The sequence below is a fragment of the Trachypithecus francoisi genome, unplaced genomic scaffold (genome assembly GCF_009764315.1).
Source record: "Trachypithecus francoisi isolate TF-2019V2 unplaced genomic scaffold, Tfra_2.0 Contig00057_ERROPOS647011, whole genome shotgun sequence".
Taxonomy (NCBI): Eukaryota; Metazoa; Chordata; class Mammalia; order Primates; family Cercopithecidae; genus Trachypithecus; species Trachypithecus francoisi.
Window position 1 is genome coordinate 207,406 of NW_022680466.1, and position 141,645 is coordinate 349,050.

Consider the following 141,645-nt stretch of genomic DNA (forward strand, 5'->3'; position numbering starts at 1 on the left):
TATGTTTTGAGACAGGGTCTCACTCTGCCACCCAGGCTGAAGTGCAGTGGCACACAGCTCTCTGCAGCCCCAACCTCCTGGGCTCAAACGATCTCCCACCTCAGCCTCCCAGGTAGCTAAGACCACAGGGGTGTGCCACTACGCCCAGCTAATTTTTGACTTTTTGTAGAGAAGGAGCCTAGGCGGGTCTTGAACTCCTGGGCTCAAGTGCTCCTCCTGCTTGGCCTCCCAAAGTGTTGAGATTACAGGTGTGAGCCACCACGCCTGGCCCCGCTGTGATTTATTGAAAGTCAACCTCTGGCCCAGGCGTGGTGGCTCATGACTGTAATCCTAGCACTTTAGGAGGCTGAAGTGGGTGGATAACCTGATGTCAAGAGTTTGAAATCAGCCTGGCCAACGTGCTGAAACCCTGTCACCACAAAAAATACAAAAATTAGCCGCGTGTGGTGGTGCACACCTGGAATCCAAGCTACTAGAGAGGCTGAGGCAGGAGAATCGCTTGAGCCTGGGAGGCGGAGGTTGCAGTGAGAAGAAGAAGGAGAAGGAGAAGGAGAAGGGGAAGGGGAAGGGGAAGGGGAAGGGGAAGAAGGGGAAGAAGAGGAAGAAGAAAGAAGAAGAAGATCATCAGCATCTGGCAGATACTGGCCCTTTACTTTATTAGCAAATTCCTAGAGGCCCATGTTTCACAGGATTACTACAAGGGGTGCTGATTTAGAAAAGTACTATTTTATGTGTTGTGCCGTGAGGGTTCATTCATGCAGGCGGTGTGTACTGAGCACTCACTATGCGCCAGGCCCTGGGGACACAGCAGTAAAGGAGCCGATGTCCCTGCCTGCATGGAGATCCCATCCAAGTGAGGAGACAGTTAAAATGCAAACACAGCTGCACGATATTGTCAGGTGATGCTTTGTGCTGAGAAGGATGAAGTGGCGGGTGGGGGGTGCAGGGATGGAGAGAGTGGGGTGCGTGGGGTGCTATTTCAGATTGAAGGGTCAGCGAGGTCCTGCGGAAGAGCTTTGATTTACATGAAAGCCGCCGCTGAGAACAAATAGGGGGGATTTGGGGTGTCCCAGGTGAGGGGTGAGATTCAGAAAGAAGAATTCCTTGACATCCCAGGCTCCTTGGTGAGCCAGTGGGGACACACTCCGCTTGCCATCAAAGTGAATTACAAACTCATCCAGCTCAGAGCCTGTGCCAGAGCCATCTGGGCTGCAGTGGCCTCTTTCAAAGAAAACAGTTCGCCAACAAGAAAGCGGTATGGCATCCTGATGAGGACCAGGGCTTTAGAGTTCTAGGCAGAAACATGTTGAAATCCCAGCTCGGGCACGATCGAGGTTCATGTCTTAATCGCTGTGAGCTTTGGTTTCTTTATATGTAGACGGGAATGATAACAGCGCCTCTCCCAGAGGGTTGTTATAAAGCTTCAAAGAAACAGCCTGTGTGAAGTGCTGAGCACAGATAAACAGTGGCCTTTACTGCCATTGTCATTCTCTTGGCTCCCAGTGGGGTTCTTTGCTTCTCTCTCATTCATTCCACAATAACTGAGCACCTACTCATTGTCAGGCTCTAGATGCTAGGGTACCCGGAGGAGGAACACCTGAGCTATCCAAAGGTGAGCCAGAGAGTGCACCCATCCAAGAGGCAGGGCCCTGGGCATTCCTGCCATTCCAGCTGTGTGAACTCGGCCTTGTGGTTTCATCGCCCTGGGCCTCAGCTTTCCCCACTGCAGATGGAGGACTCGGCTTGCCAACCACTAGGTGATTCTCCTGCTGAGCTCCTGGGCTGAGGCTGGGGCACAACTGTGGAGGGATCATCTGTAGCTCCAGGTGACCTGAGCCTCAGAGACAGCTGACCTGCCTGGCCCAAAGGCTCTGCTGGGAGTGGGATGGGAAGAAGCCCACGTCTCGGAAATGGGCCAGGGTCAGTACTGGGGCCTGCCACCTCCAAGGACCCTCCCACATCCGCCAGACCTCCTTATGGGGAGGCAGAGGGCACAGCCGCTGAACATGCCTTCTGAGGAGAAGCGTGCAGTGTACTCAGGATCTCAGCAGATATCGGGGGTTCTTAGGGGTTGTAAGAGGGACCACTAGGAACAGGGCTCCAAGGGGCCTGAGGAAGCTGGAGATAGAGGAAGAAGATCTCTAGAAGAAGGGGTTTGTCCTATTTCCTCCGAAGTGCCATTTGCACTTCTAACACTGGGAGTCATTCATTATACGGCTGATTTGGGGCCACCACACTTTCCTTGCCCTTCTCCTCCTTTCCTACCCCTCACCCCACGAGTGCTTTGGACCCTGGGATGACCCCTTCTAATTTCTTCTCCTTCCTCTCGTATTAAAACTTACCTTTGCTGGCTGGGTGTGGTGGCTCACACCTGTAATCCCAGCACTTTGAGAGGCCGAGGTGGGCAGATCACCTGAGGTCAGGAGTTCGAGACCAGCCTGGCCAATATGGCAAAACCCCGTCTCTACTAAAAATACAAAAGTTAGCTCAGCGTAGTGGTGGGCACCTGTAATCCCAGCTACTCAGGGGGCTGAGGCAGGAGAATTGCTTGAATCTGAGAGGTGGAGGTTGCACTGAGCCGAGATTGTGCCACTACACTCCAGCCTGGGTGACAGAGTGAGACTCTGTCTCCAAAAAAAAAAACCAAAACCAAACCAAACCAAACCAAAACAAAACAAACAAAAAAAACTTATCTATGCTGTGTACCTGCCTGTCTGTGTTATGGGAAACTAAACCCTAAATAATCTATATAATTCATTTTATTCAAAAAGCTTTTTTTTTTTTTCTTAGAGACAGGGTCTCTGTCACCCAGGCTGGAGTGAAGTGGCACGATCATAGGTCACTGCAACCTCCAACTCCTAAGCTCAAGCAATCCTCCTTCCTCGGACCCCCAAGTAGCTGAAACTATAGGCAAGTGCCACCATGCCCAGCTAATTTTAAAAAAAATTTTATAGGAACTGTTGACCAGGCTAGTCTCAAACTTTTGGCCTCAACCACTCTTCCCACCTTGGTTTTCCTAAGTGCTGGGATTACAGGTGTGAGCCATCACGCCTGGACTCAAAAAACATTTAATGAGTTCTGTTTAAGGGACTCTTTGGGTGTGATGTAGTAAACAAAACAAAGAAGAATCCATATCCTTGTGGAGCTTGCATTTCAGAAAGTGAGTGGACAATAGTGGCTTAGCGCAGCACTTCTCCAACCTAGAGCTGTATATGGGATCACTTGGGCATCTCGTTAAAATGCACATTCTCATTCAGGAGATCAGGGATGGGACTGAGATTCCAACAAGTGATGCCTAATGTCGCTGGGCCACAGTTTGAGTGGCAAGGGCTCTTATGTGATATCCCTCCCAGGGGGATTAAAGTCTTAAAGAGAGCTCCCTGAGAGAGCAATGACATATTCGAAGGAATGGCTCTCTAATATGGAGCCCTAGGGAGGTGTTGGTGGAGGTGGGTGAGTGTTGAGGACACTGGGGACTCTGGACTGGCCTCCTGGGTGGCTGCCTGCCTGTCTATGGAGAAGGCTGGCTCTGCTTTCCAGCCCTGGCTTCTTAGCTCCCCACTGTTCCTCCTCAGCCAGGCTGTGGGTGGGAACATCTGGAAGGGATCCCCCGGAACTGGGGGAATTTCCAGGCAAATGAGACTCTGTCAACCCAGCCAGGAACACCCGCCCCTGCCATCTGCTCCAGACATCATTGCAGAGTCTGTGAGAGAGGAACCCAGCAGTTTCCAGCTCCTCCAAGGAGCATCTGTCCATGTCTCTGGGTCCTGCCCTGGGCATGTGAGGGGCCAGCCCCTGCTACTGCCGGGGAAGTCTGTGGGGGGCCTAAGTTCCCAAGTGCAATTCCTGCCTTTTATCTGCTGGAAGATGAGGTGCCTCTGAATTCCAAAGATGCCCTAGGGGTCTTCCCAAGGACGATGATGGAGAGAGAAGCTGCCCTGGTTGTGGAGAAGCCTGAGCCCAGATTTTTCTCACCTTCATGAGGCAAATTTGTCCGACACATCCTGTGCTCTGCCCTGTGCAACATCTTAGTAATAAATGCCCAGTTTTGTGCACTGATGGCCTGTGCACCGGGGTCTTTACAGCTGGACCTCACGTGATCTGCATGGAAACTGTGAAACTACTCTTATTCTCACCTCCATACCAATAAGGATGAAGCAGCTCAGAAAAGTCAGGTTACCTACAGGAAGTAGCAGAGCCAGGATTTGAAACCAAAGTCACTTGATACCAAAGCCCAGTGTTAACGCCTCAATCATATTGGCTCCCTATCTATCCTCTAAGAGCAGTTGCTAGCTAAGAGCAGGACTGGATGGAACTCGTCCAGCTGAAAGTCTTGCCTCTTCAAACTCCAAGACTTCTCCTGGAGCTTCTCCTCCAGCCTTGTGGGAAGCTCCTGGTCCAGGGTTTGGGGTGGGTGTGCCCAGCCCTGTTCATCAAATACAGCTGCATGACTGGGCAGCCTCGCCCTGTTAATGAGAGTGGCGAATGACTGTCATCAAGTCTGAGAGCTACTCAGCATCAGAGATGGGTCTCTGGATGTGACTTCCTTCTTAAGAGCAAATGCAATGAGTGGAATGCCTAATCCCAAAGCAGGAGGCCCGGGTGCTCGCTTGGGAACTCCCAGGGGACTAGGAGCAGCTGGCCCAGTCATGGGACAGTGGGGTGGGACAGCCAGAGCTTGGGGTCTGCTCTCTAAGGGAGCCCAGGCTGAAGTGGCTGTCCTCTCCATCCCCTAGCTCCACCAGGATCTGACGGGGAGAGTATTACCTGATGTTAAAGCCCAGTGTTTATCCCTCTGTTACGTTTCATTCTCTCTGCCACCATCTCTCAATCCAGCCTCTTAGCATGGGTGCCCCTAGCCCAGGAGCCCTATGCTGAGCTGGCAAGCAGGTGAACAAGTCTTCATATATAGAACTTGTGCCAGCCACAGTGCCGTAGACCCCGCAAGCCTCCAAACGCCTGCCTGCCTCCCTACTCCTATCACAGGTCAGGCTGGAACTGCAGGACTCAGCAGGCACCATGGTGGCTTGGTCTGTGCCTGTGCTGCCCTCTTTGCTGTACCCTCAGCTTTAAACCTGAGCCGGGACGGTGTGACAAGGGAAGAGGGCTCCTTGACTATGATTTGCCAAGAGATGAAGGGTCCCTGAGGAAAGGCTTTTATTTCTGTATTTCAGTTTCACGGCTTGGAGAGATAGGAGATAGCTCATGTTCCCCTGAGGCTGCAAAGGTTCTGTGAGAGCCAGTCAGTGAGGCCGTTTCCAGTAATGGGAAGACAGACATTGTCATTGAAGGGGCTGTGCCATCTCGCCTCTGGGGGAGGATGAGGCAGCAGCCCAGCTAGGACACAGGGCAGGGGATGGAATCTCATCATGTCCAAAGGCAGGTCAAGGCAATCGACTCGCTGTGTGCCCGGGCCAGTGAGGCACCTCTCTGAGCCTCAGATCCCAGTGGGAAGAAGGAGGGAATGATGTCAGAAGCACAGAGAGTTGGTGAGAGAAGAGACGCTGGGGAGGTATCTGCGAGATGGAAGGGAGAAGGACAGGAAACTGGGAAGCAGTCAGCAGGCGAGAACTGAACAGGCCGGGGTGTGATGTCCCGGAGGGTGAAGGGCCTCTCTCCATTGGCCCCACTGCCTCCTGCTCCTGCCTTCTTTTCCTGCCTCCTGGTACAGATGCCCTGCTCTGAGAGACCGTGCAGAGATAGCAGGTGGCTGAACAAGTCTTTATGTGTAGAACTTGTGCCAGCCACAGTGCCATAGATCCCACAGGCCTCCAGAGGCCTGCCTGCCTCCCTGCCCTATCTGACAGTGGGGGCCGATCTGCTTCCCACCTCAATCCTGTTTCCAGATCGAGGGCGTTTCTGGGGGTTGGTAGATTCTGTATCCAGTCACCTTTTATCTTCTTAGTTCCTTTGAAACCCAACCTTCACCTTGGTCCCAATTCCAGTCTTGGGTTTGGATCCCAGCTCTGTAGCCATCTACGTCTACACCTATCTTCTGCCATGAACCCCAAGTCCCCCCTTTTTTAAAAAATGATTATGGTAGTAGTGCTGCTCTCTTATGGATCTTTGAGGATTAAATGAGATAACTGGAGCTCCCAGCAAAATACCCAGACATAGGGGTTCCATGATTGTTAGATCACTTCTTCCTCACTCCTCTCAATTAGCCTCTTTGGATTGTGCTTGTTTCCAGAGGCCCGGGTCAGGCAATTCATAGTTAGGGTATGTGGAGTGACTGCCCACTGCCACCTTCAGCAGTAAAGGTGAGGGGAGGAATAAGAGCTGTCATTTATTGGACACTTTCAGAGAGCCAGACCATTGGCATGCAGGCATCATCATCCTCACACCAACCCTGTAAGGAGGGTTTTATGAGCCCCTTTTCAGAGATGAGCAAACAGAAGCCCAGGCTTCTTGAATACCCTGCCTGGGTCCCATAGCTAGTGAGTGCTGGAGACTGAATTCAGATCCAGCCCCAATTCCCAAGCCCGCTGGGCCCTTGCCACTGTCCCACTCAGTAAGACACAGTGACACTCAGGGGCTGGGTGGCCAAAGGCCACCCGGACCAGGTGAAGAGCACCTATTCTGGAGGCAAAGTCTTCAAATTGTCAAAGCTAGGGCGGCAAAGCATGCTCAGATGAACACAGAAACCCAGAGGGGCACTAGGCAAATGACCGCAGGGAACCCAGAGCTGCAGGGATGGAAGACTGGTGGGTGGAGACCCAGGTATAGCAGCACCTGCAGGACACGGTGCTCACTGTAGTGCAGGGAAATGCTGGAGAAGCCAGGCCAGCGTGCCCGGGAATGCAGAGGGAGGGAGGCCTGTGCTCTTCCTTCTGAAAAACACACAGTTTCCCCAATCTAATAGTGGCCAAAAGGAAAAACTATGTACTCTACAAAATCCACAGTATGCACATGAGCTGTCAACATTTCAACATCATCTCTCCAAGAGATTTCTCCCAGAATCCCGCGAAAGGGCCAGGCAACAGGCAGACTTGCCCAAGGTCAAAGACACTATTCCAGGTATGAATTTTATGGGTAACCAGGTGACATTTGAAGCGGCTCAGAAGTTGGTGTGAGAAAAGTCCCCAGTTGTTATTATTTAGTGCGGCCTGGGAGAAAGAAAGAATTCTTTGTAGAGCTATGAAAAGGATCCAGATAGAGGCAAGCCCCTGCCCTCCCGAGCAGAAATTGTCTCTTCCATCAGCAGTTTCTGCTCTGCACTGCCCAACCTCATTGTTCTGCAGCATTCCGCCGGGGGCAAGAATACACTGGGATGCCTTGCCTTCTCAGCACACGACTGCCTGGATTTCTGTGCCAGGACGTGAATGTAGATCTATCCTAGTCATCATTATTTAGAAATATTTTCGCAAAGTAGTTTATTTAAAGGGACTATGAGTCTCCTCCCTGCTTTTTGCTGTTTATCTTTTCTTTTAAATTTTCTCCCGGAAACAGTGTAATCCTCTAACACAGTTTGCATTGTAAGGCCAGCACAACGCTGAAACGCAGCGGTGGGGGCCCGGTAAACAGAGAGGGCATATATTCCCGAGAAAGGCATAAATCCAGGTGGCCAGCAGCACCGAGGGCTCCAAGGCCTGCCATGGCCGCAGCCCCTGGGGTGTGCTCGTCTCCATCCTCCATCACCGTCTGGGCCAGCACCTGGGCTTTGGTGGTGAGGTGCTAAGACCTCTTTCCACTCTAGAGGGTCGGGGACAAGGATACTCAGTAAGGATGTTTTGGGGAGCTGAGGGTATCTGGTGCAGAAGATCGATGAGACCAGTCGAGGAGAGCTGATTCAGGAAACAAAACACCCAGAATGTCAAAGCCAGGACAGCAAGGCGTAAAAGAGACTGTCTCAACCTTGAGGGGTTTATATTTCCAGCTAAGTAGGTGAGACAAGCATTTTGACATATTACTGAGGCTATGGCCTCCATGCAGAAGGCTGTGACAGTGACAGGAAGGTTGTCAGGTTGACTAACATGGGAGAGGGGATAAAACACACAGCTGCTGCCCTCAGGTGAGTGGCAGGTGGCAGGGGGTGGCACGACCCCGGCATGGCTGCCTGCCATTCTCTCCTTTTCAGTGTCACTTGTCACTCCTCCCATTAAGGGGTGGAATCTGTGCCTCCCCTCTGCTTGAATCGGGCTTCTCCCTACTGATTTGCTCGACCTATAAAATGTGGCGGAAGTGATGTTCAGGATTCCTAAGGTAATGTCCTAAGAACCTTGCAGCTTCTGCCTGGAACACTAGAGACTCTTGGCACCCAGAGACCTCCATGCAGTGAGGAAGCCCAGGACTGTCACGAGGAGAGACCATAGGGGGAAGAGGGTGGACACCTGTCTGGCCCTCCGTTCCAGTTCCCAGCCATTTGAGCCATCTGAGCTTCAGCCATAAACATCAGGGACAGAGAGGAGCCATTCCCTCTGTGCCCTGTCCAGGTTCCTGACCCACAGAATCGTGAGACATTATAAAAACAAAGTATTGTTTTAAGCCACTGAGATTGGGGTTGTGTGCGCCATACATCCACAGATAACCAGAACTAGGTCGGGGGACATATGCCAGGGTCAGGGACTCTGTTGACCCAATGCTTTCTCCTTGAGACCACACCTACCCTCTCTAGCCCCAGACTCCTCCACCATGGCCTCCCTAAGTGCTGACACTCCCATCCCTGGGACCAATCCCAATGCCTGTGCACTTCCCCTTTGAACCCCAATTTGAAAGATTTGCTGCTGAGGTAGGGGGAAACTAGGGGAACCCCAGGATGGGGCAAAGATTCTGGGTGACCACCTCTGGGGCAGGTGTGGGGAGACTGGCCAGGGCAAGGAAGTGGCTGCATGGGGGAAGGAGTGAGCCATGTGTGCATGGACGTGGGAAGGAGTGAGCTGTGTGCTCGTGGCTGTGTGCCTTCCTCCATGGAAGAGCTCCCTCATGCCTCCCTTCCAGAACTCAGGTCCAGCATTTCCATCCGCCTGCTAGACTCTCCTCAGAACCTCCCACAGGTCCCCCAAATCCAGCACATCCTAAGCCAGAGCCTTCTCTAAACCCACCCCCAAGGCAATTCCCTGTCATTCCCTATTTCTGCCTAGGGTGCCGAAGTCACCAGGACCCATCCAGGTGTGGGCAGCCAACCCTCCAGTGGAGGTGGAGCAGCAAGAGCTTGCCCATGTGGCAGGTGGAGGTGGGGGGACCTGTGGGTAGGGACTGAAGTGGGAAGAGCCTGGCCAAGATCATAGGCAGTCTTAGGATTCCTCCTGGAGAGGTGAGGGGCTTTGGGCTGTGTCCTGGAGGCTGGAGATGCCCACAGGAGGCTACCAATAGCTCATCCAGCCTCAGCATCCTCTCTGCCTCTTTGCCACCCCCTTTTGCTCCTGGAGCAGCCATCAGGAAACACTGCAGCTTCCAGCTCTGTGGGGCCCTCATTCCCCTCCTTCCCCTTCCACTCCAGCCATCACCCACCCCCACCTCCCCTACACCCACCTCCCCTACACCCAGCGTCCCACTATCCCCACACCCATTTGACCCTTTCTCTTCCCGCCTTCCCCTCAAGGCTGCCGACCCGCCGCCCACTGTGGGAGCCAGCTGCCACCGTGGCTGGGGGCACTGGGAATGGGGCTGGTGCCACTGGGGGACTACACTTTTAATTTGATTTGCATTAATCTAAAGTTTAAACCTGATCATTAATTCAGTTACTGAAAAACTTTTAGGCTGGGTGTGGTAGCCTAAAAGTTGGGAGGATTGCTTGAGGCCAGGAGTTTCAGACCAGCCTGGGCAACATAGCATGATCTCGTTCCTACAAAAAAAAAAAAAAAAAAAATGAGCCAGGCATGGTGGTGCATGCATGTAGTCCCAGTTACTTGGGAGGCTGAGGTGGGAGGATCTTGAGACCAAGAGTTTGAGGCTGCAGTGATCCCTGATTTTGCCACTGCACTCTAGCCTGGGTGAAGAGCAAGAACCTGTCTCAAACAACCACAACAAAAACCCTTTTAAATATGTTTGGAACAACGTGGGTATGTGAACCTACCTTCACGACTGTAAATTTAACAAAATCTAACTGCAGATCCAGCTTATCCAATGAAATCCTTGTGTCTGAATTAGTGACACATTGAGATGTGCTGTATGTATAAAAGATAGTAAAAGAAGAATAACATTCTCATTAATTTTATTGATTACATGTTGAAATGATCATATTTAGGATCTGTTGAGCTAATATAATGAACAAAAATATGTCTTTAAATTAATTTCATCTGTTTTCTGTTTACTTTTTAATGTGACTACTAAAAAATTTAAAATTATATACATGGCTGGAGTTCTGTTTCTATCAGACAGCACTTCTCTAGACCATGGATCTGTACTCTGTCAACAATTCAGCCCTGCGCTGTCCCTGGCTAACCCTTTCCCACCTCCGCCACTTCCTCAGGCTCAATCGTCGGCCCCCTTGGGCTCATGTATGGCTGATACCTGGGTGCTGACTTTGGTATAACACACACGTTTGCAAATTACATGTGTGTATCTGTGTGTCATGTGCACACCTGTCTCTGTCCACATGCTCATGTGCGCACATCTGCATCCAGATGTTATCCTGTTCTCTGTGTGTGAGCACGCTCGGGTTGGCCCCTGCTGGAAGGTGTGCACAGGCGGTGTCTGAATGGGAGCCCGGTGCCCATGAGGAGTTGACATGGGGACAGGGCCTCAGGCATAAAGCCTTGGGGCCAGTCATTCATCCCCAGGGGAGACTGGAACAGACAGTGTTTCCTTGGCAAGTTGATGAGAATGTCATGTAGGACAGAACCCACAGCCGCCCCGAAATCAAGATCAATGACAGCTCACTTCTCATCCCTCACTGATGAGGCCCGTCACTCTATCATGGGAGAGAAAATTAAATTGGTCTGGCAGAGTTTGCTGTTCCTAAAGCCAATTTGGTCACCACTGTGTAGTGTGTTACATACTTCTGGGTGGCATCTAATTGATCATTTGGTTTATTCATAAATTTCCAGGATATGGTCTGCAGAGCTAACCACACCACAGGAAATCAGGGGGAGGTACTTGTTCCTCTTCTAAAGATAGGAGGCAACCTATCCATCCACCCATCCGCCAGGCCACCCAGCCATGTATCCATTCATCCGCTGGGTCATTCAGTTATTCAACCCATAAATACAGAGCGCCTCCTCTGTGCTGGGCAGCTTGTCAAATAGAAAGAACCGTGGAATGAGATAACAGATTCCAGCACCCAACCCTGGCCAGGTCTCTGGCCTCTCCAGGCCTCAGTTTCTCTCTGTTAATAAGGGAGTTGGACCACAGAGCTCAAGGCCCCTCCTAGCTCTGGCACTTCAGGGCCTGGGGCTGATTTTCCAGGCAGAGAGAGGCCCTCTCCTGGACTCCAGGGGCTGCTTGGGGTGAAGAAGGAAACCGAGGAGGACCCCAGGACCATGGGCATCACTAACTCCTACGGCTGAGGTCCCGACTGACAGGAATGGGGTGGCCCTGGAATATAGAGGAAAAGTTCCCTCGTGCCTCCCTTCCAGAACCCCAGTTTGAGAGCAGATTTGAATTGGCTCAAGTGGGTGTTTGTGGGATTGGTTATGTCACAGAGATGAGGGGGATCAGGCCAATCATCACACTCTGAAATTCGTATTTTGGAGGCTGTGTCTTGGAGTCCCCCACCCTCCAAGGCTGGAGGGTCTCTGGAAGTTCTTTCTGGTTCCTCGCCATCTCCACAGCCAGTGTCAGTGTTCGGGCAGTTCCCAGGTCCCCTACCTTCTTGTACCAATAAGCATTCATCACTTGTGGACTGGTCTGGCACTGCCTCCTCAGCCTCCCTGCCACCCTGGACCTGGCCTCATTTCTGGGTCTGCTTCTCCGTGTCCCCATGTTGGCTGGGGAACCCACTCCTGGACTCTGGCCATCTCATTCAGCTGGCAGTCCCAGGTCCCCAGGACCAATGAATTCCAGGCCCTCCCAGAAACCTTTTGCTGCAGCCTGGTGATTGGTGGGGAGTAACAGGGCTGTGTTGATCTGGTTACCAAGAGCTCTAAATTCCTACCGTCAAAATCAGACACAGCAAAAGCTTGCGCAGGCCCCTGTCTGGTAACATCAGTCTTCATAATGAAGGTGCCTGATTGCAGGCTGTCTGGGCTGTCGGTGGGCAGAAGCAGAGGGACAGGGATAGGGAGACAGGAGAGGCTTTGTTTCTGAGCTTCGTGGCTTTGATCTGCCAGCAAAGAGCAATTTCCTCTGACTTCTCGTCCAACATTCAACCCCCTGCCAGCAAACCCACAAACACAACCCGGGAGGATGATGGCATGGGGAGCATCTCTGAATTCAGGGAAAGGATGGGAGGAAAAAAGGTGTTGAGAGTGTCTACACTCACCTCCCTGAGAATCCCTCTCTCCACCTGACCCCTCGCCTCTGTAATGTGGACCATGAATGGACTCTGCTTTAGTCCTGATATCTGCTGCATCCTCTGAGCCTAGCTCAGGGCCTGGCATAGAGAATTTCTATATATGTTGTTGAACAAATGGATTTCTAGCTCTAGGATCACTCTAAGAAGATTCCTGGGCCAGGTGCGGTGGCTCACGCCTGTAATCCCAGCACTTTGGGAGGCCAAGGTGGGCGGATCACGAGGTCAGGAGATCGATACCATCCTGGCTAACATGGTGAAACCCCATCTCTACTAGAAATACAAAAAATTAGCCGGGCATGGTGGTGGGCGCCTGTAGTCCCAGCTACTCGGGAGGCTGGGGCAGGAGAACGGCGTGAACCCAGGAGGCGGAGCTTGCAGTGAGCCTAGATCGTGCCACTGCACTCCAGCCCGGGCAACCGAGTGAGACTCTGTCTCAAAAAAAAAAAAAAAGAAGAAAAAGAAAAAGATTATTCCTGGCAATGATCCAATGCAGGAGTGGCTGATGGTATCATTTCTTCATTTAATAAACATCTCTTAGGCAGCTCTTAGGTTCCTGACACCGTGCCAGGTGCCAAGGACTGAGATGACCAGAAAATCAAACTGTTCAACAGGAGGCATTGAGTTCCTGCTCTACATCAGGCACTGCGCTGGGTTCTGGAGACAGAGATGAACAGGACAAATATTCCTACCTCTACAGAGCTCACACGTTCCTCTCCATGGGAGACAGACAATAAGCAGGTAAATGGATAAATAAGCAAGATGGTTCTGGATTGTGCAGGTGCCATAAAGGAAATACACAGGATGCCGTGATGAAGAGCAGTTGGGCGGCTTCCTTTGAACGGGGGCAATGCAGGGAGGGCTCTCTAGGACCTGAAAAGTAAAGAGAAAGAGCCAGGAGCCAGGAGAGAGCACAGCAAGTGCAAAGGCCCCAGGGCTGGGAACAGCTCCATAGGTTTGAGGAACCGAAAGGAGGCCAGTGAAGCAGGTGTATAAGACCGAGCGCGAAGCGGTGCAAGCGGAGGTTGGTTAAGCCACTGTCCTCCAGTGGGGATGGCAGACCAGGACTATCAGCGCAGAAAGGCCAGTGCTCCAGTGGAGGTAGAATGTGCAGGGAAGCCTGGAACTCAGCCCAAAGGAGGCAACATTGGCACCGAGACCTAAGATTGCATGGAATATCCCTAAGAGTGCATGGAATATCTCTTAGGCCCAGCATAGCCTTCCTTCTTGCCATCACTTCGGACATTGCTTCAGGGACTGACTTCCTCTCCCTCCCAACCAGGAGCAGGGCTCCTGGGCAGTGCCAGCTGGACCCTGCTCCAGCCCAGAGGGACTCCTTCATACGACTTCCCTGCCCTGAAGTTTCTGTCAGCCTCTGCTGCTGCAGACAGCTAATGGGTGGCGGTGGCTGGAGTACTCAGGATAAGTGCTTTTGGCAGATGTTGCTGCGGTAGGGTAATGGTACTAACATGGCGAGGCCCTTTCTTTCATCTCCCTGGTCTCCCTGGAGCTTTTACTATCACTGAGCCCAGCATCTAGCAAATAGCCTCATTGCTGTCTTTTATCTAGCTGGCTTTCAACTTGAGACACTCTCTCTAAGGGCCTTGCCTGATAGCAGCACCAGAACCATCAGAACTACAGTCCTCAGAGTGGGCTGTACCAGGCGTTTGAGTAATAATAATAATTATTATTATTGCTATAATAATATATACAATTATAATATCTATATATTTACATAAATTATTGATATAATAATTATTGATGTAATAATTCTTATTGATATTATTGATGTAATAATTGATATAATAATTATTGATATTAATATTGATATAATAATAATTATTATTGATGTAATAATAACTGCAACATCAGCTCCCTATTTATTAGGATCTGGGCATGCCAGACCCTGTGCTAAAAAGTTTCTATGCATCATTTTATTTAATTCTCACTACCACATTATAAGGCAGATATTGGTATGAGGCTCGGAGAAGTTAAGTAACTTGGCCAAGGTTTCACAGCAAATACGTGCTGGAATTGACGTTAGAGCTAGGGTTGTTCAGGTCCACAGACTCCTTCCTCTGTATTATAGTGGTTCCTGGTGTCGGGCTGACTGCAGTGGAATCAGCAGGGGAACTGTTTGAAAAGTAAGATTTCTGGTCCCTCATCCTCAGAAATTTTGATTCCATAGGTTTGGAGTAGGGCCCAGGAATCTTGTTTTTCCTGTTTTTGTTTGTTTGTTTCTATTTTAACAGGTTCCCTCATGGGATTCAGATATAGGGCCAGATGTATTTGGGTGCAAGGCCAGGTACATTTACCTCCTGGAAGTATACACTCCTCTTTTGAGAGTAGAATCTACCTCCTGGAAGTACACACTCATCTGTTGGGAGTGGAATGCAGAGAAATTAGATGGGCTGGGGGAGGGAGGTCTCCCCAAAGGGCACATCTGCCTCTCTGACATTTCCTCCTCCCCAGTGGAGAGCAGACGTGAAGTCTGGCCTCTCTCCTTGCAGTGGAGCACAGAGGAGTGAAAAGGCTTTCAGGGAACATGGGAGGGGACTAGAGACAGGAGGTCTAAAGTTGAAAGCCAGCCAGATAGAATGCATGAGAGGAAGTGAGTCAAATGGTCTGTGGGGTTCCTGGTTGAGTGTCCCCAACGTAAAACACTGAAGAACCACCGAGATCATAGACTAGCATGACTTTCCAATCATAGAATACATATTTGTGAAGCAGCAATATGAACCAATACCACCCCGGAAAGGTGTTGCAGGGCAGAGAGGAGAATGACACATTGCCTTTACCCCAAGCCTCCATCCCAGCACCTGGCATTCCAGTTGGTACATATTAATCCTTCAACGCAATTTTGTCAAATGAGTGAAGATCTGCAATTCTAGTAGGAAGGCAAGTCCAATGTCAAGGAACAGCAGAAATCACTACCGTGACTATATGAAATTAATTGTTAACACCCGCAACAACCTGGGAGAACATTATGGGAGGACGTTATGCTAAAGACAAATACAAAAGACAAATACTGTATGATCCACTTAGATGAGGTACCTAGAGTAGTCATATTCATAGAGAAAGAAGTAGAATGGTGGGTGCCAGAGGTTGGGGGAGTGGGGAATGGGGAGTTACTTTTATAGAGTGTAGAGTTTCAGTCTTGCAAGATAAAATGCTTTCTGGAGGCTGGGGGAGGTGGCTCATGCCTGTAATCCTAGCACTTTAGGAAGCCAAGGTGAGAGGATTGCTCAAGCTCAGGAGTTTGAGACCAGCCTGGGCAACATGGTGAAACCCTGCCTCTACAAAAAATACAAAAAAGGCCTGTAATCCTAGCACTTTGGGAGGCCAAGGTGGGTGGATCACCTGAGGTCAGGAGTTCGAGGCCAGCCTGGACAACATGGTGAAACCCCATCTCTACTAAAAACACACAAAAAATAGCTGGGTGTGGTGGCACATGCCTGTAATTCCAGCTACTAGGGAGGCTGAGGTAGGAGAATCACTTGAAGCCAGGAGGCAGAGGTTGCAGTGAGCCAAGACCATGCCACTGCACTCCAGCCTGGGTGACAGAGCAAGGCTCTGTCTCAAAACACAAACAAACAACAACAACAACAACAAAAATTGGCTGGGCGTGGTGGCTTGTGCCTATAGTCCCAGCTACTTGGGAGGCTGAGGTGGAAGGATTGCTTGAGGCTAGGAGGTCAAGGCTGCAGCCTGGGTGATGGAGTAAAACCCTATTTCAAAAAAATACAAAGCATTCTGGAGGTGGTTGCAAACAATGTGAATGTACTTGATGCCACTGAACTGTACGCTTGAAAATGGTTAAGATGGTAAATTGTATGCTATCCTAATAAATTTTTTAAAATTGTTTAAAAAGGAAGAGGTAAACTAAGTGTTAAATTGTGTGGGGATGGTAGACATTGTCAGTTCCCCAGTATTCATTCTCCCCCCTTTTTATTTACTTATTTTTAGAGATTGCTGTGTTACCCAGGCTGATCTCAAACTCCTGGCCTCAAGCGATCCTCCTGCCTCAGCCCCAGAGTAGCTGGGATTGCAGGCATGAGCCACTGTACCCAGCTCTCTACTTTTAGCTGAATACATGGCTGCCCAGATTAGACACTACATTTCCCAACATCCTTTGCAGGTAGGTATGGCCATATGGCTAAGTTCTGACCAATGACTATAAGTGGTAAGGTCCTGTGAGAGCCTCCAGAACCTTCCTTAAGTGACAGTGTCTGTCTATTCCTCCATTGGCTGCCAGGAGCATGGGTGCTGCCATTTTGGATCCTGAAGTTGGAGTCACACTTGGCAGAGCAATAAGATGTGAGATCCTAAAGCTGACACACCCTATTATCTCTTAATGACCTGCTGGGATGCATGAAAGAGAAACAAACTGTGATCTCCTCCAAGCCACACTATTTTGATTTTCTATTATGTGTACCTAAACATAATCCTAATGAATACAGAGGGGTAGAATGAATGCTAGTGGGGTTTCAAGAAACAGAAAGGACCAGGAGGATTGGAACATTCAAAGAAGGCTACATGGCTAAGGTCAGCTCTGAGCTGTCCTGATGAATGATGTGCTGCAAGATGAATGAGGCATGGCCCATGTCTTTGAGGGGCTCAGGGTCTAGTGGGAGAAACACAGGAAGACAAATAGCTATAGCCAGGGCCATTGCAATTAGCTGACATATGGGCAGCCCTTGGCATCCACCAGGCTGATTACATGGCTCATATTTATTTTATTTTATTTTATTTTATTTTATTTTTTGAGACAGAGTCTCGCTCTGTTGCCCGGGCTGAAGTGCAGTGGTGTGATCTCAGCTCACTGCGAGCTCTGCCTCCCGGGTTCAAGCAATTCTCCTGCCTCAGCCTCCCGAGTAGCTGGGACTACAGGAGCCTGCTACCATGCCCAGCTAAATTTTTTTGTATTTTTAGTAGAAACGGGGCTTCACCGTGTTAGCCAGAATGGTCTCGATCTCCTGACCTTGTGACCTGCCTGCCTCGGCCACCCAAAGTGCTGTGATTGCAGGCGTGAGCCACCACGCTCAGCCTTTATGTTTATTTTTTTGAGACAGACTTTCACTCTTGTTGCCCAGGCTGGAATGCAATGGCGTGATCTTGGATCACTGCAACCTCTGTCTCCTGGGTTCAAGCAATTCTCCTGCCTCAGCCTCCCAGGTAGCTGGGATTTCAGGCATGTGCCACCACACCCGGCTAATTTTGTATTTTTAGTAGAGATGGGATTTCTCCATGGTGATCAGGCTGGTCTCGAACTCCCAACCTCAGGTGATCTGCCCGCCTGGGCCTCCCAAAGTGCTGGGATTACAGGTGTGAGTCACCACACCTGGCCCATGGCTCATATTTAATCTCCACAACTATTGTTTTCATCCTATTTTTCAGGGGGAAACTGAGGCTTATTGAGGTTCAGCAACTCCCCAAGGTCCTAGAGGGCAGTGGTAGGGCAGAAGTGGTGACCCAAGCAGTTTGATCCACAGCTCATGCCTCAGCCACATCACTGGCAGAGTGTCAAGGGACTCAACAGGAACATTCGTGCTAACTTGGCGGGTTCTGGAAAGCTCTATGTGGGAGGTGACGTTTGTTCTGAGCCTTGAAGAAGGCATAATGGGGAGGGGCATTCCAGGGCAGAGGTACACAAGAGGCAACAGCGTGAGGTACACAAGAGGCAACAGCTGGCGGCGGCTCACCCCTCTAATCCCAGCACTTTGGGAGGCTGAGGCGGGTGGATCACCTGAGGCCGGGAGTTCAAGACCAGCCTGGACAACACGGTGAAACCCCATCTCTACTAAAAATACAAAAATTAGCCAGGCATGGGGGTGCGCGCTTGTAGTCCCAGCTACTCAGAAGGCTGAGGCGGGAGAATCGCTTGAACGGGAGGCAGACGTTGCAGTGAGCCGAGATCGCGCCACAGCATCTCTGCACTTCAGCCTGGGCGACAGAGTGAGACTCTGTCTCAAAAAGAAAAAGTGTGGTGCGAGAGACCTGGCAAAGCAGAACACTCCACCCCTACACAAGCTGTCTGGGGCTTGTTTACAGGAAACCATCACACGGGCCTGAGAGTGTTCCTGATGAAAAGGAGACTACACCTGGGATGATGGATCTTTCAGATACATGATTATTTAAATGTTTTCTTAAAAAGGCCAAATTCTTCCTGGGAAGAAAGAATTGGCAAGGTGTAGGGGAGGCAGGTGAGGTCCTGCTTAGATGGTTAGAAGTCACTGAGTCTGGCGGCATGGCAGGGGAGAGGCCTGCAAAAAGGCCTTTAAAAAAGAAAAATTGCAAACGGTTTGCAAATGTTTATGGATAGGTCCAGAACCATGAATTTTGACAACTAAAGGATTTCCAGAGAGGCTGAGGGAGAAGCCAGAATTGAGTTAAGCAGAGATTTATAACAGTTTCTATTGGACGGAAGGCCCCCATCTGTACTCAGAGATCTGGGTTACATTAAATCTCACTTCCAATGAGATCTTGTCTTAAATTTAATGGGCAAAAGAGAGGAGTTAGATAAGTATTTGTATCGTTATTTTAACAAGTCTCTGCTTTATGAGAGAAAAAAAAAAATCCGTTTAATAATAGCAGTGGGTAAGTTGTCACAGTTCAGTTACCTGTTCCTGAAGAATCGACTCTCCCCTGGCTTAGGCTCTGTGGTGGTAGCTACTTGATTTACAAACAGGTGGCCAAAGAGAAAGCAGCCAGCCCCTCTAGGGCACTGTCCCACCTTGCAAATTCCACCTCCGCTTCCAGAACGGAACATGGGTGGGATGAGGACCAGCGTGAAGGAGAGGGAGGAAGTGCGTGTGAGTGAGGGGGCATCTGACTGGGGAGAAGGCCTGCTCTGCAGAGGGATGGGTATTAACGCCCTTTCATCCTCCTCCCTTGCCTCTTGGGGAGACTTTTAGATTCTGCATAATGCTTTTTTAAAAACAAGAAAAATTAAACGGTTATCACAACTTCCTGTGGAGTAGGCAGAGGCATCCACAAAGTGGTATTATTCCTGGTTTGCAAGAAAGGTAAGCATCAGACAGGTGATGTGGCTTCCCCAGGTCTAATAGCTGCCAGGCGGTGCAGCACCAGGCGGGGGAAGGTGGGTCACACGAGGGAAACCTGGAGCCTGTGCAGACGTCCCAGCAGAGGCATGGCCAAGGGCAGCGGCCTCTGCTCCCACTCAGGGGGGCTCGTGGGAGCGAAGGAGTGGCAGAGACTGAAGTCTGAGGTCCTCCGCTCTGCCTTTCTGGGCCCTGTGTCTTTCTCATGCCTGTTCACCCACCCGCAGTGTCCTCCTTCCCCAGTGGGGAGGGGCCGCCCCTTCCTCCCGGGGCCCGTGCCCAATACTAAACAATTTCCGCCAAGCTTCTTGTCTCCACAGGCATCCACTGTCATTATTCTTTTTTTAAAAAATATTGGAATGGATTTTATTAAGAGAAAATCAATACACACAACATAACCTGCAGCAGATAAAGCAGAGAAGCTTCCGTGCAGTCTTGGTACCTTTCCCCAGGTGAACCTTCCACTTCCTTAGCCTTTGTCTGTGGGTCTCTGATGAACCACTTCTGGGAAGCCAGCCTCTCCGCTCCTCTTGCCAGCAGTCTTGTTCAGCAACCCCTTCCCATCTCCCGTCTCAGCTCTGTGCTCCATCCTGGCGGCTATCCCCAACTCCAGCCAGACCAGCCGCCTGCAGACTCGCTCTTGTCTTTGGCCTCTGGTCAAGGGTCTCCCCAGCAGGCCAGCCCATCGCCGCCTCCCTCCATCACTGCATCAGTGTCACTCCTCCAAGAAGCAGGCACTTTGGGGTCAATAGCCTCTGGTCTCCATTCACTCCTGTGTGACCTTGGATCCGTTGCATAACCTCTCTGAGCCTCAGGTTCCTCATAGGTAATAATCTAGAAAATAACACTCTTTGACCTGTATTTTGGGACCAAGGAAATTACCTGGTATATGTAGCAGCCCTAACCTGTGCTCAGCACATAGTAAGCGCTTGGTAGTGTTTAACTTCCTTCTCGGGGTCCACCTGTGTCCCTGCTCCTTCATTCCACCTCTCTGAGCACTGAATTGCCAGAGGGTTTATCCTCAGAACAGAGCAGCCTACCCCTGTCTGCTCTCCTTGGTGTACCAAGTACAGTGGGCATCAAGCTCCCCATGAAAGTCCTTGTGTCCAGAGTCCCCTTAGGAGGGACAGGGCTGGAATTTGGATGTAACGAGCACTCAGAGCATGCCAACGAGAGACAGGGACCAGAAAGTTAGAAAAGGTGAGGGGGAGAAGGAATGAATAAAGGGAGGAGAAAGAAAGAAATCATGGCGGCAGGAAAGAAAGGAAAAAATCTTTTTTTTTTTTTTCTTTAAGAGACAGGGTCTCACTATGTTACCCAGGCTGGTCTCCAACTCCTGGGCTCAAGTGATCCTCCCGCCTTGGCCACCCAAAGTGTTAGGATTACAGGCGTGAGCCACCACGCCTGGCCGGAAGGAATCTTCCATTAGCAACAGACATCTTGTTAATTATACAGTGACTGGTAGAGAGGAGGGACTCAAGACCCTTTGTAGTAACAAATGATGGATGGATGGATGGATGGATGGATGGATGGATGGATGATGGATGGATGGATGGATGAATGGATGGGTATATGGTTAAATGGAGGGAAAGAAGACAAGGAGGAAAGGAAGGAAGAGGAAAGGGGGAGGGAGGGAGAAAAGGTAGAGCTCGTCTGTGTTCTCCCAGTCTGGGCTGCCCTTCCTGTCCAGCTCTGCTCTCCCTTGAGAGGAGATGGGGCTTCCAGGTAAGAGCTGCTCTGAGGAGTCCTGTAGCAAGGACTCCAGTTTGATTTTGACTCACTGCTTCCCAAACCTCTATCATCATGTAACTTTTTTTTTTTTTTTAATTAAGAGCACTTTACATCTTGAAGATACTAAAGTTTTGTAGAGCGCAGTTTAAAAATGTTGCTGTGGACTAGAGAATAGAATTTTCACTCTGGAATATTGAAGGGGTCATTGAGGTCTCTCTTGAAAACTCCTACTCACCCTTTGAAGCCCACTTCAAATGCCCTTGACACTAAGTGGTGTTCCCCTACTTTTCCCCCAGGGAGAATTAACCAGTGTCTTTATTTGTGCCTCTGTGACCCTTATACAGTATTTATTCTGTTTATTTCACATGGAGTTGGCTGGTTGTGCCCATCCCTGCCAGACAGAAAACTCTCTGAGGGCAGGAATTGTGTGCTGCTCAGCTGTTTCCCTAGCATCTGGCATGTAATAGGTGCTTTTGAGCTTTGCATATTTATCAACTGAATTAGTCCAAGATCTTTATTTTATAAAGAAGTAAACTAAGACCTAGGCAGCCACCAGGCCTGGCCCCAGTGTTAGCCAGCTAAGCTTGGCAGGGGTGTGTGCCAGCCTAGGTTCCAGCTCCCTGACTCTGAGCTGGCTGTCACAATTGCTGGATTTTCTCTCAGCATTTCTGTTATCAGTCAAGTAAAGAAAGGACTCAGGTGGGGATAGACTGTAGCTAACACCTTACCTTGGTTAAGCAGATGCTTGGTTAAGCAGATGGTCATTTCTGTTCCTACATTAACACCACGTTTATTACTGGAAGCTGCAGGTTTGCTTTAAGGGCTAATAGGCCTTGACTAGGGTCCTGCCCTGAGCCTGGTTGCGTAGAGGATTGTGCTTTCTCTTATTATTCTGTGTCTCTGACTGCTAGTGCCCTAGTGAGGACAGTAGCCCTCAGTTCAATAAGCTGACGGCTAGTGCCCTACTGAAGACAGTAGCCCTCAGTTAAATAAGCTGACTGCTAGTTCCCTAGAGAGGACAGTAGCCCTCAGTTAAATAAGCTGACTGCTAGTGCCCTGCTGAAGACAGTAGCCCTCACTTAAATAAGCTGACTGCTAGTTCCCTAGTGAGGACAGTAGCCCTCAGTTAAATAAGCTGACTGCTAGTGCCTTAGTGAAGACAGTAGCCTTCAGTTAAATAAGCTGACTGCTAATGCCCTAGTGAGGACAGTAGCCCTCCGTTAAATAGTTAGGTTGGGGGATAGCATCTTGAAGATGAGAGGAGGCCACAGAGAACCTAGTCAGCAACTCCCTGGGCTAGGAGGCCAGGGCTGATCCCTATAGGACCCACTTCTCCCAAGTCTTCCTCATGGACCTTGGGGAGAGGGAGCCTGGAGCTCTGAACCAGCCTGGTGGGGACAGGGTTAGGAAAGCAGATGTAGGGAGCTGGAAGAGGGTCCTGGAGCCCCGAGGGCCAACACCACCCCCAGACCTGGTCCTGCCCACCTGCGGAGCCTTCACCCCAGCCTGGGCTGGTTCCCGGCATCTATGTCTGTGCCCCAGTGAGTGTGGCCTTGTCCCTTCATGGAGTTCACATGCAGGGTGTGGCTTCCAGGGCACAAGGGCAGAATCTTACGCTCAGTCGGTTAAACAATTCTGGAGTGGGCATGTTTTGTGCGATAGCTGGAAGGTGGGTGGGGACGGAAACAAAGGTTGTACCACAGGTAGTTTCCTTTCAGGGCGTTTAGGGTCTTGTGACCCCAGATGTGCCTCTGTACCTTCCCCAGGGCTTGGCAGCTAGGAGGGACCCTGCAGGGGCAGAGTGATCAGTGCCAACCTGGGGCACAGGCTGTCCACGCACTGGGGTGAGATGGGGCCCAGGGAGGGGTGTGAGGGGAAGGATGATCAGATTTTCCTAGAGTGAAAGTGTGGGGCAACAGAGACCCCTGCGTTTCCAGAGGAGGGGATGGCGGATGTTGCCAGTGCCCTACCCTGGTGCCCTCCACTGGGATGACTCTGAGCTGGGGGTCCCACATGCCTCCCTGAGTTCCTCAATGGGATTAAGCTCCAGTCACCAGGCTTTCTTCCCTCCCCTGTCCCCCTTCCCCACCTCCCTCCTGGGACTTCCTGGGATTACCTCCCAAATAAACAACCTGCCCTTGAATCTTTTTCTCAGGTCCTGCTTCTGGGGAAACTCAAGACAGTATAAATTGGTGCAATCTATTTGGAGAAAGATTCAGCAATAAGTATCAAAATTACAAATGTACATGTTCACGGACCAGCAGCTCCACTTCTGGGAATTTATGCTATAAATATAACCTTTCATATGCCATACGATCTGTGAGTGAGGTTATTTATTGCAGCACTACTTATAAGAGCCAAAGATTGGAAACACCTAACCGTCCATCACTGGGGATGAGTTTGGCAGATCAGGGTTCATTCAACTGGCAGAATATTATGCAGTCATTAAAAAGGAATGGAGGGGGCTACACTTTATGGACTGATTTGTAACAATCTCCAAGATAAATTGCTAAGTGGGAAAAAAAGCAAGGTATAGAAGAGCACATTTGTATAAAACAAAAAGAATATATAGCTGTAATTGCTTATTTATTGGAGTGACAATCTCTGTAAATCTACCAAGAAACTGATAACCTTGGAGCCTGTGGAGAGAGGAATTAGGTGACTGGGAGTAGGGAAGGGAGGGAGATGTTCAGGATATTTCCTATGCACCTTTTGATTTTTGCATCATGTGCAAGTTTGCATTACCTATTAAAAACGTAGTCTATACAACTAAAAATAATTATGAAGAATAATCATATACCTGGTGCCTGCTGTAATGATAAGTCCAATTTTAGCTTGTCTCAGGAAAGTTGAACCCATGGCTAGCGGCATTCAACCTTCTCTTTCTCATTTAGCATTCCCATAAGGTGGTTCTGCACCATTACTCCAGGGTTTCTAAATAAGGAAAGTAGGCCTGAGTCCAGCCTTCCCCCAGGATGCTGAGAGTCCAAGCCGTCCTTCCCCTATCCCCTGCCTGAGACATCAGAAGCTTCTTAAATAGTCCTGACTATTTAAGGGAAGAAGGACCTATTTAAGGTTGCAGCCCTTCCTTTCTCGCGTGTTTTGAAATGCAGACCATTGTTTTTGGAGAGGAAGAGGTGAGGCAGGAGGCTGGATGAAATGATCTTTTCACATCAGTTCTTCCTGGGTGGGTACCTGTATTCCAGGGGCCTGGCGCAGTACCTGGTGCATTTGTTGGCTGGTTGGCTGGCTGGCTGAATGTCTTTTTGTCCCGGAATTCCAGGCATGCAGGAACAAGGGAAAAGAGGACCCCTCCTTCCAGTTCCTGAGGTCCTAGTCAGTGATGGTTGGTGAGCAGAGCTCTGAAGTTGGACGCATTTGGGTAAAAATCCCAGCTATAGCCTCCTTACTGCTATGAGACCTTAGGTGAATATCTACCCAAGCCTCAGTTTCCTCATCTATGCAATGGGGACAGAGGCCCCCTCTGCAGGGGGTTAAATAAGGTCCCATTGGGGTGCTGCAAAGTGTGCCCAGCACATAGTAGGCTTTGCTAGGTGTCTACATATCTCTCCCCCTCCCTTGGCAGAAGGATGACCACTGCCACTGCTGAGACCAGACACTGTCCCCTCTTTGTCTCCATCACCCTCACATCAAGGAGGTCCTCCTTCCATCTAACTGAAAACTCTCTGCTGTTACCCAGGCCCGTGCCCTCCTATGCTACTGTCATGCACAAGAGAAAAAGCTGTCAGCTTGTTCCCACTGAGCCTCTTCCAGATCTGAAGCTCCAAGGAAAGTCAAGGTTGAGTCTTGTGGGCCCAACTGTGGGCAGCCCCAGGCCCTCTCTCTTTGCTGCCAATCCACTCCATCACTTTTCTCCCCTCTGCCCGGGGCAGAGGGACTCGGTGCAGGGTCGGCTGTGAGCTGTCCAGGGTCCCAGGACACACTCCTGCTCCTTCTCTGCCCCATTCCCTTCCCCTGCACCCAAGGACTTGGGAAATAGCTCAGATTCCGATGACAAGGAGACTGGGCCCCAGGCAGAGCAGTGGCTGACAAGTTGCGTGTTACAATAAATCCTCACAATTAGACACTGCAAAAAACACTGCTGTCGCGTCCCTAATATACAGCAGAGAGTTGGCTCAGTGTTCCTGGCAACCAATTCTTGAACTAAAAATAGTTGGCTGTGGCTTCACCTTTGCCTCCTCAGCATCCAGTCTCCATAGGTACCAGGGAGGGAATGACCTGGTGTCCAGGTCCTGCCCAGGTGCTGAAGGGCAGAGCACCAAGGGAAGATGCTCACTTTCACTAATGTGACTGTCAAGGAATTGCCCTGCAGAGTAGGGAGTGGGGACCTTCTGTGGGGGACGGGAGCTGGCCTGAGCTGTTTTAAAGCAAGTAAGAGGCTTTTTGAGTAGGCAGCCACCTCCTGAGGCCTCCCAATCCCACCTCTTCAGCACTCTCTCCACCCTCTCGCATCCCCACCCACCCAGCAGCAGCACAAAGGGGCCCGAAGTTGCAGCTTTAGGGAGTCTAATGGCCTAAGGAATAAGTTCTCATCCACTGTGACACCTTGGGCCAGTCACATCTCTGGGTTTTGGCTTCCTCATCTGCAAACGAAGGATTAAATAAGTTGATCTGTTTCTGTCTAGATCCTTAGGCATGGTGAGCCCTCACAATGGCAAATACTCTGTCCCAAGTATGCTCACATGCATCAAAGTCTCTGAAATGCCAACACGTGGGTGTGCGACCCCCCTCGCAGAGCAGTGGTCAGCACGTACAGAGAAGCAGCCCTACGTCAGACCCTCTGTCTTAGAACCACTTGCCAATAATAAATCACCCACCAGCCCTATGAAACAGGTGGCTCATGAAGTCTTGTCAGTCAGCCATCCCTTAGTCTAAATGAGTCTAAAAGTCCTTTCCTGGAAGACAGGGGGAAGCATGGAGTCTTGGGGTCCCTCCTGGGGCTGTTGGGATATCAGAAGCCTTACCTGGCTTCCCACCATCCCTGTGCAAAGCCCCTAAGTGGAAACCATGGGCCACCACAAGACGTGGCCCTAGCCCAGCTTTCCAACCTCAGAATGTCATACCCTGTCCTGGAGTCCTAGGACTCCTCACTGTTCCCCAAACAGACGGAGCACAGTCCCACCTCCTGGCCTTTGTTCACAATGGTGCCTCCACCTGGAATGCTGTTGTCCCTTCTCCCCTGTCTCTCTCCCCTCTGTCCCCTACATTTCTCTGTTGGTAGAAATCCTACTCATCTTTGAAAGTACAAATGTCACCAAGTCTTTGATGAAGTTTTCCCTATCCCGTGGCTAGAATGAGCCCCTCAGGGCCCCTCTTCTAACAGCATTTGAAACGATGTAGTGTTGGAACCAGAAGAATCTTAGGGACCATGTTCACCAGCATTTCCCAAGATATTTTGACTGTGACTCATCGTAAGAAATCTACTCTGTGTTGTGACCCAGCACACACACACACACACACACACACACAAGTGCATAAAACACACGTGCATATACATATAGTCCACACTCAACCACAGACACAAATAGACACACGTACACATACATGCAGGTACCTGTGGAAACATGTACACACATGCACAGCCAAAAGAAGTGGTTTTCTTGTTTGTTGGTTTGTTTTTTGAGACAGGGCCTCACTCTGTCACCCAGGCTGGAGTGCAGTGGCACAATCTCAACTCACTGCAGCCTCAACCTCCTGAGCTCAAGCGATCTTCCTGTCTCAGCCTCTCGAGTAGCTCGGACTACAGTCACGCACCACCATGAGCGGCTAATTTTTCTATTTTTTGTAGAGACAGGATTTCACAACATTACCCAGGCTGGCCTTGAACTCCTGAGCTCAAGCAATCTGCCCACCTCGGCCTTCCAAACAGGCATGAGCCACCATGCTGGCCCAGTAAGTTTCTTTGTGTAATACTTACCTCTATTATGTGCCGTGCTCTGATGCAGTTGCTTTAAGTTTTTTTCTTTCTTCGAATGTTGGTTCTGACACTAAATTTATTTCCCAATCCTGTAATGGGTTGCAAACTGCAGTTTGGAAAATACTGAACAAGTTCAACCCCTTATTTGCAGATAGAAGCACCAAGGTCCAGAGGGAGGAAGGGACTGGATCAAGGTCATGCAGCCAGTTGGTGGCCAGACTCAGACCAGAGTCCAGTGTCCTTGATTCACAGCAGTGACCTCTCCTCTGTCATGGAGCCGCTGATGGAGCTACTCCTGCGAGGTTGCAGCTCCACAAGTGAAAGGACCTTGTCCCCAGCACCCCAACCCTGCCCCAAAGTGCCCAATGAACGGCTCCATTGGACTGACCGCACAATGATGCAAAAGTGGTTTGGAAGTCAATGAGGGCTGTGCTGGAGTGAGGGGTTAATACATTCAGCTGCTGCGGCCTGGAGACAAGGTCAGCTTTAGCTCATTAGTGGGGCTGGGCTTTCCCAGGGCTTAGGAATTCTGAAATTCACAGTGGAGCAGAAATCCTGCTGCTGAGCTGAGGGGGAGGGGCAGAGACAGGGAGGAAGGGAGGCTGGAAGAGAGGTGGCGATCGATCAGCAGGGAGGGGACATTTTGGGGAAGGAAGGTGGTCAGAGTGGCTGTGATGGTGACAGCGGATGGCAGGATATGATGGGATATGAGGGGGGCTACAGCTCATTAAAAATCTGAACAAGCTCCAAAGAGGATGGAACTCAGTCTCCCTCCAGCTCCTCCTGTCTTCCTCTGAGAAGTGGCAGGGGAGGTCGGCGAGGCGATGTGCTGATGAGCACAGAGAAATAAGGGGCGGCAGAGATGCAGAAGTGAGTAATTTCGACACAGCTCTGCCGAGTTAATATCAGAGGCTGCACTGTTCAGAGATGGCCGAAGAGCCACTTGAGGCCTTTACAGCCCCCTCCTTCCTGTGACACTCCCCGTTTCCACCCATCAGAGCTCAGGACGCTCATCTGTTAATGAGACAGGCAGCTGGTTCCCCACACCCATCCTTGGATGGACAAGGACTTGGAGCTGGCAGGCATGGACGACTCAGGGGCTGGGAGTGCTAGGCTATCCCCTGTGACTGACCCTCTGCTTCCCAATGAGGGGTGTGATTGGCACAAATCACAGAGAAAGGAGACAACTAGGGGGGCCTGGCAGGAGTAAAGGCCTGGCCATTGGTTTACTCATTCATTTGGTGAGTATCCATTAAGCTCCTGCTGTGTGCCGGGCCCAGTGTGAGATGTGCAAAAGTGTAGCTGTGAACAAGACAGTTTAGAACATAGCAGAGAAGGCCGGGCGCGGTGGCTCACGCCTGTAATCCCAGCACTTTGGGAGGCCGAGGCGGGTGGATCATGATGTTAGGAGATCAAGACCATCCTGGCTAACACGGTGAAACCCCATCTCTACTAAAAATACAAAAAATTAGCTGAGCATGGTGGCGGGTGCCTGTAGTCCCAGCTACTTGGGAGGCTGAGGCAGGAGAATGGCGTAAGCCTGGGAGGCAGACCTTGCAGTGAGCCAAGGTCGTGCCACTGCACTCCAGCCTGGGTGACAGTGCGAGACTCCGTCTCAAAGGAAAAAAAAAAAAGAATGTAGCAGAGAAAATGGGCTTTAGACTTTGCTTCGAGCAAGGGAGAGGCCCACAGGAGGCACTGGTGAAGGCTTCCTAGAGGGAGTGAGATTTAAGGCAAAATTTCCAAAGAAGTTGAGGAGTCTAGAATTCAGGTGAGGAGTTGAGATGGGATGGGTGGCTGAGGAGGCCCCTCATATATGTAGTTTGGTGGGGCCTCCTCCACCCTGTGTCTGGGCCTCAGCTTTGCAGCATGGAGAAATCTGTTATTTCAGTTGCCTTTAATGGGAATTCGACTCATAATAAACAAACCTTCCAAAGACTGAGTCATACATCAAAATGTCAATTCATTTTTTTTTAATAGAAATATATTTGACTAGCTAAACCTTATCAGCAACCTGCTTCAGGATCAGAAACCCAGAGTGTGAGCCTCAATGCAACATCACACCAACTAAAAACTCTGGGCAAACCTTTCATCTTCTGTGAGCTTCAGTTTCCTCATCTGAAAATAGGGATAATCATTGCATTTACCTAGGGGCATGAGGAGGATTAAGTGAGCTATTACGTGTCAAAGTACCTCATCTCTACAGAAGGACTATACACAGGCTGGTGATTTCATAAATTTGCATTTATTTATTTACCATTTTGAGACAGGGTCTGTGTAACCCAGGCTGGAGTGCAGTGGCATGATCTTGGCTCACTGCAGCCTTGATCTCTCAGGCTCAAGTAATCCTCTGACCTCAGCCTCCCAAGTAGCTGGGACCACATGTGTGCACCCCCATGACTGGATAATTTTTTTTTTTGAGGCAGGGTCTTACCATGTTGCCCAGGCTGGTCTCAAACTCCTGTGCTCAAGCAATGTGCTCACCTCGGCTTCCCAAAGTGCTGGGACCACAGGCATGAGCCACTGTGCCCAGCCTGCATTTATTTTTTAGTAGATGATGAATGCACATGGTACAAATTCCAAAGGTACCAAAGGACATAAGTTGAACAGGGAGTCTCCTCCCTGGTTCTCACCCTGCCTCAATCATTAGCTACCCAGTTCCCCTCTTTGGAAGCAACCCACATTATCAGTCTTCGTGTATAATGTTTTTTCTAAAAAGTCTCTTTTATATTACAATAATAACTTGTTGTATACAAAAATCCAAAGGGAATACAGTGAACACCTTTTATTCCTTCCAGGCTCCCACCCCAGAAGTAACTGTGGGGCAGTCTCTTGTTTAAAGGATAACTATTATTGCTAGTCCTGGATTTACCTCTCAGGGGACAGTCTACTCAGGAGACCAGATTATAAATGAGAACATGCTGGATTTGCCAGGAAATGGGTGGAAATGATGTCAAGTTCCCAAGGGATATTTTTATCAACTTAGTGAGAGGTGAAGCCAGCTGGACTTCCCCGATCCGGTGGGGACTTGGAGAACTTTTCTGTCTTATAAGAGGTTTGCAAAATGCCCCAATCAGAGCTCTGTAAAAACATACCAATCAGCACTCTGTAGCTAGCTAGAGGTTTGTAAAATGCACCAATCTGTGCTCTGTAAAATGCACCAATCAGCGCTCTGTAGCTAGCTAGAGGTTTGTAAAATGGACCAATCAGCAGGACATGGGCGGGGACAAATATTGGAATAAAAGCTGGCCACCTCCCCCTGCCCCCAACCCCCCCACCCCCTACTCCACCAGCCAGTAGTGGCAACCCGCTCAGGTCTCCTTCCACGCTGTGGAAGCTTCCTTCTTTAGCTCTTTCGCTCTTCACGATAAATCTTGCTGCTGCTCACTATTTTTGGATCTGTGCCACCGTTAAGAGCTGTAACCCTCACCGTGAAGGTATGCGGCTTCATTCTTCAAGTCAGCGAGACCATGAACCCACTGGAAGGAACAAATTCTGGACAATTAGGGCCAAGGAATGAATGGCCCCTGGTCACTCTAGAGAGATTTATCATCCATCCAGTCCTTCTGGTGGGGCCCTCTACTAGGTGCTGTGGAGAACACAAAGATGAATGAGAGAAGCATGCATCTTTCATCTTTTATTAGTAGGACAAAGGACTTAGGTCCATGGATTCATCCAAGTCTGAAAGGAACAGGAGAGTTCCCCTAACGTACCTCTCAGCACCACTACTATTTCACAGACCAAGAAACCGAGATCCAGAGAGAAGACATGATGTGCCCAAGGCCACAGAGCAAGGGGATGGCTGGGTCAGGTCTGGCAGACAGATATGGGGACACAACCCTAAAAAAGGTGGGAACTGATGCATGAGAGTGGGGGGCCTGGAGTGTGTTACAATCCAGGAGAGAGGGAAGGAAGGCTACTCCAGGCAGAGCTTGAGGACAAGCCCCAGGGCAGGAGGCTTGGGAGTGTGCAGGATTCACTCTGACTTCCAGCAGGACGTTCACAGCAGAGGACCCGGAGCAAGGCTGGAAAGGAGGGGTAGGCAGAGATTCTGGTCCAGCCAGGGGGAGTCACCGTGGGAATATAGCAGTCAGAGATTCAGGGACCCTGGTGCTGCCAGACTCCAGAGAACATGTTCCTTCTGCAGCCTGCATGGGCGCACCTCTGGAGTCTGCACCACACCACACCTGCTCTGCACAGTTGGCACAGCTGGAGAGGCATGGCCAGAGCTTCACCTTCGCTGCTTTTCTTCCTTGACCCTCTCCACCTCCTGCCTCTTTTGCCCCATAACAACATCCTTCCTGTGAGGGGAGACTCCCAGGTCACCTCTGTGACACCCCTATCAATAAGTCCTCCACTTGGATTTCCTCCACGGGAGTCTCTGCTCATTTATTTGGGGCGACTCCCATACTGCCTTCATCCCCTAGACTTGGGACTGTCCCATCAGGCCCCCTGGGGTGGCCTCCCCATCCCTCCAATTTGCTGGAATCACAGGCAAGGAAAGCCTCATCATACACTGCATTTGCAAACTCAGCTCCCAAGCAGCCTGCAGTCGCCAAGGTCTTAGCGGGAAGGGATGGCCCAAGTCCACTAGTATCTGGATAATTTGAGAAGGTCTTGTTACAGGGACTATTTACAAATATGTGCACAGAGTGGGGAGACCTCAAGGGGACATGCAACATCTTGAGGCCAGTGAGAACTCAGCTGTGACCTTTGTTAGGTCCAAAAGGAAAAGGAGAGGGAGAAGTTCCCAGACCCTATAGAAGAGCCATGGAGAAAGGCTGCCACTGGACCTGCAAGGACCTCAGTCAAGGGACACAGCCAGCCCATGGCCAACCTACAGGGAGAGAGTTGGAGGGATAAGTACCCGACCTCACCCTCCTTGCTCCAGCATGGACTTCCTTATTGACTGAGCCCAGCCAGAGTGGGAAGGTGATGGAGGACTTAGACAGCCCTGAACACAGAGCAGATGGGGAGGGTGGAGGGTGGATGTGGAGGGGCAATGGGAGATCCCCGGCATAGCCACCTATTTCCTTCACCATGGACTGGTGTCCATCCTCCTTCCATGTCCTCACAAGCCCTACCAGGCTGTTTGCAGCTAATGGATACCCATCTCACAGGTAACACCTCTTTTCCCTCCTCCCCTTGCCACATGACTTAGGAGCCCTCTGTGCTCCTCCTGCAGCTGGCCTGCAGGTGGGAACCATAATCTGAGCCATTATCACCCCCTTGCCCCAACCCCATGGGGACAGATCCATCTGGCCAGCCTCAGACCAGTCCTCTCATGCATGAGGGACTCGGGAAGGGGGCGGCATGAGGCCTTCCTCTTCTGGAATGAGCTGCTGCTGTGTAGCCAGTGGACTGAACCCTGGTCAGCACTTCCCTGGCTCAGACATGCCTGGGAGGTGCTGGACCCCATCCAGTTGAGCCACTGGGGCCTGGCCAGATGGCAGGCAGCAATGCTAAAGCTGGCTCTGAGCCACAGGCCTGGCTGTGAAAATTGAGCAATGGGTGGCCCAAGGGAGGCAGATGCCTTTAGCCACCTAGGGCAGAGCCCCAGGTGGCCAAGTCCCATCCTGCTGTGGTTCACCAGGCTTAGACTGCAGGTCCACTGAGTCCGGCAGGGGCCCTGGGGTGGCAGCCATGCCCTGGGAAGGCGGTGTGGTACAGAGCCAGGGAGGCTAAGAGCTGGGAGCCCGGGCTCGGCTCTGTGCTGCCCCACACACATGGTCTTTGGAAAACTGCTTCCTCCTCTGAGCAGAACCTTTCTCCCAAAATGAGCTCTCCTATAGAACTCCACTATATAAAACGGTTGAAACAGAAGTGCACCCCCACAGCCCCCTCCCTGGGCTCCCCTTCACCATCCCCTCCCTGCACCCAACCTTCAGCACCAGTCCTGAGGCATCTTTTTGGAATCTTGGGTTCCGCAGAAAACGGTTTGGACACCATGGTCTGCGTGCTCCCTGAGTGGTCCCAGGCAGCTCTCACGGGCTGTAAGATTTTTAAATGCATATAAAAATAGGCAAAATGTTATAAACTCCCCATGTACCCATCACTTGGATTCCACAATTAACAACTCACAGCCAACCTTATTTCATCAATATCCTTATCTGCTTCCTCCTTTCCTGTATTATTCAGCAAATTCTGGACATCATGTCATTTCATCTATAAATATTTCAGTCTGTATCTCTAAAAGATAATGACTCATTTTAAATACATAACCACAATGCCATTATTACACTTTAAAAAATTAACAACCATTCCTGAAATTGTCAAATATCTAATCAGAGTTCATATTTCCAATTGTCTATTTATAGGTTTTTGCTTGTTTTTAAAAATCTGTTAAAGAATCAGAGTCCAAATGAGGTCCACATAACATATTGCTGCTGGTTGATAGGTCTCTTTGGTCTCTCTTTGTCTTGCTCTGTGAGTTAGAAGTGGCCACTGAAGGTCAGGGTGGCCATTTGTGTGGGCTTCCTCGGGGGCAGTGAAGACATTCCCAGAGGCTGGAGGGGGGATTTGTCCTGCCCTGAGCCCTTTGTAAGGCCAGAGGGGAAAGGAGGGGAGTGAAGGAGTGAAGGGTGGTGAAGCTGCCACTGCATCTTCCCACCAGGAGGCTGAAGCTGCCTGACCAGGGTCGGTGGGGGGCGCTGTTCCCATCCAGGACTGGGTGGCCTTGAACCCCAGAAAACGGGGGTGCCTCACTGTAGTGAGCAGGATGCAGAAGAGGATGGGTGCTCAGAGAGTGCGCTCTCCTGGAGGCAGGAGCCTGGGGCCAAAGTCACTGATAAAAGTGACCATTAACTGAAGACATTTCATTTGGTATCTGCTGAGACATGACTTTGCCAGAGGCTGGGACTGCAGCGATGACTGGAAAGCAGTCTCTGCAATCTGGGAACTTGAAGCTCTTAGGGGAATCAGCTAAGCACATACCCTGTGCATTTAACCTCTAGATTTCAGTATATCTATCTGTAAAATGGAAAAATAGCACCTCACCTATTAGAGCAGCTGGTTTCGACCAAAGTCCTTTCTGGCTCTAAAGTGGGATTTTATGAAGAGGAAAACAAGGGACAACCTATACCTGTAGTAGAGATGAGGGGAGGGCAGGGTGAGGAACATTCCCACCAAAAGCCCAGAGTCTCAGGCCTGGGCTTGCCTGACTACCCGCTGATGCTCCACCACAGCTTTCACCCCAATGCCTTCCCATGGCCCCAGTGCTCTAGAAATGATGGAGTCCAGGAAATGCACCGTGGCAGACTAGCCTCTTCAGACAGAATGGGTCTGGATCACAGCCTCATGGAGGAGCTGCATTTCTGCTGTCCATGGTGCCACACTGCTGTCAAGGCCAGATTTCCTCAGCCTCAGCATATGGATATTTTGGGCCAGATAATTCTGTGTCGTGAGGGCTGTCTTGTGCACTGTAGGATGTTTAGCTGGACCACAGCCTCTACCCACCAAATGCCAGTAGAACTCCATCAACTATGACAACCCAAAGTGTCTTTGGATATTATGAAACGTCCCGCCTGGAGAGAGCCACTGGTCTGGGCTGGAGGGATGCAACTTCTCTGTAAAGATAAGTGGATGTGTGTAGGTCCTTTCCACGCTGATCTTCCGGCTGACATCTCTGATGTGTTTTCACTTCCAAGACGCCTTCTCATTCGCCCAACTCTTCTTATTTCAAATTCACCTTTAAAAAGTGTTTTTTTTGTTTTCTTGTTTGTTTGTTTTTTTGAGACGGAGTCTTGCTCTGTCGCCCAGGTTGGAGTGCAATGGCGAAATCTCAGCTCGCTGCAGCCTCCACCTCCCAGGTTCAAGTGATTCTCCTGCCTCAGCCTCCTGAGTAGCTGGGACTACAGGCACCCACCACCACACCCGGCTAATGTTTTGTATTTTTAGTAGAGATGGGGTTTCATCATGTTAGCCAGGATGGTCTCAATCTCCTGACCTCATGATCTGCCCGCCTCGGCCTCCCGAAGTGCTGGGATTACAGGCGTGAGGCACCACACCTGGTCAAAAAATGTTCTTGACAACAACAAAAAAAAGTAACAAACTTCAATGGCCCTCTTGGCCACACTTAATAAATGCAAAATATGGTAATTGTGCCCAGGGTAAGTTCACTCGCCCTTGAGTGGTACAAGTCAGACTTGGAGGGAGGAGGAGGAGCCCTCTGTGGCCCTCACCTATTGTCGCTGCCAACCTCTATCCCATGGCTTGTCTCCACTCCCCACTTTAGCCCATCCACTGGAAAAAGCAAAAAGGGAAGACTAGCCCCAGAGCATCATTTTCCTGGAGCCGGGGCCTCCTGAAGGTGATAAAGGTGATACCTCAGCTCCCCAGAGGACTAGGCTCAGGTCATCTCTCCATGACACTGAAAAATATCTGGAGTGGGAGTTGGGGACATGGGCTCCGATCCTGTCTATGCCAAAGCCAGCTGTGTCACCTCGGACTCAGAGGTATTGACCTCTGAGCTCAGCCTTCTCATCTGTAAAGTGAGGCTGTTAATACCTCCTTCATGGGGTTATTAAAAGAATTAAATGGGAAAATGTTTGTGAAGGAGCTACATAGTGCAAATTGCAAGACAAATCTTAATTATTATTATTATCTGTTGTTCTAAGTGAGAGAATGAAGATCACCACACCCCTTATCCAAAGGCCTGGAAAACCCTCCACTGCAGCCCCCCAGCCTCATCCCATCTCCTCTTCCCATCAGACCGGCCCCTCCCCTGCAGCCCCCAGCCTCATCCCATCTCCTCTTCCCATCAGACCGGCCCCACCCCTGCAGCCCCCAGCCTCATCCCATCTCCTCTTCCCATCAGACCGGCCCCTCCCCTGCAGCCCCCAGCCTCATCCCATCTCCTCTTCCCATCAGACCGGCCCCACCCCTGCAGCCCCCAGCCTCATCCCATCTCCTCTTCCCATCAGACCGCCCCTCCCCTGCAGCCCCCAGCCTCATCCCATCTCCTCTTCCCATCAGACCGGCCCCACCCCTGCAGCCCCCAGCCTCATCCCATCTCCTCTTCCCATCAGACCGGCCCCTCCCCTGCAGCCCCCAGCCTCATCCCATCTCCTCTTCCCATCAGACCAGCCCCCTCCCCTGCCCTATACTTGTTCCTTGGGCTCTGTCTCTAAGCGACCCTCCCGCCTTGAAGGTCTCACTCTCTCACATGTCCATACCCACTTCCTTCAATACCCAGCTCCCAACCCACCTCTTCCAGGAAAATCTTTCCTCTGAAAAAGGGGGTGGGCTCAAAGCCAGATCACCTCTTTCCCCAACTGAATTACCTATTGTGACCTCCACAACCCCATGCCAAACTAAGCACAGTGCCAGGCAGATCTAGGTGAATAGTAACAATGACAATGACGATCATTCATAATATTGAATAATAAAAATAGCAAACATTTGAAGCATTTACTATGTGCTAGGTACTGTGCTAAGCACTTTACATATTTTAATTCCTCTGTCGAATGCCGGCTGGCTGTGTGGGATTAAACACCTGCCTCTCTGCCTCCAAACCCCAGCACAAGCATCACCTCCCTGTAGAGTCTTCCCCATTGGTCTCAGGCAGAATTAATATTCCTGCCTCCACACCCACAGTGCCTGGTCTATTGTTGACCTAATTTCACCAGCTCTTCATTATTTATCAAAGTGGTTGCTTCCCACTCCAGCCTGTGAACATCTTGAGGGCCAGGACCCTGTTATATTTATCTTTATTAGCTTCAGTCTCCAACAGTGACTGGTACCTAGTTGCTCCTCATTAAATGTTTGTTGAATGAATGCACAGATGAATAGTGTAATTAACACAATATCCTCCGATGTTCATGGGATTTTAAAGAGGCCACTTTCCTAGCCTCATACTTCACAAACATTCCAGACCAGTGCTACTCCAAGCATGATCTACAGACCGGCACCTGTCTGCAAACTGCGTGTTGCCAGTTTATGACCAGGTAAGTGCAGAAACTGAGAATAGCATTTAGGTTTTTTTTTTTTTTTTTTTTGGAGAGGGAGTTTTGCTCTTGTCGCTCAGGCTGGTGTGCAATGGCGCAATCTCAGCTCACTGCAACCTGCGCCTCCTGCGTTCAAGCAATTCTCCTGCCTCAGCCTCCTGAGTAGCTGGGATTACAGGCATGCGCCACCCACGCCCAGCTAATTTTGTATTTTTCATAGAGACGAGGTTTCTCCATGTTGGTCAGGCTGGTCTTGAACTCCCAACCTCAGGTGATCAGCCCTCCCGGACCTCCCAAAGTGCTGGGATTATAGGCATGAGCCATGGCACCGGCCCATGGCTCATATTTAATCTCCACAACTATTATTATCATCCTTTTTTTCAGGGGGAACTGAGGCTTATTGAAGTTCAGCAACTCCCCAAGGTCCTAGAGAGCAGTGGTAGGGCGGAGGTGGTGACCCAAGCAGTTGGATCCACAGCTCATGCCTTAGCCACATCACTGGCAGAGTGTTAAGGGACTCAACAGGAGCATTCCTGCTAACTTGGCGGGTTCTGGGAAACTCTATGCAGGAAATGATGTTTGTCCTGAGTCTTGAAGAAGGCATAATGGGGAGGGGCATTCCAGGGCAGAGGTACACAAGAGACAACGGCGTGAGGGGAGTCTGGTGAGGCTGGGCTGGGTGCGGTGGCTGGTCTTGAACTCCTGACTTCAGGTGATCTACCCGCCTCGGCCTCCCAAAGGCTGGGATTACAGATGTGAACCACTGCTCCTGGCTACATTTTCACATTTTTAAGCCATTAGACAGAATAGCTTTATGTCCATTTGATGTGCTAGTATTTAAACTGGGCTTTCATTTTGGCTTTTTTTTTAAATTGCTTTCTCTCCTTCCTTCCTTCCTTCCTTCCTTCCTTCCTTCCTCCTTCCTTCCTTCCTTCTTGCTTCCTTCCTTCCTCTCTTTCTCTCTTTCTTCTCTCTTTGACTGAGTCTCACTCTGTTGCCCACGCTGGAGTGCCACAGCAAGATCTGGGTTCACTGCAACCTCCGCCTCCCAGGTTCCAGTGATTCTCCTGCCTCAGCTTCCCAAGTAGCTGGGATTACAGGCTCATGCCACCACGCCCAGCTAGTTTTTGTATTTTTAGTAGGGATAGGGTTTTACCATGTTGGCCAGGCTAGTCTCGAACTCCTGACCTCAAGTGATCCACCTGCCTTGGCTTCCCAAAGTACTGGGATTACAGGCGTGAGCCACCACATCTGGCCTTTTATTGCATTTTTCTAATAATTCATTCCCGCAGTGTTTTGCAATCATATTGGCCTGTGACAGATTAGAAATTTTAAAATACAGAACCAGTTATTTGCCACAGTTGTCCGAGAAGTATGGTTCCAGACCAGCAACCACCCCAGGATGGTTAAGCCAGTGGAACCCCACAGGCAGGAGGTACCTACTCAGCCCTGCCTCCCTGGGTCTCACCCATCATTACATCAAATCTGTCTCTCCTACTGTTTGGAAGGACATGCGATTGTCTTTTATTCCTGTTTGGAATCCTCACATTTCTCCTTTCTTCCAAATCTGGCAGATTAAATGAATGAAAGCTGATTCCGCTGCCGGCCTGGACAGGAAGGGCAGAGGGCAAGGGAGGGATGGGATGAGAAGAGAATTTGGAAAAGGCCATGCTGGGAAAAGAATGCTGGAATGGAGTAGGAGCCTATCCTGAGGAGGGTGTGCAGAGGCTGCTTTGGCTGGGGCTGAGAGGGGAGGAAGGGTATAGAGGGAGGGACAGGGCAGACACTAGCATCTTCACCAAGCCCAGCAGATGACAGCCAGGCCCTTGAAGGTGAAACGAGGTAGTTTCAGGACAAATGAAAAGGGATACTGAACCTTTTTACAGAGGGAATATTGAACACCAAACTCTCATAACCCCCCTGAGGCTGCCAAGGCCAAAACTATAAATAAGTAGGTTGAGGAATTAGGCAGAAGCCTCCCTCCCCTCACCTGTCAGTCGGCGGAAAGTGGTGGGGTGGAGGTTAAGTCAGTGAAATCAACACAGACAGGATGAAATGAGCTATCTGTAGATGCCACTTCAGAAAGCAAGAAGGTCTGACTCCTGGGCGAAAAAGTCAGGAAGAGCAAGACTTGATTGCAGTCCAATCGATGGCATTAGCATATTTAAAGATCATGTCAAGGGGAGGATAATGGGGCTCAGAGAGGCAAAATTTGATGGTGTTTATTAAGCAGAGAGAAACACAGAACCTGGAGCCATCTAGTCCCTAGAGAGCGTGCTCCAAGGTGGGGCCAGGGAGGGAGCGAGGCCTTGGCTGGGCCTGGGCAAAGCTGCCAGAGGACCAACTGGCTTCCTCTCCTCTGATTCCACAGCCTACTGCTGCTGGTGAATTTCTGATCAAGAATTCTGCTCCCCACAAAGAATTGCCTAGAGGGTGCCCCTCACACTTCAGCATCCAGTCCACTCCATTGTGATGATGATGATAGTATTGGTGACTACAGCTAACCCTCATTAAGCTCTTGCTATGTGCCAGACTCCCTTCCAAGCGCTTTACAAATATCAACTCCTTCAAACTCCCCAACCACCCTCAGAAGTAGCGTTTCTACCCCGACTTTATAGATGAGAAAATTGAGGTATTATTAAATAATTCTCCAAGTTTATACAGCTTGTAAGTGGAAAAGCCAAGATTCCAACTCAGGCCATCTGACTCCAGAACCTGCAGGACATCAGACTGCCCCGCACTTAACTGTTGTTGGGAACAGTTAGTTGTCGATCTGCTTAGCATGTCCATCCCTTCCGGGGTTGGCTGGGGCAAGTCAGTGCCCACCTCGGCACAAACAGCTCCGGAGCACTAACCTAATGCGGGTTTTGCGACTCGGGACTGTGTGCTTCACCTAGAAAGTGCCAGGTGTGTGGATAAGCCATGTGAGCAGCTGGCTTCTTGGGCAATGCCCCTCCCTACGTCAATGTCCCAGGCTCCCTTAGGGCCCAGCCCTCCCGGCACTGTGAGCTGGGAATCAGGAGAGGAAGGACTAGGCTTACCCTCTGTGTGCCTCCATTTCCAGTAAACTGTGTTGCATCTTATGATCTCTTAAAATAACTCCAGCTCCAAATGAAGGCCAGTGGACCCATGAACACGCTGGCTCTTGCCCAGTGTGCTGAGAAGTCGGCAGGAGAGAGGAGTAGGGTGGGCACGGCAGGGCACAGGGTGCAGGGCAGGTGGGTTCAGTTTGATTTCAAAGCCGGCTGCCCGCCGCTCCAGGTGCTCCGGTGTACCCACAGGGGCTGCACTGGCCAGGCGGCGGCCGAGGCTTTGCGGGTGGAGTGAAGATTTCTCTACCTCCCAGTGACTCCCCTTCTCCTATTCTCCCTTTTCAGCTCTGGTAGGAGAGAGGAAGAGCGAAGAGGAAGTCAAAAGTTCTGTTCATCTGGAAGGGCTGGGAGTTGCTTCCTGGGATGGGGAGCTCCGGAGCCAATCCAAAAGACGGCCCCGGAGTCTGGCGGGGAGGCCCACCGCTGCCCTGAGGGCTCGGCCGGGAGGGGGCGCTGTGTCCTCCCCACGCCCTGCCCGCGGGCTCCTAGCGGCGTTCGCGGTGCTGCAGCGCAATGCGCGCCCGGCTTTCCCCTGGGCAGCGTTCAGTGCCCGCTTGTCCTGCAGGGCACCGCCATCTCCCTTTCATCTTGGGGCTCCCAGGTCCAAAGGGTTCCCAGATCCAGCCTCTTGCCTGAACCAAAGTGGCCAGGCACTCAGTTTGTAAGATGAACGAATGAAGGAAGAAACCAACGAATGAATAAGGGCTCATCCTGCAGAGCGTTCGCGTCTCAGCGCGCACCAGGCACATCAGTGCCAAAGGTGCTGGGGGTCGGGCCCAGCGCCCGGCGCGGCTGAAATGGGGGCGGCGAGGAGCTCCTCCTAGCCAGCCGCAGGGCGGGAACTGCCCAAACGCAGGTCGCAGCTTCACCGGGTTCCGCCGCGGCTCCGCTCAGTAGGGACCGCCCTGTTCCCTAGCCCCCAGTAGCCTCGCCCTCATAAATTCACCTGAGCACCCCTGCCCAAGTCCCCCCAGATCCCTTGGACTTCCCAGGCCCCGACCTCGGCCGGGCGAGAGGCTGACCCTCTACCGCGGTCCCCTTCCCCCATCCCCGGCTTCTCCCCGGGCTGTGGCGGCCGCCACCGCTGCCAGCGCGCCCGAGGACTGCCGCAAACGCGGGCGCAAGGAAAGGGGATCCTGGCGGCGGGACGCAGGGAGAGGGCCGGGGGAAGGGGAGGGAACGGAGGAGGCGAGGAGCGGGGAGGGAGCCGAGGGGCGAGGCGCGGAGGAGGGACCGAAGGGGAGCGGAGGGGAGAGGGAGGGGGAGGAAGGGGAGGGGACGGGCTGGGCGAGGGGGCGGGGAGCCGAGGCAAGGAGCGGCGCGGACCGTGGGGGAGGCGGCGGGGGCGAGGCCGGCAAGAGGCGGCCGCGGGCCAGGCTGAGTCGGGAAACGGCGGCCAGACTTCCCTGGGAAGGGGCGAGCGAGAGCCGGGCCAGGCCGGGCCGCGGGGCCGGGGAGCGCCGAGCCGGGCACTTCCGCACCAGGCAGCGACCGAGGAGCCCGGCCGCCCACCCCGTGCCGCCCGAGCCCACAGCCGCCCGCCGGCCCCTCTGGGATGTCCGCGGGACCCGGGCATTCAGGACGGTAGCCGAGCGAGCCCGAGGATGGGACGGCACCCGCAGCTCCGGCTCGTTAAGGTAAGAGCCCGCCGGCCAGTCCTCGAGCGCTGGCGTCCCCGGCCCCTGGCTGACGCGGGACGGGGCTGGGCTGTGGGTGCGATGGGGGCGGGGGCGCTGGGAGAGCCGTGCTCAGGTCCGCGAAGGCTGGGCTCCGGGGCAGCCTAACTCTCGAGACCTTTGGAGCCGGGGTTGGGTAGGCAGGGGGAGACTCAGGTGAGACAAGAAATCGTGGCGAAGCCGCCGGGATGTTGGCGGAGGAGGGGGTCCGCCCACCCGGGTAGCGGGCTCCGCGCCAAGAATCGGTCTAGGCTTTGGGGCAGACGCCTAGGGGAGGGGAGGTTCCACCTCCCACGCCCCCCCTGCAGACCCCGGCCCCGGGACGGGAGGCTCTGAAGCGGGGCTCCCCACCTCGCCCCAGAGCCCCCGCACAGCTCCCTGACTCCGCACGCCCCCGCCTTAGTCCTGGGAGCGCGTCCTGTCTTTTCCCCTCCGCGGCAAGCTGCGAGCCCGGGGAGCTGAATGCCGCCAGCGCCTGCGAGCCGTTGATCAATATCGCAGTCTCAGGGGAGGAGACGGTGCCTCCGGCGGCGGTTCCTGTTCCCCCACCGCGGCCGGGAGCGCGACGCTCGCTCTCCAAGCCTGGGCACACGCAACCTCCGCGCTGCGCGGCCGACCCTGCGACGCGGATCAGGCGCTGGAGTTTAGGAAAGTCGCCAGACCGCACGTCCAGCGTCTGCCGGCTGAAGTTCGTGGGCGGCGGGGGCGGCCCGCGGGTTGTGTGAGCCCGGGAAGGGCTGGGAGGCCGGCAGTCCGGCCCGCCGCCCGTGCCAGGCGTCACTTGCAGCCCCGAGCGCTTTCCAAAGCGTTTTGGTCTTGTAGAGTACAGGCGCGCCCGCTGCAGTCGGCCGGAGAAGCGGGTGGGCCTCTGCGCGGCTGCCGGGAAACCCCGCGCCGCGCCAGTCTGGGCATCGCCTCACCCGGGGCTCGGGACTCCGCACGGTCCGCTCCAGCCACAAACATAGACACCAGCTTGACCCGGCTCAGGGCATTCAGAGCGATTACATTCAAGAGACTTCGGTGGATTTGGGGGAGGGGTGCAGATTGGCGGAATTTCATTTTTCCATCAGTTATTAAACCAACTGGTTTGAGTTAAGCCACCAAGATTTTTAAATGCAGCAGCTGCTGCTTCCTTAGTTGAGACGTTACAAGTTACTGAGATTTTTCTCTAATCCTGCCCCTCCCCAAATATTTATAAATTGATTCTTAAAATGACCGAGGTTTGGTCTCATTGAACCCACATCCCCTCCCTCATCCGTTGTCTGAGGGCTAGGGATGAACTCACAGATTATTTTCTGGGCGTTCGAGGTGACAGACAGGTGAAGAAGGTAGAAGTAAAACATCCAGAGAGGTCGAATAGATGGCACTGAAGGGTAATATTTTCCAAAAGTCTCGTGTGTACCGAAGCCTGGTCTAAATGCACAAACCAGTTAGACCAAATAGTCTTTTAAATGGATTCAAAGGATTGAACTGTGGGTGTTTTCTTTCTTTCCTTCTTTCTTTTCTTTCTTTTCTTTTCTTTCTTTTCTTTCTCTCTCTCTCTCTTCTCTCTCTCTCTCTCTTCTCTCTTCTCTCTCTCTCTCTCTCTCTCTCTCTCTCTCTCTTTTCTTTTCTTTTCTTTTCTTTTCTTTTCCAGGTTTACACGGAAATAGATCAATGTTCTTTTTCTGGCCTTTCTTAAAATTGTGTGCAAATCTCTGTTTAGAATGATCATGTTTTCCTTTTTAAAAAGTATTTTTATTTCCGTTGTTCCTACTAGATGATAGGTATTTGCCCTTTATGTCTGGCCTAATAAACTCAGTAGGCATTCAATAAACACCAGATGAATGTGGGGCAGTGAGTGAATGGCCAGCAAATGCTGGTTTCAAATGTTGGTTACAATTAAATAGTTGCTTTTGTTCTTTTATTTATGTAGCATGTACAATTCACTGAGCATTATTCTAATGTTGCTTATTTGCTTTGCAAATATTAAGTCATTTAGTCTTCCTAACAGCCCTAGGGAAGTAGGAATTATTCCTGAGACACAGAGAGGCTAAGTAACTGGTTCAAGGTCACACAACCAGTGAGTAGTCAGAATTCAAACCCAGACACTCTGATAAAAGGCTTTGTTTTGTTTGCTTTTACCAGAAAATATCCTTTTTTTTTTTTTCGAGACAGGGTCGAACTCTGTTGGTCAGGTTGGAGCGCAATGGTGTGATCATAGTTCACTGAAGCCTCAACTTCCCTAGGCTCTAGTGATCCTCCCACCCCAGCCTCCAGAATAGCTGGGACCACAGGCATGCAGCACCACACCCAGCTAATCTTTGTATTTTTTGTGGAGATGGGGTTTCCCCATATTGCCCTGGCTGGTCTCGAACTCCTGGGCTCAAACGATCAGCCAGACTCAGCCTCCCAAAGTGCTAGGATTACAGGCCTGAGCCACCGTGCCTGGCCGTTACGAGAAAATATTCTAAGCCACTTAAATTTCACTCTAGAGCTCAGCCAGATGAGAGCTCAGGTAGTTTTGTCAGCATGAGAGTATGAATCTAGGGGATTTAGGGTTAATCCCAAATCCAGCTCTGTCCCCAACAAGTCAGCCAGGGTTGGGAAAGGGTTCACTCTGGGGCCTATATTGTGGGCCTCACACTATACCGCTCACAGAGTCCTGGGGGAAAATGTGTGTGAATGGGGAGAGACAGGGTGTGTGAAAGTGTGTGTGTGAGTGGGGAGAGACAATGTGTGTGCAAGTGGCCATGAGTCAGGAGAAGACAGACAAGACATTGTCTCTATCCCCAGGGAGGGGCAGGGGCCTGAGCACCTCGGAGTCAACCACACACCCACTGCAGCTCTTTGTAGGGAGATGGAGTGTGGCTCTAAACATGGGCCCCAGTGTCTGTGAGGGGTGCAGAAGGCAAGGCCTCTCGGTGGGTTCTAACAGGAGAGTGAGCTCCCAGGAGGGAGCTGGTTTTATTGCTATTGTTATTCTTATATAAGCAATTTAGCAGCAATAGGCAAAGTTTGAAAACCAGAATGGAAAATGATTGCAACCTCACTCTCTTAATCCGGCTGCTGTATAATTCATTTAAAAAATAACCCCGACAGGTCCCCTTCTCAAGCACCTGTCTGGGCACAGCTGTGGCCGTTGGGCAGCCCTGTCCCCAGTGTCACAGCCCAAGTCTGTTTCACGTTATTCCCGAGCCTCTGCAGGAGACTGTCAATGTCTGCGTGTTGCCTGTGAATGAATGGACTTTGCCATCCCTGTATCGGTGCATATCTGGGCCATTTCCAAGTTGTTTCTTTGATTGAATGATACAGAGCCAGGTTTTCGAGGGGAGTGTTGGCAGGAGGCATGAGGAACGTGAAACAGTGAGCCCAGGGTGGGCCAGTGGGCTGCTGCGGCGTGCGGGACTGCTGGCCTGGCCACAGACTGGGGGCCAAGATGGGGAGTGGCCGAAAGCCAAGCCAAGCCCCTTAGATTTGAAATGACCAGCCATAGAGAGGAGTGTGTAGGTTACGGAAAAGTAGAACACTCACCCAGAGCCAGTGAGGACGAGCTCAAGTGGAAAATCCATTTCTCACCCTCTCTAACACTGGCTCCTCAGACAGCATCGGCCTCCAGCCGAGTTCAGCCACACATAAGGAGTTTGGGGGTCAAAGGTGCCACCAACCCAAGTGCCCATGTGGCCTAGAAGCAAGTGGTTAGGTGCCGGGCTGATAATTTCAGCAGCCATTGAAGGGGAAAGACCATCAGGCTGGGAGTCAGTGAACCTGACTCTGGTCCCAGCTCTGCCTCCAATCAGCTGTGTGATGACAGGTAGGTCACCTTCCCTCTCTGAGTCACAGTTTATCTGTCTGTAAACAGGGGTACTGGACTGGATTCTCTGTTACTTCTCATGTCTCTGTGAAAGGTCTGTGTTTTCAAATACTCCTTAGGGACATGACCTCACATAGAAAGAGGCAGGTGCCACCGATTGGATTCCCACCTCTGCTCAAGCTGAGGGACCTTGGAACATGGTACTTGGACCTAAGTACTCTCTCTGGGCTTCATTGTCCCCAGCTATAAAACGGGGGAAATGCCTAACTCAGGAGGTTGAGGTAAGGACAAAAGGAATTAATACATGGAAAGTGCCTGGAACCGTTCCTGGCACAGTCTGCTTTCAGAAAAAGCTGCAAGGTGGCTACTCTCAGCGGAAATAAGTTAATGCAGGAACAGCAACTAGCAGCTCCTGGACATGCAATATATGATACATTTTCTGCATCTTTTACCCTTCACGGCACTGGGCCTCACAATCCGTTGCACACAGTAGGTGTTTAACAAATGTTTGTCGACTTCATGGATGGTTTTGTTGTTGCTTCTTCCGTTTGGTATTGTACAATTGGAAAGAACTCGTTTCTGTTCCCACAGGATGCAGATGTCATGTCAAAACAGAAGGTTGAGAGATACTCACACCACCCTAGCAGAAAAGCCATCTCTGATGCAGAAAGGACTAGAACTCCCCCTTAAGCCCACTGTGGTTATTTAAAAAGAGAAAACAACAGCCAGCCAGTGCAGCACCCCAGTGATCTGGAGAATCCCTTGAGGGTAGAGCCTCAGCCAGTGAAACTCCAGTGCTTTTGCTGTCTGGAGGAGGGCAGGTCGCTAACAGTGATCTGGGCTGTTTCTTCCTCAGTGAAAAGAGGGAGTAGGGTGATCTCTCCCAGCTCTGATTCTATCCTAACCACTCACAGTATCAATCAAAGAAGGGTGAGCCCATGTTGAAGGTAAGGCCAGGTCGAGATTTCAGCTGCAGTTTTAATAGTCAAATAATGAATTCATTAACTACAAATGATCCTTGTCTACCTAAATTCAGGGAGGTTCCTGTCAGCAGAGTCCCTAGGAATTTTTTTTTTTTTTTTTTGAGACAGGGTCTCACTCTGTTGTCCAGGCTGGAGTGCAGTGGTGCGAACATAGTTCACTGCAGCCTCAACCTCGTGGGCTCAAGTGATCCTCCCTCCCACCTCAGCCTCCCCAGTAGCTAGGACTATAGGCATGCATCACCACATCTAGCTAATTTTAAATTTTTTTGTAGAGACAGGGTCTTGTCATATTACCCAGGCTGGTCTCGAACTCCTGGGCTCAAGCAGTCCTCCCACCTCAGCCTCCCAAAGTGTTGAGTTACAGGTGTGAGCCACCGTGCCCAGCCTGCATCGTTTTAAAATGCTTGTCTTTGGACTTGCTGCTCTCGGCCAGCCATCCCTCACCCCACGCAGTGTGGCAGTCAGCATCTTCTCGTATGGGTGGGAACCGCAGAGGAAGCCAATGTGGGCCTGAATCCTTACTCTGCCCTGAAGCTGTGGGCAGGTTATCACTCTGCACCTCAATTTCTTCATCTGTCTAAAGCAGGGAAAATAATACCTACTTTATGGGATAATCATAATGACCATGAGATGCCAGGTGTGAAATTACGCACAGTTGCACAGTGTCTGGCACACAGTAAGTGCATAATAAATATTAGCTATAGTAATCACTTAATAAATCTTACCAACTTTCTCAGTCTAAGAAAGGCCATGGGCTGGGCGCGGTGGCTCAAGCCTGTAATCCCAGCACTTTGGGAGGCCGAGACGGGCGGATCACGAGGTCAGGAGATCGAGACCATCCTGGCTAACATGGTGAAACCCCGTCTCTACTAAAAAATACAAAAAACTAGCCAGGCGAGGTGGCGGGCGCCTGTAGTCCCAGCTACTCGGGAGGCTGAGGTAGGAGAATGGCGTAAACCCGGGAGGCGGAGCTTGTAGTGAGCTGAGATCCGGCCACTGCACTCCAGCCTGGGTGACAGAGTGAGACTCTGTCTCAAAAAAAAAAAAAAAAAAAAAAAAAAAAAAAGCCATGAAAAGGAGGAGTGGTGAGGGATGGGGGCAGAGGAAGGGTACTTGGCGTACAGAATCTCCTGCTGCCTCAGAGCACTTTTCACAGTCCCTGGGGAAAAGGGATCAGCTACCAGCCATCAGCTGAGCTTGAAGGTCATGGACAGACCTGAACATCTCTGATATGGAAAAACCTGACAATAAAAGTAGATACGTAGGGAGGATAATACAAAATGATTCACTCACTGATGCAAACAATCATTTTGAAAATAACTAGCTGGATTCTATTAGACAACAGATTCTTAATCACTTGTTTTCTGAGTACGTGGTATCCGCTTCAACAAAATTGAAAGGATGGCAGGAAGGGAGGGAGGCGGACTTCATGAAACGGGCATGTCAGAATCTGGCTGTGGAAGACGGGTCCCCTTCACGTGGAACTGCGGATTCAAATGCTTTAGCCAAACGTTCTTTGGCGACTGTCCACCCAGCAGCCATAAAACTGTTTCTGGGACAAATGAAGATGTTTGTGACTGTTCTTTCTGCCCTGTCAGCACAGGCAATTCGTCCGTCTCACCTGCCTGGTGCTGCTGGGCCCAGAGAGCAGCCTCAGCGAGGTGCTTTGAGACGGGATTTGTGGGGTGTACACCTGCCACCTCCGCATGTCAGCTGGTTTCCAAGCCCCAGCCAGTCTGGTTGGGAGCCAGTGCGCCTAGGTCAGAGCCCAGAAAAACCAGCTAGACGGGTCCAGTCACTTCATGGCTGCAGAGCCAGGGAGGCAGGGCTTGTTCTAGACTGACCGCTATACTTTGGAGTCTACCCACTGGAGTTTTAAGAGGTAGTGGGAGCTGTCAGGAAGCACAGTGGGAACCTTAGTTGAAGCTTTGAATGCTGGGATGTCAGGGGCTTTAGGAGAACTGGGACAATATGTTGGTCATCATCCCCGGTCAGTACCAAAGCCCACAGAGCTGAAAGGCACCTGCCCGGGGTGCAAGGCTAGGACAAGTGATGGCTGCAGCATTGCCGTTTCCAGTGGAGAGTGTTCTCCTTCTGTGATCCATCCATCTCTCCCTGCCTGTTTTCCCAGCCTCTTTGGCAAGGTGTGTGAAGGGCTCATTTCTAGAAAGCCCTTCCTAGCTTAGCAGGGGCCAGAGGTACCAGGCTGGGTGGGGAGCCTGTGCACAGAGACAGGGAAAAGGAGTGTGGTTGGGGGACAAGGGGCTGGGCTGTGTGGGCTGGAAAAGCAAACCGGGTCCAGGAGGGGTTTTACCCTGGGGGAAGGGCTGCAGGAGAGTCTAAGGCCATCTTAGGCACAATCCTTACAGGTCCAGGCTCCCTGCACTGAGGACCCTGACTGCACTGTCAGAGCACGGGTCTAGCAGGGTACCCAAAAGTCCACTCAAGGTGGATGATTTCATTCTTACAGAAGATGTGGAGAGACAGACAGACAGACAGTGAGAGAAGCAGAAGGGGAGGGAGAAGAAAAAGACCTGCCTGCCTTGGTCATTCTTGCTTTTCCCTTCTCCCTAGCCTCCAAGAGAGCCTGTGCCCGCATTCGGAGGCCAGTGGTGGCACCTCCTGGAAACTTCCTCTGTTTCTCAAAAGAATTCCTCCACCCATCCCTATCCTGGTGCCTGGGTGCCCAAAGCCGTCCTCAGCTGTCAGGAGAGCCTTAGGCACAGGGATGCCCTGAAGGAGCTCTCCCCACGATCCCAGTCCCTCCCACCGCCCCCAGGGCTGCTCCTCCTCCCCAGAAGCAGGGTGCAGAAGGCGCAGGATCTGTTGCCTCTGTGGGCCTACATGTTTCTCAGTGGGCATTTTCTCTCTCTCTCTCTCTCTCATACACACACACACACACACACACACACACACACACACACACGCTGGGACCCTGGCGAGTGAGCTACTTTGCAGTGTTCATAAAACCGCACCTGCCACCCCCCTCAGAGGCCACTGTGTGGTCACCACCTCACCTCTCCTCTAAGCACAGCCAGACCTGCACGGCAGGTGTGCAATGCCACCTCAAGGCCAGGGTTGGAGGCTGACTTCCAGAGGAGCAGCTGAGCACCCGGGGACCACGGGCTTAGCCAGGTGAGTGGCTAGCAGGTTAGACAGCCTCCATGGCATCCCTTGGCTGCCCATGCCTGGCTGGGAGCCCGAGAGGCTCAGCCACTCCTTCATCTTCCCAGACAGGCAGGGCAAGGCTAGTCCTTGGAGTGAGGCTGGTCCTTGTGTCCTGGGTTTGGTCTTGGCCTGAGCCACGCCCTTCCCCTTCCTCTTTCTGCCCCTGACTCTGCTCCTCCTGTCCCTTGTCCGTGACACTCAGGTTCTTTTAACCAGGTACACTGTTTACTGGCCAGGTGCACCATTTACTGAGCTGCTCTTGCACTAAGGCCCACACAAGTGATCCCACTGAGTCCTCCCATCCCCTTCTAGAGGGGAAAGAACCTGACTCTCCCCAAATCTCTTGGCCCTCTGCCTGAGTTGCGCTGTTCTCCTTCCTTCCCTGCCAACCGCCACTCAACAGAATATTCATATCTGACACTTCTCTTACAGGAGCTTCTGCCCCCAAGTCTCTCTGTCCCAATCTTCATCTGTCATGTCTACCAAAGTCTTCCTGAACTGTCCCCACCTCCTCATCTAGGAAGCCCTCCAGTCTAAATCTGTGTCTCACTGGTTGTTCTTTTGTTCTCACCTCGTCCTGTCCCCTGGTGTGAGCCTCTAGCTCATGGTGGATCCTGGGCTGTTCCACAACATGGGGTCTTACAGCTCTTTGATGTGTCCCCCGCCAGGGGGTTCAAAAACACCTACTAACCAGATTCCACATGGATCCCTGGTGACCCGCATCTAACCTGAGCCCTTGTTCCCACCGTAGATTATGAGCTCTGCCTAGACTAGAAAGATTCTCTTATAAAACAAAACAACAAAACCTCTCTGTGCCCAGAACTTAGTCCAGAACTGTGCACACAGTAGGTGCACAATAAATGCTAAACTAAATGGAGGGCCTCTCTCTGCTCCCACTCCCTAATGAACGTCTGTCTGAGTGTGGAAGTGCTATGGCGATAGAAGACACAAGTGACAAGCCAGACAGGTCCCTCTCTGCCTCCGCGTGTGGATTTGTGACTCAATGGCTTATCAAGGGCTACACTGCGGCGCGGCTTAGTAACATTAAAAGATTCCAGCACTGCCTTGTGTTCCGCCTCCGGTCCCCACGGCACTGAGGGCGTTGTCCACGTGCATGCAAGGGCAGCATTTTGCTTCTTGAACAGTTCTGGACAGTGATGGTGGGAGATGTTGCTGGAGGGAATTGTGGCTCTGGGCTTAGAAACAAAGGGGCAAGAAGGTCTCAGAAGCTGGGGCCTCCAGAGAGCAGGGCCAGGGCACTGCAGCCCCCGAGTGGGGACTGGGGAGGCGGCCTTGGTGGCATCCTGGGGTTCCCTCCCTGGTGCTGTCCTGGTTCTGCTGGTCATGAGACAGGAATAGCCAGGCAAGGCAGGGGTGCCAAGAGCACCGGCATTCCTGGTACCTTGGTGAGATCCTGTCCGTTGGCATCCCACCCCTCCAGCTCCCTGTGAGTCGGCGTTGGGGGGCAGCCTGGGGCGTCTTTCTCTCCTGATGGCAGGGGCCTCATGGCCTGACAGGAAGCTGCTGCAAGGCTGTGAAATGGCCAAGGCTAGGAGTGGTGGGGGCTCACATGCACCCTGGGGAAGGACCACTGTCCCTAAAGATAACAGGACAGGAGGCCTGGGGTTAGAGCTGGCTCTGCCCCTTCCTGGATGGGTGACCTTCGGCAAATCACATGACCTCTCTGGACCTTTGTGTCCTCTTTACTGTATCGACCACAATGCAGAATGAAAGAGAAAATGCCTGTGCTGCTGCACAGGGCCTGCTCCCACCGAAGGTCAGTGAGACCTGCTGTTTTCATGGGTGGGAGTCCCACCCCAGGACTCCCCTCAAAACTTAACCCAACTGTCACTCAAGACCCGCCTCCTCCATGAGGCCTTCCCCGGTGAGCCAGGCATCACACTCTGTCCTCCAGCTAAAGCAGGGCTCTCAAACCAGCTGTGGGGAAGGACCACGTGGATTTTTCCAATCCGTGGCAGACTGGCATGTGGTCCTGCTGTGCAGCCTGCACCACGGGATTCACCTGGCAAGTCTGACAGCATCTGAATGGGTCTAGACCCTGTTTGACGAGATGAGTCCTGACTACATCCTCGGATGTCACCGCAAGGACAGATTCACATCAAATGCTTACTTTCCAGTTTTGTACTTCTCAAGTTGTAGACCAGCAACCAATCGTTGGTTGGTTGGCAAACTTGACCAATTGGACCAGTCCTCACCACCCTTTGAAGAGTGTGGGCCTAAAGCCCTCCTTTGGGGCCAGAATTCACTGCCTGGCCCAGATCTCTGGTTCACCCTTCACACAGCATGGCCCTCCTGCCATGCTTCTTGCACTTGTGCATCTCCATTGCATGGATGTGAGTGATGTAGTGGCTCTTTCTGGCAGCCAAGGCTGGGTGACGGAAGAAGGAAGAACCCTTGTCCAGGAGGAGGAAACTCTTTGATTTACTCAGACCCCTTCCCCAGTGGCGGGTTCTGAGCAGGCCTCTTCCCCCTCCTTGTCACACTCATCAGTCTGCACTTGTCACCAAGGTGAGCTGAGGAGCCATGATGAGTGGTCGCAGCCCCTAGTGGGGCAAGGGCAGCCTTGCTCTGTGTGGGTTCCCTGAAGCTCACAGGACTTAGCCCCACACTGGTCCTACCCTTTGTCCCCGCATTCTTCCAAGGTAAAGGAACCCAGCTTCCCCAGGGCCCAGGACCTGGCTCTGCCTCCTGCCTCTGAGGTGCCGGCCCTGGGGAGGCTCTGGTGGAGCTTTGGCTGGGTGAGCTCAGCTCGCTGACTCTGGGAAGAGGCTGCTGTTTGAGTTCTTTCTGGGCTGCCTCATTCCTCAACTTTGGCTGCATCAGCAGGCAGACCTTCCTGCATCTCCCGGGAATCCCCTACAGGAGGAGATCTGGAGGAGCTGGCCCAGCAGGGCCAGGACAGAGTGAGTGAGGGGGAAGGAGTTCCCATCTACCCAGCTGGCCAGGAAAGGTCATTTCCACCAGCCCGCTGCCTTCAGACTGAGGCCAGGAGGTGGGAGACTGACTGATCCAAGGTCGCACAGGGCCTTCACCGAGTACAATCCAGGTCCTCTTCCTGCCTTGAAGGTGCCTCCCTCTTGTAACCCCACACACTCTTCCCAAGGTCCCCCCTACAGCCACCTTCCTCCCCCGCCCCACCCTCATAATGGGCAGGCAGGCAAGTGTCTTCAAAGCTGAGACGGAGCATTGCAACCCTCCAACCCAGGGCTTCCCAACCTCAGCACTATTGACATTTGGGGCTGGATAATCCTTCACTGTGGGGGCTGGCCTGTGCATTTTAGGATGTTTATCAGCATTCCTGGCCTTTACCCATTAAATGCCAGTAGCACCTCCCCCTTCCTGATTATAGCAACTAAGAATATCTTCAGACATTGCCAAACGTCCCCCGGGAGGCAAAATGGCCTCCAGGTGAGAATCTCTGAGCTGGCTGAGTTATCTTCACTTCTGCTGATGCTTCAGAATCACTGGAGAGCATTTTAGAAATATAAGGGCCCCTGAGCTCCCCACAGGCCTACTGAACCCCAGTTTTGGGGGTGAGGTGTGAGAAATGGGATTTTCTGTCTCCCAGGTCAGGTGTTAAGCACTGTCTGGAGATTCTGATTCTTTCTAAGTCACTGCCTGTACAAGCAGAGAATCAGAGGACGGGGCCGTTGCCTGTTTTATGGACGACTGTCTGGTTAATCCTAATTTCTGCCCTAAATATCCCTGTTCAGTGGGGCTTGGTGGTCCAGCAGCCCCCTTTAAACTGACCTCTGGCCTTGGAAGGCAGTCGTTTCTCCAGGAAAAACAGCCCCAAAGACTTCAGCATTTTTAAATAAAATAGAACCTAATTTCCAGCCACCAGCTTCACTCTTCCTTCCTGGCCCTCTGTAAATCCCTTTTAAAACGCAGTTCCGTAGAGGACATCTTTTCTCTGCCGACACCGAAATCCCCCTCACTTTACACTTGTCAGAGAGCGGCTGAGCTGAGAGCACAGCTGATAGTGTCACCTGCGTAGCTGGTGTCTCTACGGCTGTCCCCACACCTCAGCTCTGCCTCCCACTCCCTCAGGGATGGTTTCCCAGTGTCTGGGAGCCACTTACAGCTAACAGCTCCCAGGGGCAGGCACTGGATCAGAACCCCGGGCTGGGCTCCCCTCTTTCGTGAGAGCCAAACGGAGCCCTTCCTTGGTCCCATCCATTGGCAGGGTCCTACTGGTATCTACCCCCCATTCCCACTTCCAGCTCTGGGGGAGCTGGGCTGCAGCCAGAAGCCAGAGTTTGAAAGGCAAAGGAAACCTGTACTCATGTGTCTTTTGGAGGATCCAGGCTTGTGACGAGGAGGAGGAGGGAAGGCAAGGCAGGTAGGGCAGGCAGGGAAACAGGCTGTACTGCCCAGGGACAGGAGCATGGCTCCAATCCCAGTCCCTCCATCCCTCTAGTTACTGCAGTCAAAACCCTGGGTAAGTTACCATCTCCAGGTGCACCAGTCTCTCGTCTGAACAGTGGGGAGATAGTAAAGGCTCTGGCTTGCAGGGATCGAGAAGGATTAAATGAAGAAATTCACAGGGCCTGGCACTGTGCAAGCCTTCAGTAAAAGCTGAAAAAAGAAAGAAGGAAGAAAGGAAGCAAAGAAGGGAGGGAGGAAGATGGAAGCCAGGGAAGACCGAGAAAGATAGAGTGGTTAAGACAGGGAGGGAGGAAGATGGGGAGGAGACAGGCAGGAGGCCGAGAAGGCACGGGCTGTAAGAACATATCCATGAGTGAATCTGAGAGCAAATCATACTAAGATGGGAAGCAAGCGAATGCATGAGAGGCAGAAACGGAGGGAAGACGAGGAGGATGGTAGGTCAGCCATGCTCCGGGCACCCCCTGCTCCCATGCCCAGCAAATCTGTATCATTGACCCGGATGTACACTCCACTTCTGTAGGTGACCGCTGCTGGCTTCTGGGAAAGAGTGGTGCTGGAAAGTGGGGTGCATGCCCTGAGTGGGCAGGGGGCTGGGCAAAGGGCACTTCTGGGGAGAAAGGCCCAGTCAGGAAGGAAGAGCGTGCAAGGTTGAGTAACAGAGTGGCGTCCATTGGTGCCGCCTGCGCACCAGCCCCATGCTGTTTTATATGCACCACATTGTTGAATCTCTCCAGGAGCTTTGGGATGTGAATATTTTATCCCTGTCAGCCCCGTTTACAGATGAGGAAAATGAGGCTCAGAAAAGTTTAGTGATTCTCCCAAGGTCACACAGGTAGGAAGGGGCGGATAAAAGATTCCAACAAGCATCTCTCTAGCCCCAAGTTTAGAGATTTGAATTTCTACTCTCCTGTACATCCTGGAGCCAGGGCATATTCCGACCTGGAAAGGAATGTAGAGAACACAGTGACCTCCCCATTCTACAGATGAGGAAACTGAGGTGGGGAAGTGACTTCTCTACCATCATGGAGCAAGTTCAGCAGAGTGAGAACGCGGTCCCAGCCCTGTGCTTGCCACCCAGAGTGCTTTTTCTAGCACACCGTTCTGGAGTCCAAGGCGCGGGGCTATGGCGGGAGCAAGGAGAGGAGAGGGAGCTCCTGCTGGGCAGGAGGAACAGAGAGGAAAACGAGAAAAAGGAAACAGGCCCCTCACAATCTCCTACTGGGAATCATCATGAGACTCCATGGTCAGAGGGGGCAGAAAGTGAAAACCCATCTGTTCACTTATTCAGTCATTTATTCGTTCAACAAACATGTTAGGGCCTGCTCTGTATCGGGCCCCACTGAGGATACAAAAATAGCCAAACAGGGGCTGGGCACGGTGGCTCACGCCTGTAATCCCAGCACTTTGGGAGGCCGAGGTAGGTGGATCATCTGAGGTCAGGGGTTCGAGACCAGACTGGCCAACATGGCAAACCCCGTCTCTAATAAAAATATAAAAATTAACCAGGTGTCGTGGTGGGTGCCTGTAATCCTAGCTACTGGGGAGGCTGAGGCATGAGAATCTCTTGAACCTAGGAGGTAGAGGTTGCAGTGAGCTGACATCACGCCACTGCACTCCAGCCTGGGTGACAAGGCGAGACTCCATCTCAAAAAAAAAAAAAAAAAATGACAAAAACACAGACCTTGCCCGCAGGGAGCTTATAACCCAAGCTTATAATAGTGCATCTGGAACCTTGGAAGGGCGTGTGTGACTCCGGAGCTGGGGTCTCACGGCCCTCGCTGCCCTAGGGTGTGGGAGGCAGGTGACCCACTATTTCTAGCCCTGCTGCAAGGCTTTCTTAGGGGAGCAGAGGCATGAAGTAGCAGGGAGGGCGGGCAGGGGACACCCTGAGCCGGGGCCCCAGGGAGAAGGCCAGGGGCGGGGAACACCCAGGCATCCCCCCTCCCTTAACTGTAGGCAGGAGATTTTCCTTTCCATTTTTTCTTCTCTGTACAACAGCAATTTAAGTTAATTAAATGTAACAATAAATTATTTCTCAGCTGCCTGGAATAAATCTTGCAGTGCTCACGCACTTTGAGGGGAAGCACTGGCTCTTTGCCTTGAGATGGGGACCGGTTGTGGCTGTCACAGAAAGAGGCTGTGGGAGGAGGCCCAGGCCCAAGGCAGGATGGGCAGAAGCCTGGGCAGTCAAGAGGGCTGAGAAAGGACCCCTGGCATCGCTGTCCTCTGTCCATAGTCTAGTTTTACTCTGGCTGGTCTCCACCTCTGGGTGGATGGGAAAAAGTTGCCCCATGAGGGTGCCCCTCTGCTGGTACACATCTTGCAAGTCTATCCCCCACTGACCCATCCACTTGGCACTTCTATAGCAAGAAATTCTGCAGAAACCACACAATTGCATGAGGGGCCTGCCCTGCTCTTATATTCAATTAGTCCATAACTACAGATATATCCCCCGTAAGTACAGAGACATTTCTGAAGAGTTGATTGCACAGATGCTTTATTTCTGCAAACGAGATCCCAGTATTTAAATGCAGTGGGGGACCCAGCTTTTTAGAGAACTCTTCATTTATGACCTCATTTCTTTTTCGCATTTAGATTTTCTTCTCTTGACTTTGCTTAAAATAGGCTCCACCTGAAGACAATGCAAAGCAAAGCAGAGTCAGAAGGGTCGGATATTGGGATTGTGGAGCTTGCAGGACCCCAGGACCCAGGGCCTTAGCCAGCAGATGGAAAGTGTGGGCTGGGGCCCTTGCCTCTGGAGTCACCAGGGAGAACTTCGATCGTGGCCACACTGGAGAGTCAAGGGCTTCTCTGGGCCCCGAGTCAGGGTCTGCCAGAGTCTCCCAGGCCAGGGAAGGCAACAAGGCCTGGTTTCACCCTGACCTGCCGAACTGCCTCTGTGGAACAAGTGACTGTCGGTTGTCTCGCTGGGATGATGAGGGTGACAAGCTGGCATAATTCACTGCTCAGGAACCTGCCATGGCACTCCAGGCCGACTGGATCCATCTCAGCCCAGTATCTGAGGCCCTCCACAGGCAGCCTGCTACAACCCCACAAGCTCAGGACCCTCCCCTTGCCAGGAAGGCCCTCTCCCTCCCTGTGACAGCCACATCCACTCTGCCCCATCCTCCAGCTCACCTCCCCCAGGAAGCCTGCCCTCATGGCCATGGTGCTGACCCATCTGAAACTCTATGGTCCCCTGCCCTCAGTCTGCACCTCATCTTGCCATCGTCATGTACGTGTGTGTCTGTCTGTCCTTCCCCATGTCTTCGGAGTTCCTTTCCTTTTTTCCAAATCGTGTATATGTAGTCCTGGACTCTTTGAATGAAGGATCCTAGACCACCAAGGGGGTTGGAGACACCACTCGATCCAGTAGATTTCAAACCTAAAAAGCAACTTTCCTTTTAAGAGGAAAAACTCCTTCCCAAAGGAAGGCTTCCTGAGAAGGCAGAAGGACCTGGCAGAAAATGAGGAGAGGCCACGTCCTGCCTGCGAGGCCTCCCCCAGGGCCCGGAAGGGACATCAGGAAAGCTGCTCCAGGCCAGCCCTCCGCAGTGGAGGCGCATTCTGGGGCCCAGAACAGCCACGCCGTGCTGATGAGCCTGCTGATGAGCCTGCTGATGCTTGCAGGGACTTTCCATGACAGAAGCAGCTCTCCTGGTTCCCCCCAAGTGGCCCATCTCCCAGTGAAGGGGGTAAGAAAGATCACATTGCCCCCACTGCACAGGTGAGGAAATTCAGTCTCGGAAGAGTCAGGTGACTCACTGAAAGCCACACAGGCAGTGGCAGGACTGCCTTGGGGCTCAGCAGAAGGGTGAGGAACTGTGTTGAAGGATGGCTCTCCAGCTGTGGCTCTGCCAAAGGCCAGCCGGTCCCTGACCCCTGGGGGCTCTGGAGGCTCCCCCAAGCTGAGCGTCAGTGCTAGCTGTGGAAGGAGAGGGAAAACAGGCTCCCTTTTCCCTGTTCCCCAGGAACTTGTGGGAACTAGGCCCGAGATGCCTCAGCTGCCTCCAGACCACCCTCCCCTCCCTCCAGTGGCCCTTCAGGACCCTCCCCAAAACGTTAATTACCGAATCATCACATCAAAGGAAATTGCACTTTTGTGCCTTAAAGACCAAACTGAGCTTCAGCAACACGGTTATTTATGGTCTCTAATAAGCATTTTCTGGGTGTGATTAACCTTTATGCCAAAATCACACTGGGAATTGGGATGGCAGCTTCATTCCAGCCCCATTCTGTGCTGGCCCTGGGGGTGGGGGTGTGGGTAGCAGCTGCAGCAGGCTGGAGCAGGCCGTGTCAGAGCCTGGCCCTCCACCCGTTCCACAGGCTCCTGCACCACCTCCCTCTCCCCTGCCCATCCCTTCTGCCAGAGCCCTGTCTTGACCTGCTCCTGGCCAGCCAGAAGGCGCAACTCTCCTCATGGTTCATCTCCTTGAACGACAGGCAGGAGCACCTGCTTGCTGAACCCCAGCTCCTAAAAACAGTTCTGTGACACTGGGCACATCAACTACCCCAGACTTAAAATGGGAGCATGATACCCGCCTGGTCTGCTTTCCCTTCCATGGCAGGGACCCTCTAGATCTTTGGCAAATCCTTTTACGAGATGCTATAATTGAGCCGCACACACCCTTGGGCTCAGACTTTAACCTTGAAGGTTTGGCTCTTTGGTGAGTGGAGAGATTTGTAGCTGAGATGCAAGTGTTATTTGGGGCCTTGGGGCTGCCAGGCTGGTGCACGGAAGCAAGGCATTAGCCAGTGAGTGAACCTCATGCTCTGCCAGCTTCAGCTTCAGTGCCGTTTTGATTTTCTCTACTAGTTGGAAGATAATAAATCACATGAAGTCTTAAAAACTTGGTTCTGAAAGGAGCGCCAGTGGCTGGGGCTGGTGATGGAGTGGAAGAGCAAGAGGCATCCGAGAAAGCCAAAAGCGCTTTGGTTTGATTTCAGAGAAGATGACATGTTCAGTTCACCCCATTTACCATATGCTTCAACTGTAATTCCCACTGTTTGGGGGGGTGCTAGTTGTTGGTGAGAAGTAGAGGAAGCGAAGAACCCTCCCCAGGAAAATAGTTTTCATTACACACACAGACTGCATTTATCTGCAGATCTTCACACCGCCTGTTCCCCAGGTTCAGAATCTCCATTTTGTTGTTGTTGTTGTTGTGTTGTCCGGGCGCGGTGGCTCACGCCTGTCATCCCAGCACTTTAGGAGGCCAAGGCGGGCGGATCACCTGAGGTCAGGAGTTTGAGACCAGCCTGGCCAACATGGTGAAACCTCATCTCTACTAAACACACAAAATTTAGCCGGGCGTGGTGGTACAGGCCTGTAATCCCAGATACTTGGGAGGCTGAGGCAGGAGAATTGCTTGAACCCATGAGACAGAGGTTGCAGTGAGCCGAGATTGCACCACTGCACTCTAGCCTGGGTGACAGAGTGAGACTCCGTCTCAAAAAGCAAACAAACAACAGAATTCTCCGTTTTAAGGGGAAGCAAACAATATCCTTGAAACTTTGGGAGCCTGTTCCTGCCAGTGCAGTAATTGCCTGTTGATGGAGATAGAAAACCACAGTGGAGCTTGAAGAGGAGATCAGCAGATGGTGGAAGGAAATATGCAGGAAATCTTGGGACTTTTCACAGAAGTGTGATTCAGGAATAAGGCAGAAGCCCTCACAAACCTTCCCCAGAGCAAGAGGTGGCACAGGCACAGATTCTGCTACAGAGCAGACCTTTCTGGAGAGGAAAAGGTTGGTTTGGGAATTTTAAGAAGCATTTTTCTTTGCATAATGCAACACCAGTCCTCTGTGTGTCGAAAATGGCTGTGTGAACCATCACATTCAAGAAAGAGACCCAAGTGTCAGGGTTCTAGGCAGCCAAGGGCAGACTAGCCCTTTGCCTGGCATTTGGCTTCGTTTTCTGACAAATCAAGATTTGCTCTGCTCCTCTGTGCATGACAGGACATTAAGATGCGAGAATAAGAACTTCCAGCCTGTATATTTGCCATCTAATTAGTGTCTTGGGTCCTAAGTGCTTTGTGCCAAGGTGGTTTTCATGCACTTAGGCTGGTCCAAGGGCTCTACTCGTGAGCCTCATGAGCACAGGGTCCAGTGGGTGTACAGAGTGCACTGGGAAAAGGGGTACATTGGAGGGAGAACTGAGCTGCTTTGCTTTGGAGGGTTGGGCAGGTACTGCTAAGCGGAGGGGCCCTGGAACTGGCCTCTGAAGAATGGACAGTTGACCAGGTGACCAGGAGGGTGGCACAGACTGCATGGGCAGAGGGTTGCAGACATGAGAAGGATCCCAGATACTGGGAGATGATAAGTAATTGGATGGGAATAGAACATGATGTGCCTTCGCAATGGGGGATCTGAAAGACCAGAGCACAAAGCACAGCTTAAGGATTAGATGGATAAATGGAATGTCAGGCAATGGGGCTGATATTGTCAAATAGGATGTCTTCAGTTTCTTTTCTTTCTTTTTTATTTATTTTATTTTATTTATTTATTTATTTTTTGAGACGGAATCTTGCTCTGTTGCCCAGGCTGAAGTGCAGTGGCGCGATCTCGGCTCATTGCAACCTCCACCTCCTGGGTTCAAGCGATTCTCCTGCCTCAGCCTCCTGGGTAGCTGGGATTACAGTTACGTGCCACCATGCCCAGCTAATTTTTGTATTTTTAGTAGAGACGGGAGTTTCACCATGTTGGCCAGGCTGGTCTCGAACTCCCGACCTCAGGTGATCCACCTGCCTTGGCCTCCCAAGTGCTGGGATTACAGGCGTGAGCTACCATGCCTGGCCAGTCTCTCCGGTTTCTTTAATTTGCCTGTGGCTTAGCTGGCTTTGGGAGTCCTAGTTTGAGAGAGAGAGAGAGAGAGAGAGAGAGAGAGTGTGTGTGTGTGTGTGTGTGTGTGTGTGGTGTGTGTGTGTGTATGTGTGTGTTGGGAGGTGGCATGGGCAGATGTGGGGTGGGAAATGAGGAGCAAAGATTTCTAGTCCCCTTCTAGAATAGAAGGGGCCTCTGGCCCTAGCATCTGAGCTGCCCGTCTCTGGGGACAGGGCCGATTCTGGGTCCCTGCTGATTGCTGAGCGGGCAGTGCAGCTTTGTCATGAGAACACTTTGCTTTCTGCTTAGCTGGCAAGAGCCACCGGCTGGCCTGGTGGCCTCCTCCTCTCTCTACTTCTGCGTTTTCACTTGGAAAATGAGGGTAAAGATATTTTTCCATCTCTCTGGAGACTGTGAAGTTTAATTACCGATTAATAAAGTGTTGGAAGTTCCTTGAGGCCAGAGAGATGAATGGATTTGTTATCATCACTCCTGAGTCCCAGGAGCGAGTTGGCGAACCCCAGTGCCATCTTGCTGAGTGTCCCGTGTGCAGAGCACAGGATGGGGGTGTGGAGCTGGGGCTGTGCTTCAGAACCTGGAGCTTGGTGCAGGGCAGAGTTCCCTGTGAGAGTGCCAGTGAGGGAATGGAGTGAACAAAGCCACTACAAACTCAGGCACTACACACTCAGGGGACCATGTGGGTGAGTGATGGGTAGTGGGGACCAGGCTGTGACGATGAATGGCCACTGTTCCCCTGGATCTTGTAATGTGAGTGGGAGAGAGGGGAGCAGAGTCTGCCTTCATCATCAGGACAGGAGTGGGAGGGAGTGGGTACCGTGAAAGGGGTTGGCCCTCATGGAGTGGGGTGGGGTGAGGTAAGGGAGAACATTCCTGGCAGGTGAACATGGAAAAGGCAGATCAGTTTGCTTCTAAGGACAGGGGGAAGGTCCTGAGATCCAAAAAGGGTGAATGGAGAGGAGTCCAGGGAAGAAAGGATTGACAGCACTGGAGGGTACGGGATGGGCAGGGAAGGAGGGATGGAGTCTGGCTTGGGAAGACGACGCATGAGCAGGGCCCGACTGGAGTAAAGCAAGTGAGGCATTTCCTCAAGCCCACCCCAGAAGGAGGTGCCAGCAACCTCAGTAATCACAATAGATATTTTTTTTTTTTTTTTTTTGAGATTGAGTATTACTCCGTCACCCAGGCTGGAGTGTAGTGGCACAATCTCAGCTCACTACAACCTCAACCTCCCAGATTCAAGCAATTCTCCTGCCTCAGCCTCCAGAGTAGCTGGGATTACAGGTGCCTGCTACCATGCCTGGCTAATTTTTGTATTTTTAGTAGAGACGGGGGCTTCACCATGTTGGCCAGGCTGGTCTCGAACTCCTGACCTCAGGTGATCCACCTGCCTCAGCCTCCCAACGTGCTGGGATTACAGGTGTGAGCCCCTGTACCTAGCCATGATAGATAATATTTTAATATTATTCCTGACTTTTTCTCTTTTTGCCCCAAGCTCCAACATGGCCCGGCACTGTTACTGAGCCTATCTTTCCTTTAAAAAGTTTTTAATATTTTGCTCATCATGGATTTTTTGGTGTTAATTTTTATTTTAAAAAAATTATGTTAAAATATTCCGTATCTTGACGACTAAGTTTTTCGATGCTCCCTTCACTTTTGCACTCACCACGTGGAGTCCTGGCCCCTTGCAAGAAGGCTGCGTGCTGCCTGGGCTGACCACCAACTTGCTTCTAGCCTACACCCTAGCCTAGCAGCTTTGCTCACCAAGGGACTTGACAAGCCCCTCTCTCTCTCCCAATCTCATTTTCCTGCTGTGAAATCCTAAGTTGGCTTCCAGAGCTAAGGGTCTGTGTCTGAGGTTCCTTAGTGAAATTTGCAGTTGGTACGGAAATGGGCTGGGGCTGAGACACCTGGCCATGAGGTCGGGGACCTCAGAAGGCGGGGACCCCAAGAAGAAACAGCAGAGAAGTGATGAGAAGAGCAGCCTCCCATGAGGCCTCTCGGGCTTCGGGCTCACCACCCTGTCTGGGAACTCTGCTGGTGGCTGGGCACCCAGCTCCCCAGAGCCAGAGGGAAGGGCCGGTTACAATGCTCCCCTCTCCCTGCCCCTCACTCATGCTTCTTAATCCCTTTTGAATCGAATCCCAGGGGAAACAGCCACTTCTCCTCCAACAACTAAATAAAAACCACCAAGTTCAGATCAGTCAACATATCCTTCATGAGTGCCTATGGTATACCAGAAACACAATGTCATTCATTCATTTCTTCAGCAAAATTGAGTGCAATGAACAAAACCCCTGCCCCCACAGAGTATGCAGGGCTGTTTGAAGGACTTCTACATGCATACATCATGTGAGCTTAAAGGGGGTAGGACCATTATGCCCAGTTTTACAGGTGAGGACACTGAGGCACACACAGGTCAAGTCACCTGCCCATGGCAACACAGCAAAATGAGGGGCTGGACACTCGGCCTCTCTCTTGACTCTAACCCTGTCGGGAGGAGGGTAATGTGATGGTTGTGTGGGTGGGTTTAGTTGAAGAAGGGTCAGTCCTCCAGGTATAGGGCTTATGCCACTCCCTTCCCAACTGGGCGAAAATTCTGGAATCAGAGTGACACGGAGCCTTCAGGGAGGTTAAAGGGCAAAGGTCTGCCTTAGAATAGGGTGCCCGTCTTCCCAGAAACATTTATCGCTTACCTCTCTGTGCCTCAGTTTCCTCATCTGCAAATAGGCACAGCCACACCAGCCCCAGGGAAAACTGTGCCATGGCAGATGTACAACAGCTTGATAAATGGTGAGGCACAATTTGTGATGACGGATAATTAGGCAGGCAGGGATGAGGGCCCGGGAAACAGTTCACAAAACAAGAGGCCAGTTCTGGAGGAAGGGAGGGAAGGGGTTGCACGTATGGGGATCTGTGAAGCCGTGGTGGTCAGCGGGCCAGTGGGAGTGGGGGGTGGGTGTGTGTGTGCACGTGGTGGGACACCGCTGGACCATGCTCAGGATCCCGTGGGGATGGAGGTGGCTTCCTCTGGTAGCGCCCCAGCCCCTAGGGGTAAAAGTCACCTCTTCCCTAGGAGCCTGGGCTCCTGCTCCTGTCAGCCTCCCTGCCAGGCCCCTCCATGAGCAGGGCAACTCCAGGCCCTCCAGGCAGCGAGGACCCAGAGGGAGGAGAAAGGAGACGGGGGGTGGGTGTCTGGGAAGCAACTTGATGTGTGACAGGGTGGGAGGGAAAGCAGGCAGGTGCAGTGTAACCCCTGCAGTTTTCCTGGGCAATGGAGCGATAGGCTCATGGCTCATGGCACCTGCCCAATGTGTCCTTTGCCTCCTGTGCCTGCAGGCCCTTCTCCTTCTGGGGCTGAACCCCGTCTCCGCCTCCCTCCAGGACCAGCACTGCGAGAGCCTGTCCCTGGCCAGCAACATCTCAGGTGAGTCCCCTCAACCCCCTCCTGCAAGATTCCTGGTCAGGACAATGCCCCCCATCCCAGGCCTGCCAGAGCCTGCACACAGAACCATGCCCTAAGGCAGGATTCGCAGAGTCATTTCCTCTCCAGGGCTGCAAGCAATTCGTCTCCACGGAGTGCTGTGTTGAGAAGGATCCTGAAGTCGGGTGTAAGGTTGGTAGGGAAGAGCTGCAGTTGGTTAGTGGCACCTGGAGTTTGCAGCAAGGATTCTGAGTAGTTATCTTCCCTGCTTTAGGGTGGGCACAGGGGAAGTGTTCCCAGCCCTTGCTGCTGAGTTGTGACTCGGGGAGGCTTCAAGGGAGGAAGAAAGGCTGCCACAGTCTGCAGCTAAAAATGCCCAGAGTATAATACTCCACGGTGCTAACACATGCCAGGCACTGATCGAGGACTGGAGCTGTATTAACCCAATTTGCTGAACGTCCCTCTGAGGTAGGTGCTGTTGTCCCCGTTTTACACATAAGAAACCTGAGGTACAGAGAACTAGTGAGCGCCAGAGCCCTGAGTGAAGCACGGGCAGCCCTACTTCTTGTTGTGGTCTCCAGCGCCGTGCTCTGTACCTCTCCACCAGAAAAGACAGCATGGCCGCAAATATTATTAATATCTGCATCACTTGACCATTTACAGAGTGCTTTTGCATAATCACCTTATTTCACCCTCACAAGAGTTTAAAGCCCAACATTTGTGCAGTTGAGGAAACGGAGGCACAGAAACGTTACATAAGCCCCATGGCACAGCGTGGTCAGTACATGGCACTGACTGGGATCCAAATCTAGGTCTTTGGGCTGTCAAGGGCATGTCTTTTAAAACTCTGGGTGTGGTCCTGGCCGTGGCTGCCGCTGGGGCAAACATGGAGAGGGTCCCTGCCCCTGAGTGTCTTTGGGAGGCTTGTGGACCTTCCATTTAAGTCTTCAAGCCTGTCCTTGATTCACACCAACTCTTTCATGAAGCACGTACCACACAGCCGGCCCCAGGCAGGGCACTGGGGCAAACAAGAGGGGCTCACGGTCTAGTCTGGGGGGCGAATCCACAAATGCACGCGCAGTGAGGCAGAGTGCAAGACGCATGCTAGTGAGGAAACAGACGCAAGTGTCTGCAGGCAGGCAGGAGGCCTTCATTTCTGAAGCTGGCTCTGTGGGGACGGGAGGCCTCTATAACTCAGGGCATCTGCTTCCTGGCTAGCTGTTCCTTCACTAGGGAGAGCCTGGGGGCAGAGGAACAAGACCTGGACTTGGAGAAGGCACACTGGGTTCCTGTGCTGGCGCACAGAAGGTGCCTGGTCATGTCCTGGTTAGAGGCGGGTACTGGTAGCCACAGGGATGACCTTACCCTCAACCCCCTCGAACCTCACCTCGTCTAAGTGTAGAGGGATAGGGGGGCTGTTACCTGCCCCAAGGTCTCTTATGAGATTCAGTGTGCTAAGTTTTATGGCAATATTTCACAAACTGTAAACTGTAGAGTGTCATGCCAGTACTAGGTTGGGTTTGGTTTGGTTTTAGAGATGGGGTCTCACTCTATCACCTGTTAGGCTGAGTGAGACCCCTGTGACTAAGTTACGTCACAATCCTAGCTTAGTGCAACCTCAATCTTCTGGGCTCAAGGAATCCTCCTATCTCAGCCTCCTAAGAAGCTAGGACTATGTGCACACCACCACACCTGGCCCAATTTTTTTTAATTGTTTTGTAGAGACAGGATCTCTGTTGCCCAGGCTGGAGTGCAGTGGCACAATCACAGCTCACTGCAGGCCAGATCTGGGCTCAGGTGATCCTCCTGTCTCAGCCTCAGCAGGCTTTTAAAGGGCTTACTGTATAGCTGGAATGAAGGGAAGGTACTTGCCAGTAATTGCTCATAATAAGGGAGGGAGCAGGGAGGCTAGGCAGGGGTGGTGCAAATCCAGGGAGGCTTCCTGAAGGAGGAAGTTTCAAGGTGAATATTAAGAGACACTGTTAGTATGAACTGGCAGAAAAGAGCCAGTGCTGTGAGCTACAGCAGGAAGTGAGCAAGGACCAGTAGGTGAGTTTGGCGGAAGGACCGGGGAGAAGTGAGGAGGGAGGAGTGGGAAACCGGGAAGGTACTGGGAGCCCAGAGCATCTGGCTGCAAAGTTGGTTAAGCTGTGCTTGGGGAATGGGGAAGTAAGTTCTTGAGCGTGAGTCTGGAGTTCTAGGAGAGAGAGACGGGGAGGGAGGAGAGCTGCTCAGAGGCTAGGCCTGAGAGGAAAGGCCCTATCCCCAGCCCCCCATGCTCTGGGGCCAGGTCAGACTCTATCAACTTGTTCGATATGCTCAGGAGGAGAGACATCCCTGAGCCCACGAAGGTGTCACCTGTCCTTAGAACCAGCAGGCCATGATGAATAGCGTTCATTCCCTGGTGATTTGTACTCCGTGCCAGTGCCCCCAGCCCAGCCCAGCCTGCCTGGCTGCATGGCACGCGATCCATCACCCTCCACAATGGCCTCTGATAAGGGGCCATTTGTCTTCTGACTCGGAGACCTACCCAGACTGACGGGCACTGGGAGAGACAGATGGTGAGGGTGGGGCAGAGGGGCCGAGACAGATGGATGGGTGTCTGGCTGGGGCAGCTGGCACTAAGCCAGGGCCTTCGAGGGGGCCTTTCACATGCCTCATGCCAGGAACTGGGAGAGAGTGGGTCCCCAGGGCTGAGGCCTATCATGTGGCAGACCACAGACTTGGCGACTCATAAAATCATGGCATGAATATAACAATGCCAGGAAGTAATAGAATTATTTACTAACGACATCACAGACAAATAGAATCTGAGTTGACAATTACCTGGGATCATCAGTTATCATCTCTGGTCTTTTTTTTTTTTTTTTTTGAGACGGAGTCTCGCTCTGTCGCCCAGGCTGGAGTGCTGTGGCCGGATCTCGGCTCACTGCAAGCTCCGCCTCCCGGGTTCACGCCATTCTCCTGCCTCAGCCTCCCGAGCAGCTGGGACTACAGGCGCCCACCACCTCGCCCGGCTAGTTTTTTGTATTTTTTAGTAGAGACGGGGTTTCACCGTGTTAGCCAGGATGGTCTCGATCTCCTGACCTCGTGATCCACCCGTCTCGGCCTCCCAAAGTGCTGGGATTACAGGCTTGAGCCACCGCGCCCGGCCATCTCTGGTCTTAAGGTAGTGAATGATAATTAATAATAGCTAGGCCAGGCACGGTGGCTCACGCCCGTAATCCCAGCACTTTGGGAGGCCGAGGCGGGAGGATCACTTGAGATCAGGTGTTCAAGACCATCCTGGCCAACATGGTGAAACCACGTCTCTACTAAAAATAAAAAATAAAAAATTAGCCGGGCGTGGTGGCAGGCGCCTATAATCCCAGCTACTCAGGAGGCTGAGGCATGAGAATCGCTTGAGCCTGAGAGGCCAGGGTTGCAGTGAGCCGAGATCACGCCACTGCACTCCAATCTGGGCAACAGAGTGAGACTCTGTCTCAAATAAGAATAATAATAATAATAGCTAATATTTATTTAGTGGCCACTATGTGTTGGAAACCATTCCAAGTGCTTTAATCTCATTCAATCATTACAATGCTGTAGTCAGGAAATATTTTTATCCACATTTTACAGTAGAGGAACCTAAGGCTCAGATAAGTTAAACAAGTTGCCCAAACACACTAAGCATCTACTAAGCAGTGGCTGCAGGATATAAACCATGTGGGTCTGATTTCAGATTTTGCCACCAGTACCGCATTATGTGGCTACTCAGAGCCAGGGGGCCCAGGGCCCGGTGTAGGCAGCCGTCTAGGGGTGCAGTGCCACCCACACCCACACTAGGTGTGCACATGGCCCCATATTTTCCTCCATGCCTCCTGTATGCCTGGCATTGTACTAGCTGCTGGGAAGACAAAAGTGAAGAGCCCAGAAACCCTCAGGACGGGAGGGCCATCCTCTTGTCCTGATGGATCACACACCCTACACAGGCATCTTTCTTCTCTGCCAGCCAAAGAGAAGGCAGCTCAGCCATGAGATGGCTGAGCAAAGACAAGGTTTCTGCCACCCTCTCCATGCCAGGGAACCCAGGCAGAGGCCCTGCCCATTCATCCCATAGCACATTCCACTGACTGGACAAGAACGTGTGTTTCACAGGCTGCCCTTGGGCCACCTGGCTGCTCCCCCTCTGGACAGCCTGGGCTGAGTCCCCTCCTAATTTTAAGCCAAATAGGGGGAAGGGCTTCCCAGCCACAGGGCTGCTGCCAAGTGCTCACCTCCAGAAGCCGCTGATGGGAGACCCGACATAACTGAGACAGAGCCAGGTTCCAGCTTCCTCTGAAGTTATCCACCATGGGCGGATCTGCCAAGCACATGTGGACCCTGAGCCTGATGGGAGGCAAACTGTGTAACCTACTTGGGGGAAGAAGCCAGTGCCCGATTGTGCACAGCATTAAATAGGCCACCTTCAAAGGATTCTTACCTGTTCATTAAAGCAGCCCTCCCAGGACCCTGACCCGGCAGGATTTCTTCCCTGGCAGGTGGAGCCCTCCATACTGCCCCCTCTCCTCTGCTCTCCCTTTGCAGTCTGAGCAGAATGCGGTTCCCATGCATTTGTTCTGTGCATGTGTGGGGAAGGAGAAATATATAGAACCGGTTTTTGCATTACTTTAGCCCACTTGACTCCCCCCAGCTTGCCCCCAACCTGAAGGCCTGTGGTGACCAGGGCTGGTGAGTGGGTTGGTTCTACTCCCACATCCCCAGTCAGGAAAGACCCTGAAGGTATCTACCTGCCCTGTAAATGAGGGAATGAGCCACAGAGCAATAGGAACATGGACACCTCAGACCCACCAAGCACACACCTCTTCCAGGGCCCTCGTACTTGCAGTTGCCTCTGCCGAGAACACTTTCCCCCCAGGTTTTCTCCCTCACTTCCTTTAGGTATCTGCTTAATTGGTAGTAATTTAGAAGACACCACACTAAAATAGCACCTTTGTCAGCCTTTATCTCTTTGCACTGCTTAGTTTTTTTCCATAGTATTTCTCATTGGTTAACAGAAATGTGTGTGTGACTGTGCGTGCGTGTGTGTGTGTATGTGTGTGTTTGCTGCCTCCCCACTAGAATGTAAGCACCATGAGGACAGGGCATTTATTTTATTCATTATTATATCCCAAGTCCCTTGATCATTTCTTAAGTAGTCAGTAAATAACAGCTGTCTCTTGGTATCCATGGGAGACTGGTTCCAGAACTCCCCATGGATATCAAAATGCAGGGATGTCCAAGTCACTGATATAAAATGGAGTAGTATTTGCATGTAACCTATGCACATCCTCCTGTATACTTCAAATCATCTCTAGATTATTTCTAATACCTAATACAATATAAACGTTATATAAATATAAATAGTTACTATACTGTACTGTTTAGGGAATAATGACAAGAAAAAATGTCTGTACGTGTTCAGTACTTTTCCCCAAAACCTATGGATATGGAGAAACAACTGTACTTGTTAAATAAAGAGCAAAGTCACTATTCCTTAACTGACCAGGAGAGGCACTGCAGGACAGGGAGCTGTCAGGAGGCATTGGCATCTAACAGCACCTCTGCCTTTGTGTAGCTGGCTGGTAAATTGGCTTGGCTATTTGCAAGGTTAGATTACTGTGGTCCAAATTCCTCCTCATCCCAGGACTATGACAGCTGAGTGGGAAAATACCTCCACCTGCCAGTAGAGCAGAAGAAGTCAGGCTTTTGTGGCACTGGGACTGGAGGGAGGGGACATTGGCCCAAGAATCAGAAGGTCCTTGAGGTCCTTAAGTCCCTTATAGCCATCAAGCTGAGTGACCCAGAAACTGACTTCCTGCTTTCTCCCCTTCCCAACTAGGGGATGGACACCCTCTGTCCCCAGCACCTGTGAAATGATCTTTCTCTGTGCCTCCTTCTCCTGACTTTCCGCCTGCCTCTCCCCATTTCTTCCTTAATGTCTTCTCCCTCGTCTTTCCTCTCTCTCTCCACCTGTCTCCTGGCCCACTTGGCCTCCCACCTCCCTCCCTCTCTGCCTGTTTTCTCCTCCTCAGTGTAGTCGGGTGGCTTAAATGAGTGGCATGAATTGCGTCATGCAAAGCACCCTTCACAGTGCCTGGTATATATTATAGCAGTGTCCAACTAATGTTCTCCCTCAAGTCCTATACACCATTTCCCTTCTGAGGCCTTGTCCCTACCGGATCCCAGGGACCGCCCCCACTCTCCTCCCCGGACCCGGTGTCTGCAGGACGGTGATCTGAAATCCCTTGTGGGGATTTCAGACACAGAGACACTAAGGCCCAGAGAGGGCAGGACCCCGAGGCATTGTGGGAAGGCACCGAGCCCACAAGGCCGTCCCAGGCCAGGAAGTCCAGTGGACAGTGCCAACTGGCCAGGAGCATGGCGCCTGAAGTCCTGTCCTGCTGCCTCCTCCCTGCCCTTGACCTCTAGGTCTCCTTCCCTCTAACTCCACTCCGCGGCTGAGGCCCTTTCCTGCTGCCTGCTCCCTGCCCTTGACCTCTAGGTCCCCTCCCTTCTTTTTTTTTTTTTTTTTTTTTTTTTGAGACGGAGTCTTGCTCTGCCGCCCAGGCTGGAGTGCAGTGGCCGGCTCTCAGCTCATTGCAAGCTCCGCCTCCCGGGTTCACGCCATTCTCCTGTCTCAGCCTCCCGAGTAGCTGTGACTACAGGCGCCCGCCTTGTCGCCCGGCTAGTTTTTTGTATTTTTAGTAGAGACGGGGTTTCACCGTATTAGCCAGGATGGTCTCGATCTCCTGACCTCGTGATCTGCCCGTCTCGGCCTCCCAAAGTGCTGGGATTACAGGCTTGAGCCACCGCGCCTGGCCGGTCCCCTCCCTTCTAACTCCGCTCCACGGCTGAGGCCCTCACGCCTCTGGCCATGCCCCCTCCCCGACCCCGCACCCCCAGCACCGCCCGTGGGAGCGCTGACCTTTCACTGGGGAAGGGGAAACTTTGTCTCCTCGTCCCTTTTCATTTGACTTCTCCTCCCCGTTCTTGCAGCCTCTCTCGCCTTTTCTTGGCATCTCACACAGACTTTCAATTCCTTCCAGGATTTTCTGGGCTCTTAATGTGAAGATCGCGACCAATGCTGTGTCCCGGGCGTCCCCTCTACACATCCTTATGAGCTGCGGGGGCCAGGAGGGAGGGGAGGCGCGGCGCTGCTGGGGAACTGGAGTCGCTGAGACCGGGGCGCAGCTCTACACTCGAGGGGCAGCTGCCCGGATCAGGGCCAGCTGTGTAGCTGTGGGGAGCACCCTGAGCTGGCATCAAAAGATGAGCATTGAAAATCCACTCCCGTCTCAGTATCTTTGCTTACTGATTGTCCTGGAATAAGCCATTTGACCACTTTGGCCTCAATTTTCTTATCTGTAAAACGAGAGAATTAGCACCCACGGTGGCATAGTAGGTAGCTGGGAACCGTACCACAGAGGAAGGACAAATGGCTTCTGACCTGCCTGCCCCTTGAAGGTCTCCACGTCCCTAGCCAGCTGTGGACCGGGTCAGGCCTTTGGTTAGAGCCCTTAGCGCTCCCAGCAGTGGCCCGTGCAGGTTCTCTAGGCCAGAAGGCCCATCCTGAGTGGCTGGCTTCTGCCTCGGCTCTGGCCTGGTCCTGGTTGTGGCGGGTGCCGAGTCCTTTCCTGCCCTACGTGCCTTGCGAAAGCGAGTCGTGATAAGACTGGCCGTGGAAGGGAAGAAGGGAGGGCAGGTGCCACACTGACGGAGAGGGTGTGTTCCGTGTGTGCATTCCAGACGCTGCCACGTGGAACATTACATTTAAGCCTAGCTCACTAGATAGTGTGTATGAATGAGTGAGGAGTGAATGAGCAAGCTACTGAGGAAGGTACAATGGTGCCATTAAATGAGATGGCATATGTCATGCAGCTGACATGTGCCTGGCACACAGTCATCCCTCAACAAACGCTGCTACCTTCCTGCTGCCCCCTTAACTGTCCCTCACCCCCGTGACTGACTCACAATGTGGCATAATGGAAAGAGCACTAGATTTAGAGTCCAAAATGCCTGCCTATGAGTCTTGGTTCTTTCACCCATTGACCCATGACCTTGGAAAAGTCACCTAACTTCCCTGGGCCTCAATTTCTTCCTCTGTGAAAAGGAAATAATGACATTGCTGGATGTATGAAGATCAAATGAAATAGATGAAGAAGAGCTTTGAAACAGCAGGGCGTGGCCCCTATACGATCCTCCCCTCCCCATGACCACATGCTCCCAGCTCTCTCCCCAAGTCCCTGTCCCCGGGCTCAACACTGTCAGCAGGATCTAGGACAGGTTAAAATCCCAGCCTGGCACGCCCTTGCCTCGGATGGCCCTGCTTCATCACTCCCCTGCTTCCACCGCCACTCCGTGATGGCATTCACAGAGACTCCGCTGTGGCACAGCACCTGGGCTTGGCCCACTCCAGCCGCCTGGCCCGCAGTCACCTCGTGTCCATTAAGCCCCAATCCAGATTTCTTTCTCTTTTAATTAAGCCACTTGGCCTGAAGACCTCTGCCCCTTGAGTCCTGATTTGCACAAATGCCCTATGAATAGCTTTGATTAGAAAGAAAAACCAGCATTTGGTACAAGTGCTGCTCAGCACTGCCCTGAGTCCAACAGGGAAAGGAAGCCAATGTAACCCAGCGCTGTTTCCTGAGAGATTGGGGACAAGCTAATTTGGGGAGGAGATGGCAGGCAGGCCCCAGCCAGGGCTTGGCAGCTGCTAAGGCCTCAGCCCAAGCCTGAAGAGGCTGCCCCCACCCGCACTGGCTCATGGTTCCTGGCCCTCCCTGGCTTGTCCGTCCACGCTTGTGCCAGCCAATTCTAGGTTATTAACCTGGAGACACTAGGGCTCAAGAGGACTGGTGTGCCAGCCTCACTCAGAGGGAGGCACTAAAAGGCAGAGAAAGAAGGGGCAGCCTCAGGGAGGTGCCAGGACTGTGCCAGCCCCCACCCTTTGGAGGCCATACCCGCCCTCCCCTCCTGAATGTCACTGGGGCCTCAGCTCTGCCCCAACATCCTCTCTCTCTCTCTCTCTCTCTCTCTCTCTCTCTCTCTCTCTCTCTCCCTCTCTCTCCCCCCTCCGCCCCCTCCAAAAAGCAAATATTTGGAAGGGGACTTTGACATCCTCTTTCTAGTTCGGGTGTTTATATCTCTTTGAGTCACAGACCCCTTTGAGAATCTAATGAAAGCCATGGGCCGCTTTCCCCATTAAAATGCGTGTATACACCATTATTTTCATTACATTCAGGGTCTCTGTGAACTGTTGAAGTTTCCAGTGGACTGAGGTTAAGAATTTCTGATCTGGTTCAACCACTTTATTTTATTATAGATGAAGACAAGACACTAGGGCCCAGAGAGGGCAAGTGACTTGCCTGTGGTCACACAGCAAATTAGTGGCACAGCCCATTCTGAAGCCGTGGGCCCAGACTCCCAGTTCAGTGCCCTTTCCACTCCCTCAGATGGTGTCTCCCTCCCTTTCCTCTCCATAGCTCACTTCTCCATCAATCCTGTCCTAGGGCCCTGCACAGAACAAAGTACACACAATGTATGGTCAGTAAGTGTGGTTAACAGGCCAGCCGGAAGAAGGAACAGGCCCGCTGGAAGGAGAAACAGGCCAGCCGGAAGAAGTTCTTCCCTGCAGGGCCAGGGTAGACGTGGTTTGATTACAGAGACATGTGAGGGGCTGGATCAGTGAGTGGCTGGATGGGTCTGTTCCAGGGTGTTCCTGTGGTGTCTCAGAGCTCCAGGCTATCACCATGTGAGGGGCCAAGGAAGTGTCCTCAGGCTACAGAGCAGGGGACCAGAAGCATGCCCAAGCTTCTTCTAAATGCCAGGACCTTAGCTTTTAACACCACCTCCATTCATTTCTGTTCCTCCTCTGCTCTGGAACCCATGCTGGCTCCCTAGTACCATAGCATCAAATTCAGATTTCTTCCCCTTGTGTCTTCTTTGCATAGGATGAGCTCATTTCTGCACTGGTCATTGTCATCCTGTCCCCAGTTGGTGTGAGTGGGAATCAGTGGGGAGGTGGGCAGAACTCTGGAATGTCCTCTGCCTGCTTGGGGCCTTGGCCGGATATCTTGCTGTGCCTTACCAGTCATCTCTGCCCCCAGGACTGCAGTGCAACGCATCCGTGGACCTCATTGGCACCTGCTGGCCCCGCAGCCCCGCAGGGCAGCTAGTTGTTCGGCCCTGCCCTGCCTTTTTCTATGGTGTCCGCTACAACACCACAAGTAAGGAAGACGTGGAGGGTGGACCATCTGCTGGGAGGTGGGACAGGATGGGGAGAGCTTGGAGGTGGGGGAAGTAAGAATGATGATGCCAATAACAGTAATATCTCTTGTGGGGATCACCCCTGTCTTCCAAAGGTCAGCGCTGTTTTCTCCCGATTGCCCTGTGCTCATTACTGGTGATTCTCACAATACCCTTGCAAGACACTATCACGCCTCCTATAACTAAGGCCCCTGAGGCTCAGGGAGGTTAGGGAACTTGCCCCATTGGCAGCTGGTAAGGGGTGAAGCTGGAATTTGCATCCACGTCTGTCTGGCACTTCCTTCTGCCATTAAACTTCAGGTTAGTCTGTTTGAGCCCTGCTGTAATACCGTGAAGCAGGGCAGGAATCGTCAGAGCCCCAGCCGTGTGGATAAGAACCCTGAGTCGAGAGGTTCTGAGGCCTACCCCAGCCCTCCAGCCAGGAGGCGGGGGACCCAGAGTTGTAGATGCACAGACAGGGGCTCAACTTGCATCCTGGATTCATAGGTGGAGTGGGGACACGACAGGACTGACCCAGGGTCCATCGGATACTTGATCCTCATGTAAACACCTGGCTCCCCGGAGGCCCAGAACCCCCATGGCTGGGCTTTGCAGCTCCCTGCTATTCCGCCTGCCACTCTCAGAATTAATTTGCTCTCCCCTGTCAATGACCCAGGTCCCTGCTTATCAAAAGAGCAACAGCTGTGGGCCAGGGGCCCTAACCTACCTGAGGGGAGGCTGGGCTCCTGATCCCTGCAACTGGGGCCTCCTGTGTGCACCCTTGGATCCTGGTGGTCTTGAACTCAGAGCCCCAAGAGGGCACAGGGGTGAGCCCAGACACCATGTAGTTTACTCCAAGACTCACTATGTGACCTCCCAGCACATTGTTGCCCCTTGTCTGGCCCTCAGCCCCTCACCTGAGGATGGAGAGGGCTGGATGGCTTGGCTTCTAAGATGTCTCCCAGCTCAAAAACCTCCCGAATTCCTTCTTCTGCCCCTCTTTCCTCTACCAGATGGATTTGGGGGTTTAAAGTTGGGGGCTACAGCACAGGAGTGGGAAGACCCAGCCAGAGAGTGACTCCCCAGGGAACGACCTGGGAGGCCAGGGCAGGGCAGGAGGCTGGGGCAGCCAGATCCAGCAGTCTCGTGTGTCTGTACCATGTCCTGGCCATGGGAGGGACCTGGGAGAGGGAGAAGACACACTGGGAGGGGCTTGGGGACCAAGGGTAGGAAGTGCAGAAAGGAAGAAGAGCCTCTTGGTCAGGTCAGTCCAAGGGGTGCACAGTTGGCCAGCCCCCAATATAGTCAGGCCCGTTTGATAATAAGGAAATTGAGGCACAGAGAAGCTAATAACCTATCAGAGGTCTCAGAGCCTGCAGGCAGGGTCACAGCCCAGGGACGAGAACTCTCACGATGCTGGGGACTGAGTCCTTCTGGAGCCCCTAGGAAGGAGGGAGCATCTGCACATCAGAGGGGCTTCCGGGAGGAGGCACCAGATCCTGTCATGTCCACTTCCAGAGTGATTCTTGTGTCTGGCCCTACCTGCCCCCACTCCCCAGCGCCACTGCCCAGCCTCAGGTTTCAGATCTGAGTCGGTCGCTCCTTCACTTGGAATCCACTCTTCTGTGGCCTCCGTGGTCAGGCCCGTGCTCCTGGGTGGGGCCTGCCAGGCTCTCTGTAGTCATGGCCCTGTTGCCTTTTGCAGCCAGCCCTGGCCACCCACCATGAGTTTCCTCTACTCCCGTTGCAAAGGGTTACGTGACACGCTCCAAATAAACATTTCCAGCCCTCAGTGCCTGGGCACACACTTCACTTGCTGGCCCTGCCCGAAGTGGCAGCCAGGAGTCCTAGGTTCTCATTCCAGCTGCATCTGCAGCTGGTTAAGGAGCCCTTGGCACAGACCTTCTCTGGGCCTCAGTTTCTCCACCTGCAGAATGGGTAGGAGGATTGGGTGTGGTGTTCTTTAGGCTCCCCTGCGCTTCCCTCTGTGATCCCAGGAAAGGAGCTGGGGTGATGGCCCCTCGACCTGGGATCAATCTGTCAGGGCAGGGCTGGAAGACCCCTTTCCAGGTGCCTCTAGTGCCAGATGAGGTGGAGCATGCCCATGCAATCAGTCGCAAGTGGGTACCCAGAGCTGCACCTCATCATTAAGCACTAATTAATCCATTTACTGATGAGTTGCTGCCAGGACGTCTAGGCCTTCTCCCTAATGCCCTCCCTCCTGCTGCATCCGATCTTCAAAGGGATGGGAAGCATTTCCAAAAATATCCATTTTCCCGTGATTCTTTGGGAGGACTGCTCAGCTCAGCAATTAAAGACAAGGAGGTCGCATCCTCCCTGGCAACGGCTCCCTGCTTGTTGGGCCTGCTTTCTTTCGGATCACCTCCTTTCTCCCTATCAAAGCCTGCTTTCTCTGGGTGACGCAGCCTCTGGCGGGACTCCTGGCTCCTCCCTCACATACCAAGGGGGGGCAAGGGTGTTGAGCAAAGGGGGCTTCTCCCACAATATCCACCAGTACCCTTTGATGGGGACAAGTGACACGCTCTGAGTCGCGTGTAAGGTTATATAAATATAGCTCCAAGATAATAATAATAAAAATAACAGCCAACATCACATGCCAGGTACGGTTCCAAGCACCTTGTGCATGTTAACTAAAAATACTCAACTCTTGAAGTAGGAGCCGCTATTCAGAGGCTCTAACTTACAGAGGAGGAAACTGACAGGTTTCGGGATTTGCCGAAGGTCACACAGCTAGTGGAAGGTAGTGCCAGGATTTGACCCTAGACTGTCTGGGTCCAGGGGCCACACTCTTAGCACTACTCCATGCTGCCTCTTAACTCAAGAACCACCACCCCCGGGCCCCTTCCAACCAGATCTCTGTCCCCAAGCCCCTTTCCTTGGAGGTATTTCAGAGCAGCCTCTGGTCCCGGGACGTCCCAGCCATGGCAGAGACACTGGGTTGCCCTGGTTCCTCGCCTCCCCCTCCCCTCAGACCTCCGTGAAAACCTGCTGGGTGAGCCTCAGCCCTCCGGTAACTCATCCCTCATTTAGCAATTAGGAGAGGATCAGCAGCCTCTTCACCAACTCTGCCCAAGGGCCTGAGGCTCCCCGAGACTGCGGTCCACTGACATGGAAGAGCCTTAAAAATCCATTTAGCCAGATCTCCCACTGGCCAGCTGTAGCTGAGCAGCTACTCAGCAGAGGGACCTAGGAGGGGAATGGACGGGAGGAGAGCGAGAGAGAAGAGGCCACGGCTACCTTTCAGCCCTGGAGGCCAGGACGGGCTCCCTGTCATCACCCTCTTGTCCTGATGCTGTCAGCAGAGGCAGCGCCCAGGCTGGATGGTCCCTTGGGGATCAGCTGGTCCAGCCCCTCCTTTTATAAATGAGAAGGGGTCCCCAGAGGTCACTCACGCAGCACAGCAGCAGCTGGGCTGGTCCCAGGGCCCCAGCCTCTAGACCCTCACAGGGTTCTGCCCCATGGGGCTCCAGACTCAAGGACTGGGACTCCAGCAGCTTTCCCAGCCCTCTCCCAGCCCCGAGGGCCAGCGGGAGCCACAGGAAGGCCTACAGTGAGGGAGACTCCAGGGGAGATGCTCAGGGCTTCATTTCTCTGCCAGGCAGTTCTGCCTGGAGTCAGAGCCAGAATTAACTCAGCAAAGCATGTTTAGAGCTAGTGAGGCCAGAGCCGGATATGGGGTGGGGTGGGGCGACCTCTGCCAGCAGAGAAGATGAGATGGAATTTAGAACTCATGCTGTCCCTTCCCAGCTGGGTTTCAGGACTCGGGAGCTCGAGCCTGGTAGGCAGGAAGGAGGGCGAAGGGAACACGTTGGGCAGCTCTGCCCATCCCAGGGCCCTAAAGTCAGGCATCAATTCGGCTCACAGGGCCCCTCCCCATCTCCTTAGAAGGTGACAGGTTCTGGGCCACAATCCAGGCCGGTGACTGCATGAACCTCCGTATGTCCCTGGGCCACTCTGCTGCCTTCTTCCTTGAGTGACATGGGCCAGGCTAGGAGCAGCTGTGGCAGACCTGAGTGATGACATCTCCCCACACATGCCTGTCACCTGTCATTTTCTGTCCAAGAGACTTCCATCATGGATGTGCCCCCCACCCACCCACCACGACCTTCCAACACAGGACCGCTATGGAGAAGTGCCCCCCTGGGGACCTTCCCCAAGATCTGCCCCATGAACTCTGAGCCCCCATGTGCAGCACGGCCAGGGAGGACCTCCCACGGCAGCCTCTGTGAGATGGCTCTACCACAAGAAGCCCTGTCATGCCACCTGCCACATGAGCTGTCACCGCATACCCTTCCACCGTGTCATGCCCAGCCTCGTGAAAATTGACTCATGAGGTCTCACCATTTTTTGCTGTCTTACAAGACCCCTGAACAGGAGATTTATCAGAAGAGCACCTTCCCATCATCTGCCACCACATAAGGACTTCAAAGGAAACACCCCAGGGAGCTGGCCAAGCCTGTCCACAGGCCAGTCCTGTGGGCATGATTGTGCCAGCTTGAGTGGGCAGAGCCAGGTCCACAGGTGGGCATCGGGAGAGCCACCAACCCCTGCGGGAGGCCAGTGGGCAGAAAGAGGCAGGAAGATGGGGGTGGTAAGGAAGCCCTTCTCCCCAGCTTTACTCCACAGCCCCCAGCCAGCAGGTGCCTGTGCTGGCCATCTACAGATCCATCTATGCATCCATCTGGGCCAGGATGGTCAGACAGGGGCCCAGGCTGCCCTGCCATCACTGCCTCTCTCTTCCTTTTCCAGACAATGGCTACCGGGAGTGCCTGGCCAATGGCAGCTGGGCCGCCCGCGTGAATTACTCCGAGTGCCAGGAGATCCTCAATGAGGAGGTGAGGCTGAGCCGAACGAGGCTGCCCATATGAAGGGGGGTCCAGGGTCCCCAGCAGAGTTGTGTGCCTGCTTCTTGGAGTCAGGGAGCCAGAGGCTAATGTCAAGGCCCTGCCCTAGCAAAGCTGACTGGGGAACTGGAGCTGTTGACTTGGAAATGGCCCATGAGCAGGCACCCTCGAGGGCGGACTGGACCAATGGGGCACTGGGCAAGCTCTGATGGTGATGAAATGGGTCCTTGTTCCTTCCTTCCTTCTCCCTGTGCTCATCGGGCAGCCGCTTGCACTGGGCATGGGACTGTCCTGGGGGTGCAAAGGGAGACCAGACTTGGTCACAGGAGTCCCACCCTTTTCCACCACACGCACCTGAGAGATACATCCAGTTCCAGCCATGGGGCTGTATGGGAACCAGGGATGGGGTGGAGGTAGCAGTGCAGTTTGAAAAAGCCCTTGGAAAGCCTTTTAAAATGTTAAATGTTTTTGAGCAGATGTTGCTTACACAGAACTCAGAAGGTACAAATAGGAATACAATGTCCCCTCCCACCCCGTCCCCGGCCACTGGATTCCCTCCCAGAGGCAACCATTTTGCCAATTTCATAAGTGTCCTTCCAGAGACATTCTCTGCATACATGAGTAATTATATATACGTATTCTTGTTTTTACCTGAATGTTGCATATTACACACACTGTCTACACCTTGCTTTTTTCATATAATCATCTATCATAGAGATGGTTCCATATCAGTACATAAAGAGCATCTTCATTCTCTCTGCATTTGCATAATATCACAAAATGAACCATAATTTATTTAAACCAGTCTGTATTCTCAGTCTTCAGTTACTACAAATGGTGCTGCAATGAATAATCTTTGAAGGGTGATATTTGGCAAAGGTACAAATATATCTATCCTGGAACTGCTGTTGCCCTCGGTCTCCTTTGCCACCCGACGCTTTCTCCCTCAGTGCTGAGGAAGGCGGGGGTCAGAGAGCAGAAGGGGGGACACTCCAGGCTGTCCAAGGGCCAGGGCTTCTGACTGTGGAAGAGACGGACTGACCTAGGCAGTCCCAAGAATCCCATCGCCTAAAGATCAGAGCTGGAAGAGACCTTGGAGACTCTCCCTCCCATCTTGAGGTTCCCAGACCCGCCTGGTTATAAGAATCGTCCAGAGGCAGATCACCTGGGGTCAGGAGTTTGAGACCAGCCTGTCCAACATGGTGAAATCCCATCTCTACTAAAAATACAAAATTAGCCGGGGTGTGGTGGTGCACACCTGTAATCCCATGTACTAAGGAGGCTGAGGCAGGAGAATTGCTTGAACCCAGGAGGCAGAGGTTGCAGTGAGCCAAGATCATGCCATTGCACTCCAGCCTGGGCAAAAAGAGGGAAACTCCATTAAAAAACAAAACAAAACAAAACAAAAACGTGGCCAGCTGCGGTGGCTCATGCATGTAATCCCAGCCCTCTGGGAGGCTGAGGCAGGCAGATCACAAGGTCAGGAGATCGAGACCATCCTGGCCAACATGGTGAAACCTCATCTCTGCTAAAAATACAAAAATTAGCTGAGCATGGTGGTGCATCCCTGTAATCGCAGCTACTTAGGAGGCTGAGGCAGGAGAATCACTTGAACCAGGGAGGCAGAGGTTACAGTGAGCTGAGATCGTGCCACAGCACTCCAGCCTGGCGACAGAGCAAGACTCTGTCTCAAAAAAAAAAAAAAAAAAAGTATATGGAATCGCCCAGAGCACCTGTCCAAATACAGGTCCCAGGGCCACACCCAACACCTAAGAAATCACACCGTCCAAGGAGAACCCGGGAATCTGTCTTTCATGAGTGCCCCAGGGGAGCCTTCTGATGGGGCAAAAGTGAGAAACTCAAATCTAGTGCAACCCGTTCACATTGCAGATGGGCAGACTGGGACCCAGAATTGGGGACTGATGCACACAAGATCACGTGGCCAGAGTAAGTCAGAGCCTGGAACCCAGGGCTTCGGAGCTCAGGCTCTGCCTTGCCCACTGCCAGGTATCTGCGTGAAACAAAGTGAAAGGAGAAAGAATCACTTTCCTTCACCCCCAGCTTGCTAAGCCCCCACATGGAGAGCCCACCTGGGAAGTCCTGGGATTGGGAGGAGGGCTCTTCCTGGACTGAGGGAAGGAGGTGGGGTTCCAGGTTAGGAGACTTAGTTGGGCCGGAGGAGATGGCCTTGGCTGGGGGAGTGGGAGTGGGCAAGACCGTTCAGGGATGTGGGGAATCCGTAGCCTGGCACACAGTAGAAGGAGGGAGGAAAGGAAACAGGGCTGGTGCTCAAAAGAGCGGGTCAGTGCTGTCAGCGACTCAGGACCACATGCCATGCCAGAGAGGGATGGTATTGAGGAGGTACAGCTAAGCCACAAGGTCAGGCTACAGGCCGCACTGTCTGTCCCAGCCTCACGCCCTGCACTCAACCCTCCTGAGGGTGAGGGCGGGGTCTTCGTGGTTCACCTGTCTCTCCTGCTCTAATGTAAGCCCCTTCCTTTCAGTTGGCTGATGGGGACACTCGGCAGCCCCTGTTTTCCCCAGCACCCTTCAAAGACTCAAGGGCAGTAGGTTAGCCACCCTCGGCCCACCCTGCAACGCCCACCCCTGCCAGGACAGGGGTCTCTCCCTCTCTCCACCAGCAGGGTTAGGACAAGGAAGAGGATCAGGACCCCAGTCTCGTCAGCCTGCTCTTTGCATTGCAGTGGGAATAGCACAGACCTTAGGGTTTGGGTTTCAATGGGAACCTGCTGCATGACCTAGAGGAGGCAACTTAACCCCGCCAAGTTCCCAAAACTGGTGGCCAGGAATTCAGATCTCTGCCTTCTGGAGATGGAAGGGTGGTGTTGGCCTGTCTTGGCCTATGGGAGATGTTCCATTCACCTGCCGCCCCCTGTCTCTCATCTCCCCTGTGAGGTCAGGGGAGGTTGTAATGTACACCTAGGGGAGTGACCTGCCCCACCCCCCAGCCCATCCATGCCTGGCTGTGCCACCTCTTTCCTCTGCAGCCCCTGCTGGCCTGGTGCCTAGCACTCTGGGTAATCGATTAATTTAATTAGTGAAAATGCCATTCCCTTCTGCCAGCCCCCAGCCTCGCCAGACCCCTCCCAGAACTGCAGAGGAAAGTATCCAATTAATTGAGTGGTAGGTTTCTCAGCTCTGGGCCTGGGCTAAGCCCTAATTAAGCTCCAGCGCCCTGGGGTATTGCAGATAATGGATTCGCAGAAGTCCGCCTGTGAAATGGGACTTGCGAGGGCACCCCAAGGCCAGGCACCCCAGGAGATCTGCCCGCAGCCAGCACCACCAGGGAACAGACCCGCAACTGGGGAGCCTGTTGCATGCATGGCTGGCCTGGGGATGGCACTGAGCCCCTAGCAGAACCCCTACACCTGCTCCCCATATCAGCACCCTCTCCTCCCCCCACCACCTCCCTCCACTACTGTTCACTCCCTTCCCCACTGTCCGACCTTCCCCCACCCACCCGACACTTGCACACACTCTATTCCCCTTCCCCACACTCTGCTGAGCACAGGAGCTTGGGCCTCAGGTGCAGTCTGGGAGGGCACACCGTAGTGGGACATGAAACGGAATCTGGGGGTCTGGGTTTGTGGGCCAAGGTTCACTGCTCACCGTCTGGGGAGAGGTGGGCGGCGGTTGGACCAGGGCTTCTGAACTGTAAAGGTGCTTTTTCCTAAAACGAAGCTCCGATTCCATGGGCCTAGCGTAGGGCACACATTCCACTTTCCTCAAGGTCTCTGCGAGCTCCTCTGTGTGCTGTTGCTGGGCCAGGGGCTGCCCTTTGAGGATCGAGGGACTGGAGTGAGTGCCCGCTGTGGGGTAAGAGGAGTGGCTGTGGAAACTTCAGTGGAGAGGAGGTGCCAGAATGGAGTGGGCACCGGGGGGAGCTTGGAAGGGAGGTCTCATTGCCACCATCCCAGAGAGGCATCAGGACGGGTCTGGCACTGCAGCACCTGGGACGAGGTGGTGTCCTGCAGAGAGTCCAGTCAGAGTCAGCCGCGCACTAATTGCTTATTCAATTCAGGTCACTGAGGGTACAGCGGAGTGGCCTCTGCCAAGTACCACGCTGTGCCACCCTCCTGAGGTGCCTGCTGGTCTTAGGTCTCCAGACTGGACGGAGAGGGAGTGCTGGTCAGGGCCCCAGACTGGACGGAGAGGGAGTGCTGGTCAGGGCCCCAGACTGGACGGAGAGGGAGTGCTGGTCAGGGCCCCAGACTGGACGGAGAGGGAGTGCTGGTCAGGGCCCCAGACTGGACGGAGAGGGAGTGCTGGTCAGGGCCCCAGACTGGACGGAGAGGGAGTGCTGGTCAGGGCCCCAGACTGGACGGAGAGGGAGTGCTGGTCAGGGCCCCAGACTGGACGGAGAGGGAGTGCTGGTCAGGGCCCCAGACTGGACGGAGAGGGAGTGCTGGTCAGGGCCCCAGACTGGGCGGAGAGGGAGTGCTGGTCAGGCCCCAGACTGGGCGGAGAGGAGTGCTGGTCAGGCCCCAGACTGGGCGGAGAGGGAGTGCTGGTCAGGGCCCCAGACTGGACGGAGAGGGAGTGCTGGTCAGGGCCCCAGACTGGACGGAGAGGGAGTGCTGGTCAGGGCTCCAGACTGGACGGAGAGGGAGTGCTGGTCAGGGCTCCAGGGGTAGCTGTGCCCATCTGTCCTTTGAACATCCCAGCTGCTTTGCTGGTATCGTGGCTGTCGGTCGGTGTGTGACTGGCTGTCCCTGGGGGTGCTGCTGACTCTCCCCTCCAGGTGTCACTGGCCACCTCTCAGGGTGTTTCTAGGTGCCTTTTAAGGCCTTGCTGTCTCTCTAAATAATGCTGTCCAGAACTCTGGTTGTTATTGGAAATGTCACAGTGTCACTGGCTTCTGTCTGGGTGATGCAGGATGTATTTGTCTCAGGGTATCAGCAGCCATCCCTCAGGCTGTCTCTCCAGCTGTCTTCTCAAGCTGTTTCTCAGGTTGCATCATGCTGATGTGACCAATAAGAGAGAGAGCTTGAACCTGGCCCAGGCCCGACTGCTCAGGGAGTCACACTGAGACTTTGTCCTCCGGGAATGGTTTCGCCTGATTCTCCCTCTCGGGCTCTTGGAGAAAAGCCCTCGTGGGTGCTATCCTCCCAGCAGGAGGTCCCCCGAGGCTCCTGAGCCCAAAATGGAGCGAGACCACCCCAGAGAGTGCCTTTGCTTTCAATTCCTGCTTGTCCCCCAAGAAATCTCCCAGGGGTCTGGGGGCGGTGGCTCACGCCTGTAATCCCAGCAGTTTGGGATGCCAAGGCAGGTGGATTGCCTGAGCTCAGGAGTTCGAGACCAGCCTGGGCAACATGGCAAAACCTCATCTCTACCAAAAAATACAAAATATTAGCTGGGCATGGTGGCGCATGCCTGTGATCCCAGCTACTCAGGAGGCTGAGGCAGGAGAATCACTTGAACCCAGGAAGCAGAGGCTGCAGTGAGCCATGATCCTGCCACTGCACAACTCCAGACTGGGCGACGGAGTGAGACTCCATCCCTCCCCCACCCAAAAAAAGAAATGTCCCTGGGAAACCAGGAAAAGAGGGATTTCAAAGCCAGGCAGACCCAGGTTCCAGATGCCGGCTGCATGGCGTGGCCAATTATTCAGTCTCTTCTACGGGAAGAACTGGGATGAGAAGAGCAGTCTCCAAGGGCAGCTGTGGGAAAGGAAAGCAGTGGCATCTGCAGAGCTCCTGGCACAATGCTTAGCATACAGCAGGTGCTTAATAGATGACTCCTCCCCACTCCAACCCCAAGGGCCTGGTGCGGCCTGACTCAGGAGCGAGGTGGGGCCTGGCAGGTGGCAGTGAATGGTCTGCCTGCACACTGCGCCCCTCCCGCCCAGCCTGGGCCCGTGAACAAGGCCGGGGTGTCGTGCCATGCTCGGCTGCACACATGCTGTCATTACCCAGGGGCTTCTCAGCATGGATTTGTGAAAAATTTAATAAAAGGATATTAAATACCAGCTCCAGACAGCCTGTGATGTGTGCATATCTTCCGAAGCCTCCGGATTGGGGCATCTGCCGCCAGGCGCTTAGAGACCCCCCCACTTGCACGGGTGATGGGTCCCCTCTCCTCACTCCCCTCTGTCTCTCTCCTGCCTTCGTTTACACCTCCCTGGATCCCAGTCCTTTGGAGGCTGGAGTTGTTCATGTAATTTCCTGACATGTTCCAGAAAGCCTCTGCCTGGAAACCAGCTCTGAGAACAGAGCTTCTGTAGGAGCCTCTGGACCTAAGAGGTTCCTGATGAGGAGGCCCCTTCAGAAGGGCCTTGGTGGCCGGGCGGAACTGGGCATAGGGTCTTGACTCCTCCTGGGATGCCTGGTGGATAGGGCTGGACTTGACCTCTGGTTTCGTGTGGGTTCTGTAATTCCAACAGGAAGGCCTGCGGAGGAGCTCCGTGGTGGCTCTGAGAGGATGATGAGGGCTGTTGTGAGCTCAGCACTTCTCGGCGCTTGCATGTCACCCGTTTCTGTGCCTCATGATCATTCAGCCCCACCCCAGAGCCTGGAAACGGGGAGGGACCCGTTTCTGCGGTGCTGCCAGGGACCACTCCTTTCCCAAAGCCACCTGCTTTCAACACCTGTCTTTCCTTCCTTCACTCACACACTGCTTTGGAGTTCGACTGCGTGTCAAGCTCTTGGTTTCTAGGCCCTGCTTCTTGGGACCTATAAAAGTGTGGATGGGGGCTTTGCTCTGGGGCAGGAGTCTGCAGAGAGCTGGGCATGGGGACCGGCCAGTCCCCTATTATGGGCTGGGCTGGGGACCTGTTTGCAGCCTTTGTACCTTGCCAATCTGCACGTGCAGGCAAGAGGTGGTTTTGAAGTTGCGTGACCTCCAGTGCGTCAACATAACCTCTGTGCTGTTTTCCTACAAAATAAAGCCCAGGAGCCCTTCCAGCTCCCCCTATGGAGTTGCCCTGATGGTTTAAGATGATAACAGATACGAAAATCCTCTGTCAATGGGAAGGCTTCATCACTCTTGGAACTTAAGATTGCTGTAAAGAGGAAGGCAGTGACCTCCATCAGTATATTAAATTCATTCAGAAATAAACCCGGGGAATGTGTTCCAGTCCTGGGAGAGGATCCTGTTCACTTTGCACAGATCCCCTTGGGCCAGGGATGGGGAAGGCCCTGGAAAGTGAGTTGTGGAGCCTAAGGAGACTTTTCTGTGGTTTTGGCTGATTCTGTGGATGCCAGAGCCCAGCAGCTGCCTGGCCCCTCCTCGCTCACAGGAGCAGGCGGTGTTGCAGCAGGAGGGATTCAAGGGCAGCCGAGAAGGTGGTGACTCAGTTCAGAAATGGGGGGAGAAGATAAATCCCGGGAGGTTGGTGTCTCTGCAGCTGAGAGGTCCACCTGGTGTTCCGACCGGGTGGCAGCATGGGCAGATGCAACTGTGAGGGCGCACCTGTGAGCCGGCCACACACGTTTGTGCATGCAGAGGGGGCATCCGTGTGGAATGGGGAATCCCACGTGATGTGGAGACTCAGACACAACACAGAGCAGTGAACAGAGCATGGGATTCAGGGACAGACAGAGCCTCAAACTGGACGCATTGCTCTGCGGCGAGGCCTGACCCACAGCAGGTACTCAGGAAGGGGGAGTGGCGCTTGAGATCATGACCTGCTCCGTCCCAGCCACCCCCAGGCGATGTCCTCATAGAGCGGCTCCCATCCAGCAGGCGCAAGGGCATGGCTGTGTAGAAGGCTCACCTCTGCCCCTCTCTCCTGCTCCAGAAAAAAAGCAAGGTGCACTACCATGTCGCAGTCATCATCAACTACCTGGGCCACTGTATCTCCCTGGTGGCCCTCCTGGTGGCCTTTGTCCTCTTCCTGCGGCTCAGGTGAGAAGACCCCAGCACTGCCTCCTCCTGTCCCTGGGCCCTAGAGCAGGAGCAGGGTGGAGAAGTGAGAGGAGCAGCTCTAGGTCGGGGTGGGGGTTGCTGGGAGAGGGTGGCAGGGGCTGGCTTATCCGAGAGTCTCAGGTCTCTGGGAACCTCTGGCAGAGCCGCTCTGCCCCCTCCCCAGTAGCTGCTGGAATGGTGGGGAAGGACAAAGCTTGTCTTATGTCACCCACACCCAGGCCAGGCTGCACCTATTGGGGTGACCAGGCAGATGGAGCCCTGAAGGTGGGGGCTCCATGGAGTGGTGCCCCATTTCAGGTTCGAAGGTACCTGGGCCCCAGCACTACCGCCAAGGATGCAGGTGGCAGAGCCAGGGATGGGGATGGTTGGGATCAGGAGCCGAGCATCAGGGCTGGAGGCTGGGAGCAGGGCTGACCCCCGTGACTGTCCATCCTGGAATGGCAGGGAGTGGAAGGCACCCCCAGGGCAAGCGGGCATCCCCAGGAAGCCAGCTGCCCTGGTCCATGGAGTGCCAGGGAGAGCCTGGGGCTTTTGTCTGGGTGGGTTGCAGGCAGGAAGGGCTCCATAGGAGAGCCTTAGCTGTCACTTCCCTGTGTGACTTGGCCCGTCAGCCCCACCCTGTGCCTCAGTTTCCTCATCTACACATCTGGGTTGGGGTGATGTGGGTGGCCTGCCCCTTATCCTCTCTCTCCTGTCGCTCCCATCATCCACCTGCCCTGCTGCACCAGGAGCATCCGGTGCCTGCGAAACATCATCCACTGGAACCTCATCTCTGCCTTCATCCTGCGCAATGCCACCTGGTTCGTGGTCCAGCTAACCATGAGCCCTGAGGTCCACCAGAGCAATGTGGTGCGTCCTGGCGGGGGAACGGGGAGCAGGTCAGGCCAAACCCACGTCAGAGAAGGGGCCCAGGTGGGCCTGCCCTGCAGAGGAGGAGCCCACAGAACAGGAGTGGGATCCCAGGGTGTGCCCTGTCCTGCCTGGGGGAGGCCCAGGGCCAGGGTTTGGTGCCGCCCCTGACCCCCATCATCATCATCTTTGGTTGGGGGTGGGGTGGCAGGGCTGGTGCAGGTTGGTGACCGCTGCCTACAACTACTTCCATGTGACCAACTTCTTCTGGATGTTTGGTGAGGGCTGCTACCTGCACACAGCCATCGTGCTCACCTACTCCACCGACCGGCTGCGCAAGTGGATGTTCATCTGCATCGGCTGGGGTGAGCTGGGCAGCCACCTCCCCGGCCTGGGCAGTGGTGACCGCCGTGCTGCCCTCTCCTCACCCAGACTCAGGCCAGAGGGCTGGGGGTCCTGAGGGATGGAGGTCGGGTTGGGGCAGTGGGGTGTGCGCCATAGCCCTCTGCTCCTCTTGGGGGTGGGGGGCAGCAGGAGCACCTTGAAGGAGGTGTGTGAGTTTGAGATCCACCCTGGGTAACCCTAGACCCCCGGAGCCTGGGCTGCACTGGGGTCCTCCAGGGCCACATCCCCCAGCCCCTGCTGAGGGCTCTGTGACAGCCCATCTCTCCCCCAGGTGTGCCCTTCCCCATCATTGTGGCCTGGGCCATTGGAAAGCTGTACTACGACAATGAGAAGTAAGTCACCTCCTTTCCCTTCCTGCCCCCAAGGTTTAGGCTCCCAGCCTAGCTTGGTGACACTCCCAAGGGCCTTGGGCCATGCTGGCTTTCCCCTCAGGACCATGGCTTCTGCATCTATAAAGCAAGAGATCTGGGGGTTGGACTCATTCGGAGGGTCCCTGCCTGTGCTCTGCCTGGGTGGGACTGGACAAGCAGGATCCAGCCTCCTTTATCTGCCTTGAGTTTACACAGGAAGCAGCCTGGAGCCAGACTGCCCAGGTTCAGAATCGTGGCTCCATCATTAAATAGCTGTGTGACCTTGGACGGATTACTGCAGTGTGCCTCAGTTTCCTCATCTGTAAAATGGACATACTACTGCCTCAAAGGGCTGTTGTGGGGTGATATCAGTCCATCTATATTAAGCATTTAGAGGCCGGGCGCAGTGGCTCAAGCCTATAATCCCAGCACTTTGGGAGGGCAAGGCAGGCGGATCACGAGGTCAGGAGATTGAGACCATCCTGGCTAACATGGTGAAACCCCGTCTCTACTAAAAATACAAAAAAAATTAGCCAGGCGTGGTGGCGGGCGCCTGTAGTCCCAGCTACTCGGAGGCTGAGGTGGGAGAATGGCATGAACCCGGGAGGCGGAGCTTGCAGTGAGCTGAGATCCGGCCACTGCACTCCAGCCCGGGCGACAGAGCGAGACTCTGTCTCAAAAAAAAAAAAAAAAAAAAAAAAAAAAAGCATTTGGAATAGGACCTGGCATATAGAGCAAATGCTGTATAAATATGTTCTAGTAATACTAAGACATCTTAATAGAAGAGTCCTTGAATTTAATAGAAGTGGACCTAGATGATCCCAGAGGCTTCTTCCAGCTCTGAAGTTCTTTGGTTCCTTCCGAAACGGACTCAGATGTTTCCAGTCGTGCCTGGAAACTTGATTTCTGCTGCAGTGGTGCTCAGCCTTGGCTCACACTAGAATCACCTGAGATGCTTCGAAAAGCACCAATGCCCAGGCTTCACTGCCAGAGAGTCAGGTGTAACCCCTCTGGGGTGTGGCCTGGCACCCAGAAGTCTTGAAAACTGCCCAGGTGATTCTAATGTGCAGCTAAGATTGAAAACCACTGAGAGAGGGGGGGGGCAGAAAAGGTGGACATGGATGGCAGGGGAGCCCCAGGACCTTCTTTGCCAAACAAGTGTTCCCAGGAACCTATCTGACTGACTGACCTGGCGTCCAAGTGGCCTCCACCACAGTGACAAGCCCTCTCCTCCCCCCACAGAGGGGAGGAGGCCTGCATGGCTTCATTGGGCTGAAGGAGGAGCCTGGAAGATTATCTTGTGTGTTTATGAGGTTGACTCCCTCCTGACTCAGGCTAGCTGAGGCCTTGGGAGGCCGAGGCGGGCAGATCACTTGAGGTCAGGAGTTTGAGACCACGCTGGCCAACATGGTGAAACCCCGTATCTACTTTAAAAAATACAAAAATTAGCTGGGTGTGGTGGTGCGCACCTGTAGTCCCAGCTACTCGGGAAGGCTGAGAATCTCTTGAACCCAGGAGGCAGAGGTTGCAGTGAGCCAAGATCGTGCCACTGCACTCCAGCCTGGGCAACAGAGCGAGACTCCACAAGCCTCAAAAAATAAAGCAAAACAAAAACTGTTTGGGCTAAAGGAGAAAGTGAGTCTGAGCGGCTCTGAAGCCCCACCTGGTGGTGAGAATTCAACACTGCAACAGAGAGGATCTGGGTGTGAGAAAGCAGAAACGAACTTACTTGCAGACCAGAGGCCCAAGGACTGGACCCAGCCCTCAGAAGCTGTGTGTGGCCGGCATGGTGTTTTCTGAAAACTCGATTTTGTAGCCAACCTTTAAAAAATCCAAAGGTTTCATATACAAATCTCAATTTCTGGCTTATGAGATCTAGCCACTGGGGGTCTTCATACCCACGAGGTCATAAGGGCTTCCAGTTTGTCTGGTCCCCACCCACTCCCCAGGCCTCCCTGGAGTTTGCTGGAGGGACACTCAGGAAAATGCAAAGCAATTACCCCCTGCAGCAGGTAGAACCTGTGCAAATGTTCCTCTCAAGGTCGTTCAGGCTGCGATTAGACAGGTTCAGGCTGAGATTGCAAACTGCTGGGTGCCCACTGGGTAACAGGTGTGGTGCCACTCCCACCAGCAGCCCCGCAGAGGACATGCTGGGCCTCAGCCACAGCCAGAGGACTGTGAGGAGGAGCCAAGGATGCAGCCTGCATATTGAGCCCATGCCCATTCCCGGCCACTCAGTCTTTCCCACTGTCTACCTCCTGCCCCAATGTTTGCTTCCAACTTTGCATCTCATCACAGAGGATGCTGTCCATTCTGCAGATGGGACAACTGAGGCTTGGCAGTGGGATCAAGTGACTTGACCTTCTGCCAGGGTTAGAATTGGGACATCTACCTCCTGGCTCCCAGCCCCAGTCCTGTCCTGGCCAAGCACTGTCCCTCCCCATGCCACCGAGGCAGATGCAGATGACCCCTCCTCCCCTTTCCCCTGTGGCCTTCTAGGTGCTGGTTTGGCAAAAGGCCTGGGGTGTACACCGACTACATCTACCAGGGCCCCATGATCCTGGTCCTGCTGGTAAGAACGTGGGTAGGGGCAGGAGACAGGGCCCAGTGGGGAGGGATGATCAGTGCCAACCGTGGACAGAAAGGACCCCTCTGCCTAGAGGTGGGGGCCACCCAAGGAGGGGGCATGGGCCAGGGATGTGCAGCTGCTCCTGAGGAGGAGGGAGAACAGGAGCACTGAGGCCAGAGCTGAGAAGCCTGGATCCCCAGCCTCTTGCACACTCCAGCCCGCTGGTGTGCTCAAATTGCAGATCAACTTCATCTTCCTTTTCAATATTGTCCGCATCCTCATGACCAAGCTCCGGGCATCCACCACATCTGAGACCATTCAGTACAGGTAACCGGGTACCGCCTCCCCCAGGCTTCCCCCTGATGAAATCCCTGCTCCCCATGCCTCTCACATGCCGGAGACCTGCCACTCCCTCCCCCGACCTGGCCCGCTGCTGAGCCAGCGGGCAGCCCGTCCTGGGGTGGCTGTGACTCCAAGCCTCCCCACCCACCCACCCCAGGAAGGCTGTGAAAGCCACTCTGGTGCTGCTGCCCCTCCTGGGCATCACCTACATGCTGTTCTTCGTCAATCCCGGGGAGGATGAGGTCTCCCGGGTCGTCTTCATCTACTTCAACTCCTTCCTGGAATCCTTCCAGGTACAGCCCTGGGGGGGCGCACTGGCACCTCCTGGGGTGGGGATTCTCCCAAGCAGATGCCTGGAGGGTAGGAGGCCAGGGAGAAGCAAGGGGCAGCCCAGAGGCTGGGTGGGCGACACCTGTGACCGACCTTGGACGCCTCCTCTCTCCTCCCCAGGGCTTCTTTGTGTCTGTGTTCTACTGTTTCCTCAACAGTGAGGTGAGGACCTGGGGGCCCTGCGGCGGGGCTCAGGGCTGCAAGGCCTGTTGGGGCTGGCGATAGTCTAGAGCCTTCTCCTCCCCTCCCAGGGCTGGCTCTCTCCCTCCCTGTTCCTCCTAGGTCCCTGGGGGATGCTGCTGGGAGCCCCAGGCCGGCCCCTCCCACCTGTCCACTCCTACAGTGACAGCCCTCTCCTTTGCTCTCAGAGGCCGCTGGCACCAGGCTGGAAGCCAGAGCTCCAGTATCTTTGATGAGCCTGTGAAAACCAGGAAGGGCTGAGCCCTGGGCAGGGGATATGTGTGGGTTGAGAGCAGGAAGCCTTGATGGCAAAGGCCATATGGTGCCTTCATGTGGGTTAGAAAAGGGTGCCCCTTCGCCAGGACACTTGAGAAACCTGTTCTGGCAAAAATGCAAAGCAGCCATGTTAAGGCTGTGAGTGCCGTCCTCTCCTGAGGACTTCTGTGTGCTCAGCTGACCTGCACAGCCGCTTACCTGCACAGCTGCTCGTGGCGACCCAGGGGAGGGAGGGGGTCCTGACCCCAGGCTCAGATGTCGTGCTCCTCCCTGTGCCCGCAGGTCCGCTCTGCCATCCGGAAGAGATGGCATCGGTGGCAGGACAAGCACTCGATCCGTGCCCGAGTGGCCCGCGCCATGTCCATCCCCACCTCCCCCACCCGTGTCAGCTTTCACAGCATCAAGCAGTCCACAGCAGTCTGAGCTGGCAGGTCATGGAGCAGCCCCCAAAGAGCTGTGGCTGGGGGGATGATGGCCAGGCTCCCTGATCACCCTGCCTGTGGAGGTAACCTGTTAGGTCTCATGCCCACTCCCCCAGGAGCAGCTGGCACTGACAGCCTAGGGGGCCACTCTCCCCCTGCAGCTGTGCAGGACTCAAGCTCATAAGTGGAAAGTCATCTACAGGACTGGGCCAGTCCCGGGGCCTCTGGCTTCCCTGCCCAATCCTCCCTGGAGAAGGGACGTGGGAATGAATGGAAATGGGCTGCTGGACACCCACAGCAGCACGCGCGTCCCTCCAAGGCTGTCTTCTCCCAGAGCACAAGAAGTCCAGCCCACTGGGACCTGGGGCTGCCCTCGGCAACTGTGGGGAGGCCGTTTGCTGCCCCGGGGCATCATGGGCAACTCGTGACAGCCTCTGACTCACCACGATGACGCCTCTGGACCTCGGTGATGCCTTCCGACACCACTGGGAACCAAGGGCCCTCGCTCAGGAACCCTGGAGACAGAAGTCAGGTGTCATCGTCAGATGTGTGGCCACAGCACTAGGGTCACCCCCCAGGCCTCCAGAACCTCATTGACACTGTGGCACTGCCACCAGCAATGCCCTGCCTCGCTGCCTTCATCCTGAACATTTACTACCCTGCAGGCCAGGCCAGCTTCCCCTCACTTAACCACAGGCAGTACCCTCATCCCACACCAGTCACCTCCTGCCCCTTTTCCTCTTTTGTGAGAAGAGGGGGCTGGAGGGGGCAGAGTGGCCTGTGAGCAAGAGCCAGGGGTGTCCCAGCCCCGGCCTCTGGGGCAGAGCTTGTAGCCCCAGATGGCCTCTGGGGCAGGACCACTAGCTAAACAAGCCAGGAGAAAGCTCCTGCCCAAGTGGCTCTTGGGACAACATGCTGCTTACACTCTAGGTGTGGACTGGCTACAGTCCCCACTGACCTGCCCATGTCCAGAGGGACTGGACAGCCAGAGCAGGGCTTTGGGGGGCACTAGAAGATGAGGGTATCGGCTGTGAAGCGGGTGGCTGGTATAAATAATAATATTTATCTTTTCAACCAGCATTTGTGAAGGCCTGGACTCCACAGGGGGCTGGATGGAGAGAGAGTCTCACAGAAGTGGGAGCCATTTCCCAGCTTTCAGGGGCTGCTGTGTTGCTGGGAAACCTGACCCCACTCTCACCCCGGCAAGGATGGTGCCAGGAGAGCCCCCGAGGGCCAGGAGAGGGGTGAGGGCAGAAGGGAGGGCTTCGAGGAACAGGTGGATCTGGCCAGGGCCCCCTTAGTTAGGGACAGCTTGTTGTGAGGAGGTCAGAGGGAGAGGAGGACCACAGTTAAGGATGCAGAGGAGGGACACCATGGGTCAGGGGAAGGAACAAAGGAGACAGGAGTGTGTCCCAGCCCTGGGCAGAAGCTGAGCTGAGGAATGGGAAGCAGAATTAGGGCGCAGGGCCACCGGACAGGCCAGAAATGCAGCTGTCTCCGCTTGGGCACCACAAGAGACCATCCCTGAGACCCTGAGGTTTCTTGTGCAAACTCGAGGGAAGGAGAGTACAGAGGGCGACAGGGAGTGAAGCCAGGCAAGGAAGGCAGGGGAAAGGGGGAAGCTAGAGAGGAACACAGTAGCCTGTGAGCAAGAGACAGGTGTGCCCCAGCCCTGGCCAGTGCCGCTCTGATGTGGGCAGCACACTCTTGGGTTCCCCTGCCTGCTGGCTTCAGTGCCCCCAACTCTGAGCTGGAGCTTGTAGCCCTGCGTGGCCTCTGGGGCAGGACCAACACTCCAACACTGTTGCGGGTGCCTGGAGCTCCCTTCCGCTGGGGAAGCCCTCCCTCATCCCACCCAACAGGTGAGGGAGCTGGGGTATTTATCCACCATCTCCCATCAGCTGTGGGTTGAGGGCTGCTCCCAGGGGGACATGAATTCTTCTGCATTCCCACTTCAGGCTACAGAGGGCCAGAGAGAGTTCTCAGGCACAGAAACGCGCAAGTGGGTGGAAGCCAGTGTGTGCTGCATTGGAGGGGCAGGGGTTGTGGGTGGAACACCAGAACTTGACACAGGGCCCCACTAAAGCCGGGGCCTTGCCTCTGAGTCTCTCTAACCAGGGAGGAGGGTCCATGGGTGGGGCGTATGTATGCACATGGGCACTTGTGCACCCAGGCGCACACAAGAGCTTGCAGTGTCAGGACACCAGGAACAAAGTCAATGCAGTGCCAAGAGCCCTGCAGCTCCTGCTGAGGGAGGGCAGGTTTCACTGGGAAGGGCCTGGGCTTGGGGGTAGCTAAGGATATCCTTGAAGGCCCTGTGGGGTACTCTGCTCTGCCAATTCTCCAAACTCTGTGCCCTGAAGTAGAGAGATGGGGTGGAAGACCCAGGGAGCACCGTGACAGAGGCAGGCTGGAGACTTCCAGCACAACTTGGGGGTATTGTGGAAAGTGGAGAGAAGCCCGGTAAAGGATCCTGGCTGCCCGGAGAGACCAGAAGTGACCTGAGTCTCTTAATGTCCACAACAGAGACGGCTGTCCCAAATCTGCCTCTCACCCAGTGAAGGCAGAGACGTGAGAAGGCAAGGCTTTCCTGAGACAACGCCGGTGGGGATGGGATGGGATGGGGGGGCGCACCCCAGGGGTGGAGGAGCCGAGAGGGTGGGGGTGGGGGGGAGACAGGGAAGGGATGGTACAGACTAGGAAGTGTACGTAAGCACAGCCTGGCCGCATCCCGCTTTCCTGCGTGGGCTTCCTGGCAGCTCTCACTGCCAGGCACGTTCTGGGCACCTACTGTGTGCTCAGCACTGTGCTAGGCCTTGGGTGAGAGGGAGATGAGAAGCCACCCCAGGGTGGACCCCCGGTACCCCAAAAAACACAAAGCTCAGAGCCTCTGGCTCTGGAAGGCCACCAAGAGGACAGCTCCAAGACAAGTCTGGGGGTCATCGGAGAAGCTGGAGGCGGAATCCCTGGGCAGGCAGATGGAGCCTGGGGCTCCCCTCCCATTCAGAGAATCTGAGGGTGGAGGGACTGCTTCAGGGCACAGCCGGAAACGTCTGAGCCTCAGAACCTGCAGCCCAGAGGCCCAGAGTTCTGTCTCCCGTGGCAGACGTGCGCTCTGGGCTTCGGCGCAGAGAAGGCATCCCTGAGACCAGGCACCTGGGCCATTCTGCTCCGGTTCAGCTTGTGGTGGCGAGGCCCCTGTGGGAGTGAGTGGGGTGTGATGAGCCGAAAAACACACATGCGACTACACAGAGTTGGGGGAGCTACTGGGGGCCCTCCAGGCTGCAGTGGTGGGGGAGGGCCACTGGAGCCTCCAAGACCCGGAAGACCTCATACCTGGAAGAATTTCTCTCCACACCATGCCCAAAGGCTGCGGTCCCCTTATGCTACCCCCACCTAAGCCCATTTCTCCTTGACATCCTCCCTCATGGGCACAGAACAGCAGTGGAGGAAAAGCCCCACTGTTTTTCCAGTTCAGGCCACCCCCTCCCCGTCCCTTAGTGTGACAGCACAGCCCCTGCCCAGAGGTCCTCAGCTTCGCCTCCAGGCCTTCTTCTCTAGCCCCTGCTACTGATGGCTCAGCTCTCCTGGGACCAGGACTGGGTGGGGAGTCAGACTGGGAAAACCATGTGTTAGCGGGTGAGCTGGGTTTTGAATCCATAGACTAATACTTTCATTGTGGGTATTGTAGATTACTTTGCTATCCACAAATGTCCTTATAACATTTGTCTTCTAATCCTCCACTAGCCCACAGAGGTAGTAACCCGCCTGTTTTGCAGCCAGGGAAACTGAGGCCTGGTAGCGCCCCTGAGGTTGAAGGTCTGGTTCCAAGTCTAAGGCTTTTTCACCCCTCAGTGAACTGAAGTCTTTGGGGCTTGGGTTCTGGGAGGCCAGAGCCAATGAAGAGCTCTGTGGCAAGAGGGCAGCAAGGAGGCCTCAGGGTCTCGGACTGATCTGGGACGTGCCCCACGTGAAGATGGGACGTCCCCAAAGATGGCCCCACCAGTGTCCAGCTGCTGAGCCCAGCTGGGTGGAAGCAACGAGAGTTCTGTGGATCCAGTATCTCCTTCCCCACTTCCTGACATCCTCCACACCCCCACTCCTTAAAATGATGCTTCATTTCAAACAGTGCAGCCAGGGCTACCATCAACCACACTGGGCCTCCCTACATACCAGCCAGGGAGTGTGCCGCTGGCCTCCAGCCCAGGGGGATCTCAGAGCCACCTCATCCAAACTGCCAACTGACTCTAAACTCAGCTGCCCACACTCGCTTCAAGCCGAGGGGAATGCTTTCTACAATTTGCTAACAGCCACACGGATCGTTATTGATTGTTTACCGGGCATCAGGTGCGCCCACACTCGCTTCAAGCCGAGGGGAATGCTTTCTACAATTTGCTAACAGCCACACGGATCGTTATTGATTGTTTACCGGGCATCAGGTGCTGCTTAGCCCCTCACATGTTTATCTCATTGACTCTTTACTATGAGGCAGGGACTGTTACCTCCATTTAACAGATAAGGTAAATAAAGCCCAGAGAGGTTAAGATACCTGCCTGATGGCACCCACGGATGGATGAAAAGCCAGGGAGGCCACACTAGGCCTCCATGAAGCTTAACCCCTATGCAGTGGGAGTTTTTAGTAAGGCTGTCCTCCCAGCCCCACTGCCCCTTCCAATCCCCTCCCCAGGGAAATCCTTCCAGCCCCCGTCTGTGGTCAAACAGCATTCAGAGATGAGCTAGCTGAAGGAATTGGAGCCTGCAGAGCGTGGGCCTCGGGCAGGCCACTCCCCAAATCGGGCCTCCAAGCCAGTTCCAGCTGCCAGTCTCCCGTCCCCAGCCCCATCCCAGCTCTACCTCGGAGCATCACCTCCCACCCTTGCCCTCAGCTCACCAGCCCCTGCAGGTCCTGCTGGCAGACCAGGCTCAAGAGAGACCTGGGCTGTATATATTTATCAAAACTCTCAGTGAGTTGGGAACACCAATGAGACCATTATTTGGAGATAAGGCCAGAGACCACCCTTGGCTGCCAGATAGCAGCCCTACCAGCTTCTGTCCCTCCAAGGGGTCCTGGACTGATCCCTGCTGCCCAGCCTCATTGCCTATTGGGCCAAGGCAAGTGGGGCAGAAGAAGGGGTGGGGTCCTCTTAGGTGCCTAAGGAGCCCAGGTTGGGGGCATGGCAGGCATCAGCTAGGGTGAGGTGGCATGGGGGCAGCAGCCAGTGGGCCTGCCTGGCTCACCCTCAATACAGGGGAAGGCGGAGGGAGTGGACGGCAATCCACTCTAGAACATGCAGTGGGGAAGCTTCTGGGCAGGGAACCAGGGGCAGGTGAGGGGCCAGGTGAATGAGGCCCCTTCCCCACCCTTCCTGAGACCTGCCGCCCGGGGTCTGTTGCCCTTGCTGCCCTGTGTAATGAAGTTAAATGTTCCAGGTATACGTAGGTCCTCAAGTAGAAAACAGAGACATTATCCCAGCCTGCTCTAGGCAGCCACCCTGAGAACCCAGTCCATAGCTGAGGGGCAGTAGGGTGCAGGGAGGGAGGGGAGTTGTGGGGAGCAAAGTCGCAGACGCAGGGGCTGCCCTCCAGGAAAGGAGTTGAATCTGGAGGTCAGTGGGGGTGGGGAGGGTGGCAGGGCTGAAGTCTTGGAGCAGGATTTCAGCCTGGCAGTGGGCTATGGCCCCAAGGGGCATCAGCCGCTCGTGTGAAGACACTGACCAGGGCTCCAAATGGCCACCAGAGGAGCGATTCCAGGGCTGATGGATGGGGGTGGGCACAGGGATGGGGGACCTGGGGAAGCAGTGATCAAACATGCCCGTGAAAGCCTTCTGTGAGCGGGGTCCCAGGCAGTCTCGGAGGGAATGAGCCTTCTGAGCCCTGAGTAGATCCACGGGTAGATCTAGGAGAAGGGGCAGGAGCAAGCTCTGCTTGAGGTGTCTGTGCAGACCCCCAAATTGGGGCATGTGCTGGTCTGAGGGAGTCCAGAAGAACTAAAATGAGACCCGTCCTGAGGAGAGAGCAGCTAGAGGGGACTGGAGTTGCTCCATTTCGTCTGGGCACAGTGGTTCACACCTGTAATCCCAGCACTTTGGGAGGCCAAGGTGGGTGGATCACTTGAGGTCAGGAGTTTGAGACCAGCCTGGCCAACATGGTGAAACCCTGTCTCTCCTAAAATTACAAAAATCAGCCGGGCATGGTGGCACGTACCTGTAATCCCAGCTACTCGGGAGGCTGAGGCAGGAGAATCACTTGAACCTGGGAGGTGGAGGTTGCAGTGAGCTGAGATTGTGCCACTGCACTCCAGCCTGAGGGACAAGAACGAAATTCCATCCCCAAAAAAAGTCCCATTTCAACCATGTTAGTGCACAATTCAGTGACTTTAAATACACAATGTCGTGCAACTGTCACCGCTGAGAGAGAAAAAGTTCTGGAACTTCTTCATCATCCCAAATGGAAACCCCACACCCCTCAGGCACTCATTCTCCCCTCCCCCAGCCCCTGCCCGCCACGCATCTGCTCTCTGCCTCTGCAGATCTGCCTGTTTTGGCTGTTTCATGTAAGCAGAATTAATCGTACAATATGTGTCCCTTTGTGTCTGGCTTCTTCATTTAGCATAATGTGTTTCCACTTAGCGGAACGTTTTCAAGGTCCATGCACATGGTAGCAGGTATCAAAACGTCATTCCTCCTTATGGCTGAATGCGATTCCCTTGTGTGGAGAGAGCGCAGTTTCTCCATTCGTCAGCGGATGGACGTTTGGGTTCTCTCCACCTATTCCAAGTTATTATGAATGGTCCTGCTGTGAGCATGCATGGACACGCTTTTGTTTGAAGGCCTGATTTCAATTCTTTGGGATGTATATCCAGGAGTAGAAGTGCGAGGTCATATGGTAACTCTTCATTTAACTTATCTAGGAGTCGCCAAGCCGCTTCCTGCAGCGGCGGCACAATTTTACATACACCAGCAGTGTATGAGGGTCCCAGCTTCCCTATATCCTCGACAAAGCTTGTGATTGGGTTTTGTGACAAAGTGGATGTGCTGGTTCTTGTTTTTTAAAAGATCCACGACTCCCTGGGTGGAGAACAGGGCCCCAAGTGAAAGCCTAGGTTGCCCGTTCATTGCTGGGGGGCCAGAAAAGGTTTTCCTATCGCAGCCGTCTGTCAGGGGCTGCCTGCCCTCCTGCCCTGCTGTGCCCAGCATCTCTGTGCTCGGATTCAGAGGTGCACCCAGTTTAGACACTGCTGTACTCTGTGATAAGAACCCTACGGGCGAGCCTCCCTCTCCTAACCACCCTCCTGGCCAACCTCCCCTTTGAAATGGGAGCACTTGGAAGGGACAGCTGGCAGCCTCCTCCCCTGGGCTCTGCCTGCTTCTCCTCACACCGGCTGGTGGTTTGTCTGCCAGTCACTTGCATTTGTTCCCGAACATGTTTCTGACAGTTCACTTGTTGTAATTACTGTTGTAATCTAACTAAATGTTATATTACTGATGAATCAGAAGTGCACTAACAAGGAGAGATGTTTCTTATGAAAATTCAGTCTAATGCTTTGAAAGATACTTTACAGTTGAATCACCAAAAATATTGGCAAATTAGGTGTGGGTGAGACGAGTGTAAATAACTGGATGGGAGAGAATTGTCAGAATCTCAGGTGGGTTCCACTTGCTGACCACTTCACAGGGCCCTTTAATCTCACCCTCCACTTCAAAGAATCAACAGCGGATGTTGGAGATGATGTTTCATCCCTGTGAGTTTCCCAAGGAAAGCAGCGCAGGACTGTAAGAGATGGACCGTAACAGAAGGAGAGGCCTTGACAGGCATGGTGGCTGACGCCTGTAATCCCAGCACCTTGGGAGACCAAGGTGGCTGGATCACCTGAGGTCAGGAATTTGAGACCAGCCTGGCCAACATGGTGAAACCCCATATCTACTAAAAATACAAAATTAGCCGGGTGGGGTGGTGGGCACCTATAATCTCAGCTACTCTGGAGACTGAAACAGGAGAATCGCTTGAACTTGGGAGGTAGAGGTTGCAGCGAGCCAAGATTGTGCCACTGTACTCCAGGCTGCCTAGCGGACAGTGAGACTCCGTCTCAGAAAAAAAAAAAGAAGAAGAAGAAGAAGGAGAGTCCTTGAGAAACATCAGTGATTGGCCAGGCACAGTGGCTCATGCGTATAATCCCAGCACCTTGGGAGGCCGAGGTGGGCGATTCACTTAAGGTCAGGAATTCAAGACCAGCCTGAGCAAAATGGTGAGACACCATCTGTACTAAAAATACAAAAATTAACTGGGCATGGTGGCACACGCCTGTAATCCCAGCTACTCGGGAGGCTGAGGGGAGAGAAATGCTTGAAACCAGGAGGTGGAGGTTGAAGTGAGCTGAAATCGTGCCACTGCACTCCAGCCTAAGCAACACAGCAAGACCCTGTCTCAATAAATAAATAAATAAATAAATAAGCATGCTGACTCCTTAGAGGTTAAAATTACATGTGTGTTGTGGGGTTGTCCACAACTGTGCCCCCAAAAAGTCATGTTGAAGTCCTAAACCCCAGTACCTGTCGATGTGACCTTATTTGGAAGTAGGGTGTTTGCAGACATAATCAAGTTAAGATGGTTTCATTAGGATGGCCCCTAATCCATTATGACTATGTCCTTATAAAGAAGAGAAGAGACACAGAGACACACAGGGAGAATGCCATGTGACAACTTATGCAGAGGCTGGAGTGACAGGCCAGGCCAGTGGGGAGAACATGAGGACAACGGAACCTGGACTGCCAAGCTCCAGCCCCTAAATCCCTCCTTTCTGGTTCCGGAGGCCCCAGGGTTACTCTCCCACATGCTAACTGCTTTGAAAACCTCATTCCTCAACTCCACTCCATCATGGGTGGCCTGAAGAGGCCTGGACAGGAGGTCCTGGGTGACCTGTGAGAGCACACACCACGGAGCTGGGTGCAAACCTGCAGAGCCAGGGGCTCCTGACTTCAAATTCACCTCTTACCAGTGTTCGAGTTCTCTTTCCAGCGGGAAGTCTGCCTGGCCTCAGTGTTGCAGACAGGAGAGTGGCTCAGCATCCAGCATGAAAACATTTGGGAGACATCAAGGTCCATTTAACCAGCACAAGAGTCCCAGCCTTCTTTGCTGTGTCAATGTGAGCTTCTCCAAGCCTCAGTTTTACTTATCCATGAAGTGGGTGTATTAAGGTAACGTTAAGTGGCTATAACAAAGAGACCCATGATAAATCAATGCCTTAAGGAAGATGAAGTCTCTCTTTCTTGTCGCAGTCCACAGTGCACATCCTGGGCTACTGTTTCACGTGGACATCCGGGACCTGGCTCCCTTCACTTTCTTCCTCTCCATTCCTTAGGACATTGTCCTCCTCCTCACAGACAGACACATCACAGGCCTGTCCTTGTTCTGACTCCTGAAAAAGGGAAAGAGAGGGTAAACCAGGAGCCCCACAGTCTGTCAGCCTAAGCCCCTGATGTAAAGAGTTCACATCATTTTTGCTCAATTTCTCCTGGTCACCTGTCTGTTCCCAACTGCAAGTGGAGTTGGAGATGAATTCTGGTCATGCGCCTGGTAGAATTGGGGACCGATTTTGAGGGACAGCCTCAGGCTGGGCAGTTATAATGACACCTCCTTGCAGCTGTACAATAGGTACAGCTAGGGTACCTGGCACCTAGTAAGCCCTCAGTAAAAGTGCTCAATGTTACTGAGCTCAGAGCTCCAAGGGACCTTAGAAACTCTCTGGCCCAACGTCCTTATTTCTTTACAGCTAAAGAAACAGGCCTAGAGAGGAGTGACATTGGGCTGGGTTCCCCATGGGTAAGGAGAAAAGTTGGTTCCAAATCCTATCTGGCCTGCAGACCCCATCATCACACCTTTTGTTTCAAAGTACCTGGTCTAATCCCACTAGGGTCTGGGCAGAGAGCAGGGTCCAGATGACCTCTCCCCTGGTCTCCCAGGGTTGGGGGACATCATTCTAGAGGGACCCTGTGCCCCACAGCAGCACCCTCGGCTGGGGACCACACAGCTTTATGACTAAGTAGGTGTGGCCCTGGTTTCCAGGATAGGTGTCCAGACTGCTCTGTGACAAAGGGCCACGCCCGCCCCTAGGAGGGGGATTGAGCTGCCGCCTGGGGATGTTGCAATAGGAGCTGAGGATGGCATGCCTGGGCTTCCTCCTCCCCGTGGGCTTCCTCCTCATGATCAGCACCATGGCCCGGGGACAGTACGGCATGGCCCACGTGGTGTCAGAGAATTGGAGCAAGGACTACTGTATCCTGTTCAGCTCCGACTACGTCACCCTCCCCCGGGACCTGCACCACGCCCCACTCCTTCCCCTGTATGACGGCACCAAGGCGCCCTGGTGCCCAGGCGAGGATTCCCCCCACCAGGCCCAGCTCAGCTCCCCCAGCCAGCGGCCCCTCCGCCAGACCACCGCCATGGTCATGACGGGTAACTGCAGTTTCCACACGAAAGGCTGGCTGGCTCAGGGCCAAGGTGCACACGGGCTGCTCATCGTGGGCCAGGTCAGTGACCAACAGTGCTCAGACACCACCCTGGTGCACCAGGATCCCCGCCAGCCCCTGGCAGACCTCACCATCCCTGTGGCTATGCTCCACTACACGGACATGCTGGACATCCTCAGCCACACTCATGGGGAGGCCATCGTCCATGTGGCCATGTACGCGCCCCCTGAGCCCATCATCGACTACAACATGCTGGTCATCTTCATCCTGGCTGTGGGCACGGTGGCCGCAGGCGGCTACTGGGCCGGCCTGACCGAAGCCAATTGGCTACAACGGCGCCGTGCCCGAAGAGGAGGGGGGCCTGGTGGTCACCGTCAGCCGCGGGAAGCAGCAGCAGCTGAGGGAGCCCAGAAGGAAGATAATGAGGACATCCCAGTGGACTTCACACCGGCCATGATGGGCATGGTGGTCACCGTGTCCTGCTCGCTCATGTTGCTGCTCTATTTCTTCTACGACCACTTTGTCTATGTCACCATCGGGATCTTTGGCCTGGGTGCTGGCATTGGCCTCTACAGCTGCCTGTCACCCTTGGTGCGCAGCCTGCCCCTGTGGCAATACCAGAACCCTCCGCACGGCCTCTGGGCCTCTCTACCGCTGCCCCTGCTGCTGCTGGCAAGCCTGTGCGCAACCGTGATCATCTTCTGGGTGGTCTACCGCAACGAGGACCGCTGGGCATGGCTCCTGCAGGATGCACTGGGCATTTCCTACTGCCTATTCATCCTGCACCGCGTGCGGCTGCCCACTCTCAAGAACTGCTCCTCCTTCCTGCTGGCCCTGCTGGCCTTTGACGTCTTCTTTGTCTTCGTCACCCCCTTCTTCACCAAAACTGGTGAGAGCATCATGGCACAGGTCGCCTCAGGCCCTGCAGAGTCTTCAAGCCACGAGAGGCTGCCCATGGTGCTGAAAGTGCCCCGGCTAAGAGTCTCCGCCTCGACCCTGTGCAGCCAGCCCTTCTCCATCCTTGGCTTTGGTGACATCGTGGTCCCTGGCTTCCTGGTTGCTTACTGTTGCCGCTTTGATGTGCAAGTCCACTCCCATCTGGTCTACTTCATGGCCTGCACCGTGGCCTATGCCGTGGGCCTGCTGGTCACATTCATGGCCATGGTCCTCATGCAGATGGGCCAACCTGCCTTGCTCTACCTAGTGTCCAGCACCCTGCTCACCAGCCTGGCTGTGGCCGCCTGCCGCCAAGAGCTCAGCCTCTTCTGGACTGGCCAGGGCAGAGCTAAGATGCCTGGGCTCGGCTGTGCCCCTTCAGCTGACTCTAGGCAGAAGCAGGAGGGTGCAGCAGATGCCCGCACAACCAGCACACTTGAGAGAGGCACCAGCCGAGGAGCAGGGGACTTAGACAGCAACCCTGGAGAAGACACCACTGAGATTGTCACCATGTCTGAGAATGAAGCCACCAATCCAGAGGACTGCAGTGATAGCTCTGAGGGCTGGAGTGAGGCCCACCTGGATCCTAATGAGCTTCCCTTCATCCCCCCGGGGCCTCGGAGGAACTGATGCCACTGATGCCAATGGCCATGCTGATCCCACTCATGCCCGATGCCCCCGCCCTCAGAGCTGGGCCACGTCCATGCCCAGGCCCAGGCCCACGACACTGGCCTGCCCTGGGCAGGACTCCACAAGAGGAAGGGTTTGAAAGTAAGAAAGAGCATGTCGACCCAGGCTCCCTTGTGAACTGGAGGCCCTGAGATACACGCCTCTCAAAGGGCTGGTGGAACATTGCAGAGCAAAGCCATGCATGGCAACAATAAATCAGGGCAATAAAGAGATTTCATATCTACCCAAGGAGCCTCTCTGTTTGTTGGGAGTGCAAGAGAGCAGCAACCACAGAATAAGTGTGTACAGGGCTCGGAGGGTCCTTAGGAATGGGCACCACCCCCAAATAATGAAGGGGGGAAACTGAGGCTCCAAGAGGGCCTATGACTTGCGCAAGTTCAAGCAGCAAGGCTGGGATTTGCATCCAGGGCTCACTGGGCAGCTACCCCCCTCTACCTGCCTGCCCAATCCCTTCCCATTCCAGAGTGGCAGCTTCTTAGCCTGGCACACAGCCCCCCATACCATCCCTGCCACCCACCCTAGGCTCATGGCCCATCTTCTCTCCATGCTCAGGTCAGACGGAACTCCTTGTCCTCCCTACCCGCTCTCTCTGCATATGCTGTTCCCTCCAGCTGGGATGCACTTCCCTCTCCAGACAGAAACACTCCAACCTGGCTCCCCGACTCACTAGAAAACTCCTAAGCATCCTTTCCCCCTCAGCTCACATCCGTTCTGCAAAACGTCTCTGCTCAAGATTCCCAGGCAGCAGCACCAAGTCCAGCACGTTCCTGTAAGCACCACCCTATTCCATCTTCAGACATTGAGTATGCCCCTACTGTGTGCACCGCCATGTGGTGGGCACAGGGAAGGCCTCTGTCTAGCTGGGGGAGGGGTGGGCAGACAAGAAACAATCTTAGAATTGTCTCAAAGAGGGCAGGAGGGGTTGGAGAAGTTGGGGCCAGGGTGGAAGAATTCAGGAGACCATGGTCTCCCTCATGGCCCAGCTTTGGAAGCCAGGGGCCTTGCCCATCTTGTTCATCTGTGGTTTCAGGGCTCAGAACAGGCCCGGCAGTGTTACACGTGCTTGCTTTATTTGCTGGATGAATGAATGGATGGATGAATGAATGAATGAATGAATGAGGAGTTGGCCAGCCTGAACTGCAGAGGAGGGGATGCTATGAGGGAAGGCCCCGCTGCCCAGGCCACCTCACAGGCTTCCTGCAGGGCCTTGGTCCGTGTTGATGTGAGACTTGGTGGGCCTGGGTGGGCCCTGGAGTGGGGAGAGAGGCCCAGAGAGGCAGTGCAGGGGGTGGGCACCTCAAAGCCCCACTTGCCGGGGAGGAAGGGCAGCCCCTCGGTACACAGCAGCTGAAGGCCCCGCTGGACAAAGGAAGCTTGGAGAACCTGGCCAGGCCACTGCGGAGGTGTTGGCAGCCCCTCCCACTGGAGCAGAGGCCATCTGGCCTGGACAGAGGGCCCTCTGCAGGCCCTGGCTCAGCCCCAGCCTGGGCAGCCTCCCTGCTGCTGGCCTGCGTCACAGGGCCTGCCGAGGGCAGCTGCACCCTCTGCCAGGCCTGAGGGGAAGGGCTGGACAGAGCCGAGGCCTCCTGGCCCCCCCAGCCCCCACATCCCCCAAAGCAGGAGGTCAGGATGAAGAAACTTCTCTTTCCCAAAAATCCACAGTCTGAGGGCTCTGAGGATGCAGGCCTGGAGCTCCGCAGGCCTGCAGGGAGGCCAATGCCTGCCTCCAAGGAGAGGGGATTCAGGGAGGGTCTGGGTCGGGAGGCCTCCCCCTTCCCAGCATCCAGACCTGATGGGGAGGTGAGGGCCTACAAGGCCTGGATCTGCTGCCTCCACTCCTCTTCCCCAAACCCCAGCTTGCTGCACGGTGCTTGGGCAGCAGAACTGAGGTGCTCACAGGGTCCCAAGGCCAGGCCTGGGGTGGACAGCAGCCCAGGGTGCAGTGGCATCATGGTGCCCAGGTAGCTCTCAACTCTGCTTCTCACTGGGAAGTCATCCTGATCACCCAAGTTTCACTACCCCCTCCCCGTGCTGGTTCCCCAGTGTGGCCACAGCCAGGACTGACCAACGTCAGGGACTTCTATGAAGGACACCCCAGCTCCAGAGTTCCTGAGGGCTCACTGGGGCCGCAGCCGACTGGCCCTGAGGCCCGGCTTCGTCCTTACCCTCCTACAGCCCTCACTCCCTGTCAGGCATCTCCCCTGAGACCACTGCCGAGCACCTCCCACCCAGCATGCTCCTGAGGCTCATTCCCAGGGAGCCCAAGCTAAGACACAGGGACAGCTGCCTTCTATGTGTGAACTGGAAAAACTATGTGAGTCCCCCCACACACCTCTACATCCTCCAAGCTCTTCCGCCCTGCCCAGGAAAGGAGTGTGGGGATGGGGCTGGAGGCAGGTGATGGGCAGGACCTTTCTTCTTCCTCCCAAGAACACTCTGCAGCGACTCTGCCCATTTCACAGATGGGGCTGGGCAAGGACTCTGGGTCGAGAGGCAGCTTGAGGGTTTAGAAAGAGCTACCCAAGCATGGCTGCCGGTCAGAATCACTGCGGTACCTGCCAAAAATCTGGATTCCCGGCCCCACAGATTCTGAGTTGACAGGTTTCGGGTGGGAACAGGCATCTGCCATTTTGAGGGACCCCACCCCCACCCCAGGCTGAACACCTTTAGAGTCTGGCTTCAGCCTCTTGTCTTGGCAGGGCCAGGAGGAGGTGGGAAAGAGGGAGACCAAAGCTTCAAGGTGCGGGGGGCCCAAGGTAGGTCCTGCCTCCAATCCTGACACACACATTCAGCTGGGGGCCCTGCAGGCTCCCCTCCCTGAGCCCTGGGCCCACCTGACCACACCCAGAGACTCAACCTCTACCTTGCTCCCCTGGCCAATCGTGGTCTGGGGCAGGAAAAACTGAAGCAACTTTACCAACCAACAAACTTCACTTACCGCCACGCTTCTCAACCCCCGATCCCCATCTCTAGCATGTCCTCTGAGGCAGACTTCGTCCTGTTTTGTTCATCATGCCCTGGACCTGGCACATAGTAGGTACTCAATAAAACATCTGTTGTATGAATGCACTGGCTGGCTGAATGTCCCCCTTACTAACTGTGTGACTTTGAGGATGCAAAAGTCTCCTTACCATAAAGTGGGCGTAATAACACTGCCTGCCCCAGGGGTTGCGGTAAGTAATAAGCCATATGGGTGAGGAGCTGAGCCCAGTGCCCAGCACAGAGTCAAGTCTCCTAGATCTTGCCCTGCTGCTGCTGCTGTGTCTTCTGATGACCCAATGTCCCTGTTCCTGCCCAGAAGCCTCCTCTTACTCTGCCAGTCCCCTTCCCAGAGAACAGGGCTGACTCCAGGCAGCTAGACCACACTGCCACCTGCCAGAGGTGCCCAAAGCTGGAAGCCCCTGCCTGAAGGCCAGAGGGACACAGGATACTGCACGTGTGCGTATGCACACATGCATGCACACACATATGCATCCATTCACATACACATGGGCACACACCCATGCTGCACACTTCACACACCCACACACCCCATACCTGCACACACATACACCCATGTGCACATCCACACACATGCACCCGTACTGAACACGTGCACATGCCCTTGTGCACACCTGTGCACACCCAGCACGTGCACACACACACACGCACACACACCCCTGGGCTCTGACCTGCTGTGTGTGGTTCCCTACAGATCCAGCTTTTCCCCACCAGGCCTTTCCTGGGCCTATGGGAGTGGGGGTGCTGATTCCTGGATTTCCCACCCTGAAGGACAGGGTGGTCAAGGCCCCCCACAGGCCTACCCCCTTCCTGATGGGACAGGGCCCCCTTCGAGACAGAACTCACTGCCCAGCTGCTCTGAGGAGTGTGGTTCGAGGACAGCCTCCTGAGGACACCTCAGCTTTCTAGCCCGGCTCACTCACACTTTTCAGGGGAGGGGGCACAAAGGGCCGATTAGAGGCTGAGCAAGACAGGGGCCCGGGCCCTGGCCGTCTCCACCCAGAGTGGTCTTTGCTCTGATCCCATGGGCTGGCAGAGGCAGCACAGGCCTGCGTCCCAGGCTGCCGGCTCCCCATGCTGCAAGCTGCTTCCTCCTGACTCCACTGCTAACCACCACAGCATCTGCTTCCTAGACAGCCTCACCTGTGATAGGTGAACCCTCAGATGGGACCAGGGCAGGAATAGCCTCCTCGAGGCTGCCCCCAGGGCCCCACGTGGCCCAGCCTCAGGGCTGAGCTGTTTTACGCAGGCCAACTGACATTTCTGTCCCTGGCCTTGGTTAATCCCAGCACCAGCTTCATGAGGCATGGGCTTGGTTCTCTTTTGTTCATGAGAGGGTTTAGTACTGGAGCTTCTGGATTTCTGGGATGGTGGGGACCAGCAAGGACCTATGAGATGCTCTCATCCACAAATGAGGAAAGGAAAGCCCAGAGAGGGCCAGGACCTGCCCAAGGTCACACAGCAATGGGACAGTAGAAACGAAATGCAAGTCTGGTCTCCTGCCTCCCAGCCCAGCAGCTGGGACTAGCTCTCGTCCTCAACATCCCCTCCCTCCACACACCCTGGTCTCTGACCCATGTTCCTCTGAAATCACACCTCCCCCAGGAAAACTCTGGGCCTACCCACTCCTGTGCCCTGTGTCCCCTTGGGAGGTATAGCCCCACATTCTCCTTGAGAAGTATCTGTGTGTGTTGTTTGATAAAGTTTTGTGATTCAGCATCTATCCGCTTGCCAGTTAGATGGACAGCACAGCTGGACTTTGAGACCTGGGTTCAAAGCCCCACATTGCTTTCTCTTGTCATGTGATGATGGACAACAGAAGCCAACCTTCTGAGCCTCAATTTTCTCATCTGTAAAATGGACTGCTAAGACTCACCTAATGGTTTGTTGTAAGGATTAAATGAAGTGAAGTATGTGTATGAACAGCTAACACTGGCTAAGCACTTATAGCAGGGCAGATAAATGCATTATCTCATTACATGTGACCCAGGTTTGGGGAAAAAGTTTCCAGGACAGCACTCGACATACCTCCAAATGCCGTCTTCCCCAAATGAGCTCCCAGAGGTGGAGTCATCCTCTTCCCTTGGTCTCCCCTGCCCATGCTCACTGGGATGTGGTGTGTGGGTGGGTGCCTGGTGGTAAGCAGAGCACCACCACAGAACCAGGAAGTGGGGTCCCTGCAGTTTAACGGAACCACCAACGTTTTGCGCCTTTTTTCCTGCAACCCTGAATCTTGAATGCTCCTGTGCTGCCACCTGCTGGCCAGGAAGATAAGAGCAAGCGGGGCACACGGAATTTGGGAATAATCAAGAATGATATTTAAAATATGTATAATAAACTAGCAATTAGCAGAGTTCTGAAGCCCCTATTGTGCTCAAGGGTAACTAACACTTTAGAATCTGTGTTGTTAGAAGGGTGAGGTGCCCTGGAGGAGGGTATTTTGATATTTTATGGAATGAAATAGCCCAAAACAGCATCACTGAATGTCCTTAATGCCTGAAGATGGTCCGTGCCCTAACACTCACCCCACCCCATAGAATCACACCACCATGAATAAGTCTCCTCAGGCCCCTCGGTTCCTGGACTGTTTGTACCAGGGAGGGGGAGACTCCCCATATCCTCCCCACCCCCACCCCCAGGTCCAGACCCAGTCCTTGTCCCTGCGGGTCAGCAGGCACCCTGCCTCCCCATCCACACACACAGAATAGGTTCCGGACATGGATGCCATCACTGTTCGCTGTGTTTGTAAACAAAACCCTGCCCACCATTGCTTTACTTTTCAGATACTTAGTTTTATCTTTGGGGTCGCTCTTCTGCAGACCCAACTTGCAGCTGCTGGAACCTTGTCTAGAGCCCTTCCAGGTCTGGAAGTTAGATCCAGGTTTAACACCTCCCTCCTGGCCCTAGGGAGGGTGACAGGAAGCATTCTCAGAGACACCTCAACGGGGCCTGGAAGGGAAGCAGATGGCTGGGGCTGCTGCTGGGAGAACCTTGGACTGCTAAAATCTGAGATGTTTTGGGGTTTTGTTTTGGTTTTGGTTTGGTTTGGTTTGTTTGTTTTTTGAGACAGGGTCTTGCTCTGTTGCCAAGGCTGGTGTGCAGTGGCATGATCACAGCCCACTGCAGCCTCAACCTCCCAGGCTCAGGTGATCCTCCCACCTCAGCCTCCCCAGTAGCTGGAACTACAGGCATGTGCCACCACACCCGGCTAATCTTTGTGTATTTTTTGTAGAGATCGGGTTTTGCCATGTTGCCCAAGCTGGTCTCCTAGGCTCAAACAATCCTCCCGCCTTGGCCTCCCAAAGTGTTGGGATTATAGGCGTGAGCCACTGAGCCTGACCTGAGACCTTATTCTAAGAAATGCCTTTAAGTAGTATTCCCCAGGCTCTCAAAGACTTGAATGGCAGCAAAGACTGGTGGGGTTTGGGGGATTGCAATGAGGTCTGAATAATGGTGTTGGCAAAGCCTCCAGTGACCATCCAGAACTGAGGACAGAGAGGGAAAGCAGCCTTCCCAAGGTCACACAGCAGACCCAGTAACAAGCCCAAGGCAACCAAGAACCTGGGAACTAACACAGAAATCCTTTGTAAACAGGAGACGCTTTCTGGTTTGCCTTTCAGAGGCTGCTTCATGCAGCCCCCAAATTCCCCCACGTACTGGGTCTTCTTAATGCAGGAGACCCCTGGGTCCAGAGAGAAAAGAACTTCTCTGAGCAAAACCCTCAGTCCCTTGTCCAGCCTGGACCCAGGCTTGGCCCTGCCTGCAGTTCCCGACTTGACCCAGACACTGTAGTGAACTCAGGCAGGAGGGGCCACAACTGAGAACCCTCATCCATCACAGCCCAGGTTCTCTTCCCGGCCATCCCCCAGGGCAGCCCGAGAGCATGAGCCAAGGGGGTCTGGTCTCCACCTACCTTGCTTAATCCTTAAAGCCAGTTGTGACACATTGAATAATGTCCCCCCAAAAAAATTTGGAACCTATGATCATTACCTTGCATGAAAGGGAGTAAAGGAGAAAGGACTTTGCGGACGTGACTAAGCGAAGGATCCTGAGATGGGGAGATAATCCTCTATCGTCCTAGTGGGCCCTAAATGCAAGCACATGGGCCCTTATGAGACAGAGCGGGAGAGAGAGAGACAGAGGAGAAGCTGGGTGCAGTGGCTTACGCCTGTAATTCCAGCACTTTGGGAGCCTGAGGCAGGCAGATCACTTGAGGTCAGGAGTTTGAGACCAAACTGGCCAACACAGTGAAACCCTGTCTCTACTAAAAACAAAAATTAGCCAGGCATGGTGGCACATGTCTGTAATCCCAGCTACTCGGGAGGCTGAGGCAGGAGAGAATCGCTTGAATCCCGGAGGCGGAGGTTGCAGTGAGGGGAGATCGCATCACTGCACTCCGGCCCCGGGTGACAGAGTGAGACTCCATCTCAGTTAAAAAAAAAAAAAAAGAGAGAGAGAGAGAAAGAGAGAGAGAGAGGGTAGGGTGCGGTGGCTCATGCCTGTAATTGCAGACTTTGGGAAGCCAAGGCAGGTGGATCACCTGAGGTCAGGAGTTTGAGACCAGCCTGGACAACATAGTGAAACCCTGTCTCTACTAAAAATACAAAAATTAACAGAGCATGGTGGTAGGTGCCTGTAATCCCAGCTACTTGGGAGGCTGAGGCAGGAGAATTGCTTGAACTCTGGAGGTGGAGATTGCAGCGAGCCGAGATTGTGCTACTGCACTCCAGCCTGGGCAACAGAGCAATACTCTGTCTCAATAAATAAATAAATAGAGACAGAGAGTTGGAGGAGAGAGCAGGATTACACACATTGAAGAGGAGAAGGCAATGTGGTGATGGAGGCAAATTGGAGTGATGTGGCCACAAGCCAAGGACTGCTGGCAGCCACCATGAGTTGGAAGGGGTAAGGAATGAATTTCCCCCTAGAGCTTTTGGAGGGAGCACAGCCCTGCTGACCCCTTGATTTCGGCCCAATGATGCTGATTAGACTTCTGGCCCGCAGAGCTGTGACAGGATATATTTCTGTTGTTTGAAGCCATCAGGCGTGTGGTCATCTATTACAGCAGCCACAGATGTGAATCCACTGTACAGACATCCACTGTACAACAGACTGTACAAAACCCACTGTACAACAGACATCTGTGGCACAGGCTGCCCTTGCACCCAGAGCTGTGCCTGAGAAGTAAATGGCTCACAGAGTAGACAAGATGAAGATATAACCCAACAACGAAAGCCCCCTAGCCTGCCAGGTATTCTTTCCTGCAGGGGAGAGGTGGGCATGGGGAGTCAGGGAGAGAGGGAAGAACTGGAGTCTTGGTTGCAAGAGTCAGTGAGTGTATTCTCAGTTCAGCCACTGCACTGGGCTCCAGGGACTCCTTTCCACTGTTATTGATTGTACTCTAGAGGAAAATTGGAAAGCACAGGAAAGTAGAAAAAAATCCACAATTACTATAAACTTTTGGTTTATTTCCATCCAGTCATTTTTTTCCCCCATGCATAAGGGTTTTGTTTTGTTTTTATTTTTTTAATTGTGGTAAAATACACATAACAAAATTCATCAAAGTATACAGTTCAGCAATATTATTAAATACACTTATGATGTTGTGCAACCAGCACCACCATCCATTTCTAGAACTCTTCATCTTGTCAAACGAAATTCCATACCCACAAACAACAACTCCCATGCCTTTCTCCCCAGCTCCTGGCAACCACCATTCTACTTCCTGTCTCTATGATGTTGACTACCCTAAGTGCCTCATATAAGTGGAATCAGATAATTTGTCTTTTTGTGACTGGCTCATTTCATTTAGCATAATGGCCTTAAGGCTCATCCATGTGGCAGCATACTGCAGGATTCCTTTTATTTTTAAGGACGGGTAACATTCACTGTGTGTATGCAGCACATTTTGCCTAGCCATTCATTCCTCTGTTGGTGGACACCTGGGTTACTATAAACATTGGTGTGCAAATATTAGATGGTGCAAAAGTTATTGCAGTTTTTGCCATTGCTTTCAATATCTCTGAGGCCCTGTTTTTAATTCTTTGGGTTATATATCCAGACGTGAAATTTCTGAATCACATGGTAATTCTATGTTTAACTTTTTGTTTATTTGTGTATTGATTTATTGATTGGGAATGGGGTCTTGCTACATTGCTCAGGGTGGTCTTGAACTCCTGGGCTCAAGCAATCCTCCCTCGACATCCCAAGTAGCTGGGATTACAGGCACGAGCACCTGGCTTTCTGGTGTTTGTTTGTTTGAGACAGGGTCTTACTCAGTAATCCAGGCTGGAGTGCAGTGGCACGATCACTGCTCACTGTGGCCCCGACTTCCTAGGCTCAAGCAATCCTCCCACTTCAGTCCCCCAAGTAGCTGGAACCACAGGTGCACACCACTATGCATGGCTAATTTTTTTTATTTTTAGTAGAGATGTGGTCTCACTATGTTACTCAGGCTGGTCTTGAGCTTCTGAGCTCAATGCATCCTCCAGGCTCAGCCCCTCAAAGTGCTGGGATCACAGGTGTGAGCCACAGTGCCCAGCCTCTATTTAATTTTTTAAGAGATTGCCATACTCTTTCCATGGAGACTATAGCATTTTACATTCCCACCAACAGTGCACATGTGTTCCAATTTCTCTACATCCTCATCAATACCTATTTTCTGGTTTTGGGTTTTTGTTGTTGTTGTTTGCTTGTTGGTTTGTTTTGAGACAGAATTTCACTCTTGTTGCCCAGGCTAGAGTGCAGTGGCATGATCTCGGCTCATGAAACTTCCACCTCCTGGGCCCAAGCCATTCTCCTGCCTCAGCCTCCCGAGTAGTTGTGGTTACAAGTGTGCACCACAATGCCCGGCTAATTTTTGTATTTTCAGTAGAGATGAGGTTTCACCATTTTGGCCAGGCTGGTCTCAGACCCCTGACCTCAGGTGATCCATCCACCTCAGCCTTCCAAAGTGCTGGGATTATAGGCATGAGCCATCACATCCAGCCAATTTTCTGTTTGTTTGTTTGTTTTTAATAGAAGTCTTCTTAATGGGTATGAGGTAATATCTCATTATAGTTTCAATGGGCATTTTTCTAATGTGCATTTTTCCATGTGGTTATTGACCATTTATCTTTTCAAATGGAGAAATGTCTTTTTAAAACCTTTGTCCATTTTTGAATCAGGTTGTTTGTCTTTTTTTTTTGTTGAGTCTTAGAAGTTCTCTACATATCCTAAATATTAATCCTTTATCAGATACATCATTTGCAAATATTTTCTTCCATACTGTGGGTTGCCTTTTTACTCTGCTGATAGTGTCTTAGAATGCACAAAATTTAACTTTCATGAAGTCCAGTTTTTCTTTTTTATGAAGTCTGTTGTCTGTGCCTTTGGTGTCATATCTAAGAAATCATTGCCACATTCGATGTTGGTGAGCTTTTGCATGATGTTTTCTTCTAAGAGTTCCATGCATAGGTTTATTATTTGTTCATTTCAGTCCCAAGATGTCATCTGTCACCCAGGCCATCCGGATCCCTGTTAAAGAAAAGGGCACAACTATTCTTGGTCATGTCCATCCAGCTGCAGTACTTGACACCTCCCTACCACTTGTCAAACCAACCCCAACTCCCCAGCCTGGTGTTTAAGGCCATCTGCATCCAGCCTTCCCTCCTGACTGGCCTTCCCTCCACTGGCCCCTATACATCCTGTTCACGTGGCTCTTCTCACCCTCGCTCTGTGCCTCTGCTCATCTAGAATGAACTTCTTCCACCTTCCTCTAATTCCTATACACAAGAATTCACTGAGAGTCCACATTCCAGGGCCCCTATGCCGGGCCCTGTCCAAGGTCCTGGAGATGAACATAAGCAAGATGTGATGGTGGCGGGAGAGGGTCATGGATGCATTCTCTTTAAGACCCTTTTGGCTTTGAAGAATACGAAACTGCTCAAAGTAGCTTAAGCGAAAAGAGAAGCATATTTGGAGGGACACAGGAATTTCTCAAAACAGAAGGGCAAACAGCCCAGTCAGGGCTCATGGGAACTGGGAATTAGAAAGCTTTCTGCCTCGCCGAGATTCACAATCTCTGGGCCTCCACTTCCTCTCCTCCCCTCCCTGGGCTGACTGCCTCTATTCACCCATTTTGCCCTTGTCTCATTGTGCCAATGGCTCCCAACTCCACATCATTGCCTCTCAGCCCAGGGGTCACCACCAATAGGCAATGGTGTGCATGCAACCACATTTCAGACTCTCAAGAGAGAATCTTCCTGGCTTCCATACTCACTAGGGACCCTATTTGTTCAGCATCCTGTCACTGGCTGTGGGTGAGCCCATGGGTCCCTGACTCAGATGCCCACTCCAGGTCCAATCAGTTGTGGCTGGAGAAGGAGGGTGAGGAAGGCAGGGGCAGCAGGAGCACAAGGTTGTTCTTCCCGGAGATTGCTTCTCCCAGATCAGAGTCTGAATTTTATCAGGATCCCTGGGTGAATCATGGGCGGATTAAAGTGTAAGAAGCAGGCTGGGCACAGTGGCTCATGCCTGTAATCCCAGCACTTTGGGCCAAGGCAGGAGGATCACTTGAGGTAGGAGTCCGAGACCAGACTGGATAACATGGCAAAACCTGTCTCTACTAAAAATACAAAAATTAGCCAGGAGTGGTGGTATGTGCCTGTAATCCCAGCTACTCGAAAGGCTGAGGCAGGAGAATCACTTGAACTCAGTAGGCAGAGGTTGTAGTAAGCTGAGATTGTGCCACCTCACTCTACCCTGGGTGACTGAGTGAGACTCTGTCTCAGAAATAAATAAATGAGTGAAAATAAAAATAATAAAGTGTAAGAAGTGCAGCTGTGGAGCTGTGGTTCTCCAAGAGTGGTCCCTGATCCAGCAGCCTCCATATCACTGGGCAACTTGTTAGAAATGCAGATTATGGGCGGGGTGCGGTGGCTCACGCCTTTAATCCCAGCACTTCTGGAGGGTGAGGCAGGTGTATCACCTGAGGTTAGGAGTTCGAGACCAGCCTGGCCAACATGGCGAAAACTCGTCTCTACTAAAAATACAAAAAATCAGCCTGGCATGGTGGCGTGTGCCTATAATCCCAGCTACTCAGGAGGCTGAGGCAAGAGAATCGCTTGAACCTGGGGGGCAGAGGTTACAGTGAGCCAAGATCACACCACTGCATTCCAGCCTGGGCGACAGAGTGACACTCTGTCTAAAAACAAAAGAAACAAATTAAAAAATGTAGATTATGAAGCCCTATCTTAAACCTGCTGAATCTGAAACTCTGGGGGTGGGGCTCAGCCCTTTGTTTTCACAGCCCTCCAGGTGACTCAGATGGGCACCAAAGTTTGAGAACTATTGCCCTAAGGCAGGGATTGACAAGCTTTTCCTCTAAAGGGCTAGATGGTAAATACTTTGGACTCTGTGGCCTCAACTCTGCTGTCATAGCACCTAAGCAACCATAACAATAGATAATAAAGAACAGGCACATGTGGCAGACAGGATTCTCAGGCAAGTCTGGGCCCTTTCTGGACCCTGATTTTTCCTGCCATGTCTTGGCTGACCACAGTTTCTGGACTTCTAGTTTCTGCTTGACTTGTCCTCAAAGAACTCTTTGTTCTCTCATGAATCTAACACTTGCTCTTCTTGTCTTTATTGGGAGCTCACCTCTCCAGTATGCCCACAGCTCCCACATGGCTACCTGGTGGCCAACACGGCTCAGAAGCATGGGTGATGAGTTGGAAGTGCTGTAGGAACAACAGGTTTGTATGCCCACTGTGGGCTAACAGACCCAGTAACTGAGACAGCAGGGTTGACACAGACAAAGAGTTTAATGATCCCAGGGCACCGAGTGAGGAGATGGAGACCCTCAAATCCATCTCCCACAGTAGTTTTGGGCGAGGTCTTTAAGGGGATCGTGGAGGGCGAGCTATTGAAAAATTGGGGTGGTTGACTGGTTGGATCCTTTCAAGAATCATGAGTTTCAGTGCCCTGGTTGGTTCCTACCTGTGTTCATGTCCCACGGTTGGTGTAACAAATTTTCACAAACCAGGTGGCTTAAGACAACAGAAATTTCTTTTCTCCCCATCTGGAGCACAGAGGTCTGAAATTTAGGTGCATGCAGGGCTGTACTCCCCATGAAGGCTCTGGGAGGAGTCGTGCGTTTCCTCTCCCAGCCTCTGGCGACTTCAGGCACTCCTTGGCTTGCGGCAACATCGCTCCAATATCCACCTCCACTGATATGTGACTTTCTCCCCACCTGAGCGCATTTCAAATCTCCCCCTGCCTTTCTCTCATGGTGCACTTGTCATTGGATTTAGGGCCTGCCTGAAGATCCAGGATGATGTCATCCTGAGGCTCTTCACTAATTACATCTGCAAGACCCTTTTTCCAAATAAGGTCACATTCACAGCTTCCTGTGGACATTTATTTGGTGGTTGGGGCACACCATTCAACCCCTTACACCACCCTCCCCATCAAACACACAGGACCAGACTAGGGACAAATGGTGTCCCTACTCCATCTTCATCCTAATCAGAACTACAAAGGACAAGGTTTCTGGTCATCCCCATACTACAGCGAGAGCGAGAAGAACATCTGAGAAACAAGGCATGGCCCCTCTTCTCCAGTAACCCATGGTTCAGTGAAAGCAGAGCTGCCAAGAGGGGTGCCATATTTGTACCCCATTATGGCAGTGCCTACCCCTGCCCACTAGCTCCTGTCAGGTTCTGGAGCTGTGCCTGGAGGATGACATAATGCCCACGGGGAGCCGGAGCATCCCGGAGAGCATCCCATCCTGGATGGACGGGACTTGCAGGGCGCCCAGTGATCCTGAGACGCACACAACCACCCTTCTGCAGCTTCCGTTCTGCAAGTGCAGGAGGTTTTACGGTTGCCAGGATGGCAATTAGGGAGGGGACGAGCAGCCAAATGGCGCATTCTTGGGCCCCACAGCCAGCATTCTGTGCTGCCCGTCTCAGTGCCAGGAGGATGAGACGTTCCAGAAAGCAAGCTATGTCCAGACAAGATCCATCCTGAACATTAGCTCAGCAACAATGAGGGAAATGAGGGGTGAGCAGCCCTGGCCTGCTATGCTTCTCTGAGAGATGCTGATAAGAATGGTCCAGCTGGGGACTGCTATACATGGGCCCAGGGAAGAGAGAAGCAGCCAAGAGTTAAGGAGAATTGAGGACAGGGCGTCATGGTAGAAATAAGTAAATAGGTTAGACTTGGGTTATCTTCCCAGATCTGCTACTAATTAGCTATGCAAGCTTGGAGAGGTTCGAAAAGAACCCCTACCAATCGTTAGAAAAAAACAAATAATCCAAGACGGAAAATGATGGGCAAAGAATTCAAATAGGCATTTTACATAAAAAACACAGATGGTCAAAAATATATGAAAAGATGTTCAATCTTCCTAGTCATTAAAGAAGTAAAATTTAAAATAACCAGAACACTAGTGAAAAAATTAGTGACATGTGAATAAAGTCCATAGTTTAGTTAATAGTATCGTCCCAGTGTTAACTTCTTTGTTTTGATCATTGTGTCCAGACTTGGTTCCTTCCGGTGGGTTCGTGGTCTCGCTGACTTCCAGAATGAAGCCTCAGACCCCCATGGTGAGTGTTACAGCTCTTAAAGATGACACAGACCCAAAGAGTAAACAGCAGCAAGATTTACTATGAAGAGTGAAAGCCAAAAGAACAAACCCGCCACAGCATGCAAGCTAACCCTAGCAGCGTGCCCCTTCTGGCTGGGAGAGGGTGTGTTTTGGGCGGGGGGCGGGGGCAGCCAGCTTTTATTCCTTTATTTGTCCCCTCCCATGTTCTGTTTCTGTCCTATCAGAATGCCCTTTTTTCAATCCTCCCTGCGATTGGCCACTTTTAGGATCCTGCTGATTGGTGCATTTTAGAGAGTGCTGATTGGTGCATTTTACAGAGTGCTGATTGGTGTGTTTTACAGAGTGCTGATTGGTGCATTTTACAGAGTGCTGATTGGTACATTTTTACAGAGCATTGATGGGTGCATTTTACAGTCCTCTTGCTAGCTACAGAGTGCTAATTGGTGCATTTTACAATCCTCTTGTAAGACAGAAAAGTTCTCCAAGTCCCCACTCACCTAGGAAGTTCAGCTGGCTTCACCTCTCAATTGTATTGTGGTTACATAAGATGCTCACATTAGGAAAAGCTGGGGAAACGGTGTGTGAGAACACTGTATCTTTACAACTTTTCTGCAAGTCTAAACTTATTTCAAAATGAAAAGGTAGGCCAGGCATGGTAGCTCACACCTGTAAAAAAATCCCTGCACTTCAGAAGGACATGGCAGGAGGATTGCTTGAGTCCAGGAGTTCAAGACCCAGCCTGGACAACATAGTGAGACCTCATCTCTACTAAAAAAGAAAAGAAAAGATAAACAACAATAACAGAAAACAACAAAGAGGCAAAACTGTTTACCCATCTGATACCAAGTTTTTTGGAGAGCACTTTGGCAGTTTGGATTACCATTTCACTGTGTGTGCCCCTTGACCCAGGAATTCCACAACTTGGTGTTCACCCTCCCCAAATCCTTGCACTTGTATTCAGAGAGGCGTAGCCAAGGGTATCTGTGATAGCCAGGAGCAACCTAAATGACCACCCACAGGGAAAGGTTAAATGATACAGTGTATCTCACCATGAACTACTATGCAGCAGGTAGAAAGAATGCCATATGTCATGTGAGCAAAAATGCAAAGGTTTCCAAAGCAAAAAAGTAAGTTGCAAAACAATATATATGGTATGATCTTATGGATGTAAAGGAAAAGCACAAATAAAGCCATACATCTCTAAATGTTTGCATACAAATGTATGTGCCCACCCAAAGTCAGGAAGGATCCCCTCCATCCCATTAGCCAGAGTTCCCTCTGGAGAGGGCAGTGGGACTGGAGATTGGAACAGATAGGACAAGTGGAGATGGTGACGAAGACTCACTTTTTCTGTATTCTTCAAATTTTTAACAATAAGACTTTCATGTATTACTTGTGCAGTGTTTGTTGTTGTTGTTTTGTGTTTGTTTATTTGTTTTTTGTTTTTTGAGACAGGGTCTCGCTCTGTTGCCCAGGCTGGAGTGTAGTGGCACAATCATGGCTCACTGCAGCCTCAACCTCCTGGGCTCAAGTGATCCTCCCACCTCAGCCTCCTGAGTGGCTGGGAGGTGCGTGCCACTGCACCCAACTAATTTTTTTTTGTATTTCTTGTAGAGACAGGGTTTCACTATGTTGTCCAGGCTGGTCTCAAACTCCTGAGCTCAAGCGATCTCCCCAACTCAGCCTCCTAAGGTGCTGGGATTACAGGTGAGCCACCAATAGGTGCTAACCTTCTCCAGCATGCAGTTTTCTTGTTTTTAAAATAGAGTTGGGGCAGGGCCCCCCGAGAGGCTGCTTCCTGCTCTGACTTTCTCTTTACCATGAAGCTGAGGTTGTGTCCTATGCTGCTCTCTTTCGACACTCCCCCTGCCCACTCCGCAGCACACTGGTCCAGCCAGCTGGCTTCTATTCCTCAAACTTTCCAGCTCATTCCTGACGCAGGGCCTTTGTCCTGTGGTTGCCTCCACTGGCAAGCTCTTCCCACAGCCTCAGATAGCTGGCTCCTTCTTACGGTGCATAGCTCAGCTTAAAGGTCACCTCAGCAGGGAGGCCTCCCTGATTGTGCAGCGTAACAAAAAGGTGGGAGAGAAGGGCAGGGCGGGATCAGAAAGGGCCTGTGAACCAGAGTGAGGAGTTAGGGGTTCGGCCTCAGGAGGTTTGAAATGCTCAAGGAGGAGGGTAGGAGATGAGGAGTGGGGTTGAGCTGCCTCCACACATCATGAAAACCAACACTCAGTCTGATCCAAATCTTGCTAGAGTATGGAACATAAGGTAGAAGGAGTCTTTAAGCAACTGGGGGTCATCTCGAGGTATACAGAGCTCCGAGAGTAGTGAAGGCCCAGAGTGGATTTATTTCGAGAGTTTCCTGTTGGAGTAGCAGACACTCTGCAGTACAGTGTTCTCTCTCCTGGGTGGGACTGCCCTGCCTATAGGCACTTAAGGCATAGAGTTGACTGTTCTCGCCTCTTCTCAGAGCCTTGCACTGAAACTCAAATGTATTCTCAGAAATTTCTCTCCACACAATGACATATCACCTCTGCGCTTTTACTCTCTTTGTCTTTCTCTTTCTCTCAACCATTGTTTTCCACCCATCCTCTTTTTCCTAAACTTCCCAAGATTCTTGGCCATTTCCCTTTCTCCCTCTCCTCTGTTTCTGTGTGAGATATGCCATCCTTTAACCATTCCTCTTCCCCGGGGAGGCCGGGTGGGCTCATCCTGCCCACCCTTTCCGGTGGTCTCTCAGCCTGGCCACACCTTCCACGGCTGGGCCCCTCACTTGCTCACAGCTGGATTCCCGCAGGCTGAACTGCCAGACCAGCTTACAGGGCTTCCTCTCTCTTCCTTCTTCCCACAAGTCTAGCCAAGGGCTTAACACTCACCAGATGTAAATGGTTAGTGCAACTCGCTTGGGTAGAGGGGGTGTTGTTGGTTCATAACGAACTGCAGAGGAGGAGGGGCAGGGAAAGCTCCAGCCATGACTCAAACCGCATTGGGCATCTCTCCCTCCTGTTTCTGTTTCTCTCGGGTGGGCTTTCTCTGGAAGGCTAGAACCACGGCCACTGCAGTGTGAGGGTTCATTCCTTCCTAACTTGGCCATCAGAGAGGAGAGGAGCCTCTTCCTCCAGTTCCAACTGGAAAAATCCCAGGGGTCGGCCAAGCTTGGATCACAGGCTCACTTGCACAGCCAGAGGGATGGATACCAAAGTAGAAGACCCTGACCAGAACCACGTAGGGGTCTTTCTCCTAAACACAAGGACATCTATGTTCTAGAAAGGGGAAAAGAGTCCCAGACAGACAAAACAACAGGTGTCCACACTGCCCCATGTTCAGCCTGGGAACCCAAAAGTCTCAATCAATTTCAAAAGTTTATTTAGCCAAGGTTAAGGAGGTACCCATGACACAGCCTCAGGAGGTCCTGACGACACATGCCCCAGGTGGTCAGGGCACAGCTTGCTTTTATACATTTTAGGAATACGTAAGACATCAATCAATATGTGTAAAATGTACATTGGTTCTGTCCGGAGAGGGGGGACAACTCAAAGCAGGGAGCCTTCCGGGTCATAGGTAGGTAATAGATAAACAGTTGCATTTTTTGGGGTCTTTGATCAGCCTTTTACCAAATACACAATTTACATGTGAGAGGGGATACAGGAATAGTCCCTTATGCCTTAATGTGGCTCAGTGAATCTGCATTTTTACGTCAACAACAGGGCAGAGGAAGCAATCGGATATGCGTTTATCTTGGGTGAGCAAAGGAATGACTTTGAGTTCTATCCTTTGTCCCATACTTGTGAAGATAAGCTATCAATTTACATTGCCAGGGTGAAATTCCATAGAACTGTTTTAGAGTAAAGATCTTGAGGCCCACAAGGAATTTCCTGTGGACAAATTGTGAGGGGGGTATGGAGCTTTTTAAAAAAATCTTTGTAGCTATCTTATTTAGGAATTAAATGGGAGGCAGTTTGACTGACACACTTCCTGGCTTGACTTTTCCCTTTGGCTTAGTGACTTGGGGATCCCGAGACTTAACTTTCCTTTCACAAGCCCATGGCCTGGCCTTGGTGTGTGTGAAGGCAGGCTCCTCCGCAGGCAGGTGAGCCCTTGGGAACTCGACCTGCTTCACCTCCCCATCCAGCTGCTTGCTGTCTTCAAGAGCAAGCGCCGGCTCCATCAGTCCTTCCTGCAAGACATTCACTTCTAAGGCACCAGAACCCTTGGAGCTGCCAAGTCTGACATTTGTCAGCAACAAACCTATCCAGATGAAAGTCATTATTTATTTTAAAATGTCAGATTTGGGGGCTGATTGTCTCAGAAATGCATCATTTGAATACAAAAGATGGGCTCATACTTCTCTCCAGGATGCTGTTTCTTGAAGAATCGTAGTTATTTTTCAGAGCTAAGACCCTTACAGGTCTTCTATATTCCCCTCGTTCTACAAACAAGGCAATAGGCAGAGAGGTGAGCATTTTGCCCAGTTATACCAGCTAGTTAGTAAGAAGCAAGGGCAATAAGGGAATCCAAAAGTACTAACTACCTAACTAATCTTAACTACCAGGTAGTTAGTAGTCGGGCAATAAGGGAATCAACACTAGGGGTTTCCATCTGAACCAGTTCCAAAAAAAACACGTTAACGAACAGTTCTCCTGGTGAAGTGTACCTCACTTTTTTATTTTTTTTACTATTTTTATTTTTCTAGAGACAATGTCTCACTATGTCGCCCAGGCTGGTCTCAAACTCCTGGGCTCAAGCAATCCTCCCACCTTGGCGTACTAAAGTGTTGGGATTACAGACGTGAACCACCACACCCAGTCTCACTTTTTTTTTTAAGGCTTCAAATTTAAGCCATAGATACTTTTCAACTATATTAATGTTAAATCTAACTTTTCTCTCTTGTGCATTCATCTACAAAAGGCTTTATCTTTGCATGTGATTGATCTTCAGTGATCATGAATCCCAGCTTTACATTTCTCTGGCCATCACCACTATCGAGGGTACTTTGGGACCTGTAAGTAAACACTTTAGGGCACCAGGGGAATCAGGGCTAAAGGAGCTCTTTGTAAAAGGTTCCCTTCAACCACTGGTCAGTTTACCTGGTTAATCTAGTTTGGAATTTCATGCTTCTCTTCCTCAAAGAGGAATACACTCTTATATTTATAATCATTCAGTATAATTTTTCTTCTTTAGTTGGTTCATAATTTTGTTTTCATATTCCAAACCCAAAGTCACCAGCCCTAACTTGGCTAGAGAAATAAGTTATTGTGGATGAACAAGCAAAGCACGTGGGGCCCAAGATGCTATTGTTGGACACAAAAGCCCCTCTATGACTTTGGGAGAGCCAATCCCCTATCACACAGCGCGGGAAGAAGGGCGCTCACTGTGCCCACGCTCTGTGCAGCCCTCCTGAATTTATAAACAACCCAAACGTTACATAAACAAGTTGTTGTTTTTCTTAGCTTGCTGGTGTTTTTTACTCAATAAAATGTCAATTAACTTCGTGAGTTTTCCTTTAACTCTACATAATCTTTGCATTTGAATGGCTGCCAATCGCTGGTTTAAACTGGATATTTTATTTGAATATGGGCCAATTTCCACGTATGCACCTTGTTGTCAGGATCAGCTAGATTATGGTGCAATAACAATGCTGAGATCTCAATGGCTTGACAAAAGTTTGGTTTCCTCTCATGCTATGTGTTCTGTGAGGATAAGTGGGGAGCTCGAAGTTTCCACAGTTACCAGCAAATGGAGAGAATTCTGGAGGGCGTCGAACAGGCAATCAAATGCTCTAGCCCGGAAGTGATGTTTGTCACTTTCCTTCACATCTCATTGGTCTGAACTAGTCACATGACCCCAGGCAACCCCAGGGGGCCAGGAAATTCGGGCTCCTTGTGCTTGCCAGGAAAGGAGAGTGGCCCTGTTGAAACTGCAGTCGCAAAACTGTAACTGAGACAGTGAAAGAAATTTGACCTAATCAACTCCATCTTGCTTCTAGCCTCCAAGTTGTCCTTGTTCATTCCCGGGCACAGGCTGAACTAACTTTGGGAGGAGATTATTATAGTTTCTAGTTTAAAACAAAGGCGGTAACAGCCCTTTCCCAAAAGAAACTTCCTTCTTGCCTGAGGACTAGACTGCCTTTGTAGGAATGACCAGTTAGCCACAAGATTAGAAATTCTGGTAGGAATCATGCAGCTGAAGGCTACAAGATTCTGACCCTCCCTAAACTGCTCCTAAGATCAGTGCTTGAGACATTTTGCAGACCCTGCACTTGATGGATCAGCTGGCACCACCCAGATCGATTAAATGGCTCATCTGATCTTGTGGCCCCCGCCCAGGAACTGACTCAGCACAAGAGGATAGCTTCAGTTCCCTGTGATTTCATCTCCTGCCTAACCAATCAGCACTCCTGGCTCACTGGCTTCCCCCGCAACAAGTTGTCCTTAAGAACTCTCATCCCCGAATGCTCGGGAAGCCTGATTTGAGTAATAATAAAACTCTGGTCTCCCACGCAGCTGGCTCTGCGTGAATTACTCTTTCTCTATTGCAATTCCCCTGTCTTGGGAAATCAGCTCTGTCTAGCCAGTGGGCAAGGTGAGCCCACTGGACGGTTACATAGTTACCCAGCACAGACCTCAGTGTACCCACAACGCTGCATGCCAGATTCCCACCTTCATACCAGGTCCAGGTAACAGCATCTTTGAGGAGAGCCCAGAGTCAAAGCAATTAGTCAAAGGTTTAAGTACCAATTATGAGAGAGGCCCTGGACAGGACTGAGGAATAAGGAATAGGTATTTAGACCAAAGTGATAGAGGTGCTATAGCATCTAGTGGGTAGAGGCTAGGGGAACTGCTGGACACCCCCACAACAGACTTATGTGCGGCCGGGCACAGTGACTCATGTGTGCAATCCCAGTGGTTTGGGAGGCCAAGGCAGCAGAATCACTTGAGGTCAGGAGTCTGAGACCAGCCTGGGCAACATAGCAAGACCCTTCTCTACAAAAGTAAAAATAAAAGATTGGGCGCTGTGATTCACGCCTGTAATCCTAGCACTTTGGTAGGCCAAGGCAGGAGGATCACTTGAGCTCAGAAGGCCGAGACTAGCTTGGAAACATGGCAAAACCCTGTCTCTATAAAAAATAGAAAAAATTAGCGGGCATAGTGGCACAAGCCTGTAGGCCCGACTACTTGGGGGCTGCACTGGGAGGATCACTTGAGCCTGGGAGGTCAGGCTGCAGTGAGTTGATATCGCACCACTGCACTCCAGCCTGGATGACAAAGTAAGACCCTGTCTCAAACACATATAAAAAATAAAAAAATTAGCTGGGCATGGTGGTGCCCACCTGTACTTCCAGCTACTCAAGAGGCTGAAACAGGAGGATCACTTTAGTCCAGGAGTTCAAGGCTGCAGTGAGCTATCATCCCGCCACTGCACTCCAGCCTGGGCAACAGAGCAAGACCTTGTCTCTAAAAAATAAAATTGTAATTAAAAAAACAAAGATTTATGTGGTCTAAAATTGTGCTGTGGTGCAGAAATTCTAGATCAGAGTAATGCAAAGTTCACATTTTGGGAGGCAGGGGAGCAAAACAAAAACAAAAATAAATCCTCAAAACACAACAAGCAAAACATCTGCCTGGAGTTCCGCCCCCGAGTGCTGGATTAGCGACGAGGCCGATGAGGCCGCAGCTGCCCTTGTAAGAGGCACGCAGGAGGCCCACAAGGTGAGCTGCTGCAGTTACCACTGGCCTTTACTCTCCAAATGCCAGGAGCACTACCTCCCAGCAGTGACAACTAAAAATGTCTCCAGACATCAACAAATGTCCCAGGGGCAAAATCTCCCCAGGTGAGAACTCTCCTCTAATAGAACTTCCAAGTTGGCCGGCAGGCACTATTTTGGTGCGGAGGAACTGGGCAAGCTTGACTTTAAATCTGGCTCTGCTGCTAAATCACCCAGGGCCTTTCCTCTTTGGCCCCCGTTTCCCTGTCTGTAAAATCAGAGGACTGAACAGGACAGTCCGTAGAGTCTGTTCAGAAGTTCTCAGACTCTGGGGCTTGGGTTCTTGCACTTTTCATTTTGTCACTGTTCATGTCATCACATACACCCCCAACACACAGAGTGCAGTGAGGATTTCAGCTGCACAGCGGGATGGCCCAGATGACAGGAGGAGGGAGGCTGCGATCACTGGCGGGGAGGATGGCTGGGAAAAGAGAAGGAAGGGGAAAGGCACGCGAGGTCACGAATGCACCGAAAGGTATTTTCTGGCTTGGCCCTATGCCTCCCTTCTAAAGAGACATAACAGGACCTAAGGAATAAGAGACAGAGAGAGGGTGGTAAAGGACTTGGGGAGGAGAAGTTAAGAGAATAAACAGCAAGCAATATACACCCAGAAAACTGCAATGTGCCCAAGATTAGGAGGAAAGTGTGTGTGGGGGGGGGGTGGTGTGTGCTGTATCCTTGCTGTTGGCAAAAGGAATTTAATAGCTTCAATTCAGTTTGAATCAGCCTGTAGCTTAGGAAAAAGTCATTATCAAGGGATTATTGGGTTTGCTGATCTCTTACTGGCCTATTGCCTCTTGTTCAGTTGTAATCAAAAGACAGGGATAGGAGGGGGAAAGGAAGAGATGCCCCCTGCTCCTTGACATTCACGTTTCCTTCTGGTCCGTCTCAGAATGCAATAAAGCTTGACAGTGACCTTGAAAGGGAGTGAGTGTTATTTAATAAAAGGCTGTTCAGTCTAAACAATGATTCAGGACTTTTTGAAAGCCAGAAGAGACAGCCTGAATGCCCTTTTCCATGCTAGGTCCTCTAAAAAGGGTTTACACATATCTTTTATTTGTCTTAGGTCTGTACCTGTTCCCCACCCACCCAGCCCCACCCCCGGCCACTAACTGAACACTTTTCTGGGTTGCTAATAAACTGAGCAGCCAGGCTATGCTAAGCTCCACAATAGCACCTGTTTCTCAGAAGTATTTCACCCGGCTGTTCTTTCATCCATCCAGTCTGTCAGCCATTCATCAGCTATTTTCTTTTTTTTTTGAGATGGAGTCTCGCTCTGTGGCCCAGGCTGGAGTGCAGTGGCCGGATCTCAGCTCACTGCAAGCTCCGCTTCCCGGGTTTATGCCATTCTCTCTCTTTTTTTTTTTTTTTTTTTTGAGGCAGAGTCTCGCTCTGTCGCCCGGACTGGAGTGCAGTGGCCAGATCTCAGCTCACTGCAAGCTCCGCCTCCCGGGCTTACGCCATTCTCCTGCCTCAGCCTCCTGAGTAGCTGGGACTACAGGTGCCCGCCACCTCGCCCGGCTAGTTTTTGTATTTTTAGTAGAGATGGGGTTTCACCGTGTTAGCCAGGATGGTCTCGATCTCCTGACCTCGTGATCCGCCCGTCTCGGCCTCCCAAAGTGCTGGGATTACAGGCTTGAGCCACCGTGCCCGGCCTATGCCATTCTCCTGCCTCAGCCTCCCGAGTAGCTGGGACTACAGGCGCCCGCCACCTCGCCCGGCTAGTTTTTTGTATTTTTTAGTAGAGACGGGGTTTCACCGTGTTAGCCAGGATGGTCTCGATCTGCTGACCTCGTGATCCGCCCGTCTTGGCCTCCCAAAGTGCTGGGATTACAGGCTTGAGCCACCGCGCCCAGCCTCATCAGCTATTTTCAAAGAACCTACTGTGCATCCAGGGCTGTTTATATGGTTTGGCTTTGTGTCCCCACCCAAATCTCATTTCAAATTGGAATCCTCATGTGTTGAGGGCAGGACCTGGTGGGAGGTGATTGGATCATAGGGATGGTTTCCCTCATGCTGTTCTCATGATACTGAGGGAGTTCTCACAAGAGCTCATGGTTTTTAAAGTGTTTGGCAGTTCCAGAGCCAGGCACGGTAGCTCACGCCTGTAATCCCAACACTTTGGGAGGCCGAGGCAGGTGGATCACCTGAGGTCAGGAGTTCGAGACCAGCCTGGCCAACACAGTGAAACTCCATCTCTACTAAAAACACAAAAATTAGCCAAGGGTCATGGCATATGCCTGTAATCCCAGCTACTCGGGAGGCTGAGGCAGCAGAATCACTTGAATCCGAGAGGTGGAGGTTGCAGTGAGCCGATATCTGCCTTGGTGACAGAACAAGACCCTGTCTCAAAAAAAAAAAAAAAAAAACAAAGTGTTTGGCAGTTCTCCCTTTGCTGTCTCCTGCCACCATGTAAGACGTGCCTTGCTTTCCCTTTGCCTTTCACCATGATTGTGAGTTTCCTAAGTCCTCTCCAGTCATGCAAACCTGTGAGTCAATTAAACCTATTTTGTTTATAAATTACCCTGTCCCAGGTAGTATCTATATAGCAGTGTGAAAATGGACTAATACAACTGTGTTATGGGCGGAGGGTACAATGATGAGTAAAATATAGGCCAGGCCTTCTGGGTCATTGCACGAGAGTGGGCATAGGTATGTTCACAGGCAATCACACCCCAGCGTGGTGAGTGTGGTGAGTGGGACACCCAGGGCAACTTCTGACCCTAAAAAGGGAGGGGAGACCTCCAGAGAAGGAGCCCCTGAGCTGAGCCTTGAAGGACACAGGAACTACTCAGGCAGAGATAAGAGAATGATCCGGGCCTGTGAAAGGCACGAAAGAGACTGATGATTCATTGAAGTGTGGAGAGCATGATGTGTTAGGAGAGTAGCCAGCAAAGTGGGGATGGTGAGGAGTGAGACCAAGCTGGCCAACCGAGGCCACATCTGCCCTGTCAAGGGGCTCTGCTCTAGGGCTCTGTCCCTTATTATCAAGCTATGGTCCATTCTAATTATTTTCAGTAGCCATGTCCTACGAAGTTACCATGAACACTGAATGAATGAAAGCTGAACCGTGGTTCCTGGGGGAAATACAGTGTAAGGTTCCTTCCGGCCTCTGATAACATCATCATCAATTGATCAATACATAACCTTTTTTTTTTTTTTTTGAGACAGAGTCTTGCTGTGCCGCCCAGGCTGGAGTGCAGTGGCGCGATCTCGGCTCACTGCAAGCTCCGCCTCCCAGGTTCCCACCATTCTCCTGCCTCAGCCTCCGAGTAGCTGGGACTACAGGCGCCCGCCACTGCGCCCGGCTAGTTTTTTGTATTTTTAGTAGAGACGGGGTTTCACCGTGTTAGCCAGGAGGGTCTCGATCTCCTGACCTCGTGATCCACCCGCCTCGGCCTCCCAAAGTGCTGGGATTACAGGCTTGAGCCACCGCGCCCGGCCACATAACCTTTTTATGTGCATTTCTGTTTGACAACATTATTTAATATATGCTGCTCATTCATTAACATCAAACTCATAGCCAACGGCACCATAACTCATACCTGAATAAAGCTTATCTAACGCACGTTTTCTCTATAAGGCACGTCGTGAACTTCTTTTTTATTTTTTTCTTTCCTTTAGAAACAGGGTCTCACTTTGTTGCCCAGGCTGAAGTGCAGTGTAGCAATTACAGCTCATTGCAGCCTCAACCTCCTGGGCTCAATAGATCTTCCCATCTCAGCCTCCTGAGTAGCTGGGACTACAAGTGTGAGCCACTACACTCAGTTAATTAAAAATTGTTTTTTGTAGAGACAGGGTCTCACTATGTTGTCCAGGCTAGCCTCCAACTCCTGGCCTCAAGTGATTCTCCTGCCTCAGCCTCCCAAAGCACTGGGATTACAGGTGTGAGCCACCAAGCCTGCCCCAATCACAGCCTTCTTGAGCATAGAAACACTAGACAGCTCTTCAGCACTGCATTGGAGGGCCATTTTAAACAGTGAAATTGGCCGCGCATGGTAACTCACACCTATAATCCAGCACTTTGTGAGGCCGAGGCGGGCAGATCACCTGAGGCCAGGAGTTCGAGACCAGCCTGGCCAATATGGTGAAACCCCATCTCTACTAAAAATAAAAAAAAAAATTAGCCAGGCATGGTGGCGGGCTCCTGTAATCCCAGCTACTCGGGAGGCTGAGGCAGAAGGATTGCTTGAACTCAGGAGGCAGAGGTTGCAGTGAGCCAAGATCATGCCATTGCACTCCAGCCTGGGCAAAAGAATGAAACTCCATCAAAAAAACAAAAAACAAACAAACAAAAAAAAACCAATAAAAAGTACACAAGTGAAATGCAAAAAAATATGTGGCACTAAATAGACCATGAAAAGGACGCTCGTTACGGTATGAGAGCTGAACAAGAAGGCAGGGTGTTGCTTCGTTTGAGTTCAGCTGGGAACATGTCTCAGAACAAGCAAAGTCTTTGCCACTCGGCACGTGTCCATGAATAGCCACATGCCCTGAGCCTTGATTTGGGAGTTACAAACCCATATTTAGCAAGTAGAAAAATTAGCAAATATTAGAATAATGAATAATGAGGATCCAAACCATAAATACGAACCCTAAATTCTCCATACAGCCAATGAGTACTATGTGCATGAGAATATCTTACTAGAGTATTTTTACTCTCTCTACAGAGATTTCTCTTCAAATATAAGAGAAAGACATGAATGAATTTAGGGATATCTATGAGTTGAAGGCTAAAGATATGGGAACTCATATACAGCCACACTACACTACAGCAGTGTCCAAACAGACACTGTGTCAGCCTAGGGACAGCCTGTCAGAGGGTGACTTACAGCTCATTTCCTGATGCAAGGCAAGCCAGACAAGAGCGAAACCTCAGAGCCCCCAGCGTTTCTCTGCTGTGTCAGCTATCAGCACTGACACTCTCTGCGTTCATTCCCACCTGGAGGAGCATCAGGAAGTCAGTGTGTCTTGGACCCCCCAGTTGCAGACAGAAATGAAGCAGCCTACCCAGCACTATGTTGAGAGAACAGTCTGGGCAGCCTGGTGCTTCAGAATTTTCCAGAACAGAGTGATAAGTAAACTCCTGGAGCTGCTCAGGCCTAGGAACTCTTCTAGGGCAACTGCATATTTGAAATACCAGACATCGCGCTGACAGGTTTTATTTACTATTTTAAAGTACATATTAGAAATCATGAGTGTCAATGTATGTTTTTAAAAAGAGAAAGAAGTAGTATCTGAAAGCACAGAGAGTTTCCTGTATGGGAAAAAAGGTATAGAACACAATTCCTTCAGAGTATAATCTCCAAGCTGATCTGCTGAACTCAGCAGGGACTTTCCTTTGTCATTGAAGTGTATAATTTATTGCTTAGAATTTCATTTTTAAAGGACGTATGCTATACACAATAGTTGAAAGTGATCATTTGAAGCTTTGCAGGGGGTATCTAACCCCCAATTTTTGTGGATTTCCCCAGTTATGTTTAAAAAAGAAATTTTTTTTTTTTAATTTTTTGGAGACAGGTTCTCGCTGTGTTGTACAGGCCGGAGTGCAGTGATCCTGGCTCACTGCAGCCTCGACCTCCTGGGCTCAGGTGATCCTCCCATTTCAGCCTCCTGAGTAGCTGGGACCGCCATGCCTCCAAGCCTGGATAAATCTTGTAGTTTTTGCAGAGACAGGGTTTTGCCATGTTGCACAGGCTGGTCTCGAACTCCTGAGCTCAAGCTATCTGCCGCCTCAGCCTCCCAAAGTGCTGGGATTACAGGCGTGAGCCACCATGCCCACCTATTTTTTCATTTTTAATTTAAAACATAGACTCCTTTTTAGAGCAATTTTAAGTTCATAGCAAAATTGAGCAGAAAATACAGAAAATCCCCGTATACCTTCTGCTCTATACAGCCGCCTGCGCTATCAACATCCCCCACCAGAGTGGTAATCCATGAACCTACCTTGACATGTCTATAGTTTATATTAGAGCTCACTCTTGCTGTTGTACACTCTATGGGTTTTGACAAATATACAGTCACATGTATCCACGATTATACTAGCATACAGAAGAGTCTCACTGCCCTAAAAATCCCCCATGCTCTGCCTATCCAACCCTCCCTCCCCGCGAGCCCCTGGCAGCCACTGATCTTTTTGCTGTCTCCATAGTTTTGCCTTTTCCAGAATTTCATATCATTGAATCCTACAGTATGTAGCCTTTTCAGAGTAGTTAACACCAAATTCTTGAAATCAATATAAATATTTATTTATTTACTTATTTTTTGAGACAGAGTCTTGCTCTGTCATCCAGGCTGGAGTGCAGTGGCACAATCTTGGCTCACTCTAACCTCCGCCTCCCGGATTCAAGCGATTCTCCTGCCTCAGCCTCCCAAGTAGCTGGGATTACAGGTGTGCACCACCGCACTTGGCTAATTTTTGTATTTTTAGTAGAGACAGGGTTTCACCATGTTCCCAGGCTGGTCTTGAACTCCTGACCTCAGGTGATCTGCCCGCCTCGGCCTCCCAAAGTGCTGGGATTACAGGTGTGAGCCATCGCGCCCAGCTAGATCAATATAAATTAATAACTCACCTGCAAATCACTACATTGTAAACAACTTGAGGTCTTAGTCATCATTGTATTCACGGTGCACAGGGACACTCAAATGCCTGCTGAATGGATGAACAGGTGAACAGACGGCCTCTCCGATTTTAAAAGAAAAATCAGAACACTAATCTAATAACAGTGAGTGGTTGTACTTAGTATTACTTAGAAAAAGAGATGCTAATTCTTTTTATTCAGAATAAAGAACAGCTCGTAAAAATGCCTTTAGTTCCAGATACTTGGGAGTCTGAGGCAGGAGGATGGCTTGAACCCAGGAGTTCAAGACCAGCCTGGGCAACACAGTGAGAACCTGTCTACACACACACACACAAAATTATCTCTACATAGTAGTGCGTGCCTGTAGTCCCAGCTGCTCAGATGGCTGAGTTGGCAGGATCGCTTGAACCCAGGCGGTCAAGGCTGCAGGGAGCCGTGATCACAGCATTACGCTTCAGCCTGGGTGATAGACCGAGACCCTGTATCTAAATAAAAGAAGTATCAATGCCAGACTATAGGTCATGAGATTTGACACAGATTTTAATATTTTGGTAACTTTTAAAGTTCCGATTGTATCTTCCATAAAGTAGGATTTCACAAAGGACAGCATGGTTTACGTGAAAGGGATTTCTGCTCATCTTCTTCAAGTTTTGTATTTAGGGCACTCTTCAAATTATCTGTCATTCCCCTCTGCCAGGATACCCAGAGTGTCTGCACAAAGCCAAATATGATGAGAAGATGAGCTCATGGATCCGTGACGCCTTGTCCCTATTTCTGGACCCCAGGATCATCCTTGCTTTTTTGACAACAGAGTCATGCTGCTGAGTCATGGGTAACTCAAACCCTCATCTGCAGTTACCTGCTTCTTGCTAGAACCCAGGAAACCTGGACGAGAGGCAGTTGTCACTGGCAGGGTCATGGAGGGAAGGGCAGGTAGGAAGGAGGCATCCAGGAAATAGACACACAGAAAGGAACATGTGAGTCTAAATAATAATCAGTGAGACGTAAGTCCAGGGAAATGAAAGCATGGATCTGCCTCATGTTATATACTTAAGATGTTGAAAATGTGTGCATAAATCAACTCACATTTCATTTGCAACAGGAGAGCTGATGCTTAGGGGAACCTGATAATGGTTCATTTTGTAGAGTCAAGTATTTGTCTGTAATGTTAATACTCTCTTTCTAATTTAGCTGTATTTTATATTGATATTTCCCAATATTGGCTTTGAGAGAGGACTGTTGTGTCTCATCAAAGCACCCTGCTTAGCAGACAATTAGGCAAAACAAATGCATGTTAGTCTGTCTAAATATGCCCTGAATTTGGTGTCTGAATTTACAATAGAAAAAAAAGGTTTGTTAGTCTTGAAGGCTGTCATCTGTTTCAGTAGAAAATGCCTTTTTATGAAAGTGTTTTCATGAAAATATTTCAAAGAGTAAGCTGCTCATCATAACTGGGAGGAATTACCAAGTGTGATGGCCTCTTAGCATTATTGGGACTGTTCCCCAATGTCCCCTTCTCTTCCTGTAGCTGGTATTTAGCTGGACACAAGTCCCTGTAATAAAAATATATTTTCCAGCCTCGCTGGCAACTTCGTGTGGTAATGTCTAAATTCTGGCCAATAGGATGTTAGCAAGGATGTCAAATGTGACTTCTAGGATATGTCCTTAAAGTAAAGTTGTTCTCTTCCTCATCTCTTCCTTCTTTCTGGGGGATAGAATACAGATGTGATGACTGGAGCTCAGGCAGCTGTTTTGGACTATAAGGCAGCATGCTAAGGATGGTAGAGAAACCACATAGCTGGATAGGAGCTCCCTGATGGTTTTGCAGCTTCTAAAATAGCCTTTGTCTCCTACTTCTGGACTTCTATGTAAGAGAGAAATAAGAGAGAAATTGCTGTCCCTTAGCAATCACGGTTGGACAAGGGAGTAGCAACCGGTGCCCAGTAACAAACATGTTCCTCCCTACTGCACTGTATAATTGCAGCCCTACTTCCTGCTAATGACTAAAGTTAATTATCCTTTCCAAGATGGTAACTTTTCCAAGATGGTAACTTTTTTTTTTGCCTGCTGATGTCTGGACACAAGGAACCAGAAGGGCTCAGGGAGCAGCCACAGATGATAGTTCAATAAAACTGTGCTGTGTCCCCTGGTGGAAGTTTTCCCTTTGGGAGACCAGGACCTGTAACCCTGAAGAACTTAGAGTTGTAAGGATGTGTCGGTAAATGGGGCCACTTCCGTTTTCACCTTTGGTTCCCAAACCCATGTATTTTTTCCTTTCGGGATTTGTATATGTTTTCTATTGTTGCTGCAACAAATTAAAGACTGGGATACGTTATGAGAAACGCTTCATTAGGTGATTTCTTCCTGTGAGCGTCATAGAGTGCACTTACACAGCCTAGATAGCACTAGGTACTACTAAAGGCCTGGGCTATATGGTATAGCCTTTTGCTCCCAGACTACAAACCTGTACAGCATGTTACTGTACTGAGTACTGCAGCAATGGTGACACAATAGTATTTGTGTATCTAAATGTGTCTAAACATAGTAAATGTACAGTAAAAACAGTATAAAACAGTATAAATGCAGTGGCTCATGCCAGTAATCCCAGTATTTTGGGAGGCCCAGCCCAGAAGATCACTGGAGCACAGAAGTTCGAGACCAGCCTAGGCAACACAGCGAGACCTTATCTCTACAAAAAATCAAAAATTAGCCAGGTATGGTGGCATGCACCTGCAATCTCAGCTACCCAGGAGGCTGAGGTGGGAGGATTGCTTGAGCCCAGGAGTTCAAGGTTGCAGTGAGCCGTGATTGCATCACTGCACTCTATCCTGGGAGACACAGTGAGACTCTATCTCAAAAAATAAAATGAAAATAAAATAAAATAAAATAAAATGTTGAAAAACAGTACCTCTGTTTAGGACATTTACCATGAATGGAACTTGTAGGACTGGAAGTTGCTCTGGGTGAGTCAGCGAGTGAGTGGTGAGTGAATGTGAAGCCTAAGACATCACTGTACACTGCTGTTGACTTTTTTTCTTTTTCTTCTTGAGACAGAATTTCACTCTTCTTGTCCAGGCTGGAGTGCAAAGGCGGGATCTCGGCTTACTGCAACCTCCACCTCCCGGGTTCAAGAGATTCTCCTACCTCAGCCTCCTGAGTAGCTGGGATTACAGGCATGCACCACCACACCCGACTAATTTTTTGGATTTTTAGTAGGGATGGGGTTTCTCCATGGTGGTCAGGCTGGTCTTGAACTCTTGACCTCAGGTGATCCACCTGCCTCAGCCTCCCAAAGTGCTGGGATTACAGGCGTGAGCCACGGCACCCGGCCTGCTGTCAACTTTATAAACACTGTACATTTAGGCCACACTAAAGTTATTAAAATTATTTTTCTTCAACAATAAACTTAGAACACTGCAACTTTTTTTGCTTTATAAACTCTTACATTTAAAAAACTTTTTGACTATTTTCTAGTAGCGTTTAGCTTAAAACACAAATATGTTTTCAGCTGTACAAAAATATTCTTTCTTTTTTTTTTTTTTTTTTTTTGAGGTGGAGTCTCGCTCTGTTGCCCGGGCTGGAGTGCAGTGGCCAGATCTCAGATCACTGCAAGCTCCACTTTCCGGGTTCACGCCATTCTCCTGCCTCAGCCTCCTGAGTAGCTGGGACTACAGGCGCCCGCCATCTCGCCCGGCTAGTTTTTTGTATTTTTTTAGTAGAGACGAGGTTTCACCGTGTTAGCCAGGATGGTCTCGATCTGCTGACCTCGTGATCCGCTCGTCTCGGCCTCCCAAAGTGCTGGGATTACAGGCTTGAGCCACCGTGCCCGGCCCTAATATTCTTTCTTTATGTCCTTATCCTATAAGCTTTTTTCTATTTTTTTTTTTTTTTTACTTGTTACATTTTTCTTAGTAAAAGCTAAGACATGAACACACATATTAGCCTAGTCCTAAAAAGGGTCAGGGTCATCAGTATGACCACCATCTTCCATCACCCCATCTTGTCCCACTGGAAGGTCTTCAGGGGCAGTAACATGCATGAAGCTGTCATGTCCTATTTATAACAATGCCTTCTTCTGGAATCCCTCCCGAAGGCCCTGCCTGAGGCTGTTTTATAGTTAACTTTTTTTTTTTTAATAAGTAGAAGCAGTACACTCTGGAATAATAATTAAAAATGTAGTATAGTAAGTACCCAAACCAGTAACACAGTCGTTTATTATCATTATCCAATGTCTTTTTTTTTTTTCCAGATAGAGTCTCACTCTGTTTCCCAGGCTGGAGTGCAATGGCGCCACCTCCGCTCACTGCAACCTCCACCTCCCAGGTTCAAGTGATTCTCCTGCCTCAGCCTCCTGAGTAGCTGGGACTACAGGTGCCCACTACCATGCCGGGCTAATTTTTGTATTTTTAGTAGAGATAAGGTTTCACCACGTTGGCCAGGGTGGTCTCAAACTCCTGACCTCAGGTGATCCACCCACCTCTGCCTCCCAGAGTGCTGGGATTACAGGTGTGACTCATTGGGCCCAGCCATCATTATCCAATATTATGTACTGTACATAATTGTATGTGCCAGACTTTTATACAACAGCCAGCAAGTAGGTTTGTGTACCAGCATCATCACAAACACGGGAGTAATGTATTGTGCTACAACATCATGACAGCTATGAAGTCACTAGGCGGTAGGGATTTTTCAGCTCCATTGTAATCTTATGGGACTGCCGTCATAAATCCAGTCTATCATGGTTGTCTGGTGTATGGCTGTGCTACAAACTCAGTGGCTTAAAACAATGCAAATGTATCATCTTAGAGTTTTGTAGGTCAGAAGTCCAACAAAGACCTCACTAGGCTAAAATCAAGGTGTCGACATGGAGGCTCTAGAGGAGGATCCTGCATCCTGGAGTACGTCTCCTTCCCTTGTAAAGAATTGATGGTTCAGCTGTGCCTTCCAAGCTGTGCTTGACCATTTCTCTCAGGTTAGCCGCTTCTAGATGGGGAAGCCTATGATATAACCAGTGGATCCTGTGGCTGTGGGTTCAGTCCCATCCCTCCCCTGCAGTAAAGCAGTTAGTTCCCTTGGTCTCATGTGATGCTATGTGGGACCCTGTAGTGGAGAATCAAACATACTGTAAGCCCTCAGATAAGGATACTGGCTTAGGCCCCAAAGGCAGGAAAGGCAAACCCATACTCAGAACATGGGTCTACTATCAGAACAAATTACAGGGCCTTATGAGTGGAAGGACCCCAACAAAGTCAACTTGCCGGTTCATCTTTTTGAGAAATGGTCCATTCTGAAAACTTAGCATTGGTCTCTGTTGTGGGAGGTTGGATATTTGGTGGCAGCAGTGGCCTTGGTACATGGGCTCCATCCTGTACATAGTGTCTATCTCTGTTACCACAGCTGCTTCATTCGTGTGTCCATCAGGTTAGCACTGGGATGGCCCATGGCAGAGGCCAACTGACATCCACCGCTCTCGTCCTCTTGTCTACTTGGTTGTCCATTGTCTCTTCCGTAGCAGGTCATCTCTAGTGGCATTAACATGTGGCACAAAGATCTTCAAGCTTTGTGTGCTCTTTTTTTTTTTTTCTGGAGACAGAGTCTTGCTCCGTTGCCCAGGCTGGAATGCAGTGGTGCGATCTTGGCTCACTGCAACCTCTGCCTCCCAGGTTCAAACTATTCTCCTGCCTCAGCCTCCCAAGTAGCTGGGATTACAGGCACAGGCCACCACACCCGACTAATTTTTGTATTTTTACTAAAAGTGAGGTTTCACCATGTTGGCCAGGCTGGTCTCGAACTCCTGACCTCAGGTGATCCGCCTGCCTCGGCCTCCCAAAGTGCTGGGATTACAGGTGCCAGCCACCAGGCCTGGCCCTTTGTACACTCTTACCTATGTCATCCACATGCCTCTGCCCAGATCTCCTTGTCTCCAGTCTTCTAATTGTTCTCTTTCCACATCTATGATCAGCTGGCCAGGCCATTCACCACTACCCAGAAGTCTGTATATATTCTCACCTTGAGCTCTGCTTTGTCCATACAAAATGGGTGAACAGCTACACCACCCAAATCCCTGCCCGTTAGGAGGGTTTTGCCTTGCCACTGTCTTTCAAGGCCACCCTTGAGTGAGACTGTAGTATATTTCCTGTCATTTTCAGCCTAAATCCACATACCAAGCCAAGTCATTCACAAACCAAACTTGCTCTCTCCTCTTCCATCAGCTGGTCAGAAGGAATCCCTCCTATAACCTCAGGTGTGTGTGGAGGGAGGGTGCTGGTGCAACTCCGGCAGGTGGCTTGCAGGTCTGAACAGACTGCACGTGCAGCTTGCTTGTGGCCCAGGTCCTGTCCACGCTCAATCCCAGATGTACAACTTCCATCTAACAATGGATTGTTGCTAGGCTTGCCTAACCTTATAATTTAACTCAGCTGATGTAACCCAGTTAAGGAAGGGCAGTTCCAGGTGCAAGGTCACTTGCTATCCCACCATCAGGCGCTCCATTTCTACCAGGGCACAGTAGTGTGCCAGGAGTTGTCTTGCCAAAGGCATATGATCCTTCACTGCAGATGGCATGGCCTTGCTCCAGAATGCTGGGAGCCTGCACTGTGACTCTCCCACTGGGGCATGCTACAAGCTCTACACAGCATCCTCCTCATCACTCATGCCTTTTGTACTATAGAGTCTGCTGGGTTGATGGCTCAATTGCAACGCTACTTGTACTGCCACCTGGACCTGCTGCAGAGCCCTTTCCTGTTCTGGGCCCCACTTCAAGCCAGCAGCCTTTCAGGTTAGCTGGTTATTATTGGTCAAGTGGTATCCCAGGTATGGAATATGCTATCTTCAGAAGCCAAAGAGAATTTCTAGGTTTTGTGCTTCCTTCTACACTGTGGGAAATAGAAGATACAATCATTTGATTTTGACTTTGGATGGACAGTCCTGACATGCTCCTGTCCACAGGACCCCTAAAATTGTGCCGTGTGCAGGCTCCTAAATTTCTGTAGTATTCATCTCCCACCCTCTGGAGTGTGTGTAACCTACCAATGCCTTTAACATGCTAGCCACTTTTTGCTCCTCTGGCCCATTTAGCAGGATGTCATTATGTTTGGGGGTCTATTTATGACAACAGTTTAGCTTGCTTTATGAATAGATTTAGTAGCAGAGCCTCCAAATTCTATAGATATATTGATCTCAGTCCTAACCCCATCTGGAACTGAAAGCCCAGAGAAGGTAATGAATTTGTCTAAGGTCGTACAAGATGGCTAGGATCAGGATCCAACTCTCCAGTTTTCTTTCCCCTCTGCTATTCTGCCTTCTGTGGTCCTACATAAGTGGGCTCTTTTGTGTAACATATGCGGCCATGAGATTTCTCTTTCAGCAAGAGAAAGGGACAGGAAGAAAGAGAGGGAATGCATTTTCTTGGCCTAAATTAGTGTG

At 52.0% G+C, this 141,645-nt stretch overlaps 2 protein-coding genes and 1 long non-coding RNA gene across 5 annotated transcripts; 2 read left to right on the plus strand and 1 right to left on the minus strand.

Moving 5' to 3' along the window:
- The first annotated feature begins 41,468 nt into the window (after window positions 1–41,468).
- On the plus strand, window positions 41,469–94,269 carry CRHR1 (corticotropin releasing hormone receptor 1). 3 transcript variants are annotated; one of them, XM_033217673.1, is made up of 14 exons: window positions 41,469–41,794; window positions 64,364–64,451; window positions 74,576–74,695; window positions 79,485–79,570; window positions 87,339–87,445; window positions 87,685–87,771; window positions 88,195–88,315; window positions 88,527–88,680; window positions 88,992–89,052; window positions 91,570–91,642; window positions 91,881–91,966; window positions 92,139–92,274; window positions 92,432–92,473; window positions 93,050–94,269. In XM_033217673.1, exons 1-14 carry the CDS (start codon window positions 41,762–41,764, stop codon window positions 93,188–93,190), a joined length of 1,335 nt encoding a protein of 444 aa, XP_033073564.1. In that variant the 5' UTR covers window positions 41,469–41,761; the 3' UTR covers window positions 93,191–94,269. The 3 variants fall into 3 exon arrangements, with proteins under 3 accessions (XP_033073564.1, XP_033073394.1, XP_033073471.1); XM_033217503.1 differs by lacking the exon at window positions 87,685–87,771; XM_033217580.1 differs by lacking the exons at window positions 74,576–74,695; window positions 79,485–79,570; window positions 87,685–87,771 and having other exon boundaries at window positions 41,473–41,794.
- Window positions 94,270–101,802: 7,533 nt separating this feature from the next.
- LOC117087548 lies at window positions 101,803–103,214 on the minus strand. The gene is made up of 2 exons (XR_004438851.1): window positions 103,082–103,214; window positions 101,803–102,604 (listed from the first exon to the last, which is right to left on the minus strand). It is a non-coding gene; the product is annotated as an uncharacterized LOC117087548 (long non-coding RNA).
- A 68-nt stretch (window positions 103,215–103,282) lies between these two features.
- On the plus strand, window positions 103,283–105,502 carry SPPL2C (signal peptide peptidase like 2C). The gene is given in 3 exon segments (XM_033217784.1): window positions 103,283–105,192; window positions 105,195–105,261; window positions 105,263–105,502. Coding segments are annotated over 3 exon segments (2,049 nt in total). The 5' UTR covers window positions 103,283–103,346; the 3' UTR covers window positions 105,399–105,502.
- Window positions 105,503–141,645: the final 36,143 nt, after the last annotated feature.

What these genes read in the sequence shown, in the direction of transcription:
- CRHR1 (XM_033217673.1), top strand. Translation starts at nt 41,762, where the DNA reads ATGGGACGGCACCCGCAGCTCCGGCTCGTTAAG. An exon ending in AGGAGATCCTCAATGAGGAG is followed by an intron (nt 79,571 to 87,338) that starts GTGAGGCTGAGC and finishes CTCCTGCTCCAG; the next exon opens with AAAAAAAGCAAGGTGCACTA. An exon ending in CTGTACTACGACAATGAGAA is followed by an intron (nt 89,053 to 91,569) that starts GTAAGTCACCTC and finishes GTGGCCTTCTAG; the next exon opens with GTGCTGGTTTGGCAAAAGGC.